A 144,179-nucleotide genomic window follows, 5' to 3' on the forward strand; every position below is an offset into this window, starting at 1 on the left:
AGTGCCCTTGTGAGAAGGTTGTGACTGGCGTGGTCATGTTGGGTTGGGGGGAGTCTGATGTTTCTCCTTGAGGAGGAAATATTGAAACTGATACCTCTCGGACACAAAGTATTTCAGAGACCAGTGGATCTTACAATCCTACCAATGAGCCTTTAAGTGAGGACACTCCTATTAGTTACCAGTGATCTTGCCTCTTCATTTACATTCCCGAGAGTAAAACCATGAAAGTCCTCTGCAAATGATGGGGTAAAGGATAAAAAATAATCTCATAAAGCCTTGGCTTCATTTCTAACACAATTTTCTATCTTTAATTTTTTGTTAGGATACAGGATGATGGATTTCTCAAGGACATTTTCCTACACGTGTATCCTTGTTATTTCTTTATATTTACTCAGCATTATCCTTCCTTTTCTTCCCATGTCTACTGTTGCTGCCCTTCCTCCCCTCAAATAGATTCCACATGAGATCAACCACCAAAATGCTCTGTAGACGGATTTTCTTTTCCACTGCCGGTGCTAAATAACGACAAGGAGACTTCTTAGTCCTTATGAAAGCTTGGCCTATAGCTTAGTCTTCTCTCAACTAGCTCTTATAACTTAAATTAAAACCATTTATATTAACCTCAGTTTCTGAAAAATGGTGCTACTCTTTTTCATCTTATATTTTCTGTTTCCTCTCCATCTGGTTGACCACTCTGTCCTTTTTATTCCCAGAGTCCTCTCTGTCCCCAGAAGTCCTACCTAACCTCTTTCTAGCTACTGACCATTCGGGTTTTTATTACACCAATCACAATAATACGTTTTCACACAGTGTACAAGTATCCCTCAACATTTTCCCCTTTTTTCTAAATAAAAAGGAAAGGTTTTTAATTCTAATACAGTCAAATTATGTGCAATAATGATTTTCAAGAAAGAATTAGGTTTACAATGTCCAGTCCATTTATATTTGTCAAATTTGGAGAAATTACCATATTTTCTATCTTATCTTGATGGGGACAAAGTTTTATATGTAAACTAATTTCTATTATAACTGTATTACTATCAAAAATGTCTTTTTAGACATTAAAACATTTTCTTAGATTAAAACTTAAACTTTTATATTTCTCAACCTTATAAACCTTACATCTCTTAAGTAAGTTTCTTTTTTGAATTTGGTAACAAGGAAAAGTATAAAACTATAACTATCTAGTCTTTAATCCCATTAAAGATTCAATAAGGATATTATATTACCGGAGTAAACAAGAAATGTAGAGCAAACAATTTACAAAACTATAGAAATGGCAGAGGCGTCTGGGTGCCTGAGTAGTCACTCAAGGTTGTTCTGAAGCATGGGGGTATCCATCTTTGGTCTACAGACCTAGAATATCTGACAGACATTTTGTGAAGCAGGTATTTTGAAGGACGATTTTACCTTGTCAGCAGTTACATTGTTTTGCGGCCTACTCACCCAGTTTGGGCAGCATGCTGTCAGCAATTGAGGCAAGGAAAGTTTCTTGCCAAAATGTCTAGCTTTACCAAAGTAAAAGCAAACTCCATACAGATGTTCATTGATGCCTATCACCTTGATCTTTTTTTTTTTTTAAGTAGATTGGTGTTGCCAGGAGGAGGTGTGTCTCGTTGTCATGAAAAGTCTTGTAAAACATCTTTAATGCATATTCTTTAGGGATTTGAAGTGTTTGAAGACCACCTATCTATTTAAAATATATCTCTATTTGACCTTGAAAACACCTAACACGACCACAAATTTGATTGTCAGGTGATTAACTGCTAACCTGCATTTCTTAATTAGTAGTTTGTAATAATACCTTTTAAGGACTATAAATGTACATTCCAGTGTTAAATGAGCTACATAGGGACAATACCTTAAACAAAAGTAGAAACCTATGCACATATATAGTATAGCCACTATAATCTTAAATTTGAATCAATGTATAAAAATAACTTAAATAAGAATAGAAAAATATATAGAGTATTTTCTAACAAAATAACCTTAAATTTGTATCAATATACAATATCCATACCAATGTAAAATATATGAGATTAATAGTTTCTTTTTAGTTTAAAGTAAATTTAATAATCTACCCTTTTATCCAATCATTCCTATAGCCCCCTATTTTCTTTTCAGAAAGAGATACTTGAATCTAACTTACCTTGCTGAGTTTTCTTTCTTACCATGACCAGTAACAATTTGCAAACAAGCCCCCTAGATGATGACAAACATCCATTACTCTCCAACAAAAAAAGACCATCCTTTCCATCTCTTGGGATTGTGGGTATTGTCTTCTTAAAATTATTTCCTGCTACTGGGAGCAATGGCATCTTTAAGGGACCCTGAGAAAATTGAGATAATGGTCAAGTCCTTAAAGAACTAGCTGTATTATGTATTTGTTCAGTCTCTATGTAATGGGATAATGTAGAGTTTATCCTATGTCCTGACTGGAGTAGTCTGTGAGGCTGGACCATCTTAGATACCAGCTTTAAAGTTGTTTTGGATGCAGCATTTTGAGAAAACTGAGACAGGCATTTTGAGAGCCTTGATCATATAGGCTATTTATCTTCATTGATGTCTGGTCATTTTGCTTTGTAAACACACAAAGGTTTAAAGTTAACATATATCTGCATTAAAACCAGTATGGAACATGTGGTGTGTACAAGTCATCTAGAGATGATTAGTTTTTGTTTTATGTTTGAGCAGGTAAAAGGCTTAAGTCAACTAAGTCCATTTGGACTATATAAACAAACAAACCTCTATCCATGCCATATGGAAGGATGGCACATAATAATAGGTCATGAGAATTCTGTAACCAACAAAATTTATCACATTTTATCTGGTGTCAGAGCTATTCCCATGTTAAGGGATCAGCATAATGTCACATGTTCTGTAGTATTTCTTGGTTTATTTTTTCATATCAATAGCTAAAATTTTCAGGAGGTCTCCCCAGTACAATGTGACTGCAATTAATCTTGAAGGAATCCATAGCTTTTCATTTCCTGTGGAAACAAAAGCATAAGCTCTCTCTCAATGCAACACATTTTCTGACTTCCATTCTGAAGTTAGGACATGTCTATATCTATATATTTAATTTAGCAGTTTCCATAATCCAATGTGTCTCATCAGCTTGAATTTTTTGTTCATTAGCATTTAAAAACTTTTAAATAAACAAAACACCACATAAGGTCCAAACCTCCTGTGTTATAGTATTTCCCATCTTTACATGGCTTATTCTTTTTATATCACTTTACTCTTTTTTATAAAGACCTTGCTTTATCATTTTTAAATTTTTTCTATGACTGTTTATATCCATTTTGTTTTCATTCTTTAATATCTAAGCCAATTTTAAAGCATATTGTAACTATTCAGAGTATTCAGAGTTTTTCTCAGTCTGGATCTGACTTTCTGCATGTCTGCAGCCTCCTCTAACCACATGAGCCAGATCTTAAACTGCTAAGCTACCACAGAGTGGCCCCAGTTAACACATGGCATGATCGTGTGTGGCTCTTGCCCCCTCTGTTGCAGTTCTGTGAACGTCTCCTCTCATGTGCACAGGTACAAGCTTAGGGTCACATTTACCTGCCCCAGTTTTGGGAATTTGATGTATCTGCCTAAAATAGGAGTTTGTACCTAGTATTAACTGCTCAAGTGCTTGGCTATACAGCAGTACCTCTTTAAAGAACAATGCCTCTATATGCTAAGTCTACCTGAGAAACTGCTTTCTTGAGCCCTATGTGGATATTCAAGCCTCCATGTTGGATGCCAATGCTCCCCTATACTTTTATGTTCTTTCCACCTATTTATCTATCTATGTGTCTATTATCTCTCTATCACCTACTCATATATGTATTATCTATCTATCTATCTATCTATCTATCTATCTATCTATCTATCTATCTATCATCTATCATCTCTCTAGACCAAAATTCTGAATATAAAATAAAATAAAATAACATATTTGTATTTTTTATCCCAGCCAGTTTTTGTTACCTCTTTTAACCTACTCTTTAAACATGTTCTTCTACCTCACAGAACCCTCCTTCTGCTTTTATATCATACATTTGGAGTTACACATATAATATACAGCACAGATTTATATAGACAGAAAACATGGTATTTTTCGGAATCTGACTTTTCTCTTACGGTAGTAGTGTATAGTTCTATCATTTTCTTGTGAAATAAACCTAAGTTGTTATTCTTTAGAGCCAAATTAAACTCCATTGTGCATATGTACCTCGTTTGCTTTAGTAATTTCTCTGTCTATAAATGTCTAAGCTGATCACACATTGTACCTATGAATAGTACTGCAATAAACACAAGCTTGCAGGCCTATATTGCATGCCTACTTAGATTCCTTTGGATATATATTTAGGGATGGGACAGCTGGATTAAAGGATAATTCCAATTTTAGCTTTTTTTGAGGAACTTCTGTATTCTTATTTCTATGTTGGATTCTAAAATTTCCATTCCCATTAGCAATATGGAACAGTTTCTTCTCCCCTCCCACACCCTTGCCAGTGTTGCTGTCATTTTTTTTTTTCTGGTCACATCCATTCTGGGGTGAGATGGCATCTCAAAGTGATTTAACTTCTCTTTTCCTGTTGTATAAAGATATTGAATATTTTTATACATTTTTACATTTTTTGGACACTTGTATTTCTTTTTAGAGCTGTATGTTCAATTCATTTGCTCATCTGTTGACTGGATTATTTGGGTTCTGTTGTGCTTAAATCTTGACTTCCTTATCTATTATAGATACTAATCCCTTGTCACATATAAACTTGAACGATTTTCTCTCATTTCGCAGGTTGCCTCTTCACTCAGCTGTTTAATTTGCTAAACAGAGATTTTTCAAAGAACTTGTTGTATCTTGTGAGATTAATAGAGGATGGAATCAGAAAAATCAATAGCAAAGAAATTACCTAAGTGATATGTACGCATGGATGTTGAGCAAGACATTCCTGAAAGCTCGGTAAGCCACCGATGACAGCAGAGAAAATTAATTAGACTGGTATAGTTTCTAAGTCTACTTTAGCCACTTCCGATACTCAAGCTAATTTAACTTAGTTTTTCTGCCTTGAAATACAGCTTATATGGACACTTACTGTGACTCCAGATAACTGGGAGGTACATTGGTGTTATTAGGGTCAGTAGCAATATAAAGCACTGGATAAAATATTAAGTATTTACTTTTCCAACCCTAAATATTTATGATATAAAGTTTCATCAAACATTGAATACTTTATGGTGGAAACCAGGGATAAAAGGCATTCTTTTGAGGCATATAGTTAGCACCCCACAGAAAGAAAAAGGCCTTATTTCCAAGACAGCTGTATTTAAGATGATTTCTTCTTTGAATACTTAAAATAAGAAAAAAAATCCCAAAGAAATAAATCTACACTAGTCAAATCCTGACTGGTAGGAAATGTTTTCATTTTCAATTGACTGTGGTATATAGTTAGGCACAAATCCACAAGAGCCTTTGCTTACATCATCATTCAACTAAAAAAACAAAGCAAACCTAAGAAGAACAGAAAGTTTTCCAAGTTACACTTGGAAAAGTGCCTCACTCTAGAGACTGAGCTCGTCACCTGCTGCCCAGTACACTGCACAGTGAGGCTGACTTTGACTGAGCCACTAAAATAGATCTGCTTCCTTCCCCCAAGCCCTGCTCCATCACATCCCTGATCTGAACTTGAAGAAGCAAGAAACTTCCCCTCCAAAGGGAACTGGCCGTCCAGGGGGAGTAAGGGATTGTTCCTCCGCATTCCAGAGACTGTTTTCTAACCTGACCACATCCTGTCACTCCAACTTCCTTCCCTTCGCTGATATCTGAGTAGACTACAAGCTGCCCGCCCGATGTATATACACATCCCTGGCTTTCTCGCATGAGCGACAGATACAAGCATCCTTAATAAGAATGACTCATATCGCTACAGCGCTTCCAAGCATAGGTGGAGCTATGCTTCTTGACCATTTCTTAAAAGAAAAGAAAAAACAGTAAAAATAAATACAAGGGCGGCTGAAGAGCTGCCACCCTCAGAAGGCACTTAAAGTTCCTGGGGCTGCTGGGTGTGAGTGGTTTTCCTCTTCCCCTGCCTTATCGTTTCCTTTAAAGTGTGCCTGGAAGCCCTGCATAGGGGAAAGTATAAACAATGTCAGGGGCAGTGCTGTATTTAAAGGAAACTAGGACCTTGCATCCTGTTCTGCTCATAAATAAATACATAAACGCCTAAGAAGCCAGGCACATTGTTTTGGGTGACCTCTGTGTGCCTGCTTATTCAAATGGAGAGCGGGGTATTTTTTTTTAAGAGCTTCTAAGTTGACTTTCTGACTCTTGCATTTGAAAAGGAAGGTGTTGGAATTCCCTCACTGGCCTCACCTCTTGTCCCTACCCAGGCTTTCTGTAATTTTAAGCATTTCTCCATTCACATTCTGAAAAACAGGTAACGCCACAGGGACTGACTGAGGATGAAGTTGGAAGAAAACGTAGCAGAGCAAGTTAAGGACATTTAAGTTTTGCATGTACCTTTTGATCTACTTTCATGATGTTTTTAAAAGATGTGAGTCGATAATAATTAATAGAGTTCACATTTTGAAAGATATGCTTTACAAAGTGGCTTTAAAAAGTGGGAGGCATATTAACAGCGGGGATCAAACTCACAATAGCTGGGGAAGGCTGAGTAACCAATTTTGTGAAGGACCCTTGTCTCTCTTTACATCACTAATTTGGAGACCCAGGCTGGGACTGCCTACCTGTCCAATTATGACAAGTAAATTAAGTACTGGTGCTTGGAGGGGAGGAATAAAAGTATCTTTGGGGTGTGAATATTAGCTTAAGGCTTAAATAGAAGGATAGAATTGGGATGGAGTAAGATGCTTGCATAAGTCAGCAGGACTGGTCATGTTGTGGCCCTCTCCTTCAAAAAGATCTTATAAATTGTTTCTCTAGTCCTTATTCTCTTTCCTGAAAAACAGGCGGTCTACTCCAGGGTAGAGCCTGCTCTCTCCATAGATGACTGTTCCCAGTTTGGAGATGGGCTTGCCCTACCTGCTAGCATTTACTCTTCCTGGAATCCAAGTGAACATAGGTTTAGACCAATGACATTTTGTGCCTTTAGCCTTAAAGGAGCAGGAGATAAACTGGTACTAGGGGTTTATAGATAGACACCTCTTGTCCAGTTATCATGCCTACATGAAGAGGTAGACAAACGATTTGAAGTAAAAGAGACACACAAAATAAAAGTTGAATGCCAGGCTTTCAGGCTGCCTTAGCTCCCCTCTCGGCTTGAGCAGAAAACAGCTTCTGACTTTGTGGTAGACGGAAGTATGTTTCTGTGATGCTTACGTTAATTATTTTCTCTATAGTTCCCCCAAATCAGGCTCATAGGAGCAGATAAAGAGAGTTTACTATGTATCTTTAGCATTGACTCACTCTTTACTTTATATTCTCTGCCTTTCTCATTTACATCTAACCTTGATACATTGGAGCTGAATCATTGTCTTTAATTAGAAGTTAAGCAAATGGGTCCGGACACATGTGATGACTTGATCCGGGTAAGTATATAGGAGAAACACAAGGATAACAAGGTATATTTTGTTACTTTAGACTTCCTCCACATCAATCAAGTGTTCTGGGACACTGTGCGGGTGGTTTTTTGTTGTGTCAATAAATAGGAGTCTTGTGGTCGTTTGAATAAGAATGTCATTTTTAACTTAAAAGGCATGTGGTAGTGTGTCTTCAATCCCAGGATTCTGAAGTTAGAGGCAGGCAGATCTCTGTGAGTTCGAAGCCAATCTGGTCTTCAGAGAGAATTCTAAAGACAGCTAGGGCTACACAAAAAAACTCTGTCTTAAAAAAAAAAAAAGACCCCAACAGGCTCATCGATTTGATTTCTTGGTCTCCTGGGAGTGGCACAATTTGAAAGGACTAGAAGGTGTAGCCTCGTTGGAGGAAGATTGTCACTATGGGTAGCCTTTGATGTTTCAGGAGTCCAAGACCTGAGTCTCTCTCTTCTTGCAGTCTGAAAGAAAGAGATCTCTCTTTCTGCTGCCTTTGGATCCAGATGTAGAACTCTTAGCTTCTTCTCCAACCCCATATCTGCTTGCATGTGGCCATACTCCCATGATAATAATAAACTAAACCTCTGAAACTGAAGTAAGCTCCAATGAAATGCTTTCTTTTATAAGAGTTGCCATGGTCATGGTGTCTTTTGACAGCAATAGAATATTGACTAAGATAAGGCTCAATTAGCTTTTGATAGTTGGGGGCACAGACTATATGATACACACACACACACACACACACACACATACATGTATATATATATATACACATATATACATGTATACACACACACACACACATATATATATATATATACATGTATATGTGTGTCTGTGTGTATACACAACCAAGAATGAGTCTCACTTGAAGTTTTGATCATCTGAGGGACATTTATTCATTGAAAATCCATTGACAATTTCTGACTCTACAATTTACTTCTTTTTTTTAAATATACATAGAAATTTTATTTTATATGTCCAGTTTTAATGGGCACAGAATTTTCCAGAATTAGAATTTGAGCATAATCAAGAGAAGTCATATACTGTCTAAGAACACAGCGATCTTCAGCAAGTAATTTTAACTTTCTTGAATTTAACTTTCCCATTGAATGTGTTATTTGTGTGATCTAAGCTAATATATGCAATATTTAGATAGTTACATATTTTTATAAATTTATTATTGCTGTTTTATTCAGAATTTAATGAAAGGACTGCACAATTTTAGGAAATAATGGTTGATAATGTATCTTTTATGTCCCCTACTCCAGTTGCACTTACGTTTTTGATGATTTAAGTAAGTAAGTACCTCATAATTTCATGAAGTCTTCTAGGCATTTGTATGCTAAGAGAAATACTATTTTAGAAATACTATTTTATTTAAAATCACATTTCTATTCCTCAGTTATGATAATTTTATATTATAATACAACTATGATGGAGGAGGGTTACTTCTATCTATCTGTTTCTTTCATTGGTTAATTAATAAAAAAAAAACCTGCCTGGCCTGATAGGTCAGAACATAGGTAGGCGGGGAAGACAGAACAAAATTGTGGGAGAAAGAAAGCAGAGAGCTGCCCGCCATGAAGCTGCCAGGTCAGACATGCTGAATCTTTCCCAATAATACAGATTATTAGAAATGGGTTGAATCAATATGTGAGAGTTAGCCAATAAGAGACTACAGATAACGGGCCAGGCAATGTTTAAATGAATACAGTTTCCATGTAATTATTTCAGGTGTAAAGCTAGCTGGGTGGCAGGACGCAGCCCACCGCTCCTTCCACAATTGGCACCCAGCTCCTTCTACACAATTATTTTAGTTTTGTTTTTGCGATTTCTTAATTATGTATATGTATATGGTGGTGTGCACATGGGTACTGGTGCTGAGGAGGCCAGAGGCATCAGATCCCTTGAGAGCTGGAGTTAAAGGTGTCAATGAGCTTTTCAAAATGGCTGCTAGGAACTGAACTTAGATCCTCTGCAGTAGCAGTAGGACCTCTTAACTGCTGAACCACCTTTCAAGTTCCCTAGGTTGAACTGTAAGAACATATTATAGTTAACATTTTTTCCATTTATTTTGCAGCAAACATTCTGTAGTACTAGTCCTGGAGTGTTTGGGATTCATGTCATTCAGTATGCTGGTTTAGTGTTTGACACGTGACTAGTTACTTTCTCTGACTCCTTGGGATGTTTTATAAACTATTTTATAGAAGTCCTTATGTGAGTTTACAGTGTTTGAAAAGAATCTGTTTTATTCATAAAAGTAGTAAATATCTTATTATCAGTTTCCAGAAACTAAGTCACAGCTTTCTAGAAAGTGATAACTGTCAATTGGCAACTTGCAAAGGTGGGAAAAGCATGTCTCAAGAGGACAGATTGCTTATGAGAGACTTTTATTTCCCACGATCTGGGTTTAGGGTTTATGGATAAGAACAAAATTTCTGTGGTATCAGTTTCAACTCCAAGGAACCTATTTATATGCAAATTTGTTTCATTCCAGGTGTGATGGAAAACCACTGGACAATTTCGAACAAGTAGTTAGTAGTGTGTTCTGAAAATAAATCCTGGTTCTGCTGTGAGGCAGCTTCCTCGGTGAGGAATGGGGACCAAGAATGGAAGCAGAAACATCAGTCAGTGATACTCTCTCAGAAGAGAGGTGGTTTCACAATAGCACTAGTGAAGGTGATGAGCTTGGTCTCAATGAAAGATATATTGTGAAGACTGAACGAGAAGTATGTGCTGATGGATAAGACATGAAGTGTGAGTGAGAAACATCAAAACACAAACAAGAGCATGAAAGATGAGGACTAGAGCATGAAAGGAAAAGAAGCTGAGCTGGGCATGGAGAAGCAGGGGTTCTCTTTGGGAAATGATACTTTTCATCTGTTAATCTTTCATCCTTCAATCTGTCAATGATACTTTTCATCAATCATCCTAATGGATGATGGGACATGTGAGTCTAGACTTTTTGGGTGAGATCAGTGTTGGGACTAATTGAGTCCTGGCCTTCAGCTGCTCTGCCCCGCTAGCGCCTTCTAATTGAAGTTACTAAAAGCTGTGCTTCACCTAGAGGATCAGAGGATGGGATTTTCAACAGTTAGACATTGACTGCAGGGTATTTAAGCCTCTATGGTGCTATTAAAGAAGAGCCTTTGTACCAATGATTGGAGGTCCGTGTGTCGGTCTGTCTCTGTGTGTGTTTCCTCAACCTCCAGCCCCTTGCCCGAAGCTCGCGAACTGGATTCTAGCACATACCAGTATTAGAAGCAAATATTAATTGGTTAAGGGATGGAAAAAGAAGGCAGAGAAGGGAGTGTAGGGAGGGATATATAATACTAAAGACCCTTGTAAAGGCTATATGCAACCCACTTCTGTAGAAGCTTCCTATATATATATATATATATATACACACACACACATATACACATACATATATAAAAGGAGTTCAATGAAATTACCTACCACAGGGGTCAATGTCTCTCGTAGATGTTATAAGATATCAAACCTAGTACCAGGTATGGACAACCTTTCTTTAAGCTCTTGGTTAATGGGGTCTTTTCAGCATTAAAGGTATTGCCATTGCTGCTGATTACTCTATAGAACTTGATAATAAGACCCTATTGTTGATGATAACACATACTTGAGTCATAGAACGTGGAGAAATCAAGCTGGTATTGACCTGGTAGCTTCATTTCTCCTGGCTAACTTTCATAGTGTTGGGTAGTTGTGTTCATGATACTAGAGATCCAGGTAATCAACAATGTTACATAGCTGTGATCCTTGCTAGCTGCAGTAACAATTGACCTGGCAAGGCATGGCCATTGGTGCAATAGTAGCAGGAATGTCCCAGAGTAACCAACTACTTTTTAGTTGGATCTTAGGTTCATTCCCTGAGATGGAATCCTCACCATTATTGAAACTAAAAACCTGTGGCTAGATAGGTCATAGACCCTAGTGAGAAGCTACTACTGTTATTCTGCCAAAAAGAAAACACAATAAAGTGCTTCTTCAGTTTTTATACTCATAGATCAATGCATATTCAACTGTTATCAGAGAAGCTTCATTTTACAGTAGATGTCAATTAATATAGAGACCCATGGCTGGTCAATATGTGGAGAATAGGAGGTTGTGGAGTGCTCAGCTCTAAATGGGACAACTGTATCACTCTTGTTCCTCCCAAGGATCAGGATTATTGTAGAAGACAGGGTGCGGGGAGAGGGGGATAACATAAGAGCCAGAGCTCAAGTCAGAGGTCATGGACATTTGCAACAAAACAATGCTTGTGGATACAACAGGCCTAATGCGCTCATGAGCTCCCAGAAGTAGAGATGGATGTATAGGACCTTCACACAATTAAGGCGGTTAAGGTACCAGTGTGTGTGTGTGTGTGTGTGTGTGTGTGCGCGCGCGCGCGTGTGTTTTCGCGGGGGGAGTATAGTCATGAAATCTATCCTTACCTGAGAAGCTACTGGCAATTAATGGCTTCTAGGGGAGGGCCAGTTTTTCTCAGAGATGTGACCCCTGAGAGACCATCCAGGCTCCCATACATGCATACAAAGGCAGCACTAAGTGAACTCAGTGGACCTGAAATCAAAGCACATGAACTTGGGAGGATGAGGAGCAAAGACAAAGATAAGACAAAAGATGAGAGTGCAAGGTCTTGCAGTAACAAGCATATTTCAGATAATAAACAATTGTGAGTGGCTGTGACCAGGGAAATAGGACTCCGGAGAATGTAGCACCCAATCCGTTAGAGCATCTTCTCAGTTCTTTCTCAGAGGTTATCTTTAAACAACCTTTTTCTCTATTGAGATTTTTCCACTGATGTCCTGTGTCCTCAAATTCTGGGAATATTTTTTTTTGCTAGTATTTTAATGACTTTTTCTTCTCCTATACTTTCTTGAATTTATAATATTTTAGTTATTGTTACATTATTATTATTTAGTTTCAAGGTGGAAGACAAAGTAACAGCCTTCATTATGGTGCTTTCGTACATATTATCATGACTCTCCTTCCTTATCTGTCTTGCTCCTCCATGACCCTCTCCTAGCTACCATTTTCCTCACTCTTGCTGGTCCCCTTCTTCGGTCAAAGTGTCCATTATTCTGTTTTCATGTCACATGAATCCCATCACCCTCTCTTTACCATCCTATAATTCCACCATGAAGTTCTCTTCCCTTTTACGGTCATCTTCCTAGTGTTATGATCTCCGTGTGTGCATGTGTATGCGTGCTCATATGGGCATACACACAGATTTCATATAGAAAACATATGATATTTGTCTTACTTTGTAGTGATTTTTAGCTCTATCCACTTCCCCTGTAGATATTATAATCTCATTCTTTTCTCTATTGACTAAAATTCCATGCGTATGAGCCCTATTTTCTTTATTCAGAAATAGGCCATGGACATCTAGATTGTTTCCATTCACCAGCCGGAAACAGATTCTGCACTTTTGTCTTCCCCTCTTATCCACATCTGCTTGGTTTCTTCAGTCTCGGCTTTTAACTCAACTTTTCAAATGAGGGAGAAGCCAGCGGCGCAGCTGGCTAGGATGTGAAGGATCCATTAGCTGCCCTGGCATGGCTGAAGCTAATCACATCCAGCCATATACCTCAGACTCAGATGTAGGTATTGTTTAGGAGAATGTATACATCCTTTGGCAACCTTCCCTAGGATTTCAACAGTTTAGAAGGCGCGAGCATACCCTGAGGGGGAGGAAAACAACTAAGAGATTTACATGTTCTGTGGCCACAAATTGAAGCACTCCCACCAACATAATGGTAAACCCCAGAAGTTCCTGTTGGTCTCTGTGGAATGTGAGCGATGAAAGACAACTTTACCCTCTGGGTTACTCCGCTGCTGATAAGACAGACAGACTTGAGGTGATTAAATCCTCGGGTTCCTTAAGGTTTGGGTACTCAGAGGGCACTAAAGTTTAATTTGTTTCTACTGGGTCAATTTTCTCATCACTTTGAGACATATTTTTTTATATTTCCTCCGAAGATTTGAAATTTGGGGATTCTATAATTTTATGGTCACTTGATGTGGTTAAAACATATTATTTGGGATCATAATTTTACATAATATTGTCTGCCATGGAATGAGTATTCTGAGGAATTTAAGAAAGAAGAAAGGGTTGCTATGACTGCCACCTTCAATTAAAATAGTCTGGGGGAAACAAGGTAATGAACAGGAAAAAAATGCGAAAATTTAAGACGTTAATATACACACACACACGAACGTACACATAAAAATATGCCCAGACACATGCACACACATGCACACGTGCAATACACACATGGGCACACACATACACACATACACGTGTACATTTTAGATAAACTCAATATGATTTTTAAGTTTAAATTTGAATGCCAACTCATGAAATTTATAAACGTAAGAGCCATGCCTAGGTTAAACATGAAGGCATTGGACTTTTAATTGGAGACATCAAATTTCAGCATAAGATATAGATATGACACTTTTCCATTTTCTTTACCTGTTTCCTGGGGTCAGAGAAAGTGTGTGAAAGCTGGACTGGAGGTTACTTCCCTCATCTGGCAACTGGTGAGCTTTCGCTGAGAAGAGAGATACGGGCACTGTTTCCCAGAGAAGAGCGGTAACATTGAGTAATGCTTACATGATGCTCTATGCCAATGCTTAATTAACCTAACTCATTTTTTTTTATAGGAGTTCTAATCTCTGTCCTTAGGTCTTCTAGCCATTAGCTGCGATTTCAGATTTGAACGGCTTCCTCTTTCCGAGACAATATGGTCATTCACAAACGGCAATTGCATTCTGACATAGTATTGTTATTCATAAAATAGGAAGATAACACGATACTGTTTTGTATTCCCCAGTGCACGGTTCAATGAGATTCTATCTTCATGAGAAGTTAAAGAATGTTATCTGAAAAAGCATTTTATGATTAAATAAGCATAGGGAATACTGGCCAAACAAAGCCAAGTTGTATCACTTAGTACATTTCAGAATACTTACTTTGCCAGCAGCATGATTTTTACTAAAAAATATTATATGCAGATTATTCTGTTACTTGACATGGGACGTTTTAATGAAGACTATTAAGAATGCCTAGTGATATTGTTGTGTTGCTAATCATAACAGTTATTTTAGTTACACCTAACAATGTGACATTGAAGAGTCATGAAAAGAATAAAATATAGGCAGAGATGTACTAAGTCAGATTCAGCTTTAGATTTCAAGGTTGCTGCCTGCTTCTCTGTATCATCGCAAGAATGGTCAATGATGTTGAGTCTCAAATTCCTCATCTTTTTAATAAGTTAATGAGATTTATGCTGTGTGTTAATGTTAGGCAATTTAGAGACTATCTATCTATCTATCTATATCTATCTATCTATCTATATATATATATATAGAGAGAGAGAGATAAATAAGTATATATTGCATGTGTGTGTGAACTAGTTGCACAGTTCCTATGACTAAGTGGATTCTGATTAAGTGCTAAGTCTCTCTACTGCCTTGACACTATGTAATTTTGCATTTTGGTGGGGGGTCACTTTCTATAACGTTACAGAAAAACTTTAAACCCTGCCTCTCAATGTCATTTGGGAAAGAACACAGAAAGGGAGAGCTGCTCTTTAATACCAAATACATCATTGGTTGGAAAATCTAAAAAAAAAAATTGCACTACATAACAATTATAAAACCCATGAAAAACTTTCATCTTCTTGGAATAGAAATGGGAATAAAGACCAAAACCTCAGATTTGAGCCTGTGGTTGCAAAAGACTAGTATATCAGTCTAACCTGTTATAAAATCCTACTCTCTGCCTTCCGCAGAAAGGTACAGGGCTAGTTAATGCTTGAAGGGGAAGGCAGAAATACAGTAACAACTTACATCTAACTGTATCTCCATTGCTCCTATACAATTACTTACAAATAGGCTTTGTGCTAAAGGAGATAGATAATTACTAAATACCAATAGGACATACTTACTTTCTGATTGAACCAACATAAAAAATAGGAAACAGCCAATTGAGGAAAACAGGACTGATTTACAATTACACATGGTAGACATGTTGTCATTGAGTCTTTGTTGTTGTTGTTGTTGTTGATTCGTTGAATTCCTGCTTCACAAACAGAATTAAAAAGATAGCTAAAGAATTAATTTCTCTGCTTCAGACTCTTTACCCTACTAACTACCAAAGTTTTCTTCTCTGTCTAACAGCTGGGTAAGAAGTGAAGAATTCAATTTCTTGTTTTTCTTTTAGAAGAAAAACTGTTCTGTTCTGTTCTTGGATCCAAGATGAGAGGTGGTCTCTGAATTGATTCCTGGGCACCAGGTAGGTTTACTTCAAAGTGAGGAGGAGGATCAACGTGAGTTCACACAGATCCAGACATGTCAAGCATGGGTGGACTTTCTCTCCTTTGCTGTCAATAGCTTTGATGATGTGCCAAGCGAGCTGGCGGTAGCTGTTCACGGCTTTGATGACATCAGACGCATCCTAACTTCTTGGCATCAACACAGCTCTGCATTCCTGTGGAATCTCAGGTTAGTCTTGAGGATCATCTGAAAAATTCTTTTTGTCTGTTTTGGGGGGTTTTACTAAGAATTATTGACTAAATATGTCTCTTCTAGGTGAGGTCAATGACTGTATTTCGTGCCTTTTCTTTCTTGAAAAGTCCTTGATCTCCAAGCTAAGGGCTGACGCCAGAAATTGATTTCTTTTTCCGCAGAGACTTTGTGAGGACCCTCTTCTGAAACAGTGGCTATAGACGTGAGAGGAATTGACTCCAGGCTGAGCTTGCTGGAGGATCTCAGCCTTTAATTCACACTTTAACACAAAGCATCTTCATCATTTTGGACAGATCTCTTCTGATCTCCTGCCTACCTGTACTGCACTGGACATGATTTAGAAAATAAAGCTGAAAAGTTTCTCAAGGATCCCCAGATGCTTAACCACCTTCCCTTTTTTTCTAGTGAAAAAGCAGATTTTGCGTTGTGAGCTCGCACTGAGCTCTAAGGATGTGTTCGCTTTGTCATTCAGTTCCTATTCAGGCAGGAAGGGCTCTGTTTTCTTTATTCTCCTTTGAGGTGAACAGGAGGCTGTGCTTACCCAATCTGTATGTTTGTGACTCTTAAAATCCTTCAGACTTAGAGCCTGTGGAAGGGTGGGTCACAATTGTAACCAGGCTAAGCAAAAGCTAGTGAAATGCAATGGAATCCCTTTGCATTGAAAGTGTAAAAAGAGACATACAATTTCTGTTATGACATTTGAGCATAAGGGTGGACAAAGGAAAAGCAAAACACAACTGAACTGTGATCCAATCATGAGTGTCCTAACGTCAAGGGGAAAAAACGCTATGGAGGAAGAATTTTTAGAATATAAGTTAGGTCCCTGCATCCAACTTAAGTTAAAAGTTGGGAGTCACGTTGCCCTACTTTGATCAAAGTTCCATCACTAGCAACCTGTATTAATCTGTGGGGCAAATACAATACCAAATAATATTCGATATATAATATATACATATAATAAATACTGAATATATTCAAACAAATTAGGTTGCACTGATAAATTATTTCATTCATAGGTAGGTGGATAAATAGGTTATTAAATGTATTATGACTGGATCTCACAGTGAAATAAGTCAGTAAAATTTGTCTTTTCCTTAAACCAATTTGGCTTTTGACACAATTGCTCAGTCCTCAGGTTAACAAATGATTTTATACCCAGGTTTTCTGGCTCTTCTTTCAAAATGGTTCAGTAAATCAGAGCATTAGATAAGACGGAACAATTTACACACTCTTGTGTTTTTCTGAAGGACATATCAATTGATGCTGAAGTTTAGGTATTACTATTAGGAATTATTTATTTTGTTATGTATAGTGTTTCTTTATTGAATAGTGACACCTTCCTTCTCTTCTTTTGCTTCCTTATCCACCATTACCCCATATTTCTGTCTTTCTACTATTTCTTTTGAGATACACACAAAAAAGGGCAGAGGGGTCCATATTGTAAAACCTGTATAATACTTTAAAATAATTTAACAAAATCCACAGAACAAGACAAAACAAATATAACATGCCGACAAGTACTTTTCAACTGAATAAAGGATAAATGAATGCTCATTACAAAATTCTTCATTTTCGCATATGTTTGAAGAACTTTACAATATAATTTTTATTATAATTGCTGGGTTCATTCTATGTCATCCTCACTTCAGCGCAGGCACCATAAGAGCAAAGAACATGTCTGTCTGCTTTGCTTCCTGCCACATCCCCAGTGGCTATGGTCTGGTACCTGCTCAGTAAATAGATAATTAAAGGCGTGAAGGTGAGAGTTTGCCAATTGTGAAGGAGATGCTTTATGCCAAGAGCAGATGAAGATGTGAATGCTGCCAAATCCTCTCATTTTGATGTTCTGGTGATGCCATTCACTTCCCAACCCTGTGCTGAGCTTCCATCCTTCACAGTCACCTGCAGGCAATCCCCCTCCCCGAGTCTGTTTTAGAGAATTCAGTCTCCATAAGAGCTGATCAGATATGTTTGAAAATTAATGGCCTCTGAAGTAGTATAAACCAATGACTAGCAAGATAAATATTTCATGTTTTGCTCCTCTTGTGGGACTCTGAGGTGTATTCCATATCAGCACCGTGAGGCTCCAAATGCACCTGAGGCACAAGTAGACACAATGGCCACCTAATGATGACTATCTCCCTTCTCAAAAGCTTCTTCACCTATCCAACGCTTGGACACCCACACCAAAGCTTCCTGGTAATACCTCTAGGGTAAACTTAGTGTCTTGAAATCCCTGTCTGAGTTTAAGCTTTATTGGGTAATTTACAACAGATTGGTGAAGAAAATCGGATCTGTAAAAAAAAAATCATTCAAAGTAGCTTTGGAGAATGAGATTAGGAAAACTCATAAATACACCATAAGAAACAGGCTTTGTTATTACTGCAGAGAGAGGAAGCAGATGAAAACGCCTTTTGGGAATAGTTTATGGTCTACGTACGTACTGTTACCTTCACTGGCCAGTCTTCACAAGATGCTGTGGTCATCGCAGGATATAACACTGTTAGGATGCAGCAATTTACCATTTAATTTTCAACCCCCTTGCTGTCTCTTCCCTGGAGATATTTTTGTTTTGGTGCTGGTGTTTGAATCACCAGCCAAAAAGTATTTTTCCTCTCTGTGTGGTGGCTTCGCAATACAGTAAACACATATGCTCTTCCCTGTGAGCCAAGCCTACATTCCATCCTGGCTTCTTCAAATACCCTTGGATGGAAATAGACATTCCTTTCTCCTGCCATCTTCAAGTATTCTTATTTATTAGATATGCTACGTGAAACCCATTAATGGGGAAGTCATGCCTATGAAACTTTTAAATTGTAAGCGACCTAACATAGTCCTTTTCCAAATGATGCACAAAATAACGTTGACTTAGCTACCCATTAGCTATGGGGTAGTGAAGCAGCTAAACAGTACTACCCAAGAACTGAGAAACAAACATTTTTATAAGCTAGTCGAAAAGAACAAACAGAACTAAATTTGATCTATGACTTAGTTTCACTATGTGCTTTGGAATCCTTGTCCTGTGTTAATTCTTCCAACACACCACTGTGTGTAAATCCACAATAACAGAGCTCTCGGTTACACAAGCAAATAAGCAACACATCCCTAAATAAGAGGAGGACGTTAGATAGATAGATGACCCTAAGAATGGATCAGCCAACATCTCCTTTCTTATTTCCAGAGGATCTTCAGGAATCACTGATAGAAATAATCATCTGGGTGGGAAAATCTACTCACCATTCATTCCTCTTACTTAACTTTTCCTTCCCAACCCTGTCAGATTCTCTTGGCTGCACATTCCAAAGTCCACTAGCTGATCTCCCTGTACCCTGTCTCCTCCACCTCTTGCTGACTTCTGTCTCTGTCAGAGGGTTGGAATGTGCTGGTTTAAACACAGGCTGCCTGATCTTTGTCTTGTGTATCCACTTCTGGGTTTTGTTTGTTTGTTTACTTGTTTTTATGGTGGTCCCTTGGGTAAATTCCATCTTATCGCGTGGAGAGTAGACTCAGCCTTTCTTCTCCATTCTATACCTGATTCCCACCCTTCATCCTTACAGACCTAGCATATAATCTCAAATTTCCTGCCATCAAGCCTTTTCTCAAGCTGTCTCTGTAAAACTGACTTATTTTTTGTCAAAGTCCTAATACTTTAAATGTGCTTTGGATTTTAATTATCAAATATCTAGGAGCTTTTCCTTGTTATAAGCATGTGATTTCTCCATAGTAAAATTTATGATCTTCCCTCTTTTCTCATGTACTAGTGAGCAATTAGAAAGAAGTGCCTGCTTTATCTATTTAAATATAATTGATTAGCCTTTACTACTTGTGCCCAACTCAGAGCAATCCCACAAAAAAGGAAATATCCTGATGTAGTAATGAGGTAAGGTGGGCCTCGGCTCTTATAAACGAAAGAAAAACAACAGTGAAACTTCTAAGCAGCAAGGCTCTCTCTTCTGAGACGATTAACTACAGACAAGCAAACTTTCCCATATCTCAATGTGGGGCCAAGTTCCAAAGCTCATTCCTCATGAATAAAACACAGCAGATGTGGTGGAATGTCACTTCCATGGGCTAACTACCCAAGTTTGACAGTGGCCTTAGCACATCTTTAGTGGGGACCCTCCTTTGTCTTCTCACTGCTGATTGACTGCTATAGTGTGATATGGTTTTCAAGAGATTCATAACAAGGAACCAAGGAAAACTTCTAAATGAAAGCCTGCAAGAACTTGAGTAAGGTTTCTGTCCAATGTCTGGAGAGAAGATCAATCTAGCTAACACCTAATTTTGTGAGTTAAGAGGCAAATCCTCCCCAGCAGAGTCTTGAGATAACCGTAGAGTTGTCAAAGCCCCAATGCCAGAGAAGTCAGTTAATCTGTGCTCAGAAGCTTGGTTCAATGCACTGAGATAATACCTGCTGTTGTTTGATGCTACAGCTTGGAATAATAGCAATCACGATAATCTAATAATAGAAATATGTACTTTGTTTGACTGTTATCACTGTAGCCAAGCCAGGACATACTTTCTTATTATCAATTACCAATGGATCGCTGGACTTTTCTTTCATCTCTGTCCTTTTTAAAGTTTTCTACTTTCAGGGCTTGAGAAAAGACTTGCCAGTTCCAAAGAGTATGACTTAGACATTTATCTTCTCAGAATTGGTGTAGAATTCTGTAAAATTGGGAAATTGACATATTAGAATTTAAAAAAAAAATTAGGGAAAATACATCAATTTCAGGGTTTTTTTTTGTGGTTCAGACATTCTATATGGTAAAAATTTCTTTCCAAATAAGAATCAAGGTTTTTCTCAGCATCTCAGGCCTGGCAAATACTGAAATCGGATTCTCTGCCCACTGTGAAAGCCAAGTTTCTCTCCCTAGTAGTGACACAGGAGTGTTCAACGTTTAACCTTGTGATACAACATTGGTACATATGAATATTCTACTGTGGAAAACGCACAGAGAGACACTCACACATATGTACTACATCACATATCATACAAGAAAGAAAGAGAACCTCCCGGGGTGGGGGGGGGCAGTGAGAGAAAGTATAGCCGGTAAAACCTAGCATCTTAAATTTAATGAGCTCTGGAAAAGGATTGACTTACCACAGCCATCCTCTGACTTCCCATGCCCCCGCAACAAAAATAATAATGATAATAGTGACATTTCAAATAAGTCTAAGATGTGTTGTGCTATATCCATAGCCCCCCTTGTCCAATGCAGCCCTCAGCTTGAATATGCTTGCAAGTTTTGGCCACAGCTGCCCATTACAGTGACTTGAGGAATAACAACTAAACATGTAGAGACTCTAACCTAAGCATTTCAGGGTGAGAGCCTGGACACTGGGACTTCTCCAAGTTAACCTTGTTCTGATTTCTAGCTAAAACTGAGACCTAGCAGATCCACCATAGACCCTCCCAAGCTGTGTTCATTCATTACAATAGAATTATCCACATTGTCATTGTATCTGACTCCTGAGTTGGAACTAAGCTTGACTCCTTGCTCAAAGGAAACACTTCACAAAGGCGCTATTGTGCGCAGACAAGGAGGAGGAGGATTTTAGACGAGGACACAGTGAAGGAAGAGACGTAAACTGTGACCTTGACTTGCATAGTTTTAGAAGAGAGGAGATTTTATTACAGACCAGGAAACTGGTCAGCAGTTTGCCCACATCTCCTGTAGCTGCACGGTTTGCTCATATTTCGCTTGACCTTGAATGATGGCCATTTTCATCCAATCATAGTATTTTAAAGCTAGAAAGGACCCTATAATTCAATTGGTACATGCACAAGGAAGCTTCATCCTGTAGAGGAAACACAGTTTGCTAAAGGATACCTCATAAATGAGCAGCAGGCTATGGTGCTTTCTGTAGCGTAGGTATGTAGTTTAGACCCCTAGGCTAATTTCGCTCCCACACACTAGAGAAATCTTGTTCTGACAGAATTCCAGGTAGATAGATATGTGTTTTCCAGAAGTATAGAACTGACAAAGAATTTCTTGCCTTTTCATGCCTGTGTTCTGTCTTCTGTGGAGTGCCAAGTTTCAGGGGCGTTACACTTGCTGTCTCCAGCATTGGAACTGTTTTCATTACAGATGTTGATGGCATAGCCATCTCCTTCATTGGATTTCCGTCTTTGTTCAAATATCACCCCAGCACTCACTTTTCCTTTTCTATGCTTTTCTGTAACCAAATAATCGATAAAAGCCCGTTTTTCACTTACCTGTTTCTTTTCCTCTCACCTTACTTCATTGGTAACAGCATAAGGAAAGGTTGGTTTGGGAGGGTACCCCTGTGCCCACTGTCTGGAAATAAGCCCTCAATGAAATTGAATGAATTTAATGCAGAATGAACTCCTGAACCTTCAAAGATGCCCCATCCTTGAGAATGCATGAATTCAATACATGAAGACACAAATGCAAGCGTATCAGTTATGAGGGAGAGAGAGCATGGTATTTAGACATATCCGGGAAATAGGATTGATGAATTTAAATCTCTCTTCCAAACAGAGATTCTGCAATGCCAAGGGAATTTTTTTTCTAAACAGAAGACTTGTGTTAGGATTGTTATGGATTCTTTAAATAAATGTTTAATTCATTCAATATTTTCATTTATGTTTAATAAATGCACATTTAGCAAGAGTCTGTTTCGCGCATGTTGGATGCAGTTGTTGCCAGCACAGTGCAAACCTGAAGTGCTGACTCTTGTGAAATTTTGATCCTCTCTCTACTCTTGATGGTTCGTCTTCTAAGCATCACACTATTTTCAAGAATTTGTTTATCACTTCTGGAAAGTCAATTTTAGCCCAACTGGTGGCTACTGGGAAAAATAAAAGTATTTATGGCATAATTTTATGTGCCTGGGATTTTTCGTAGTTATTTTATTTAATCCACAAATCAAGTTAGGGTAGATCACTTGGATAGATTTGCAATAACTGTGCATCTCAATTGATAACTTTGAGGTGTCTAAAGGTTTTTCTCTCTCAGGAGCATTTAATAGTATTCAGTGTGCAATTATGTTTTTGCTTTTCTGTGAAATTCATTTTGAAGTACTTTATTTTTTTGAAGCTATTACAAATTATTTTATATTATTCATTCTTTGTATTTTAAGATATAATTGATTTTCCTTTTCTCTTTTGACAGTGCTCTTTCGTATTAGTCCTTTGAGAATTTCCTACATGTTTTGATCATCTTTGCCCTTCTTTCCCAACAATCCCCAGATCCTGTTTCTCACCCATGCAAACTTAGGTCAAAAAAAAAAAAAACTGTGCCAATTTGTGTTACCCATGGATTTTGGGAGGTGTGGTCTTCCACTTACTAGGGACTTAAGAAAAAACAGACTGTCCCTTTTCCAGCAGCAAACAATTGCCAATAGCTCCTTTGCTAGGGGTGGGAGGCTGTGTCCAGCTCCCCTTTCCTTGCTGGGACTTGATATGGCTTGAGTGTGCACAGCCCATGTGCATGCTGTCACAACCACCGTGAGTCCATATGTGCAGCTGCATTGCTATGTCCAGAAGACACTATTTTCTCCTAGTTAACACTGCTACTGGTTCTTACATTCTTTCCACACCCTCTTCTGCAGTGATCCCTGAAACCTGGTGTGAGACAGCTGTGCCATTTAGGGATGGTGTCCCAGTCTCTTATTCTCGACGAATTGGCCAGCTGTGGGTCTCTGTTAATCACTACCTACTGCTCAAAAAGCCTTATCAGATGAAGGCAGAGAGATGCACTCATGTGGATATAATTGTAAGTCATTCGGCATCGGTCTAATACCAAGTCTCTTTAGTAGAATAATAGTAATATGTTCTCCCATAGAGCAGTGGTTCTCAATCCTCCTTGGGGGGGTGTTCAAACAACTCTTTCGCAAGGTTGCTTATCAAATATCCTGCATATCAGATATTTACATTGTGATTAATGACAGTCGCAAAATTATACTTATGAAGTAGCAAGGAAAATAATTTTATGATTGGGGGTCACCACAACATAAGAATCTGTATTAAAGGGTAACAGCATTAGGAAGGTTGAGAACCATTGCGAGAACCATTGTCCTAGAGCCTCTGGCCTGTCTAGTCATAGGGTTTTGGTCCCATGATGTTGTGAAGTATGGATTTTATCTTGTGAAGCAAGATTTAGATGCAATCTGCAAGTCGTTGTTCTTCACATGATGCTTATATGACTCTTACATCAGTGGGCATGTTTTGACAGGATGCTCATCATTATAGCTCATGAGGTTCACATATGGGTAAGACCTGATGCTTGCTTTTTCTCCCCTGGCAGCATGCACAGCATCCTTTAGTACTATGAAAGCTAACCAGAAGGGATGAAGCTTCATGTCTTCAGATAAATATCAGTTTGATTTCTCTATATTCTAGGATTCAAATATGTGGCATCTTCTGCAATAATGTGTTGTTATCAAGTTCTAGAGGTAACCAAGGATATTGGCAATAGTTTATAATGTTTGGAGGTCTATGGGACCTCACTGACAACCAGTTCCAAAGGAACTAACTTTAATTTTAAAGGGAATGATGAAAAACACTAAGGACAAATTTCGGGTGTAAACCTACCATTGTAGAAGCTTCTTAATACACACACACACACACACACACACACACATACAGAGAGAGAGAAAGAGAGAAAGGGGGGGGGTAACAGAGACAGAGACAAAGACAGAAACAAAGTTAAAATGGAATTACCCTATAACGGGGCAATGATGCCCTTCTCAGATATCACAGGCCAACAAGCATAACTAGCTTTCAATTGACAATTTTGTATCCTGAAACCTGCATCAATTCCTAGGCCTGTTATAGCAGTTTATATATGTTATTTGGCATTTTTATATTAAATGTTATATCATCTGAAAATGGAATTGTTATAGTTATTCCTTTTAAGTCTTTCATTAGATATTTTGGCTTTACTGACTTGAATCTCTAGGAAAAATGTAAACAGCACCAAGTGAATCTATCTTCTGTTACACTTTATCTTGGAAAAGCACCTAGACCTTTTCCCCGTTAGTGCTATGGACCAAATTAAGACCCTCATAGTCTTGTTTTCTACCACTTAGCTACATATACAGCCCTCGATTTGTAATAACTGTGGTGATAACTGTGTAATCTTTGTTTTTTACTGAGACAGGGTTTTTCTGTAGTTTTAGAGCTTATCCAGAAACTAGTTCTTGTAAACCAGATTGGTCTCGAACTCAAAGAGATTCAAACTGTGTGATTTTTATCCATGGTCTTTATCTAGTTTGATCTAATCTTTGTTATTTGAGTATTTATCATGAAAAGTTGTTGTTACTACAAAGTAATAGTTCTGTGTCTAAAAAGATGATCATGTATTTTTGTTCTGCATTAATATGACATATTACATATAGTGACTTTAACATGTTGCAACAAGTATGCACTTTTAAAATCAGTCTTATTTTTGTCATAATAAATGATTATTCCCGTAGTATTGGTTTGTCACTAAAGTTTTGTGCGTATTTGCATTGCCTTTCATAAGAAATAGAGTTCAATTATTTTTTTTTCTATGTGATTATTTTGTCTGTTTTGGTATATGTATGATTCTATCTTGCATGTGATACTCTTTCTTTATTGAAGAGTAAATGAAGAATTGGTATTAAGCCAATTGAAATTGCCCACTCTGGTGGACTGAAAGAAAAAAGAATGGATAATTGAGTCTGAGAGTCCTGTGAGACACTTCAACGCATCAAGGCAGGCAGCCCTGCTGGTAATACATTTTACTTGACAATAGTTTTCAAGGGCACATAGCAGCTATAGAAATGGTCACTTCCTTTCACTTCCAGTCCTACAAATGCCTTTGCTTTTGCACCAGACAACCTTCTGACTTCATATTCTTTGCCTGGCTTCCATAGCCACTGAGCTTGCAACCTATAAAGAGAACAGTGGCGATAAGGCACTTTACACTGAGGGAGGAGCAAGGGAAAAAAAGGAATAAAAAATAAGCTGTGCATTGGGGATTGAAAACAGCGAGGACTGATTTGTCTCAGGAGCAGTTCTTAGTTGGAGGGCAGGAGAACATAGACCTGGGGAGAATAATGAGACAGCCGGAGGGGTGATGGGTAACAACAATCAAGATCAATGGTTTTGGAGAGCTCATGCATGAGAGTGAGCAGAGCGGTCAGGCATCCTGCTTGATCCCCCATAGAACCATGTAAATGAAGACTATAGTCACTACTCTAACAGGGTAGAGATTAACGCTAAGAGTCACAGGCACAGAGTCTAGCAGTAGATGACAGCAAAGCTAGGATCTCACTTCTGATGAAGAGCCAAGCCAGCTGTCTCAAACCCCACATGGCTGGACCTTCATTTGTCCCATCCTCTGCTCCATTCATAGTGTATGGAACAGCACTCAGACTGGACTAAGAGAACGGCAGAGTTCTCCCAACCACTATCTATGTAGGCTGTGGCTGAGATAACAGACTCCCAGAGACCCACAGTGCACAGATCCCATGGGAGGTGCATAGACCTGGAGGAGTTCAGTTCATCTTCAGCTTCCAACTCCTGTGGGAGACCAGCACGTACTCTTGGTGAGACTTTACTGTTTCAGAAGGTTCCAGGACTGGGTTCATCCCAGAATACCTTAAAAATATAAGGAAATCTGGCTTATCTTTGATGTAGAGGCAGATAGTTTTGGTGGTACGTAAGCAAGGATTAAGTGCCATGGTTATTGGCAGCTAATGGCTGAAAGTCATACTTCGTTGGCAGGTCACCCCCAGCAGCTGTGACAGTCATATGCAATCCTATATGTTTGGAAAGTTTGTCCTTACCTTTAGATTTTTCAAGAGGGTTTCCTAAGATCTTATATCAACCTGTAAATTCCTTGCAATGAGATTTGTAAATATTCTGGATAGATGTAAGGTAACATTTACAAAATAAATCACACAAATTTCCCAGTGAACAATGAATTTTGTTCACTTAGGAATTAGTAAACATCTTTAAGTTTTGCTTGATTTAGAATAAAAAGTATGAGGCAAGAAAGGCACGGGTCTAGAGGATCTTGTAAGTGCCCTCATATCAAGAACACTTGCCGCTCACATGAGATCACTAAGCATCCATGAAAACCCGGAAGATCACTGAGCATCTATGAAAACCCGCGGCAGCATAATTCCTATGATACTTCCGGGTTTAGAGTTCATTTACTTGAGCTTCACAAATTTCTATGAGAAACTTCAAGTTCTGAGGTTGATTGTATTTCCATTTTTATTCCTCATTCCAATGGAAAAGAACCAGGTTGCTTACATTTATGCATACTTTCATAGTGATCTCAAAAGGTTCCAACCAAATTAAATATTTGCTCTAATAATATTTTGTATTTTTATAGCATTCTGTAATTTAAAAAAACAACATGAATCAATTTGTTTGACTTTTCTTAAAGTAACTGTTAAGGCGGTCAGGCAGATGGTGGCTCGTTAAGGAAAGCATTCTCCTTTCGCACACAAGGAAATGGCCCACAAAGAATTTCAATAGTTTATTTTTAAAAATGTGACTAACTAATGGCAGTGATGATAGAGACCATAATGTAGGTCAGTTGATGTATGGCCTAGAAAACTATAACCAAGTAATGTCTTGTCTATAAATAATGACTGGATATACGATCTGCTTTTAATGAGACATGCCGTTCATGCAAGGAGTTACAATCTAGTATCCCCGTTAGGACACAGCTTGCGCAGCTTATGTGAGGGTCATAATTGGAGTGAGACTGTGGAGTAAAGCGCACAAAGCAGGGTTAATACAGTCCAAACTGGGGGGGGGGTTATGTAAAGCTCAAGTAGGAAATAAATTGTGAGTTTGCTCTTAAAAGAATGAGTGATCTAGACAGAACATGTGTATTTTCTTGGTAGAAAGAACAGCAAGAATGAAGATTGGAAACTGGGGAAAACATCTTCACAGAAAAACCCTGGATCATATAATACGTTTGCTCATTTTGTTTTGCTTTGGGAATGATGGGAAAGAACACGATAGTTACACAGACACACACACACACACACACACACACACACACACACACAAAATATGTATATATTTAAGTATATATAATATACTTAAGTATATTAGTTAACTATACACATATACATATTAGTTAAGCATACTATATTATACAATATTTTATTATATTATACTATATATATATATATATATATATATATGCTAAGTAAACTTAATTCCCAGATCTAGAACAATCATTGCAAGGTGAGGATGAAAGTTGAATGAAGTTAGAAAGACTACTGAGATCAAAGGATTATAATTCTGTCCTGGATTATCTTAGCCAGTCCAGTGCTTACCCAGAATGCCTGAAATCCTCAGATCCATCTATAGCATGACATAAAACCAGGCATGGGGGTGCATGCTTATCATCCTAGCCTTGAATGTGGAGGCAAAAGATGAGACGTTCAAATGTGTATTCGGCTACATAGTGAGTTCAAGGCCAGCTTGGGCTACATAAGAACCCATCTCTAAAAAAGCTTTGATTTTAATCCCATTTATAGATGGTGCACTGTTGTGGCTGTGGAATATTTCATCAGGGTGTAAAATAGGAGGTGGGGATTAAAATGTGGAGGCACTAGTTTATGATAAACAATTTTCAAATGTCTAATTTGAAGTAAAAGCAAACAGTTGAATAGAAAAATCTAACGGAAAAAAATCATCTTTCTTAAGAAAAGCAAGCTGCCTGAACTCAGCTCTTTATATCTTAAAGTTGTCCACTCCAGTGTGCAAGATGGTCATATTTTTCCTTGGGGTGAGCTAAAATCTGTTGTAAATATGTTATAGCTGTTGCTAGTAATTATAAATAGAGTTGGCAGACTACTACATTCTGGGCAATCAGCAGAGCCCATACACCAATCATATTACCAAATAATCCCTACAGTTTTGCGAGGTAACTGTATCTTTTACAGATGAGGAAACTGAGTCATAAGGCTGATCAATTTCTTGTTAATGGCCTAAGAGCTGGTGCCTGACTGAATTAGAATTGAAACAAATTGGCCAGGTTCCTCAAGCACAGCTTTAATTCAAGACAGAACTGATCAAACTTTCCGGAAAGAAGGGAATGCATGAAACACAGTTTCTGCAGAGCAGAGTGAGGCAAGGAGGGTCTTCGTACTCATACGTGAGGACAAACAGCATCAGAGACACCCTGAGACTCACTAGCATCAAAGGCTCCAAATTTTTTCCTGAAAAGCAGAGGAAGGCATTAGCTTCTCTTTCCCCTGAAAAGCAAACGTTTCTTTCTGTGACTTAAAAGGAACATACTTTTGGATGTATGACTGGATTCTAGCTTCCCCCAGTGAGAACCCTGACCCTAGGATTTTTCAGTCACTAAATAGTCAAGTTCATTTATTTCCTCTGCCAGACTTTTGGAGGAATATACTAATCTAGCATGGCATACTCTTACATATTGTGTGATTTTTTTTTACTCTTTTCTTTTGGCTTTTTGGACTCTTGAGAGACCCACCACCCAGCTCTCAAATAAATCACACACGGAGGCTTATTCTTGGTTATGAATGCCTGGTTTTAGCTGGATTTGTTTCTTGCCAACTTGTCTTAAATTATCCCAAATACTCTTTGCTGCTCGGCTTTTATCTTTCTCTATTTCTATATACCTTTCTCTACTTCTTTCTCTATGGCTCGCTGTGTAGCTGGGTGGCTAGCCCCTGATGTCCTCCTCTCCTTGTTCTCTTGTTTGCTCCTTGCTCTCTTTCTTGTTTCTCCTATTTATTCTCTCTGGCTGCTAACCCTGCCTATCCTTGCTCCCACCTTGTTACTGGCCGTTCTTCTCTCTCTCTCTCTCTTTTGGACCATCAGATGTTTTAAAAAGGCACAGAAACACAGCTTCACAGAGTTAAATAAACGCAGCTTAAACAAAAGTCACACACCTGAAAATAATATTTCCCAACAATGGCATATATGGTTTAGATAGATGCTTCCTGCCATCAATGGGCTTGTCTTGTTGCCAAAGTCTCATGTACATGATTCCACAGAAGAAATTTGGTTAACCTGAAGTGTTTAGGGGCAGTGACTAAGTGAATGGCAGTGTGGCCAGTTGCCCTTCAATATACTCAGGAAGTACAGTCTTCAGACACAGTCCTCCCAGCAAGGAATCAAACTATTGCCTTTATATGTATCTGCCTAAATGCCTGCAGATGATGGGGAGAAGCCTCTGAGCCAAATCTGTGAAGGAAAACCTTTGCAGCCACTGAAAAATAACAGAAACTCCCGATGTATTTTTGTTTCATGAAAGATACCATAATCTTTCTAGGTGCTTCTTGTGCAGCTTAAGACTTTAGCAGAATATCAAACCATAACTTTTGGCAACAATGACATTCTCCTTTTGTTCACTATTTTTGGGGGTGCTCTCAACCTATGTAATTTCACTACTCTGTTTCCCTCCATTCCTCTAAACACCACGTATTCGTACTATTCTAGCATTTCTGCCGTGCCCCAGATGTTCCTACCTTTGTCTCTGTCAACACTGCTGTCCCCAAATTGTCTGGGCTTACACAGCCTCATGATGCACGTGGAATAATACTTGGTTTTAAACGTTCAGATGAAATCTTGGTCTTGCTATGAAAACTTCAACTATCTTTCAGTTGGAAATCCGTGTTCGTTTGGCTTCTCAAACACATTACCTGCTCTTATTCGTACAGACATGGTTGCTTGACGCCTCGTACTGGAGCTATTATGTCAAAAAGCTATCTCCCTTTCTGAGCTGTTCAAGAGTACTCAGGAGGATGCTATATATACATCCAAGCAATCCTTCTTTGTTCGGTATGGACCAGGAGAGTCACAAAGTTATACACATACTCTATAGAGGCTCTGTTGCATCTCAGAGTATCCTCTAATCAAGGATGCCCTAAGCGTCTTTCTTAAGTCTTAGAATGAGAAGAAACATACCTTAATATAGTCCCTGATTTATGAAATACAAACTTTCTAGTTGGGTTGACAAGTGACAAAAAAAATGGATGCATTTCTGAGGGGAGAGATGAGCCATAAACCTGGGCAGAAACACTGCAAAGAGCTGACAACAGAGAACACCATTTTAGAGAATGGGCATAGATATTTCAATGACTAAACCCACATTTGTGAAAAAGAATGAATGTGGCAAGCAGTCTGGGTTGTGGGGGCTTTAAAGCCGATGTGATGGAGTGGGTATAGAGTGACTGTGGAGTGCTTTTATATAGGGTATCTGCTCTCTCGCTGCGTATGACGCAAAAAAGAGATAGGACTTTGGGGTGGGTATGCCTGGCAATAAAATTCAGAATGCAGAGACCACATAGATGCCCCCACCAGGATTCATAAGAGAGGGTGACACATTTGGGGCATCCTGAACTGAGCCAAGAGGGACAAGACTTGGTCCTCAAGTATCAAGCAATCATTTGGTATGGGTTGACCTAAGGAAGGGTGTAGTCGCAAAAATATGAGTTCCCTTTATTAAAGATTATAGTCCTTCTGTGAACCACTAGTGCGCCTAGAAGCTGGAGTATCAAGTAGTTGAGCTTGTAGAAAGGACTGTTGGTTGCTGTGTCTCTCACAAGCCATTTATGTGCCTCAGTCAATGTGAATGAGATAGAATACACTGGCACAGTCACAGAATTATCTTTGAGCTTCCAAATGGCATCTAAGTGGCCTACAATGGCTTAGCTCCTATTAATCAATTCAGGGGTGATAGAGATGATCATATTAGCAGCGGCTCTAGTCAGTGATGGAAATGTTCCCTTATTGGTGGGCAATGCCCACAGGAACAATGCCAGACAGCACATCCATATGTGTCACCATAATATGACTTGTACATGGCATATTACTCAGTAAGTGACTGTTGAATGAATAAATGACCAACTGTAAGCCATTGAAGTACTTAGGATGCTGGATATTCTGCTATATTTATGAATGTCTGCTCAGTACTTTTAGAAGTCCTTTGTGTTTTAGTCTGCCTTCCATCTTGGATTTTAGCAACAATGTCAATCTTCATGGTCTCATGCTTCACCTACTTTATTTTTCATTCTCTTTAGATTTGAGGCACATTTTCAGTGCACAGTACCCTCTTTGGCAGCAGACAGAACTTTATTTCTTTGTTTCTTTTCCACCCGAGGGAAGTTTTAGAGATTCTTGTTTGATCTTTAGCACATCTTTATCCTGGCCGAGAATGAAAGTGTCTCGTTTATAGCCTTATACATTAACCACCCAGACAGAGACAAGTCCTTGGGAGACGTCAAACCAAAGGAGTACGGAAAGAGAGGTAGCCTCTTAGTAATATCGTTAACTAACTGTCTGGATCTTCCTCAAGCCCCTTGTACTGGAGTCGAAGGCTTGGGTGGTCTGAGGTTGGATTTCGTAAAAATCCAGACAGAATGGCATAGTTATTGATACAAAGATAGATAAGCTAACATGACGTTCAAAACAACATTGCAAGCAGTCGTTCTTATGATAGCAGTAAAAAGGGATGGGTTAGAAATTAATGAACTTTTCTAATCCTTTGTTTCCTCACCTTCTAATTAGAGTGAATGGTACCACACCATGTATTATTAGTATCAAAGGAAACACTATCATGAAACACTTCCCACACAGTTCCTGCTATGTAGACAGTTTTCAGTAAGGTAACATTTGCTGTTCCATATGAGCTATTTCTATTGCAATGCAAGGGTGGAGCATGGTCATTGTATTAAAAAATACATAAGAGAGAGTCAAAGATGATATAGAAAGTGTGGCTCACCCCCATTCTCATCTCAAACTCATGTCATCTTCTTGCATAATTTACTTAATGAGACCTACTGAGTCCCATCAATGTTGCCTGTACGTGCATAGATATGGAACAAACTTTAACTGTGTAGCCCAGGCTATCCACAAACTCACATTCTTCTGCATCTCTCTTCTGAATGGTGAGATTACAGGCAAATGCCATTAGACTAAACATTACTGGTTTTCCTCACTTTGCATTTTTAAAAAATATATTTCATTTACCATCATCATCATCATCATCATTATCATTGTTATTGTGTGTTTGTTGTCAGTCTCCTTCAGACAGCTTTGTGTGGGCCCTAGAGACTGAATTTAGCTAGTAACGTTTACACAGGAAATGTTTCTGACCTGCTAAATCCTCTTGTCAGACCCACTCCTCTCTTTTCTTGGGCATGGTCACTTAAAATGCGATAAGTAATGCCCAGTGCATAAATTACTTATTTAAAATGAACTCCATAAAAAGGAAAATAATATGAGGACCTACTAAGACAAGCTTCGCTATGGCACGGGTCTTATTGATGGAGGTGAAGTTACCTATTTAAAAAATGACATTCACTTATGTAGTGTAGGGGTAGGCACAGTGTGGAGGTTAGAGGAAAACTTCCCAGTGTAGGCTCTCCCCTTCCATCATGGGGGCTCACTGGACCCAACTCAAGTTGGCAGGACCAATGACAGGAACTTTCCCAAACTGAGCCAACTCACCAGCTTAGAGTGGGATAACTTTGACATTAAACGGTATTTTTAAACTTTGGTTGAAAAATGAGCAAAGTTATTTATGAGCAATTACAATATTGCCCAAGAGAGAGGATATGTAAATTTCAACTAATGACAAAATTAATTTAAGTCCCAAATCTGCCTCACTAGGAATAACTGCAATCCAGCCCCTCAGTTGTGTTTCCAAACTGTACGTTCATACACATGTTAATTGTATTAAACAAAACTCCAACCAAATAGCTGAGAGCTTCAGTTCTGAAAGGGAGACATCTCCATTTGGAAAAAGCATATAAAATTAATTTACAACCTCAAAGTCTGACCTTCCTAAAATGAATAAGTACCTACCTTACAGGGTTATTGTGAGGTTCAATCAACAATGATGTCTGTAAAGTGCCATTTATAATTGGTGCAGAGGAAACACTAATAAAAGTTTGCTATGAACATAATTAAATACTTCAAAGCAAAGCATAGCTCTCAGTAAAGGCTGACTATTTACCAATCTGACTGGCGAGGTGGAGTTACTTGAGATGATGTAAGGGTACGTCTGTATTGATGTGGTCTTTTGTACTAAATTACTTTCTAGTTGAAGATTGCTTGATAGCATGCTTCCTTGGAGCCTACCTTCCATAAAAATGGCTTTTCCATAAAGCTAAACACATTACTGAAGTCCAAAAATGGGTGTTAGCCCTGCCTTTCTCTATCCACTCCACAGACACATCACTTAAAAGGGACAAGCTCCATGTCTGACCTTCTAGAGTTTAGTGGTAATCCTTGGATGACTTTCTTCCTGTCATTTCTGCTTTCCTACCATGCTGTGAATACAAATTTAACCTGCAGCAGGATTTTCTTTGTTTGTTTGTTTTTGTTGAGGATGGATTCATTTTCTAAATACCTACTCATTTTACATAGATGTAAAATGACAACCCTTTGCCTATTGCTCACAGTAATTGGCAGATTAGCTTAATGGATGTTTCTATTGTTAAACTTAATACTGATGAAGGGAATTGTATGGGTGTTTCCCAAATAAGACTTTAAAGCAAAACATACTTCCAGGTATTAAGACAGACAAGACATGACAAAGGGTCAACTCACCAAGAGAGCATAACAATTTAAAATATACATGTTTTTAAATCCAGAACACTGAAGCCCACATATCAAAATGTCAAAAGATAAAGAAACGCATCCATAGTCATATGCAGATGACATGATACCCCTGTCCCAGTGACTGATGCTACAATCTCATCCTGCCAGGCAACATGTCCCAACTGAAGCAATAGTACTAAGCCTGAAGGTTGCAGTTACAAAGGGATCTCTTGATAATATTTGAAGCTCACTCCATGGGAGGAAATTTATGTCTGGTACTGAAAACATGCTGAGAAAATCAGAGCTACGAAGGTCATGAACCCCAAAGCAAGAACCAGGTATGGTTTTGATAAATGATCATGCCTGTCAGGTTTCCTTCTAAACATTTATGATTTTTGTCTATATATGTGTGCTGCTCTCTACCTTGGCCAGAGAATCTTCCTGTTGCAGTGGGTAATTGCTGAGACAGAGAACCAAGGCTGCTCAAAGTTCTGAGAATGAGTGGTTGTGAGTCCTCAGTCATATATGGGCTTTCTATGCCAACCAGTGATATAGTCACTGGGAGGCTGTCTATCCTCACGGCTCAGTTAACACCATGGAAGTAATGTATGGGACAAAGAGCAGAGAGAAGTGTTTGAACGTGTGTTTTATTGACATAACTTGACTGTTGCACACATGAACTCATAGTAGCTATGTTTGTCTTCATAATACCTGCCAATTAAAAATTCCAGCATGGAGACAGGCAGCCCTACTGAGGAGTCATTGGCATTTGATGGCTACCGGAGTTGGAAAAGTCACTTTTCTTTGGGGGTTATATAGCCACTGTAATGTTATTCATGCCTTTTACCCCACAACCACTTACACATGGGCAGAAAAAAACTGGAATTTGAGTATTGGTTCTAGGAAAATGATGAGGGAAGAAATGAGTGGATATGATCAAGACACACACACACACATACACACCTTTCAAAGAATAAATAAAAATATAAAAAATAAAAACCATACCAGTAAGTTACATTTAAGAATCGATTTGCGGATTAAATGTATAATACTCCTATGAAAAATAAACTCCATACAGATTCTATGAATACAAAAATAAAAGCAAGGACTATAAGCTTTTGCTTTAGATAAAATCATAGAAGAAAATCTTTATGTCCTAAAGTTTGCTAGGTTGGTCTTGAACTCTCGCTATGCACAGGGCAGGCCTCTTGAGTGGCTGAAATTACAGGGATGTACAACCATGCCTGCTTAAAAATTGTCAATATTTTAAATTGCTTATTAAAAATTGTGCTCACCAATTCTTACCACTAGTAATTGAGTGCCCACTGACTGCAAAAATACTTATAGAATGTTATAGTGACAACAGGCCTATACAAAGGATATTGATGAACTTCTCTAAGCCTATCACAGAAAGAGTCCAACATGGTGGACAGAAGTTGTGTATAGACACTTTTTAAATAAAAATATATAAAAGGCTAACGGCATGCACATGAAGTCTGCATAAATATTATCCGACACATATATTAAAATCCCAGACTTTATATATATATATGCATATATACATATGTACATACATACATATATGTGTGTATATATACATACATATATATATATATTCATCAAAGAAGCTATGATAAAAGCAACTGTACCCAGAGACAGTTGTTATGCAGGAGAACTGGGGCTCTTATATATGGTGGCAGCATACTTACCATTATGTAGCCATTCTCCTCCCAGGTGCTCATCAAGGAAATAGGAAAATCTGCCACTATAAAATATTTCTTATTACTTATGCAAGCCTGTTTAATAATAGCACAAATCCATAAATAGATCAGATATCCATCAGTAGCTAAAGAGGTAAATAAATTATAGTATATTCAAATGACCGGATATTGTTAAGCAAAATGAAGCTTAAGGGTCTGATATACATAGCCTAATTTGGTTGCTCACACCAACAATCTCAGTATTCAGGAGGCTGACACAAGTAGATTACTGTAATTTTAAGGTTCTCCTGGACTACACAGTGAGTTCAAGTCCAACTTGGGCTATAGGGTGAGACCCTGTCTCAAAATAAACAAAGTAAATTCTTATGTACATTGAATATGAACAAACTGTCAAAGCATTAACTTGAAAGAAAGAAGAGACCAACATAGAAGAAAACAGTGTAGCTTTCATTTATTTTATGAAATTCCACAACACTCAGAGTTAATTATGTGGACAGAAATCCAAAACTGGCTTGCCACTGAGCATGGGGATGAGGTGACAAGTGACTCTCAATATCATTCTGCATGTGGACCTCAAGGTTGAGAAATGGTCACGATCTGGACCTCTATTACCAAGCCTAGAATAAGCCTGCCTCCATATCATTGGGTTATTCTGTCCTTCCGTGAGAAGTAAGGGTATCGCTTATGCAGTGTGGCTGTCCATGAGAAACAGAAAAAATCACCAGGGCTAAGACAGTAGGGTGAAGGGATAGTGCAGGGCGTGCACTCTGTTCTTGGAAGAACTTTCCTAAAGCCTAACATAAGTAGAATAGAAGGGATTCAGAATCTCTTCAGGATGTATTTATGGAACTCTCCTTTTGGACACTAATATCATATTCTTAGGTTTCAGTACTGCACTATGCTAACACATGGGCTGGGGAAGGTGGTTGACTATATCAGTAGAGTGCTTGGTGCACAAGCATAAGGACCTGAGTTCAGTCCCCAGTGCTCATGTAACAAACCAACCAACAAAGAAAGTGATGGGCACAACTTGTAAGATGGTTTATCCTGTGAATGTGTTTGCCATGTGACCTGGTAACTTGAGTTCAGTGCTTAGAACCCATAAAGTCAGGGGAGAACTGATTTGAGAAAGTTCTTAACATGCACCCCCACACCCACACACAGATGACACCCACACCGCCATCACCACCAACACCGCCACCAGTGCCACCACGAACACTATCGCCCACCACCACCAATAACAACAATAAGCTAATACACTTCAAATAACAACAAAAACTAAGTTTTTGGCACATGTCTATAAGTCCAGTGCTGAGTAAACAGACAAGAGAATCCCTGGGGCTTGCTGGCGAGCCAGTTCAGCTAAAATTGGTGACTTCTGGGTTCAGTGAAAGATCCTGTCTCTGAAAAGTCAGGAGGATGTTTCATGTGGACCTCTGGCTTTCACATATATTCACTTGTGTGTGTGTGTGTGTGTGTGTGTGTGTGTGTGTGTGTGTGTGTATGTGTGTGTGTGTGTGTGTGTATATACATACACATAATGACACATTAAGAAATCAAAGCCAAAACTTTGTCCTTCCTTAGTCACAGAGTTTCCGCAAACAGGATTAACTTTCTATGAACTCTAAGAAGTCTGTCTCAGCTTCCCCCCCATAAATGACTTCATGTCTGGACTTAACCCAAAAACATGCATTGGTGTGATGTCTGCCGGAGAGATGGAGTCCCCGGCACAATGACCCTTTATCTAAAGCCATCCAAATCCTTTTCCTGTCTTTCTCCTTCCTTAGTTATCTCTGCTTCAGATAACCATGTGATGGCTGCTGAGAATAGAAAGTCCAGACAGGGTCATCATCACTGTGCTTAGGGCCACATCTCTTAAACATGTTAAAGGGAAGTTGAAATTCTGTCATTCTGTTTTCTTCCAACATCCCTTTGTTTTCTTTTGTTTAAGGATGTAGTTTTTAAATGTCCATAATGTTTTTATTGATTAAATAAAGAGAATGGTATTTTTTGTGCCTGTGGACCAGGTCTTCAGATAACGAACTTTTACTGAGTGTTTGTATAGTGCCAGGATTTGCAAGAAATGCTGCTTTTAAAAGTTTTCAATATTTTTCTTCTTACTACACTGTTTATGTATCTTTTCTTAGATAATTCTCACTTCAGCTTAAAATCATTTCCCATCAACACTACCATGGGCATCATGGTGGTTAAGTGCTTTTATTAGAATCATGGATTGAAGGAGGTTCAGTAGTACATCACACATCATATAGTTACTGTGTAGGAGTGGATTCAAGTCAGAATATCATATTCTGGTTTCCAGGCCATTGCCATTCCACCATAGTTAATCTTCAATACAGTAGATGCTCTTTGTGTGCTTGCACACGTGTGTGTGTGTGTGTGTGTGTGTGTGTGTGTGTGTGTAAGTAGGCTTATTTGCATGCTCACACGTTCAAGAGAGAAGTCCATGATGAGTTCCCTCTTTTATCTCTTCCTTGCTAGCTATTCTCTTTGAGACAGAGTCTCTTCTTTAGTTTAGAACTGGAAGTTTGAGCTTGTAGTTGGTCAACAAGCTCCTGGGATCTGCCTGTCTTTACTTCCTTACTCTGCAATCACTCGAGTTACAGATACATGCAGCCCAGCACATGGTTGCTAGACGTCTGAACTCAAGTCCTAATATTTGCATAAATAAGTACTTTACCCATGAAGCCTTCTTCCCCAGGTTCCATAGCTACTCTTAAGCCTAATTTTGGTGAAGTAACTCGTCAGATCTTTACCCTCACAAACTATGGGCTGTCATTGTATCTGTGAGCTTAGAATGGACACGTTCTACCAATGCTTCCAAAAGTTACTTATTTCACATCTGTTATCTGAAGTTTAAAGAACAGTTTTTGCACAACACCAATACAGTATCAGTCGTAGTATCCAGAGCACAAATCAATTCCTGAAATACTATAGGAAGGGAACCTTTCACAAAAATCTCTGTAAAGCTATTATTACAGTATAAAGCACAAATGTCAAAGGCTTGCTTAAGAGATCAAGTCTAAGGGCAGCTCTTTTGGTAATATAATCATTATGGGATCATTTAGTAATATAGGAAATAAGGAAACATTCTAGACTAGGGATCAAAGTCTACCCAACTGCAACTCCTCATTTTCCAGTTGTTTAGAGAGAAAAAAGCTAATTCTCAGAGAGATGAAATCAAGCCACTTCTGAGTTTGTGCAGAGACGTGCCATGTTGAGTTCTTGCAGCTAGTCAGGTCCTCTTGCAGTTGAACTACACTGAAATGCTACAAAAATTACAAAGATGTCTAACTGCCACTTAACTTACATGCATTCGACCATTTTCATTCAGCACCTACCTGCCAGAGATGACAGAATAGAATAGATAATTTTAGAACATACATATGTCACTCTGTTTACACTCTACAAACATCTCTCACAGTGAGAAAAGCAGGGAGGGGTTACTTTGTTCTTGTCTTAGTTGTTCTCAAATCCCAGAATTTACTAAGACTTTTATTGTGACCATATTCTACTTGTTGGCATTGCTCTTGTCACTTAGATTACTGGTTTGTCTTTATGAACATTCCAGTTCAGTACTACACCACTCTTTCGACAAGGAAACAACCATCTCTTTGACTCTAGCCATGGATCTCTTTAGCTGATCATTCACAAGACACTTCAGTCAAATTCCACTACTCACTTCACCTCACGACATCTTTCTCTGTCACTGAATCCTTGCTGTTTTCTCTATGCTGGTGAATGTATTCCCTGTCTTTGAGAGGTGAAAGCTCTTCCCATTCTTCCAGACCTTTTGCAAACGTCTCATCCTTTATAAACTCAAAAGTAATCACATGTGGTGAATGACAATCATATATTGCCCAGCTTTTCTCTGGGTTTTATCGTTTTCTGTCTTGTGTTCTGGTAATGCACACACATAGTATCCAGAAAGCACACTATGCATTATTTATATTTATATCCAAGAAGTAAGCAGGATGATTGGCAAAAACAGACAGCAGAGGCATGTGTGGAAGGTTAAATTATATGACATTACTAGAACTGGAGTAAGAAGTCATGCAATTTATTCGTTTTTATATATTTCTAATATGAATCCATGCTTAGCTTTCTTCATGGCTGACTTGCAATGGGGTTGCATGTGTTCTTTAAAAGCCCTCTGTCTGCGACACACTATGCTTGCCTTGTTTTTGTTTACCTCTGGCCGTGCTATAACATGGAGGACTTTTAAATGACAGCTTCCTATTTCAGTCTACTGTGTCATCAGAGGTACAGCTGCAGCACCTAAGCTGTTAGCTCGCAATGGATGTAAAGAAATAATCTTAATTGTGGGGAGACAGAGGTGTCGGGAGCAATGTGGGAAGAGTAGAAGGGCAAATGAGGTTAGAAATGATCATATTTCATTATTTACATGCTTTCAATTCTCAATTAATAAAAAGGTATAAAGGATAAAAATAAAACATGGGAAACCAAGAAAATCAATAAATAAGAAGAATCACATTAAGATACAATTTAAGATAATGACATACTTCCTATCTAAAACTACAGTTCACTTATAGAAAAGCATCTTTTTCTGTTTGTGTTACATTTATTCGCAGACTGCATTGCCCGGGGGCTGTGTGATTACCAAATGTGTGCAGCTGAAGTGTCACAGAGCAACACATGTGAAGTGTACAGCTCAGCAAAGGAAGGAAATGACAAATCCTGCCTCTTCTGAGGGCCGAATCAGATGAAATATTCCTTTATTATAATAAGTGAGAATTCAGTTCAAAGTAAACAGAGAAGACAGATAATAAATTGTTTAAGCATAAAAAACCCCACAAGACATAAAAACCTCTTTATTATGTCTAGAAAACTTTACAATTTATCTATCTATCTATCTGGTGTGACTGCTTACATTATGAAGATATAATACCAGCATGGAAGTATCTACCAGTCCTTATATGTCAGAATACGGTTACAATAACATAATTCTACATAAAAGTCAAAGTTTTCTGGTCTGCAGCATCAAGATGATGAGCAAATTAACTTCCCAGGGAGAAGAGTAAAATCATTCATACTATGGGCTGTGTGCTCTGTTCCCTTGCATTATATTAAGCACTTATAAAGCTATAACTGCAGGTGGAGATGAAGGAGAAGGAGGATGAGGAAAAAGAGGGGAAGAGGGTTATGAATGTAAGTTGCTTTCTAAGAGAGGAAGGTTGACTATCTCCTGATTGACATGGGATGTAGAAGCCAGAGATCTGTTTGAATTTTACCCTGAATTTACATGCTATATTGTATGGGGAAGCTCCTGAACTTCTTAGAACCTAAGTTTTCTTCATCTGTATTTTCAGAATGGAAGTATTTATAATGCAATGTTGCTATGAATATTTGATGATAGACAATATTAAAGTATACAAAAAATGCTTTGTTATATGCTAATTGGATGTGAATTTATGTTTCTCTTAATCTATATCAGTAAGTAGAGTAGTAGCTGGAGGAATGGCTCAGTGGTTAAGGAGTCTTGCAGAAGAGTAAAGTTTGCTTTCCAGCACCCATGTTGGGCAGTTATAACTCCAGCTCCAAGAGATCCAATTACCGCTTCTGGCTTTAGCAGGTGCTTACACAAAGGTATACATGCACTCACACATACACTTAGAGGAAAATAAATCTTATAAGTAAATAAATATACTAGTAAATAAAATGATTTATGTCTCAGCCAATATTTGTTCCACAAGAAAGTGAAGACACACCACTGCCCTGCACACCTGGCCCTACTCACTGCTCAATTCATGATGTTTCTGACAAATAGAAGACATAGAAACAAGTATTTTTAAAATGTCATCCTGAAAACTTACTAGTAAAAACTTAAAAATGTAAATTTTTTAAGGGTCGACATATTGAAGTTTTGGTACCTTAGGAAGGAAAGGAAAATTACTACAATGATCAATGATTAACTGTCCTTTATTGTCCCAACCCTAAGCTAAGAAAGAACCCTTGGCTATGTTCAAGATTCAAATTATGCACTATGTTCTGAAGTAGTCAGAAAAAGAAGTTGCACTGAAAACAGTAGTGGGTATGTTCAAACCTACAATAGACCCTGTATGATTATATGTATATATGCATACATACTTATATAGACATACATACACGGTGTAGGAAGTCCTTCTGTATATGTGTTGCTTTTATTGGTTAATGAATAAAGCTGCTTTTACCTATGGCAGGGCAGAATAGAAATAGGTGGGAAAACTAAATGAAACTCTGGGAGAAAGAAGGCAGCATCCAGGGGAGACAGACATCCTGGGAACTTTACTGGTAAACCATGCGCCTCATGATAAAATAGAAAATAATAGGAATAGGTTAATTTAAGATATAAGAGCTAGCTAGCCTAAGTGACTGGCCAAGCAGTGTTGTAATTAATATGTTTTCTGTGTAATTATTTCAGGTCTGGGCGGTCAGGAAACACACAAGCAGTCTCTACCTACACATGCATACACATGCTGAGAACTGAACCCAGGGCCTCATGCATGCCAAGCAAACACTCTATCATTGAACTGTGTTCCAAACTGTACCAGTGTCCTCTTTAATAAGTGAATGAATGAGTAGTGATGGGCTAGACAAAGTGGTTGGACTTTCTGATTTCCTCAGGAAACTCCTAATACACAGCAGGAAGCCTTCTTACTACTTTCTGTTGCACAGAATTTTCTTTGAAACAAGTAATTGAACTTTACAGAAAGTTCAGTGTAATTGGAATATATTTTAAATATTACTGAGTGTATAGAAAGTAAGACTATGCCAGTAAGTAATACTTCATAAAATGGTCCAGGGAGAACTTGAACACACACACACACACACACACACACACACGTGCGCACACACACACACAGACACACACATACGGCAACATTCCTAACTATGCATGGCATGCAACATGAAGCTACTGCCCTCACAATGTTGATGGTATTGAGATGTCCTTGTAGACCACTTTACAGTTCCAGCTGAGTACTATTTCCTCCCTGTCCTTTGATTCATACACAGGGTGTCTTCCCTTCCCCATTCCCCAGCAAGCTCCAGGGTTTCAGATCCCATCCATTGATGGCAGCCGGGACAAAGACAAGCTTGTATTCCTGCTCTTTTCCTTTTTATAGTCCACTCCACCCACATCCACGCTGTTAACCTGCCCCATTCATTCAAGCCTCGGTGGCTGTGGGGATTAAATAAACATGTAAAAGAAAACAGGAGACTCTGGCTGTGCCCAGATTCCCGCTTTTGTTCTTGTGTATGCTTGAACCGCTTGCCCCATTAACCCAGCGCACTGGGCATAGGAAAGAATGTGTGTTGGCTGTGTTATCAAAAACTCGCCCTCCAAAGGGGACTGCTCAGGAATGGACCTGCTCAGAATCCTCTTCTTTTGCAGCTACACTTTACTAGAATGGACAGACTGAGTTTGAAAATAACTAGGTTCTTCTTGAGGCATTCCATTGCCAATGGTCAATCATGAAGATTAATTTATTCCATTAGCTGTGTCCTGACCCACCTGACTCCAGTCAGTGCTCTGTAAGAAGCAGGAGCTATTCCTTGGGAGTCTGTGAGGGAATCTGTGCTCTTTATCATTCTCCTAGGGCTTGAGTACCAGTGATCTTTGACATGCCTTGACTTAAAAATACTGTTAATGACTCAGCTTCAGGGCTGGGCAGATGACTCAGTGTTTAAGGGCATTGACTGCTCTTCCAGGAGAACCGGGTTTGAGTCCCAGCAACTGCTTGGTGGTTCACAACTATTTATCTATCACTCCAGTCCTTGGGGATTTGAGGTTCTCTTTTAGCCTCTGTGGGTACCTGGATTGATGTGGTACACGGACATGCATACAAGCAAAGCACCCACATACATAAAATTAAAATAAATTTGAAATCTCTGTATCTATCTTTTCATGACCTTTCTCTTGGTGTTTTCATGTGTCTCAGATTTCCTTTTTCTCTCCTTACTCCTGGGATTTGAGGAAGGCCCACTTTGAAGGTGCTTAATTACAGCTGCAAAGACTCTATAACTAAGGCCATATTCATAGGCATTGTGCATTAGGAATTAGATGATTCTTTTTGGCAAATACAACTGAACTCAGCAGTCTTCAGGATAGCTGAACTTAGCCAGTAGGAGAGACTAACTCCCACTCCTTCAGTTTGACATATCCTATGATAGTGGGGGGTGTTGCCCACTTTAGATTTTTTCATTGTTTGGGTTTATATATGCAAATTTCACTAACTAGTGACTGCCCAAACTTGGTAAGACTTCAGCTCAAGAGAAAAGTGGAATTGTTAAGATAAATTATCTTATGTTAGCTTAAGGCCTGATATTATAAGCCTGTATTAGTCATCTGTAGTAGCTGGTTATATGTTTCAACTAGAGAAAGCCAATAAAACATTTCTGGATATATCTATGACAATGTTTTAAAAATTCCTACCATTTGAATCATTCTGTCTCTCTTGGTGTCTCTCTGCTTCTCTCAATCAACCTCTCCCTCTTTTTTTCTTCTATCTTCTTGATTTGAGACACTTATTTTTGTATTTTCTCTCCTCTGGGGCAGTCAAAGCTTGAGGTTATCCGTCCGACAGATACAGGGATTTGCACCAACCCTGCCCACTCTCGTTATTAGCCCTTTGGTCTTGGCATGCCACCACTGCCCCATTGGCTCAAACCGTACTACTGGCCTTCCTGGTTCTCCCATTTGCAAATGGCACATCCGGAATCTTGTCAGCCTCCACACCGATATGAGGTCATTAGTATAACAGATCTCATTAGACATCTGCATATCCCCTATGGTTGTGTTTCTCTAAAGAATTCTGAGTGTTATCTGAATTCCCTAAGCTTCCACTATCTTGTTAGTATGATCGCCAGGGAAAGCGCTCTCTGCGTGTGGGGGTTTGAATGAAATCACACGTGCGAAAGTCTTATAAAACACCCCACACCTGTATAGAAAGTAGAGGTTTCCACCAAAGTTTCCATTGATTATACCCAATTCCAATTTTCAGTCTCTCATGGACTTGTCCTGATGGGCAGTTCTCGAATAGCATCCAGGCCTGTGCTGAGACTCAGACTGATGAGCTGGTGAGGCTGGCTCCCAGAGTCGTACATCTACCATGGCTACTAGGATGTTTCTGCGTTAGAAGCCTGGCTGACACCTAGCCAGTCACTAAATACTGATTGACCCTAGAGCCGTGGATATGCTTCCTGCCTTTGATGCCTGCAAATCCCCATGTGTTTATTTTGCCATCTTCTACTTTCTCCCCATCCTGCTTGTCACTCACCTTGGCAATGGCAGCTGAGAGGTGATGATTGTGGGGAATAATTTATATCAGTGCTTCAGAGCATTGTCTACCTCTGTCTCTTTATCTTTGGACATGCACACACTAAAACCAGAACAAACACAAAACCCTAAAGTCAACGTATCTTCAGGGCTAAGAGTGAGATTGCATTTGTATCGAAATAACACCCAAGACTGTCTCAAAGAAAGTATTTCTTAGATTCTGAATGGCACATGAAGCCTATGATCAAGAACAGATGCAACAGGCTTTCGGGTCCTATGGGTCTAGCTTTAAACTGTGTTTATTTTTTTATCACTTAGAAACTTCAAGATATGGATAAATAAATAAATAATGTACTCAGAAATCGTTCTTTAGATTATAAAGTATGAACAATTTAATTCCTTTAGGTTACTTGTAGCCACTCAATGACGGTCCCCCAATAAATTTTACTGAATGAATTATCAAGCTGGAATTCAATGAGGTAAGTCACCTGGCACAATGTGTGACAGAGAATATATATTCTATGAATAATGGTTATTACTATTATCCATGTTGCTTAAAAGAGTCAGTTTGTGTTCCTATAACAACTGGATACTTTGGAAACTGGGTGAAAAATATTGCCTAAAGTTATGAAGGATGAAAAACACAAAATTAGGTCTCAGGCAGTTTCAATGTCCGTTAAGGACCAAGTATTTGCTTCCAAGATGGTCCCTTGCTACACTACCTTGCCTCTCTCGAGAGGGGACACCATGTCCTCATAAAGTGAAAAGGATGGGCAAAAACAATCCCTTTTAATTCAAATTAACCATTTGACAGGACACTATAGCCATTAATGTCTGCCCTGGGATTAAGCGCTCAAATACACTTAAAGGAGTGAAGATATTCAGGTCACAGCAGTATGTCTCCATGCCTGTATCTGTTCCAGGTCTGAGCATCCTTGTCTTTTGATTACAAAATCTTTGCAGAGTGCTAAAGAGTGCAGGCTCCAAAGCTGGATCACCTGGAGCTTAATCCTGGCTCGGCCAGCTGCTTCTTCTTCCCCACCTTCATTTCTGCACATCAGTAATGACCGCAATTGCATGTGCTTCATCCAGTCCAGGGGCTCGAATGAGCTTATGCTTGCAACAATGCCTAATGACTATTGAGTGCTTGACAGAATTTCTACTTGTGAGCTATTATGAGAGTCTGTCTAGCTTTTTTCTTTGGAAGTCCAGACACATGAATGATGGCTCCAGAGGCACCCCTCCTTGGCTGACATGTTAATTATTGCACTTCCCTGTGAAAGCCTTGTGTTGTGGAGTTGGCATAAGATGAAATCATTTTTGACTGTAAAGTTGTAAATCGTGTAGCACCTTAGCTCTGCGCCCATCCGCCTCTTCTCAGTTTACAGGTGAGAATAACAAGAAGTTGGAATGTACCCGTGGATGCGTGGGTAGCTGGTACTTTACTCTAGCTGCCATGATTTTTTTGCACGGCACTTCTTTTCAGTCACCAGCCAAGCAGACCTTTAGAAAGACGGGAGGAAGAATCGCATCACACAGAGTGCAAAAATGTATCTTTGGAAAAGTAAAAATATGATCCTCAGCTACTGATTTGACAGGGTTGGGTACCAGAGGATTAAAAATCACATTCTCCCAGGCAGGTACCTGATTCAGTAAAGCAGAATGAGCCCGACAATCTGAGATAACCATCTGCTTCTATCCTTTGTCTAGTCTAGGCGCAAACAGAAACGAGTCTTTGTCAAAAGGAAAATAAAAAGCTCATCAACGTGTGTGATGGGTACCTTTGCATCCTGGACCCTACAAGGACTCTGTTGCTGTTTCTCATGTCTGCTTCCTCATTGTCAATCACTCCCAAACTTGGAGAATCAGTTTCCTCATAGGTTCGAAAAAAATGATTGGCACGCGTGAGGTCCTAAATCCTCTTTCCCTGCCCGCATTCTGGGAAGCTAACGGAATAAACGCTAACACGGAGTCTGCACAAGCGTTTTCTTTCTTGTGTCCACAGCCTGAAGGTTCTGTGTTGCCAAAATTCTTCTCATACAATGCATGTCTCTGAGTGACACATGGGTAACTGTTAAACATGACTGTAATGTGAGAATATGCATTAAATTAGTGTAAAAACTGTATGCTTCACAATTTCCAGATGTCAGAATCTAGTAATGTTGTCATTTTTCTTTTCTCTGTTCAGATGTTCACGCAAATGGAAGGCAAATGGCTACAGGAAGCCACCTTCTAAAAATGCATTTCTTTGGAATTGCTTCTACCGGTTTCTTCCTGGAGATTTCCAACTTCTGTAAGGGCTCATCAGGTTGCCTTTAGACTACCAGAACACAGGGGCAATGCCTCCCTTCTGCATTGCCTAAAATCCTGGCTTTTATATGACTCTGAACACTTGAGAACAGTCAGCCTTGGTGGTAGGTAGTGCGCCCAACTCCGGACTGCTCAAGTCTCATGTAATCGGTTCCAGTTGGTTCACATTCAACTCCAGCCCTAGGCATCTGAGGAGCAAATAGACTTGGAAACAAGTATTGCTGGAGAAGTTTAGGATCCAATCAACATAAAAGTGCCTAAGTATCAAAGCTGAATATTGATTGGGTTTTCTTTTGTCTACTTGATATCAAACAAGATACTTAAGGGCTGTTTTATTACCACAAGAGAGGAATAACTCAGACAACCTAAAGAGGAGATTAAATCTTCTTCTTATTTTATATACAAGGACATTATAAAGCCACGATAGAAAAGCTATAAATTATTATTTTATACACAAGGACATTTTAAAGCTATGATAGAAAAGCTATAAATTATTTTGCTTTTAAAATCATTGTTGCTTTACTTAATCTTTTGATTAAGGTGATACCAACTGCTTTTGTCACATTCATTTGGAAGTGACTATGCTGTGTCTTTGAAATTTCCTCATGTGTCTGGGCTGAGGAGCCCAAGAAGAAAGCCATGCTTCATATTGTCCTTGACCTTCCATAAAATGATATGGCAACCTTTGGAGGTGTATAATAGAACTGCCTTGACCAAGTCTGTATATGAGCATAAAATGACCAAAGATGAGATTCACATAGAATGCATGTGTGTCTAGACATGCTGTATATTCAACCCTTAAGAGAGTTCAAAAAACTGCAGCACCAATAGTGAAAAAAGTTTAAAGAATTTAAGCAATGTTCTATATAAAGCAGGATATGCCCTTTCTATCGCCAGCCACACAAGTCCAAGTTTTAACCTGATAAACTACCCTTCCCTCACATCACAATCTAGTTGACTATGTGGCTAATGACGGTTGAGGATGAGATTTAGGGACCCAGTTTCTTCTATTGTCCTTGATGGTGCCAATGTTTTCTGTTGCCTCAGAGATCTGACAGCCTTTGTCTAAGGCAGACTAGGGAGCAAAAAGAGCCTGAAAAGTCATCTGAGGAATGCTGGGCGTGGCCAGCGCAGGAAGAGCTTCCTCAGATCCCTCCTTTGCCCACATTCCGCTGACTGAACTCCGTCACTCTAATGGACTCACCTCATGGTGAAGGATCTGGCCGAGGCTTTGCATAGGACCAGGAGGAAGAGGCAATGAGTCTGCTGAACACAGAGCATTGTCTTTTCCCATTGCTGGCAGAAGTACTAAGAAGGACAAGGTCCCTCTTCTGTAAATCAAAATCTTGGACTTTCTTTGCCCCCTCCATGTAGAGTTCCAGAATCATCCTCGGAATGACCCAGACTGGAAGAAGTATACACAAAGCTTGAGGTTAGAAGAAGATATGGCAAGGAGATTCCAATGCTCTTGAAATGTCTCGTTTATGCTTATACAGAAAGATTTGAATAATTAGCTGAAATTTCAAGATCTCATTCGTGTTTATCTCAGACATGACCTAAGAGTTGCCTGGAGATATTTGGTCTGCCTGTATTTTTAATGCAATGAACAATCTTCAAAATGTTCTTCCCCCGTCTAATTTCCCATCTGTCTACAGTCTGCTGTTTAAGATTTTAGCAATTTCCTTCGTATCAGCTACAAATCTTGTGAAGCTGACTTCCCCATGTGTCCTTTCATTATTTCCTACACCCTCTTTCTTCAGCAGAAGGGCGGATAGCTCAGCAGCCTCTGTGCCCCATCTCAGTGCTCACATGTTCTTACCATCAATGTGTATAACATTGCAACTTAAGGGTTCGCATCATAAAACATGTATGTTCTTATATTTTAAATTCTTAAAATTTTATTTCATGAAAAGTATATATATTTATGCTGTTCAGCATGGTGCATTTGTATATGTATGCATTGTAAGCTGACTAACATATCTATCATTTCATATATATTATAACAAGAACATTAAAATTTTACTTTACTACCAATTTTAATACTTAATGTTATTAATAACTATAACCACTATGTTATACAGCAGACTCCCTGAATGTATTTGTGATATATAAATTAGCCTTAACATATTTTAGGCATCTCAAAACTTACTTCTCTTACCTCAGTCTGTGGAAACCCATATCCTGTTCTCTGGTTCATATTTGATGTTTGAGATATGAGGAAATCACACCATAATTGCCAACACCAAAGACATGTTCCGAGATGCCACACCTTCTCCATCATAATGGATAGTATCTCATGAAACTTTTTTCTGTGTGTTTCTTCTATCAGCAATCCCATAAACAGTGATAAGAAAAAGTAACTAGTATAGAAAATGGCAGAGAAGTTGCCATGATAAACTTGACTAGAGAGATTTTATGTCTTTGGAACTGGTTTGTGGAAGAAATGTTTAAGTGACTGGCACTGAATTCAGGAGAAGACCCAGAGTGCTGTAAACTGAGTTTAAGTAACAAAGAATCTTGCCATGTTCTGTCCATGACCTGAAATTTGGAGTGAAGTTGAATTAAAATAGATATGTATATACATATATATGTGTGCATATAAACACTCACATATGTATATATACACACACATTTAATAGTCTGGTAGAGGAAACTTAAAGGCAGCATGTCTGAGATAAACATGAATGAATCTTGAAATTTCAGCTAATTATTCATATCTGTCTATATAAGAATAAATGAGACATTTCAAGAGCATTGGAATTTCCTTGCCATATCTTCTTTTAACCTCAAGTTTTGCTGCACGCTTCTTTCAGTCTGGGTCGTTCCAAGGGTGATTCTGTAACTCTGTATAGAGGGGGGCAAAGAAAGCACAGATGTGCCATGGATAGTATTTAACTTGGCTTCAGCTAGCTTGGTCATAGAGAGAGACGGAGAGAGAGGGAGGGAAGAAAGAGAGGAAAAGATGTGAAAATTATGTGTTTTTAAAGGAAAGGATCCCAGGTGTGTTTAAAATAGATGGTCATGCTGACAAAACAGCAGTAACTGCTGAAGAGATTAGTGCCCAAGTGCCCAGTTTCACTGGGACAGTAGGAAAGGTGCCTTGAAGGCAAGTCTCTGTATCTTGAAGCTATAAGGGCCAAAAAGTAAACAAATTTGAATGATTTTCACTGAAAAAAACATCAGAATCCCAAAGACTATAGAACCTCTTGGCATTCTCCTCAAGCAAAATCACTTAGAGAAAAATATTTTCCCACTTCAGCCAGGCAGACACTGGGACAAAAACCACTACAGCTTTGCTAGAAGGCAAATATAGTAGGGCATATTTGCCTTGGATCAACAGACACCAATGCATCTCAAGTTTACCATAGGACTTTGGATCATCCAGGTGGTACTATATTTGAAGGCCCCGAAAATGTGAGAATGAGAGGGTTGTGAAGATGTGCAACTAGGTTCTAGAATAAAATCACGTGAAACCAGGCAATGTGGACCAGAGAGACTCCACGACTGATGCATGGAAACTGCACAGGTGGTGCCCAAGTTGGAGGGGAGATCCCAGGGTCTTGGGGACACCAAGAATATGGGGCATCTGATGTTGTGTGACACTCTTCCTAGAGGGATGTGAAGAAATGTTTACTCATCCAAGCTAGGGAATAGGCCCTGATAAGAATATCACCAAAGTCCAACTTAGTGATCTAGTGATTTTGATTGAGGTTGCTTATGGGGATATTGCTGGGATTAGTTATAGGAGCAGAACTTGTTCAAAGACAGATCCATCACCAAAGCGCACTGTGGTGTGTTGACAGTTCATGCTGTCTTGACGTAGGCAGTTATACAGGTTGTGGAATGTCTGTTTCAGGCAGTTCGGGTAGTCTGAGATTCTGGAGGCAGCTCAGCTGAACTTAGCTTCTTTGACTTCACTGATTCCTGCTTCTTCTAGGAAGCTCTGTTCCTCTATTTATTCCAGGAAGCTGGGTTGGAGCACACCTCTTCCAGGCAACTCAGCTTAACTGAGAAAATGTTTCTCAGTTTACAGTTTATTCCTGCTTAGAGAAGGAGGAGCCTAGTGTATCTGATTAGTTTAGGGACTTCTTAAAGCCTTTGAGTTGTTTACTTCCTGAGCTTAATGTGACCCCAGGCAGGAAGGAGTGTCTCACCTCCCCTAAGGCAGCCTTCGGTTCCACCTACTTTCTAACATCCCGTGTCTTAACGAGTTTTCCCGTTGGAATATCCTCTTGTTTTATCTCCCCTTCAACATCCTGTGTCCAAACAAACCTTTCTCTAAGATAGAAGGTTTTAATCATGGAGGAAATTGCAACACAATATGTGCCAAAGAAAGCTGCGGACACTGAGCGAGGCTAATACGTGCTGTAGGCCATTAGGCTAGAAGAAATGGGATACACAAATCCACTGGACTCCAGATGATGCCATTGGCCTCTGGTGTTGAACATGTTAGCTCTGTTTGTTTTAGCTATTGCTTTAATCCAACCTTCCTTTGTTGTTCTTCTGTTCCTTCCTTTTGGAATGGAAATGTTTGCTGGGCACCATTATATATTAGGAATATCAAATTGTTATTCATTTTATAGTGGTTCTCAGTTAAAAGATTATGTTCAGTCTTAGAGGAGACTTGGGGCTTCCAATGTTGGAACAGTTGATACCATTAATACTAGGTGAACATTTGTAGTTTGACAGAATGCAGTTTGCATTATGAGATGCTCATTAGTATGCATGAATCTAAAGAAAAACATTGTGACTTGATTGATTGATTGATTGATTTTTTTGAGGTATACATTTTTCTCTGCTCCCTATCCTTCCTCTACCCTATAAAAATTTCACCAAACTGTTAAGTTGAAACGTGGAATATGGGGTAACCAAAATCTTTGTTACTGGACCATGGTCACTTAAATTTGGTTCCTGCACAAACTGTCTCTTAGCTGCTTTGAGATGAGTGTCAGCATTTTTAATTTACATTGACATTATAGATAGATGGTGCCTTTGAACTTTTGGTCTCCAGCTAGTGGTATGGGAGGCTGTGAAACCTTTCAGAAGTGGAATCTAGCTTGAAGAAGTAGGTTGCTGTGGGGCAGGCTGTGTCGATAATAGCCATGCTCTGCTGCTAGCACAAGTTCTCTGCTTCCCAATCCATGGATCTGCAATGGGCTCTATCCCGAGCCCTGGATGCTGCAGATGAAGTCGCAGCCACCAAGGCCCCTCCATCACAACGGAGTGTAGCTTCTTTAACCATGAGACAAAATAAAACATTCTTCCTGCTGATTGAAGGGACTCTAGCTAGCCCCAAGCATGGTGAGCATGGCTCTGGCAGGCCTTACCCTTCTCCCCCACTCCTTCTGCCTTGCTAAGAAGCTTTAGATTAAATTCCCAGAGCCAGTCACCATGGTCTGTTTCCTAATTTGGAGACTCCCCCCTCCCCGCCCCCGCTGTTGCTGACTACCAAGGTTCAACTGGTGAAATACTGGAGTTTAGCAATCAAAAGCCCCCTTTGGCTCACTTAATTAACATGCCCAATTAAATACCTCATCTTTTACCTTTATACACCACCATTGTCTAAGGTCCACAGTTTTCTCCTCACTTTCCAGAGACAGTCCTTTGTCACCCCTACCCGCCCCTGGGACAAATAAATCTTCCCCCCTCTCTCTTGTTTTCCTCCCCCTCTCCCTGATATTATATCCGGCATTGTTTCCTATTTCTTGCCTCTTGTCTCTCTAGAGCAAATGAATTTCCTTTGTGCTGAGAACTTGGTTTTGGGGTGTCTTGGGCCAATAATGATTGCTTTGCTGATAGGTAATAACAACTCATGGTGATAAGGAAAAGTAATTAATGCACCACATCACTTGCCTATATTGATCACCAATCTCTTTCCCTACAAAAAGTCAATTTCGGAAATGATAGGGCTGATAATGCAATATAGTTGCTATAAGGCCTGTCTAGTGTGTATAAAGTCTTATACCCAATCCTTGACTCTACAGAATGCTAGGCATAATGGCATATCCCCACAATTCCAGCACTTGGAAGGTAGAGGCAAGAGATTTTAAGTTGAATGTCATCATCAGTTCTGCAGAGTAAGTTTAAGCTAGCCTGGGTTACATAACATCTTGTGATTAAAAAGTAGAACTAACAATAAGAAAAGTAGACGCAGGAAAAAAATTCATTTCAATGAAAACCATTTTCGGTGTTTTCTGTTTGAAGTCTCTATCCCACACGCTCTTTAAGCACCTCCCTCCTCTAGACAAAAACTCCTATTACTTTCTCAACTTTCAACCTAAAGTCTTTGTTTGCTTCCTGCCAGTTTGAAATTTATTTCACTTTAGTTTTAATTAAAATTTCCTTGGTGACTACTAACATTAAATATTACTTCATATTCCTGATGACCGTGTACTTTTTTCTATTGTTTAATCTTTGCTGAAATTTTGTCCATTTCAATCAAGTCACTTCTTTTTCTGCTATTGAATTGCTCTTTATATAGCTTAGATATTAATGAGATGCATGTTTTGCAAATGCTCCTTTCATCCTTAAATTGTTTATTTTCACTCTGTTAATTATTTCTTTTGTTCAAGTAAGCTTTCAAGGTGATTTAGCCTATTTGCTTATCTTTGGTTTTGTGCCTGTACTTTTAGACTTATACCTAAAAATTACTTGCATGGACCAATGTCAAGAAGCTAATCCTAAAATTTTCTCTAGTTCTTTAATAGTTTCAAGTCATATGTATTTGTGTGTGGGGGTGTGTATACAGGTAGATGCATGTATATATGTATATAAATTCTCTCATTCTATTAATATGGAATAACAACCATATTGACTTGCGTATGTTGAACTATTCAAACTTCAAGACCTGGTGATTTTGTGGTTGAATTCTAGCATGCACTTAAAGATATAAAAATCAATTATTCTCAGACTCTTTCAGAAAGAGAAGAGAGGCAATTTTGGAAAACTGCAGTGATCATAGTAATGATTCTGTACCAAGTTCAGGAAGCTAGTGATGTAGGTCCTGCTCTTTGATACCTGGCATGCAATAACTATTCATTGATTATTATGTGGTATTTTATTTAGTTAGAACCTTCATATCAAAGTCTCAAGAGAGTAGCAGCCTGAGAAAGCAGAGAAGAAACTTAATGGACTTAATCAAAGAGGGAGATGATGGGCCATTGGCTAGCTCTGTGGCCTTGAATGACATGCTTTGCTTTTCTGAGCCTTGATTTGCTGGATCTGCTGCATGGGAATATCTGTGTGCAAAGTTGCAATTAGGAGTGAGTGGAGTATTAAACATGAATTTGTGCTGCAAAATACCCTCTTAAGCATTTGTGCTGGAACTGGAGAACTTTCCAGCTGCCATCGAGTGTGTGCTGTGCTTCTTACATGGTTTAGAACGGCTTTTAACGACCCAGATGAGATCTGCCACGAGAGCACGGTGCATTGTCATCTTCATTGTAAACTCCGTGGTGTTTTTATAGAGGAGCAGTTGTGATTAGCACTTCTGATTCTGGAGATAAAAAGAAGCCTGGAGATAATCAGTTGTGCTAATTTTACCAGACAAGGGGGCTATTACAAATTTGTTTTATTTCTAGCCAACCTTGCTCACACCTCATTGTTTTAAAGGAGTTGGTACGGAGCCTGCTTTCCTCTTCGGGAAAGGCACACGGTTGTGCCAAGAAGGTGAGTAAAGTTGGATTCACAAGAAGAGGTCTGAGTGCCTTTGAAATATAGCCAGTGTCAGATTGAAACTGGAGCAAAAATTTCTCAAAGCTGCAATGGACAGTAAAATTCCAAACGAGAAACTCTCACTGTGATGCGAGAAAGAGAACATGGTTAGTATGTCGTACGTACACCACTCTGAAGAAAGGATAGGTGCTGCAGAGCTTCTAGCAAGCCCTGCATTGGTTCCAATTGTACTAGTCAGCGTTACTCTGCTTCAGCAAGAGTAAGTGAAGAGTCATGACTGGACCCCCAGAAGCAGTGTTACGCTACCTTCTCTTTTTATTAGATGTGGTGCTCTAGAACGGATTGTGCAATGACAGACAGAATCGCAGAGCCACCAGCTAGAGCATGACATCCTTGTCATCTTGAGGTGGCAGGCTGAAAGAGAGATCAACACTGACATAGCGGCCATTGGCATGGTCCCTAGGGAGCGACACTCTGGATCAAAGTGCGACACTGCCACATCAGAGACGTACCCCATCCTCAACAGTCAACTAATGAACCCCCACATTCCCATCAAAAGCCATGACAGCTGTTCAATCTGACAAGGTTACTGAGAAGGTGAGGTGAATATGTTATTGAAGACATTTTGAGCTCTGAGTCATTTTTCTGTCACTCCTCTGAGATTTTCACCTGAGCCCTTACTTTGGCACACACAATTTCCAATATGGCTCTTGCATAGAAGGGACAATTAACTGTAATAACTTAGTTACTCACATAGAACATTATTCAATGTCTTGAGTGGATGCTATACAGTAATATCCCTTTGCCCTTTATGGAGGACATAGGAAATCCTGGACAGGAAAATGGATCTATTTCCCCAATATCACCCCTGTCCCCACAATTGAACCACTGTGTCCCAGCTTTTTTCCTCCGCTCTGAGGTAATATCGGAGTTAATGCCCGTCAGACTGCCAATCTTTACCCTCTTTCACCATCTCCTATCATTCCCATAAATGTCTTGTCTCCCTCTCATATGTGTTAGACCGAGAAAGTAGCTGGAAAGTTATATGAGGTAAGCTCTTGCTTGGACAGACAGATAGTGAGAGATTTTACATGCACCTATCATATTACATGAGGATCTAAGGAATGTGCACAAGCCCTATATTGCTTTTGGTCCAATACTACCTTGATTTAAAAATCACTACTATCAAGAATTCCATCCAACATATGGAGGGACTGAGCCCCACCTACAATTTAATTCTCAGGGAAAGAGAGGGTGTATTTTCTGTGTTCTCAGAGTGATGTAACAGTAATAAACTGTTGCATTTTGACTTTTACAGTGGCCATAATTATGATTCCATTTCTCCTCTGCATCTGTTCTTCTGTGCTCTCATTATCTCTGTAGGTCAAAGTCGAGATACCCGTATGGACAGTCAAAGGATAGAACAATGAGTCAGTAACTAGATAGAACTTGAAATTAATTGTGTATTCAGATTTATGGGTCTTTGGATGGTTCATCCCTATGACCGTGGTAACAGAAATCTTGAGTGCTTTTTTATTTCCTTCATAGCCATGATTATAAAAAGGAAGAGGAACTATGTGTGTGTGCAGCATGAATAATAAAAACCCAGAGCCAGATATTGGGGTTCAACCTGAAAATTAGAAAAGCAAAGCAGCCAAGCCACTAGAGAAGTCTTACCTTTACCAAGGCTGGGCAACTGTAGACTAAGCAGACTAAACAGCCAGAGCCTCTCTCCTCCCATTTTATATTCCCTCTAATGCTGGGATTAAAGGTGTGAGTCGCCACCACTAACTGAATTTTTTTTTGCATCCATCTTGTGTAGCCCAGGGTGGCCTTGAACTCACAGAGATTCAACTGCCTCTATCTCCCAAATCCTGGGATTAAAGGAGTGTGCCACCACTGCCTGACCGCTAGTGTCTTAGCTTTGTCCTTCTGATCTTTTGGTGAGCTTTATTTATTAAAACATAAATGAAATATCACTATATGTATGTGCTTGCCCATCGTATATGCATGTAGACAAGATCTATTGGAAAACATAATCGCAAAGGCTCCACTTTGGTGCTTTTGCTATTTAATTCTTTTACTGAGCACCTAATAAGTACTCATCAGTCTTTCTGATATTGGAAGTAGATAAATAAGTAAGCAGATATAAGTAGGCAGCAGAGACAAATACAAGTTACCAGATAAATACTGTGGTTGTATGACTTGGATATTCTCAGAGATATGTACACAATTCTTATCTTGGAGCTTTGTGAAGAGATACTTTCTTTTTTTCACAAAAGAAGTACACTTTCTAAATTTTCATACACACTTAGATTCTCTGTGTATTGCAAAGGGAGATTAGGCAGAGAAGCAAAGGCTTCTTGGGTAGAAACTGGAATAACCCAATAGGCTGCAATAGCAATGCCTCTTAAACTCATTAGAAGCTGCCTTTAGTAATTCATTTAGCATCTATGAGATAGATTTGTTCCTAGCAAGGTAAGAACACACCAGATCCAACCAACCTCATTGGGATTTGGAGGAAAGATTGTCTATGAATCTATGAGGATAAAGAGCACACAGAAATACAAATAAATGAGAGAGAGGAGTTCATAAATGAGCTAGCAGTACACGCACAATTTTATATCTGTAAAAACACAAGTGATTAAATGATAAGCAACTATTACTGAAGATACCGATCACTTCTGCTGCCAGACAGAGAATTCAGCCTTGGCCTGACAAGGAAGACCTCTTTCTGACCTAGTTTCCATTGTGCTAGAAGGTGCTGTCCAGGCTGTTGTGAAAGAAAAGACATCAGTGGACCATTAAACTAACATACCACCCTCCAGGCAGGTATGGAATAGGGAGTGGCAAGACTATTTATGCGGATAGCCAATCACTTTCTTGATTGCATTGGGCAGTACACTGGAGGGAACTCATGCCTGGTACAGTAGACATGGCTGTAATCCATGGCTTGGGGCAACCCCTAGGCCCTATAGAAGAACTTACTGATGTTGTTATGCTGAATGGTTGTGCTGTCAAACTGCCTTCTAAATATTTGTGATTATATCCACAGACTTAAGATTCTGTCCAACTTGATCAAATAAGCTTCTGATTGTAGAGGGAAGTCATTAATGCAGACTCCTAACTATCCAAAGTACTGAAGACAAATTACTCTGGGTGCTCATCTCAGCTATAGACGAAACACCTATATCAATGCCTGGTCTAAGACCTAAGGATCATCATAACAGAGGGGAAGAAAGAACTGGAGGTTGGGAAGAATGCCATCAAGTGATGACCCTTGATACAACATGGCGAAGTCACAGTATGTGGGTCACGCCCACAAAATCAAGCCAATTAAAAAGATGAGCACTACTGGTGGAGGAGTTACTGAGGTCCCATTCCTCAGAGAAATCTATTCACAACTGATGGCGGTTGATGAAGGGAGAGTTATTTTTATTTGGAGAAAGTGCCCGTTGGAAGGGTTGCCGATGCCTCAGTGGGTGACATCACATCCATGTGCATGTGGGCAGTAGTAATTGGGTTAAGCTGGTTTTTACAAAATTAGAAGACATGGATTTGGAAGAAAAAAAATTGTGCTTCAAGGAGATCAGGGGGTACTCATCAGAAAGTATGAGTAAATCTGACCAAGATATCTTTCGTGTGCATGTATGTGTCTCAAATTTTCAAAGAATTTTTCATAAAAGCGGTAGATAATGAATATTCTTTTCTCTGTTGAGGACTTTGAAACATTTCAGATATTGGCTTCTGAGTTTGCCCTGTCAAGGTTCAGTGATATTAGAAGTGATTTCTAATCTTACTTTCTTCTTCTGAAGAGCAAAGAATACAGACAATAGAGACAGAATCCCCAGACTTTGCCCTTGATCTTGGATGGAGAAAACACTTGGTTTCCAGTCATTTCTTCTTTATCCACTGTCCCACATTTCTCCTCTAGGATGTAACCCAGTTCTATGGTGGTCCTCAAAGTGCTGTAGAAAGGATGCCACTGTGTTTCCAAGTACAGTCCAGGCAGGATGACTGCAAGCAGCTATTTCTTCACAGTCCCCCGACAAATTGAAAGTGGTTAGAAAGTATAGTATTTTGAGAGTAAGCTTATTTCTCTATTGAGTCTAGTAATATAATTTGAGCTTTTATTTTAATACCTTTTAAATTTAATTTTTTCTGGTAATTCATTTTATTGCACTTTACAAAAGGCATCGAATATGATGGACTAAAATTAATTTTAAAAACCCAATACCTCAACTCAGAAAGCAAGAGAAGAGTTCTGATGTAAGACACCATAGAAGTGTTATTTATTATATTAAATTTCTATTATCTCATTTCTCAGATCATTTGTTTTCCTGTTGAAAACATTGTTGTGTGACCCTTGAGGTTAAATTGGATAATATTTTTTGACACCACGGATTGCAATTTCCACAAAAGTAGTTGAATCATGTAAATACGGTGCCACTACTGCTGACACTAGACTGGATATCCTGGGCAGTACCGACTCTCGTACGGAAGTAGAGGAAATGCTACAGTCATAGAGGAGATAAGATATTTCCACTGTTAATATTCATGGGGATCAGAAGAAAATGTGTCTCAAAAACGAGGCATAGATCAGTACATAAAAGGCTTTGGATATGACAGGCCTTCAGAAGAACAAAGAGAAGGCAATATAATGAACCTCACTTGCTGCCAGAAGGGTTTATGTATACAGAGATGTGTAGGTAGCTACAATTATTGAAAAAAGGAGGCTACAAATTTAAAAGAAAACAAGAAGGGGTACATTGGATGCTGTGAAGGGAGGAAAGGAAAGGCATAAAGAAACTGAAGAAGTTAATAGAAGATGAGAAAGCATCTCATGTTCAGGAACTGGTGAATTAATGTCATGCGAATGGCCATGTTACTGAAAGACAAACAGATTCAATATAGTCCTTGTCAAAATTCCAGTGGTATTTTTTTTAAACCAGAAAAACAATCTTAAAATTTCATATGGAAACAAAAGACCACACATAGCTAAAACATTCATGTAGAGGAAAAAGCAATGCCAGAAACATCAGGCTATCCAACTTCAGTTGCACTGCAAAGCCATAGGGAAACAAACCAAGCTACCAGCCAACCAACCAACAAAAACACACGGCACTCATATGGAAACAAAAGTCGTACATTAGTGGAGAAAAAATAGAAGAACCAGAAACAACATATCCAACTTACTGTAGACATCTGATTCTTCACACACACACACACACACACACACACACAGACACACACACACAAAGACAGCCTCTCTAACATATCCTGGGTGAAGTGGATAGCCACACATCGAAAAATGAAACTAAATTTTTGTGCAAAAATTAATGGAAACATGGTAAAGGTCTTTTATATTTTAAATTTACATTTTCAGAATTTCATAAATGGGTATTACCTTTACACTATGTTCACTTCACTGCACAAAGCTACAGTCATGAAATAGATCTCAAATTAAAGATCTTAGCGTAAGACTTTAGCCTTTAAAATTATAAGAGGAAAAACCCTTCGTGGTGTAATCATAAGGAACAACTTCCGAAAAAACACTTCAATAATATTTTTCCCAAACTGGAAAGTAATAGCAAGGGCTGAGCATCACATCAAACACAAAAGTGAAGGAAGCAATGGCGGAAACCATAAAGAGAAAGCCTACATAGTGCAAGGAAATCTTTGCCAGTGACACACTTGGAGAGGAATTCGTAAGGAAAAGGAGCCTACCAACTTAAGGGTGAAAAGGGAGTGAGATATGGGAAGGTTTTGAAGGAAAGTTTCTGGGAAGGACAGGAGGGAAGAGATGGAGGGTAATTGATGAAATTCTATTTCAATAAAACATTAAAAATTAAGCACCAAAAGAATAAGTAATTTAATTGATAAGTAGGTAAATTACTTAAATAAACAGTTCTCCCCAAAAGTATAAATTGCAATTAGCTACATATAAAATCTTCAATATTTTTAGGTATCAGGGGAATGCAAATCAAAACTACATTGACCTCAGCTTAGTCAAGAAAATAAGTAACAGCAAAGGTTGGGTAAAGTTAACCACAGTAATGGTGGGAGCACACCAGATAGCTACTACAGAAATCAGTGAGGAGAGTCTTCAGGAGCAACCAAAAAGAGGGCAATTGGATATGTGTGAAAGGAACAGAAGAGGATCCAGGGAAATTACTGGAAAGGAGGGCAAGGCATGACTGAAAAATAAGCACCTTGACTTCATACATAGGAAAATGTTGTCATGGAACCCATTCCTTCATAGGCTGGCTTCAAAATTAAGGAGAAAAGAAAAAGTAAAGATGGAGTCACCATGTAATCTACCATGATCTGAAGGAAACAAAGTCAGTAGAGAACAGAGATGTGCACACTAATGTTAATTACAACACTGTTCACAACAGTGAAGGCAAGGCATGACACTGGGGTTCCATCAGCAAACAAATAAAGGAAATATGCTGAATCTAGTGGGTGCAAGGTAGTAGTAGTCAGTCCAAATAAAGGTGAAGTCATGTTGGCAAGAAACTAGGTAGCCTAAGACAACATCATGTTAAGTCAAATAAACCAGACTCTGGTGTGGGAGGTCCTTCTGTCTATGTGTTGCTTTTATTGGTTAATGAATAAAGGAACTGCTTTGGGCCTATAGCAGAGCTATAGGGGAATAGAGCTAGGTGGAGAAAACTAAAAGGAATGCTGGGAGGAAGAAGGCAGAGTCAGAGAGATGCCATGGAGCTACCAAAGTCAGACATGCTGAAACTTTAGCCGGTAAGCCAGGGTCATGTGGCGATACACAGATTAATAGAAATGGGTTAAATTAAGATATAAGAGTTAACCAATAAGAAGTTAGAGCTAATGGACCAAGCAGTGACTTAATTAATACAATTTCTGTGTGATTATTTAGGGTCTCAGGGCAGCTGGGAACCAACAAGCAGATCTCCTCCAACAAGACTCAGAAAGCAGTGTTGCATATTTTCTCTTATTTGTGTCATCTATTTAAAAAATGAAAGCAGTGGAAAGAATTAAGGAAAAGGAGGGAGGGTCATGAGGAAGGGGGGGCATATGTAAGTGAGGACAATACTTAAGATGAGATGTGTCAAAGTGCATTAGATGTATGGGTGAAATTGTCTCAATGAGGGTCAGTTTAAAAAAATTGACATGCGTTTGTAAAAATAATTGTATATTAAAAAGTATTACTTTGAAATAGAGTGCAATCATTTTCTTCTCCTGCATATTAATTTTAACATAGTATAGGCTCTAGAGTGAAATTGGTCCTATATACTCAGTATTCTCCATACCAAAGTCATGGCAGTTAACTCATGCATTTCCACACGGCTGCCTGCATTTCCTCTGCATTACCAAGCTACTTCTCTGACCACTCCTTATGCAGGAGCAAGTAGGGCTCATAGTGGTACACACTGGAGTACACCAGTAGCCACAGGTAGAATAGGAGCTTGAGGCCGGGACGCAAGGGTCCAGGAAGTAACTTATTTGCTACAAATAGACGCTTAAGCCTATAGTTCTTTGTCTCTCGTAAAATGAGGATAGAACCTTCTCTTCATCAATGTAGTGTTTCATCTGATTGATCAACTTCCAACATGCCACATCACTATCTAGGGTCAAAAGCAGTTCTTCTTTAAAAACAAGAGTGCTTGAAGATCTGACTTGCTTCTGAAAATATAACCTAGGGTCAGACTACTCTTTTCAGTCTCCAGAGGAGGGGCAGAGCAAGAAGACGCCAGGCCTGATAATGTCTTTGGTGTATACTTTCCGTACCATGTACCCCTGGTCGCCTTTAAGGCAGCCCTCACTTCAGTTTCTTGTCTCTCATCGAGCCACCTTGCCTTTAGGAATGTGTGCTGATTAAGTCCCACAGCTGGTAACTGTGTTGCATGGTTTATGAGGTCATTTAATGTTCAAAGCCCTCTTGTGAACTTCACATTGAACCCTGAAGAGCGAAACCTTGAAACGGTTCATTTGTGTCTACTTCCCCTTATTCTCCTCGCTATTGTTAGCAATACCATCTATATTACCCAGAGAAGCCCTTCCTCCTCATGTAGGATATCCTGTTATGTGCCCAAATGCTGTCCTAATAATTTAGTGCTTGTCAGAAATAGCAAGGAAGGAAATACATATTTACTGGGAGCTTACTAAGCTTCAGACCTTCAATACATTATCCCATTTAGTCTTGACAATGATAACACAAGGTGAACTTCTAGTTTTCATTTTACTTATAAGTAAATTAAAGTATAATTCATTGATAATATCTGTCCAAAGTTATACGGCTAATAAATGACTGGTCCAGAAATATAATCCAGACTTTAAACTCTAATGTTGTTCTTTCTGCTCCAATATACTGTATCCTGACAATAACTTTTTCTAAGTACAGAGAAATTGGTCTTTTCTTCATTTGACACTTATCTGTAAACATGCCAATAAGCACTTATTTGAATGTGTTTAAACTAGGTTAGAATGTGATGGTACCCCAATAAAGTCAGTACCTTTGAGGATTTTTAAAATAATATACACATGCTCAGACATTGGAACAGACGATTGCTCTTGGTTAAAAGCAATAAGCTGGGAGAAGCTTAAGGTGATAGGATGAAGAGAAGAATCAGGACTCAGAACTGGGGAATGCTTCTGGCAGAGCGACTGCCTTAACAGAGATCAACAGGAAGCATTGGCATTACAAAGCGAAAGATGAGCTGGAGGGTGGTTGGAGAGATGGAGCAGTAAATGCCAAGCTCAGGGAAGGTAGAAGACTTTGGATATTTAGAAAAGCTAAAGTTGTTACAGAAGCTGCATAAATTATGTGGAGATGATTACTGGAGAGCACAAGCAGTGCCTTCATCTACTCCTCGACACGGCACACTGGGCTGCAAAAAAGGAATGAACCGTCATGCCTTTCTGTTGCCAATTCCGCAGACAACAAAAAAGAAATGCAAAAGAAGTCTCAGCACAAGGTACCACTCAACCATTAAAACAACTCAGAAGGCAGGGCATCCTAATTCATAAAGCCCAGACAGGAGGTAAAACTCAAGAAGGCTCCAGACACCGTAGAATTTTGTGGTGTAGAACAGGATCTGCCCCGTAGGGAAGTCAATCGCATTCCAGAGAGACAGAATGGTGTTAGCAAAGGGAGGCTGAGTAAGATGTTGTCTCTGATTCTGTGTTTACTTGAGTCACCGGGCAGTGAAGGGTACAAGAAGATATCAGAGTCCACAAACTAGAAGTCATGATTCCCATCCACAAAATGTTCCTAATTGACTGATCCAAACAAGCTTGATAAAAATAAAAATTTAAAGGGACTAACGCCCGAAATTGCACAAACACAGAACATACACTCAAATGCTGTGAGATTCTAAAGCTATGAGATAAATACCTTTCTTCTCCTACTCTTCTGTTCCAAGTACTAACTGTATGCCTGGCTCATAATAGGTGTCCAAAATACTTATGAGTGAGTTAAAATAAAAATAATAGTGTTTTAACCTTGCTAAGCAGGAGACAGACATCCTCACTGGAACCTGCCAGAACTTTGTCAGTAGGGCATTACCCCGTGGTGATGCACAGATTAATGGAGATGGATTAGTTTAGTACAAAAGACCTAGTTAGAAATGTGCTTAAGCTATTGACCAAACAGTATTGCAAATAATAGTTTATGTGTGATTATTTCGGGTCTGGGCAGTTGGGAACAAACAAACAGCCTCCACCTACAGATTGACATGACAACATGGGTGACCATAAATATTGTAACGGTAATTTTTGCTTGATACCTGTTTTGTTATATGCAATTTTACTATACTCTAGTTAAAATCTTCCTTGTCATTTAAACAGAAAAGGGGAAGTGGTGTGGGAAGTCCTTCTGTCTATGTGTTGCTTTTATGGTTAATAAATAAAGTTTTTAACAGAAGAGGGAAAAGCGGGAATTCCAAACAGATAGAGTAGGAGAGAGTAGGCAGAGTCAAAGAGAAGCCATGTAGCCACTGCAAGAGACAGGTGCCCTGCCGGAGCCCGCCTGAACTTTGCTGGTAGGCCATGACCTTGTGGTGATACACAGATTAATGGAGATGGGTTAGTTTAGGACATAAAATCTAGCTAGAAATGCACTTAAGCTATTGGCCAAACAGTATTGCAAATAATATAGTTTCTGTGTAATTATTTTGGGTCTGGACAACTGGGAGCAAACTAACAGCTCCAGTCTACAGATAAGGCTTAGTTTTCTCACCTGGATAATTGCCATGTTATTACATAGCGAAGCACACATCTGATCTTAGTCTGAATCTGAATCTTGCTCTACTATATACCACCTGTATCTCTTTGAATAAAGTTAGATTAAATTTAATGACAGACAGTTTTCTGGGAAGTGTAGATGTCATAAGACATGTAAATCTATTAAAGAGTTAATAGAGGGTTAGGTATATATGAAATTTATAGCTAATATTAGCTAAAATTATAATTATTAAAGGACAATCTTTGAAAATGGTAAGACATGAATTTTTATATATGTATGAAAGTAACTGTGCTAGAGACTTCAGTATACTAATGATAGGGCTGCTTACAGTTTACAGGCAACTCGGAGATGATCTCCAAACAAACACACACATACATAGATCTGTCAGTGATGGAAAAATTAGTCTCTTCTACAGTGAGACAGGAAATTCTTCACTGAATAGAACTGGGAAAGTTTCTGTGTCTGTAGAAAAAAAAATCACTTCATCATTCCTTATCTATAATTCACAGAGCTGTGAAATACTTTGCCCAAAGGGAGGCACAGATAACTTGGCATAGACTGCTTTACATATCTATAGTTTTCCACTGATGTAGATTTTTTATCAAAAATGTTGGTATCATTATATACCTAATGGACAAGTTGTGATAGATAATTTGACCATATGTATTTTAAAGCAGGCTTGAATTTTATTAATGTGTTTTAATAAAGGCGGGATCTGGCTTGGCATCTAAAAATGGTGCTCTTCGATCAGTTCCCTTGTATCAGAGGGTGAATGCACCAAGGTCAGCTGGACTGGGACTGAAAGAGCATGTGATCAAACCAGAGTCTCTGAATGTGGCTGACATGGGGACTGACTGAGAAGTCATTGACAATGGCACTGGGTCTTGTTTTGTCTGCATGTACTGGCTTTTTGGAATCCTAGTCTGGTTGGATGCTCACCTTCCTAGACCTGGAGGGAGAGGGGAAGAACTTGAACTTCCCACAGGGCAGGAAACCCTTACTGCTCTTAGAAATGGAGAGGGAGGAGGAGAGGGAGTTGGGGGGAGGAGGAGAGGGAGTGGGGGGAATGGGAGGTTATGAGGAGGAGGGGAGGAAGTGGAAATTTTTATAAACAAATAAATAAATAAATTTGGGGGGAAAAAGGTACTCTTCCAGATGTCCTGAGTTCAGTTTCCAGCACACATGTGAGGCAGCAGCTGTCAATCACCTGTAACTCCAGCTCCAGAGGATGCAACTCATCCTCTAGAATTTGAAAGTACTCATACACCTGCAGCATATATTCACACAGACACAGTCACGTACACATATACATAAATGGATTTGAAGAACCAATGGTCTTGTTTATTTTTGATTATAGGAATATTATGTGCTTACTATAAAAATCATCAATAAGGTAGGTATAAAAATTATACTCGTTAACAATGCACCATCTGAATATCCCAATACCAAGCATACAAGCTTAGGAAAACACTGTTTACTCAGTGTGCTTCACAACCTGACCTTCTCTTATGTTATTGTTCATCATGGTCATCTTCTCATGCTAAGAAATATCATTATATTTTTGATAAATAAACAACATCTAAAGTATCTGGAGAATTTTACTGAGGATTCCTCTATGATTTGTAAACAGTAATGCATTTTTTTGCTCTATGCTAAATCATCCTTTTGTGTTTGTTTTACCAAAAATGTAATTCCAGATATACAAATGAGAATTTGCATTTGACTAGACATAATCTATGTGACTGAGCAAAATTCATTTCCTGTTAATTCCTCTTCATTTCCTTAAAGGGTAGAGAAGATATTCCCATGGTGAGATGGTGAGAACATAAAGTAAATCTCCTGAGATTTGATTTCATGTAATACTCACAGACCTGAAGTACCCTTGGAGGCCTTAAGGAAAGTTGAGGGGTCTCTGAATTCCCGGTGTTTATTATCACACTGCCAGACTGACCTCACTTCAGAAAATCAAACAGAAAAGTTACGTAGATAGCAAGAAACAAAATCAAAACAAGAGACCAGATTTAGAAGGCATAATCTTCAATTGGCTGGTTCTCTCTGCATAATGTATCTATCTGTCTGCTTCCTGTAAAAATCTTTCCATGATACCTGAAAGGGTCTTTGGGGAGTTGGACAGTCCATATCTATATCTGTATCTCTCAACTTCAATGTGCCTCAGATATAGTACAAAATACACAACGCTGAGTGGATGACTAAGTGACAATAACAGCTTAATCCCCATCTAAACCTGATTCCTTAGTTTTAAGGACCTTCCCCTCCTGTACCTGAGAATACACTATTCAAAGCTCTCACATTGTGAATGAGGGTGGGAGAACTCAACTTGAACACTTCTATATTCTGTGTCAACTGTGTTATCTATTATTACTCAGCAACAACTGATAGCTTGAACTGTCACAGTCTTAAAATACCTGTCTGCATGTCCACGTATGTGTGTGCATGTACACATTCACTTGTGTTATGTCAGTGTTGGCATGTGTTTCATAGCATACGTGTGGAGGTCAGAGGACAAACCCTGGTGTCAGACCTTGCCTTATTATTTGAGACAGGATGTTTTCCCCTTCCATATACACTAGGCCTGGAAATTTTTAGACTCCCATCTCTGCTGTCTGTCTCCCTGCAGGAGTGATGGGATTATAAACCAGTGGCCTGCTACACCTAGTTTCACACGGGTCTTGTTGATACCAACTTAGGTGCTCACTCTGCACAGCGAGTACTTTACTACTGAAATGCCTCCTCGACTCTCACACATTTTTCTCTCAACTCTTTCTACTCTTTGCCTTTCTTCTCCATTGTTACGGAGATGTTCTGTGCTACTTTTGACTACCCAATCCCACCAAATTGTGTCAGTATCACCACCGCCTCTCCATTCTTCACCAAGGAAGAACAATGCTTTGGAAACTCAAGACTAACCAAGTATTTTCCTTGTTGGGTGGTTTTATGAGTTAAACATTTTGTCTGTATTACTCAGTTCCCAGGGTTATCAGATTTAAGCCATGATCAACTAGACTGCAACCTAAGACATGGATTACTGAGATCCACTCTCTATAATTCAGTCTACGATAGAGTGTGGTAATCGGCATTTCTAACAAGTTCCCAGGTTATACAATCCTGTAAGAAAAAATGATCCAGGTTGTTTCCTCCTTGGATCAGCATATATTGCCTCAAATAAACTCTCCACAATAATTTTTCGAGACACGGTTTCTCTGTATAGCTTTGGCTGTTCTGGAACTTGCTCTGTAGACCAGGCGGATGTCAAACTCATCGTATTGCCTGCCTCTGCCTCCAAGGTGCTGGAATTAAAGGTGTGTGCCACCACTGCCTGGCAAGAATTTTTATGTGAGGTTAGCAGAAGAATGAAAAAAGAAATGAGGTCTGTTTTGGTACAAAGAATTTGGTGTGAACTCACTTGTACTCTCGATCCAGTGTGCTTGGAAGTAACATTTAAAGCCTTGCATTTGCTTGCTGGTTTCACCATCTCACCAAAGGATTATATGCAGCTTACTTTTCAAAGTTGTCTTCAGCAACAGTTATTGTGGACATAACTTAGCACACGCCTGGATAACTGGGTCAAGGTGCACACATCTATGAGACTTGTCCAGCCTTCAACTCCCATCTTCCTTAGACCGTCTCTTTCCTAGATGGTAGGACCCACCAAAAGACCATACTGTCAAGACTCCAGATAAATATTTCCCTTTATAGCAAACATTTTCCCCCAGGACACTCCAGCTCCTTTGTCCATCCACTTTCTTCTCCACTTCTGTTTCCAGTTTTCTGATTTTGGGTCCAGCCACTTGATGGTGGCAAAATATTTCCCCTACCAATAGACTACCTACTATGTCTGTAGTATAGCAGACAATGCTTCATTTTGCTCTCTTGATTTGAACAGAGGAATCGCTGTTTCCGCAGGCAACCTAAGCACACGCTTCTGGAGAGAGTTACTAAGTTACAACCCTATATGGCTACCACAATCAAGCTAGACTCTGCTGAGAAAATATCTCTGTATGTGTGGGTAGTTTGGAATGCTTGAGAAAAGAGATTATGGTCAACATCAATAGATGTGTGTTGCGAATAAGAATAAGTATATTCATATTCCGGACATACTTCAAAATCTCTGGCTGAAGATTTGCTTTCTCGCTCTCCCTGAATAAATGTGCTGTTTTCCAAGCAAAGGATGCTGAGTCAGTGGTTCTTCAGAGGAGGAACTAAAGTCCTTCCTTGTATCATCTTTCAGCGAAGAAACCTAAAATCATATGTCAAGAGTATTTTAGAAGTCTCTTGTCTAAAACACACAGTCAGCTGCCCATTTAAAAGTCAATTAATTAATACTTGAAGTTTTCTCTTTGGGGTGGGGGATTTGAAAAGGTAACTGAACAAATATGTAACATCAGAACATTCTAGGTGGGTGGGTCACATGATGACACGGCCTCAAATGAGCCGTGATCATGGATTTTGAAACATCTGCTGTAGTCAGTAAAAAACTGATAATAAAGTCCATTCAAAGTGCCTTCAATGCAATCAAACCAGTCTGGCTGTTGTGTGCTTCTAACTTTCATACTCTGCCAAGCTCTTCTTAATTTAACAGGGAACTTGTTTTTAAATTTGCATTTTAGTTATTAGTTATTAATGGTGTGTGTTTGTGTATGTGTGTGTGCGCACATGTGCGCGTGTATACCTAGTGTGTAACCCAGCCTCATTACTTCCATTGAGTCTAAATTATAAAATTATTATATAAGCCAAGAGACGTTGTGTTCCATTTCACATGATACCTATAAGACTGACTCGTATGAATAACTTTGATATTATCTTCTAGGATGTTCTTGTATAATCATGTGACCCTTGAGCTTGAGATCACGAGTTAATTAGTCCCTAATGGGATGCAAACCAGAGCAGATCCACAATTTCTAAGAAGTGGTGAGACAGTGTTCTTTCCACTCTTGGTGATATGTAACGTAGGTGGAAAAGACTATGAAGACAAATAAAGTCCTCAGGACTTAAAAAAAAAAAAAGAAGCCTGCTTTAACAATGCAGCCAAAATGAGCTGTGGAAAGTTAAAATTATGCCAAAATTCTGCTTTCCCAAGCTCTAAATAAGTCTGGCTGTCTTCACTCTGTAGGACCAAATATCACTGACGGAGAACTGCAGCATGCTTTGTCCTTAGCCCCTGTGCTGCATCTTACTACAGTTGGCTTCCTCAGTGTGGACATCTCACACCCATCAATCACATTGCTATTTTCAGAATAGACATGGTGTTCTTTGGCCTCCAATAGACATGGAATTGAATAGTGTTTTATTCGTTTACAAGACTCGATACCAGATTCAGGGAATAGAGCAAGAAGAAAGAGCTTTCTTTGCCCCCAGAGATGTTTCTGTCTGAAATACACGTAACAGCAAACAGTAGATGTTTATATAGCAATGCTTGTTGGATGCAATTTGAGCAACCGAGGCTTCCCTTGGACTATTCCTGTTTACCTTCTTTTAAGTTGTCTTGACAAATGCAAACTCTCCAAGTGTCTTTCCCTGAGAAAGCATGCTGGGGGCCCAGGAGGTAATTTTATTATCTTGGTTTGGTTTCTATTTATATTAAAGTAAATGATGAGTTTGTTATATTTGAAGTTTGGAAAGTTTAGGGGTTGAGAGATAATTAGACGTGTCTTTCAGCCTCTGTCTTCCCTTAAATAAGTCAAATTTTCTCATCTTAAAAGCAATTTTAATTGTCAAAACATTGGCTTTCTTCATGCTTTTTGGGATCCTGACAACCATCAAGACTTGGCAAGCAAGTCTCTACCTGCCCAGCAGGAACTTATATTTAGATTTGTGTGAAACTGTATTTTCCCGTCTCAGACACACTCAGCCAGTGCTGCCGACTTCCAACACTCGCACTTCTAAATAAAGAGATTTTCTGGGATTCTCTTGTGACTGGTAGAGGTTTTCACAAAGGTTCTCACCAAATCCAGGATAATCTGACACCAGTGGGACCTCACTGCTTGGAGACAGTCTATTGTTGTTTGGCCAAATAAAACAAGTCCACTCTTCAATGCTTGTCTACCGGCCCAACTTCCAGGAGAGCTTGCTTCATGACATTCAGAATCACAGCTCAAAGAAAGAGTAAGGGAAGGAGATAATAAAGGAAGATGAGGAGAGAAAGGAAGCAGAGAAAGGGAGTAGGGGAGGGAGGAAGAGAATGCTAGCAGGAAGCTCAGCTGTTGATTATTCAGGGTTAAAACTGCGACTTGTAAATGGTCTTTAAAATCTAAAGTAGCCCCAGACTTAAATCGCATTACATCATATATTTGTACAAAACTTTAGGTCGCCTTTCCAATGGATGTATTTAATCTAGCACTAGAGTAACAGGCTCTAATAACTGTTGGGTGCTTGAATGAATGAGAGAGAACACTATGCTAAAGAAAGCATTTTGCATATTGGTAAGTGAGGCATGGGAACAGAAGAGTTTATCTGAGTAAAGCCGAGCTGTGGGTTCTTCGAAAGCGTATCGTATTCCCGATGATTTCTCGTGAAGAGGATTGTTAGCGGTTTTCAGGAGCAGACTTCTTACCGTTCGCATTAGCTTGCTTGATATTAGTCAATGACAGTGTAACACACTGGAAGGGGGGACTTTGTTGATTGATCCAAAACTGTGAGTAGACGACAAAACCATGGGAAAGATATAATTCGTACCTCCCCATCTACACAAGGCCACCTGCAATTGTAGATATCTCATGCTCTGGTTTTGTTGCTGTTGCCACAATAAAAATACCCCAAAAACAAACAACTTAGCAAGAAAGGGGTTAATTTGGCCAAATGAGGGGAAGTCAAGGCAGGAACTTGAAGCAGGCCACTTCACATCCATAGTGAAGAGCAGAAAGAAACAAATACATTATCACTGCCCATTATTGATCTCATCTTGTTTTCTCTTCTTTCATATTGTTCAGCAACACATACATAGGGAATTGTGTGACCAGAAATAGGCTGACTATTTCTTCAATCATTAGCAATCAAAAGACAGTTCCCCCAGAGACCCGATCACAGGCTGGCATGATCTAGATTATTCCACAATAAGACTTTCTTTCCAGAAGACTCTATGATATGCTAAGTTGATAGTTCAAAGAAGTCATCACATTGTCCCAGCCAGTCATTTATTAATCAGTCAAATCTGCCGCTCCTCTCTACAGCAATTTGTCATATCATCCTAAGTGAGGGGTGTAAAGAAGAGGAAAACTTTCAGAGTCAGAAGTTGTTAGAGTTGGTATGAGGACAGTATCAAATTTTCTGAGAGAAGGATGGAGCAGCTAAACATCTACTTAACAAATGCTGGGTTAAATGGCTTAAATTCACTAGTGTCTCCCTGTGTAGAGGGGAAAGGAGAGAGTCAGAAGAACAAAGAGCCACAAATCTTTATTGAGATAAAGATATTATTCAGCTTAAAGAAGACCTAATAGGGTTTGGCATGACAGTGTGATGGATAAAAGTTCTTGAAGTGCAAGTATGAGGACCTGAGTTCAGTTCTCTAGTACCCACTTTAAAAACAGCTGCCTGTGAGCCAAGTGCTGGAAGTGAGGCGTGCTGTGTGAAGCTATGAGAGGATCCCCAAGGTATATTGACCAGTTATCCTAGGTGAAAACAGCAAGCTTCGGGTTCAATGAGAGACTGAAGACAAAGTGGGATAGAGAAGGATACCCAGCATCCTTTTATGGTGTGTGTGTGTGTGTGTGCGTGCATGTATAAGTGAGTCCACCTGTATAGACACATGCACAAATAGATGTGCAACACAAACATAAACATACGCACCTTACATAGAGGGCGGGAGAGAGGGAGAGAGAGGAGGAGAAGAAGCAGGGGGTGGAGGAGAGAGAGGAGGGTGCTGAGGAGAAGCCAAGGAGGAGCTTGAATACATATATCTACTTGTGATAATAAGTTAGTCAGAGGACCACAGCATCAGGAGTTGAAAGACATACGACAGGGAGGGTCAAGGAATTAAAGAACGTAACTTTTACATCATATATTAGATATCTGTGAAAGCAAAGGCCTGGAAAAGTTCTCTCAATACTCCACCTTTATTCCCACAACAGCCAGCATCAAATCCACCAAAGTGAGACTGTGATATCAGTTTCTGTTGTCCGAGAAGCAGAGGCACCAGCAGGGGAAGGACATTTTTATCCTTTCCCCACCCAGCCTCAAGTTTCAGTGTAAGTGTCACAGGCTAAGGTGAAAGGAGGAAAGGAAAGATGGAATTTAACATGGACTAAGGTGATGGAGGAGGGTTAACTGTCTATTGTGTTATTTTCATTGGTCAATAAAGAGACTGCCTTGGCCCTTTGATAGGACAGAAAATTAGGTAGGCGGAGTAAACAGAATAGAATGCTGGGAAGAGGGCAATGAGGCAGACGCCATGGAGTCAGCCACCAGGTCAGACATGCTGAATCCTTCCTGGTAAGCTACCACCTCGTGGTGCTACAAAGATTATTAGAAATGGGTTAATCAAGATGTGAGAGTTAGCCAGTAACTAACTCTCTAGAGGTAATGGGCCAGGCAGTGTTTAAATGAATACAATTTGTGTGTTGTTATTTTCGGGGCTAAGCTAGCCGGGCGGGAGCCGGGCAGGATGAAAAGCAGGCCTGCCCGCAACTCTTCACTACACTAAGGCACTGCAAATGAAAGCAGAAAGCTATTCCAGAGAGAGAGAGAGAGAGAGAGAGAGAGAGAGAGAGAGAGAGAGAGAGAGAGAGAAAGAGAGAGAGAGAAAGAGAGAGAGAGAACAAGCATGCATATGTGTGTAAACTCTTATAATCTTCATTTTTGTAAACAGAAGTATCTATGGAATGAGCAGATTTAGAGATGAATGAATTATTTGTTCCTAATCCTGTAAACAGAATATGTGGTAGGGATATGGCAAATAGAATAGTGTTCGGGATATGGTCTCCATTAATGACTGTGTACCACCACACATGACCTCTTGACTCCTGTCTTGCACCAGAGTCTAGTTTTTCAATCACCTTGCCTATATGTCAGTTGAAAGGGACTCAGTACTTATACAAGCACAGTGACTGCTTTCAAAAGGTTACTTGCTAGTATTTGTCCTTTATCAAGTTTAAGGCCACCCCCAGGGAGATTCATATGCCTATAAGGTCATGGCACACCAGTCTTGTCTTGCAGTGAAAACAGCCCTCCAACTAAAGCATTCTTCATTTGAACTTGATGTAAAGTCAGGCTATATTTAATAATATAGCCTTGTGGCTGGTTACAAACGGAGATCTCTAGAGTTATTTGTAAAGAAGTTGTAAAATTAGGATTTCTCAAATCACTGTAATTCAATATTTGACAGACATTTGATGGTAGAATGTTGAAATCGTTCCATAATTTGAATGGTGTTAAATTTCTTCTCAGAGTGTGATATTTTAAATCAGAAGGTATTAATTTTTTCCCTTAAGAGTCAGACAGTAGCCTTTGGAACAGTGAGGAGATCCACCCACGATGAGTGACAACATTCTCTGGCTGGGATGTTGAACTATGAGAAAAAGGAGAAAGTGGGCTGAGCCCCAGCATTCGCCCCTCTTCTGCTTCCTGTCTGGATGTAATGTGACTGGCTGCCTCAAGCTCCTGCTCTCAGAACTTCCCTGTCTTAGCCAATTGCATGTTGAAAAGTAAACTAAAATACATCCTTCCTTGAGTTGCTTAAGGGGGGAAAGGAGCCCCTAGCAGCAAGAGAATAAATTAATACGCTATTTCACTTATATTAACTACTCATGTTATTTTCTGTTATTTGTTATTGGAAAAATAACAAGCTGAAGCACATTCATATGGTTTTGCTTTATATGTCAACATATTTCTGTGCACTAGTCTTAAAAGTGAAATAGTCAATAAGAGTTTTGGGAAAATTTAATATTCTTAGTATATATTACCAGGTGACTTTCTGAAGGACCCACTGTAATTCACACCAGTATTAATGGATAATCGAGCTGATTTTAATGAATCATTAGCATCACCAAGACTTAGTCTTAAAAGATAAAAAGTGTTGTTAGCAGGGAATAAATGAATAAACACTGCTCGATCTTTTAAAACCATTCTCAAAACAGATAGCATGCAGGACTATACCTCTATGTTATCCTTTGCTTGGTTTGCTGAATGAAATAAAATCTTCATAGGGCTTTTATTAGTATTCTGAAAAACCATGCTTTTATAAAAGGAAGTTTGCAACCCAGAAAAGAATTATGTGTTCTCAGATACTCACCACTAAATCCTTTATTCTTTTCATTTTAGTAAGTTGTTTTATATACTATAAACTCACTGTTTAAACAATTGCATTTAATTTTATGTCTGGCTTTTACCTTTTAACACAAGATTTTAATATGTTATTTAAAACTCTTGCTATTTTTTAACAGCTATGTACTGTTTCATTTGATAATTTCTCCAGAGTCGATATAGAAGTCACTATTCCACCTCTATTAACTACTGGATTTATTTTCTGCTATCTATTATTGGGAAAATAGCAAACTGAGGCACATTCATATGCTTTTCTCTACATGTTAATTTATTTCTGTGCACTAATCTTAAAAATAAAATCATCGACTAGGGTTTTTGGATCACTTAACGCTCTTAGTATGCATTACCATGTGACTTTTCAAAAGACCAGCTGCAATCCACACCACCAGTAATGAATAATCAAGTTTTTAAATAAGTCATTAGCATCACAAGAATTTACTCTTAAGAGATAAATTGTTGCTATCTGGGTGTGGGAGTGCACACTTGCAATCCCAGCAGGCAGGAGTCAGAGGCAGGAGGATGAGGACTTCAAAGCCTGTCTGGGCAACATAGGAAGACCCTGCCACACTCAAACTGTTGTATTTTGAGATAAGAAAATGGAGTCTTTATTTTAATGTGTGTTCTCCGTTGGACACTTTTCCATGTTTATTATCCATTTATTTTTTTCTTCTCTGTGAATTGTATATTCATGATAAGATTATTTTTTAATATATTGATTAACCTTACATACAAACACAAGGTGAGAGATTGCCTTAATAAACTGTTACAAATGACTGAAAGTAAAAGTATACATTATATATGACTTATATAACTTATATGTACATCTTAGTTAATTTATGCTTCCCGGTGACATTCAAGAATATCTTGCCTAGCTTTGTAACACAGGGTGATTTCCCACATATACTGAGTAGCATGTAAAATTCAGAGAATATATTTTGATTATGTTTGCCCTGTGCATGTCTGTGTACAGTGTCAACACCAGTTCCTGTTTATTGACTACTTAGATGTTGGGAGTTGGGTACAATATTTCCCATGCCTCGTCTTAGTTCTGCCTCAAAATATTCCACAAGGTAGGTATTATTTTATTAATAAAGAAGCAAAGGGTCTGGCATCTGGACTATTTTCTCCTAGTTGATATAATTAGTTCTAGACACAGGCAGGCACCCAGGTATGTGTGACCCAATCTCTATCATTAAGTAGGGCTGTTTCCCTTTCTTCTCTCATTGGTCCTGGGTTGGATCCTTTGCTCTGTAACTTTTATTAGCTGTCATTTATATACTTGGAGTATTTGGGAATCACAGTAGGACTAAGCTGGGTCTGTGAAACCTGATTGGGATTCTTGGATTCCAGATTAAAAAGAAAAGACATGGACAATAAATCTTTCTGTTTACTTCAATAATATAAATGCAAGCAAACAAACAGACAAACAGGAAACAAAAACGGTGTCAAATTTGCTTTTTTCTCTGCTTTTCATTAGGTATGTACATGCAGAGGTGCAAATATACAAACACACACACACAGAGATCAGGTGACAAATCAGCTTTGTTTTGGAATGTTTTCTGGGCCAGGTAAGTAAAAGTTCAAATGGCAATCTTTTTCATGTAGGATCGAATGTTTACTGTTTACAGGATTCTTTCACCGAAGGGGTTAAAGACATTCCTTTAATACTGCTTTCCACCAGTGTACAAAATAATCATAAGAAATGTGGATTCAGAAGTAAACATTACCACATTAATACCTGACCCTCAGACTGTGCAATGTTAATACAGTTGATGTTCCAGTCTGCATGAGAGATGCAGTTGAGTTGGTTTTCTTGCTATGCAAATGAACCTCAAAGGCAAGCTCTTTCTAATCCCATTCTTCTTGCCCTCACCCCTTTTGAACTTTCTTTTTGGCACAGTTCAGGAACAGACATTTGAATATCATTTGTGACTTAATTCTCCAATTGGTGGTGCTTTGTACTGACTGAAGAAATATACTAGATTCTGAGAAGTTGCCTGTGTGAACGTTAGCCCACCTGTAAGTTCAGATTTTACCCTTTATAACCTAGCCTCCTCTCTGAACCTTGGCAACACCGGAACGTTAACTATGGCATATCTTAAAGGATACGCTGCTGCAGCTGAGTGACCTCAGTGCCTCCCATGACCTTATCAGATCCTCCACTTGTTGCTCAACAAGGTCCAGGTCCTGAGCTTCAACCATCCTGTTTCACACTTGCAGGTAGAAAGACTTGGCCAACAGAAACATTTGTTTTCTATGATATGATATCTAATTGTAGGTTCAGATTCATTATTAATATTACTAATATGGTGTTAAGATGCCTGAGAAAGACTACAACATATCTGGAAAATTTAGCCACTACTACATATCTGGAAAATTTAGCCACTAGGGATCATCCTGATCTTCTAGTGAATGCTCTCCTTTTTTACTCCCTACTCATGCATTCTTCTTGGGATTCTGTGCATCGCCATGTTAAATGTGATAAATGTAATGCTGGAAACCATTGTTTAAGTTGAAAAGTGTGACCATGTCCTTGCATTATCTTTACACTCAGAAAAATATCAGTCATCTTAATGTTGCTTGACAAGCTTCAACTTATTTTCCAGATTGAAATCCTGCTAGGCTGTGTCTTAATCCCATCCAGAAAGACTGATAACTTCAAAGACTTCTGCTTTGGTCCCACATCAGTCCCTCTGGGCAATTCTCTCTCAGCATTTTGAGAATTCTATACAGAGGGATTTCTTTCTTCAGACATGCTTTTCCCAGGAAGGCTACAATACATCATCTTCTTGACTAAAAGGGTCTCACCTCAGGGCAATAAAAGCAGAAGATCCAAGAACAGAGAAACTATTTATTTTTACAAGAGATGCCCTATCATACTACAAAAGTATTTGTTCAACTATGTTCATAGCTGCACTATTTGTAATAGCCAGAACATGGAAACAACCTAGGTGCCCCTCAATAGAAGAATGGTTAAGAAAGGTGTGGAACATATACACATTAGAGTTTTACTCAGCGGTAAAAAACAATGACATCTTGAATTTTACATGCAAATAGATGGAAATAGAAAATGCTTTACTGAGTGAGGTAACCCAGACCCAAAAAGAGGAATATGGTATGTACTCACTCATAAGTGAATTCTAACCATAGTTAAAGGTCTTTGAGTCTACAAAACTCTAAAACTGGATCCCGGGTTCACCTCGAATTTGGAGTTAGAAACAAAGTTCATAGACCATAGCATGAAGGTAAACATAGGAACCAGTTCAGAGTCTGAAGCAGCTACTGTTTCACCCTTTGGCTTCGCTTCCCAGTTTCAAACCATTCACACTCTCTCCTCATAGACACACTCTTTTTCTGATGGCCTAGAACTGTAAACATTTAAGTAAATTTAGAATTGAGAACTTTTCTTGGTCTGCTTAAAGTTTTAACTCTCTCATGATTATTGTTTGGAATCAGCATTGTTTGGGAAAGTGTGGGCAGTGCCAGTTCTTAGGCCCTCATCTGGACCTATCAAATCAGAAGGTCACGGAAGATGCAAACATCTTTGTTTTCTTAATCAGTTATTTTGTATTGCTTTGTTAAAGTATCAGTGTCAAAGCAACTTAAAAAAGGAAGGGTTTATTTGCGCTTATGATTGTAGGTCTAGGGGGAAAATGTTCCTTCATGGTGGGGAAGCATGCGAGCAATCAGGCCTATAGATGGAGCAGGAATCTGAGTTTCTCATATCTTGACTTAGTAGTGGGGCAAGACTGTAAACACTCAAAACTTCCCACAGTGACATGCTTCCTTCAGCACACCAGGACCTCCTAAGCCTCACCAACAGTGCCACTACCTGAAGACCAAATGTTCAAACATCCTAGCATATGGGGCACATTCTCATTTAAACCACTGCATTTTCCAAAGCTCTCCCCACGACTGTTGAATATTCAAATTTAAGAACCACTGGCCTTTCCTTACCTCATTTGACTGACCCTTCTGCTTCAGGATGAGAAGGGTATTTCTGTAGCTTCATCCTAGCTTGACAAAGTCTCTCAAGTCTATGTCAGACGTGTGAATCTTAGGGTAACAAATGCCACCAACTCAACTTAGTGCCCTAGGCTAGGCTTCTAATATAGTTGAGAGATAGTGATTCACCTAACTGGTTTATCTCACAAATTCCTTTGAAATCCCTGAGTTAAGTAACCATTTCTGGTGAACACAAGCTCAGCCATTCTCAGCCAGTGCCCATCAAGTTCTTCTCTTGGTCCCCACTTAAAGGAACAAACAATAATAAGGGAGATTTGTAACTCAACTTCTGTTCCCCAGGTCACAGGTTATGTGTGCAAGTACACCATTGCATATTTTCATTGCTCCTTTCCTTTACTCTAAACCATTACAAATAAATCTTCCTTCTTAATAAAATTGGGCATGATAAAACTTTAATGCCTACATCTAAGTTTCAAGGTATAAATTATATTTTCATGCTATTGATCAGTAACCCGAGAATTACTATTATTTAAATTATTAAAGCAGAGGCTGTCCATTACTCATCTTTTATGGGAAATGTCACACCCATCTTCACCCCAGGTTTGACTTGATTTATAGAGAGTTGTTTGTGTTTGGGTCCTGAGCGAGTTAACTTCATAAAAGATGAGAGAGTTAAATTCATCTACTGATTTTATAGCTGAGCTGGGCTACTAGAAGTTGGGATGTAGTTGGAGGAATTAAGTGGTTACTGGGTGCTTGCTTTTGAAGGGTATGCCCCTTTACCTGGTCCCTCATATAATCCCTACCCTTTCTGCAGATATGAGATGAACTTCATCTTCTGTCTCATGTTCCCCCACTGTTATTTTCTATTTCCACATGCCAGAAGCAGTGGGTTCAGCAGAACTCAGACTGCAGTCCCGAAAGCCATGAGCCAAAATAAGTATTTCAATTTTAAAGACATTTTATCTGGTATTTTGTTAAAATGACAGAAGGTAACTAAAACACTATTCCACACATCCCCAAACCCCCATCTGAGTCTGCCTGAAGCCGGAAGTTTCTTTCTTCAAGTTCTTCTTAGCTCACAGGTACTGCTGCCCCAAAGAGACAGATGTGACTTTCTCACAGTGACAGGAAAGAGTCAAGGAAAGAATGTCCCAGCTGTTCTGCCCCTTGGCAGAACAAATCTGATGAGCAACTTACACAGCTACTCAAGTGCCCTAAGGTCCATGGTTCCAACAGCCTATACACACACTGTCACTGTGTTTCTTCTCTGGCTCACTTTTTCAGCACCTCGCTTATTTTCAATCTATTCCAAAGATGTCCTTGCTCTCAGAAACTTGTTCTAGGAACAGATTCAGGGGTCCATAAGGAGGTGACTTCACTCAAGTTGTGCATACAGTTAAAGAGGGTGAATAGTCAACTACTTTCCTGCTAAATTGCAAGCAGTGAAAACCACACGTTTGTCGTTAGTATACAACTCAATTCTCACCGATATTCTCCTGTGGGGACCCGATGTTGAGCAAACAGGTAAGAAATTGGTACCTATCCGATGCTAGCAGCTCCTGAAGCTTTTCACTTTTCAAGTCCTTTTGTCTCTGACTGCAACCCATGGCCATATATCCTACCTAGCTTTTGACTTACCCAGGGTTTATATAATATGCACAGAAACATAATATTTGATATGCAACAAGCTATTAATTTACCTAGAATAGATAAGTCATGCATCACATTTCACAATAGGATATAAAGGCATGGCATTTTAAATCTCACCAAAGATCATATTTCTGGTTAATAATTCAGATGAGGTGAAAGTCCCAGCATCTTCAAACTCAATATAATGCATTTCTGGTTCATTTCACAATAATCTCAAGTTACATTTTTCTAATTTTTTTTAGTAAGAAGAAGAAAAATATGGAGGATAGAGCAATGTATTCTTATGGAAAATCTTCAAAATTAGGAATTATTCAGAACAAATTTATACTGAAAAAGTCAGGTTTGAGTTTTTGGATAAAGTCTTTTGATCACTGAATATAAAACCTATGATGCCACAGGACATGTGTGTTGTAGGGAGGCAGCTTGTTCATTCCTGGTTGCCCAGACTTGAAATAACCACATAGAAACTGTATTAATTAAATTACTGATTGGCCTATTAACTCTAGCTTCTTATTAGCTAGCTCTTACATCTAATTTAAACCATTTCTATTAATATGCATATCGCCACGTGGCTGTGGCTTACCAGCAAGTTTCAAGAGTCTCCTGACTCTGCCTACTCTCTCTCTATATCTTTCTTCCAGCCTGGCTATATTCTGTTAAGCCATGGTCCAAAAGCAGCTTCTTTATTCATTAACCAATAAAAGCAACACATATACAGAAGGACTTCCCATACCATTCCCCCTTTTCTGTTTAAATAAAAAGGAAGATTTTAACTTTAACATAGCAAAATTACATATAACAGAACAGGTATCAAATAAGAATTACAGTTACAATATTTATATCTACTTTATCTTTTATCATAATGAAGGAAAACTGTAACTATCTATTCTTCAACTCTATCAAAGACTCCAGAAGGATATCATATTACCTAAGTAAATAGGAAACGCATTGTAAGCAACTTCCAAAACTCTAGAATTGACAGAGACATCTCGTTGCCCGGATAGTCACCCGAAATTCTTTTGTACATTTGGGGCATCCATATTCAGCCTACAGGCCAATAGTGTTGGCAGACTTTTTCATGAAGCAGGAAATTTCAAAGACAGTTTCACTTATATTGGTAGTTTGCCGGTAACTTTCTTTTGTGTCCTGCAGAATGTCTAGCAGATCATTTCATGAAACAGGAACCCCCGAATGATCATCTTACCTTTAGGCAAGTTCAGCAGTCGTTTCTCTATGGGTCCTGCATATCCAGTTCACACAGTATAACCTCAAACAGTCCAGCCAAGAGCAGTTTCTTGCCCAAATGAGGAGCCTCTTCAAAGCCCATCGTTCTCCTGGAGTAGATTAGTGATTCCAGGAGCAGATGTGTCTCATTGTCATGAAAAATCCTAAGTTCTTAAAACATTTTAAATGTCATATTCTGAAAGTCTCTGAAAGATTTGAAGAATAGCTATCTAACGGAAATAAATCTCTACATATCTAGAAAACCTAACATGACTACAAGCTTGACTATTATAGATGATTATTTATTAACCTATATTTCTTAATTATACATTACAAATTTAAATGAACTGCACAATCACAATACCTTAATCAAGAACAGATATATATATTATAATTATTATATTAATTAAATCACTGCTTGGCATGTTAGCTCTAGCTTCTTATTGGCTAGCTCTTATATTTTAATTTAACCCATTTCTATTAATCTGTGTATCAACATGTGGCTGTGGCTTATTGGCAAGGTTCTGGCTTGTCTGTTCCTGGCAGCTACATGGCATCTTCTGACTCTGCCTCCTCTCTATATATATCTCTTCCAGACTGGATATATTCTGCTAAGTCATTGTCCAAAAGCAACTTCTTTATTCATCAACCAATAAAAGCAACACGTATACAGAAGGACTGCCCACACCACATGTGGCAATATTGTGTATTGGCAGACAACAGAGGGAAAAATCTTCTAAGAGACTTTATGATCTCTATGACAAAGTGCTGAGAAATGATGGCAAATTTTTATGGACCTTTTCAACTAGTAGCCAATATGCATGGTTTAGAAGACATTTTTATGCTTGCTTCTCAAACATACATAGAGTGAATTTCTGCCTTCAATAAATTGCCTTATATTTGTGAAGAAATATTAAATATATAAAGTATATTTAAAAGATATAAAATAAATGAATATACCAGTCTATGACATGAAGACAGGTGGCAGAGATGAAAGAATTCTCATGGGTCAGTTAATGTGATTTAATCACATTAAATCAAAGAGGAAGATGAGAACTGACATTGACGTTATCTTTTGACTTCCAAACCTATGCCTCAGGATGCATGTGCCCACATTTTCACACACACACACACACACACACACACACACACAAATGCATGTACATAAACATATGTGGAGGCATGCACTCACATACATACCAAAAACAAAGCAATAAGACTATTATCTTTTAAGGATATCATTGAAATATCTCTTAATTTTCTTTTTGTACAACATTGTGATACATGTCCTTCATCAAAGTGTAGAAGTTCCCTTTTGTTGCTTATGAGGTTTATGTTTGGCAAAATGCTAACATTTGTCATACGATCATTCTCCATTTATTGAGCCAATCGTAAAAATTTCCATATCGGTCTGTGGATAATATAAACTATATGTCTTAATGTTAAACAATGACTCCTTCAAAGAGAAAAACAAATTATATTTTATATGTTACCAGGTCAGGTACACTGACATTTTTGCTTTATCTTTATCTATGTTAATAAGCAGTAAAGTTTGCAAATTATCATTATTTTTCATTTTATTATTTTTTTGTCAAATATATTCTAGGAACTTTGGTCATGATGCAGTGTGTAAATGCACTTGTTGAACAAGCATGAGGGCCTGAGTAAATTCTCAGAACCCAGGTAAATGAGGGTGCAATAACATGCATTTGTAATCTTGGTTAAAGTAAGGGAAGGAGGAAGAGATGAGAATCTTCAGAATCTCACGGGTCACTGAGCCTATGACAATTTTATATATCCATGTGTATGTATATATATATATATATATATATATATATATATATATGTGTGTGTGTGTGTGTGTGTGTGTGTGTGTGTGTGTCTATACACACACATGCATAATACACACAGTGACAAATAGACTTTATCTCAAACAAGTGCGAGATGAGGATTGACATTGTCCTCTGACCTCCACACCTACACCTTGACATGTATATGCCCACACTTATACATATAAATGAATGTGTGTGAACAGGTGTGCAACACATGCAAACATACTAATCAAAATGAAAATAAGAAGACTATTCTGGCCTCATAAATTCACTGGTAGTTGTCCATATCTTTCTGTTTTCTGAAATAATTTGGTGGTAATTATCTGTTCCTTTAATATTTAATAAAATAAAAAATAAAGGCCATCTAAACCAATGTTTTATTATTAATGTGGTTTTGAACTAACAATTTAATTTCTTTAATGTTTATGAGAATTGTGAACTATTTTCTCTCTCTTATTGACTCAAATTTGATGTTTTACAATTTTATTTTTTAATTATTTCTCTTATTTTGAAACTGTAATTTAATTTCATCACTTTCTGCTTCTATTACCTTCCTCCAAACCTTCCCATATACCCGTCCATGCTCCAAATACATAGTCTTTATTGGCAACTAAGGAAGGCTGAGAGCAAGGGACATAGTCTTCCTTGGTGAAAAGCGTACCAATTGATAATCCAATGTCAAATGATTAACCCTGAAAGCATTAATACAAGAAAATTATACATACCTAACATGCAGATCCACACAATTATTTCTACTTTCAAAGGGCTTTTTTATTCAATGGTGTAAAGTTGTTCTTAATACACTTTTAATATTTCACATTCTGCTCTTATATTCTTTTCACTTTTAGTATATTTTGGTAGATGTGTAATGCTTTTTATTTGTTTTCTGATTGGTGAATCAACTTTTTTCTTTGTTGAATCTTGAGACTCTTTTTAATTCCTAATTTAGCAGAATTTTTTAAGGAAGAAGCGTAGGCTTATGGAGCTGTGCAAGAAATGGGAATGTTGAGGAGCAATGCCAACTTTATGTGGGCTCTGAAGTAAAGGCATTTCATTGGATTTGTCATGAATTTGGTCAACATTGATAGGTTTATGCACCAGGCTTTGGTTACTCATTTAATAATATTTGTCCCAACAAGGAACAAGATGTTGGGCAAAGCACCTTCCTCCAGATGGTCCTGGGAGATGGTGCTGATTGTACCCTGACAACTGAAAATACTGCCAATAGTTAGAGTGAAGGTCTTCTATTTCCTCTTAATATAAATAATGGTCTAATTGATTCTCATTTGTTGCTTATTTCTAGTATACGAATTTGGTACAATTTATACATACTGATAGAAATTTTTATATATGTTTATTAATTTCTGTTGAACAGAATTTGGAAAAGGCTCCTTAGCTTATAGCTAAAGTGATAATGCTGAAAACATAATTTGCTTAGATTTCTTCAGAGAGCAAAGCCTATGCAAATGGTTCCTACTAAATACAGAATAAAGTCTAAAATACCAACTGTATCTTCCATGCTGTTCTTGGTACAGGGTTAGCTTAATTTCCCATCACCACCACTCCCATATTGTTTTGCTATTATTATTTAGTTCAAATTTTCTTTCACTTTGTCTTCTAGCCTAGTATGGCTTTATTTATTGCCCTTTTAAGAAACTGCCTATCATTTGTGGGGGTGGGAAATTATGATATTTTTCACTGTTTTTTTTTATTTGTTTGTTTGTTTTTCAAGACAGGGTTTCTTTGTGTAACCCTAGCTGTCCTGGCACCCACTCTGTAGACCAGGCTGGCCTTGAACTCACAGAATTCCTCCTGCCTCTGCCTCTTGAGTGCTGGGATTAAAGGTGTGCACCACCACCACCTGGCTGCTTTTCACTTTTTAAAGTGCCCCATTGAGCAGCTTCACTGGAGAGACTGTGTATTTATCCCATGATTTGTCACGGTGTTTTTGCCTTTGAAGCGTTTAGCTCACTGCACATAAACTGTACATTCAGTACCTTTCACTGATCTGCAATGATCATGAAGGTAGGAATTACGTTTCATTGTCTGCTGCATTTCCAATAAACTGCCTTGTGTATATAATCAAGTCGCTCTCATCAAATAATGATAGCAAGTAGTAACAGCTTCCAAGTGGTATAATTCACTGATTGCTTGCATTTGTGCAGAGGTTGTTTGATAGGTCCAGCAAATGCCTTCAACATTATGATCCTGAGTACCAAAGGATATGTTATGACAAAAAAATTAAGGGTTAAAGGAAATTAAGCTTGTTGAGGGACTAAAGTATCTTCCCTAACCAGTTATCTTTGGGATGATGATGCACACAGATGCACAGACTCACATACATGTTGTGTGATCTTTCACTCTTTAGGCTTTGTGAGTGGCCCACTACCAAGCTCCCAAATCAATCATGCACAGAGGCTTATTCACAGTTGTGAATGCCTGGCTTGTTTCTTGCCAGCTTTTCTTAACTTAAATTATCCTATCTACCTTTTTCCTCCGGGCTTTTACCTTTCTTATTTCTGTATATCTTACTTTCCTTCTTATTCCGTGATTGCCTGGGTGGTTGGACTATGATGTCCTCCTCTCCTTGTTCTTTTGCTCCTCCTCTTCCTCATTTCTCCTTCAATTTATCTTTCTGCCTGGCAGTTCTGCCTATCCTTGCTCCTGCTTCGCCAATGACCATTCAGCTCTTTATTAGGGCCATCAGGTGTTTTAGACAGGCACAGTAACATAGCTTCATAGCGTTAAATAATAAATTCAGCATCCACAAAAGTCACACACCTGAAAATAATATTCTCCAACACACACACACACACACACACACACAGAGAGAGAGAGAGAGAGAGAGAGAGAGAGAGAGACATACACAATACACATACAGACACACATACACATGACATACATACCCACACACATACACACACACAATTTTGGTAAATGATATCAAGAAGTTCTGAATAAATTGAGAGATTACCTCTTCTCATGAATACAAAGGACTCGGTATTGTCTCTTTTCAGTGTGATTTGTAGAGCTTTGCAGCTGTGAGTAAGATCTCAGTGAGAAAGCTTTGTGTGGAGAAGAAACAGATTCTAAAGTTTATGTGGAAGGGACAAAAGCAAATGGCCAACTCCATTTTGAAGAAAACTCCAGTTAGAGGATAAATTGCCCAACTTTAAGACATACGATAAAGACAGAGTAATAAAGACAATGTCACCTTGACCAAAGACTAGACAAATAAACAGGAAAATAGAACGTGCACAACTAGATCCACATAAACATAGTCAAGTCATCTCTAAAAAAGGACTGAAAACGCTATAAAATAGCAAGCCTGAGTTTTCAATAAATGCTAGAACTACCTTACATTCCCATGCAGAAGTAATACTAAAGAAAAACAGAATTGAGGCAGATTATATAGCTGCCATAAAAATTAGCTCAAAATACATCAGACTACTTCTTAGAATAGAAAAATGTCCCAGACTGAGTCAAGTAAAAAAAAAAATGAAAAGAAGAAAAAAAGAAGATAGAAAATAAAGCAAAAAGTTCATAAACAGAAAAGAAAGAAAGAAGAGAGGGGAAGGCAGTGCAGGCAAAAATGAAGGAAGGCAGGAATGAGTGCAGGAGGGGAGAAAAAGGAGGAAGGGACAGGAGGGGGAGTAAAAGAAATGGGAGAACCAACCCAGTGCCGAGAAGTTTATCTCTACGTATTTTAACAACAGGGAAAAACAGACGAAATAAACTTATCTCAGGAGGAGTAATCAAAGAAATAAAACCTCGCAAGAGTGTGCCAGGATTGCCATCCCTTTAGTGTCATTCCAAGCAAGTGTGACTTTACTGGAGCCTGAATGTTAGAGTACACTTAGCACTAGGCAGAGAGGATTGCCTTTGTCCATGTCAGCCCAGGGACGTCCATCCCTCCTGGCACACCTAGGCAGGTGAGTGGCAATGTGAAGCAGCAGCATTAAACAGTAGATGTATGAACTTTGACACTGTACACATATGGCTCTAAATCTTAACCCTGCTGCTTTGTAACACTGGTACCTTGCATAAATTCCATAACCTACCTCTGCATTGATTTCAAAATCGGCTGAACTGACGGGAGTCATAGAGGAAACATAAACAGCACCTGGCACATAGTAGGTAGTGACTTAGATTAAGTACTACCACAGATCCATCTTTGAGTCATTGACTATTGTTTATTTTACTTCCCACAGTTTTGGGGATGGTTCCTTGGATACCACCTGTAGACTGGCTGTTGCACAATGGTACCCTAGGGCTCCGAACAGGCTAATACCCTTTCTAACATGTCCTTAATGTCCAGGGATTAAACCCAGCTGTTGAAGATCTGCACGAAGGTAGGGGGAAAGCAGCCTTTGAATAAAGTCGTCATCTGCTATAGTCCAGAAATCGTGACTCATCCCCCAGCCAGCATGTATCTATGTGTAAAATGCAAGGAGAAGCAACTACTTGCTTTTAGTTTGTTCTCCGTGACTCTTTCCACAAAATGGTAAAAGATACAAAGGTTGAATGACCTAATTCAGACCTAGTATTTCAAGTGGGAAACATGCATGGACCTATCTATCTTATATACGCATGCAGAGCCCTAGAGCAATCCACGGAGATTTTGTAACAGGTCCTTGTGGAAATGAATCTAGGGCCCAACATCATCACATTACATAACTTGAGGTTAAAGAAACAAAGCCCTGTGGCTGGGTGTGCCTACATATGCAAGCCAGAAAGACACATAGAACATACCCAGAGCCCTGCCCTACCCTTACTAAGCAGAAAAATGAAACCAGAGATCATCGTGTGTGTGTGTGTGTGTGTGTGTGTGTGTGTGTGTGTGTGTGTGTGTGTGCAAGAATGCTCTCTGAAGGTGGTCACATCAGAGAAGGAAAGAAAACCTCAACAACTGTGAGCTAGCTTCAACGTGCTAGGGAATGGAGTGAGTAGGTGTGCTAACCTTGCGCCTGTCTTTGGAGTAGTTTTCATTGTTTGGAACTGATCACAATAAAGCAACCGTTCTTGAATCCTGCATGAAGATACTGAAGCTCAGAAAATGAAGTCAAATACTGGCGAGAGGCAGGAGGCTCACCACAGAGATCTGTGGGATGGGGTGTGGGTTCACATTCCAGCTCAGAACTGTCTGACAGTGGGACAGGGGTAGAAAGCAGAGCCAGGCATCTCTTTCTGATGCTTGGCCTTATCCCAGGGACCTAGTGTGAGATGACGGTTACCATCCGTCTTCCCTTGGTAGGAGTTCGCAGCCCACCAGGAATGAATTCCCATCTCCTATGTGTTATCGTATTCTTTGTATTCAAAAAAAAAAATGGAAGAGACTATGTGTCTGGGACAAAGAGAAAAACAGGAGGTCATATCAAGCTTGTTTTCATCTCTCCATAACTTCTCAGGAAGAAGGGAAAATAGCCTCCAGTGGAAAAGATCTCTCTTTAAGCTTATTGGGTTCACATAAACTACTTTTTAAAATGGGGAGTTCTTGTCTGTGTCATGCAGAAACTGAACCTTTTCTGGTTGATTTTCCTTTAATGTGTGTGTAGTAGTGTGTAAGTGGTCATGTGTATGCATGCACACATGTGTGAGAGTGCAAGTTACATGCATGTGGAGAAGAGGTATCAGGTATTGTCGTTAATCCCTCTCCACCTTGCTTCTTACAACAGGGTTTCTCACCAACCAGAGCTCAATTACTGGTTAGATTGGCTAGACAAAAAACCCCAGGGGTGCTTCTGCTTCTGCCTCATCACTGCTAGAATTGCAAAGACAGGCTACCATGACTCATTTTTTTTCTGCATCTGATGAGGATCGAACTCAGATTCTCATAATTGTACAGAAAGAACTTTACCAACTGAGCTATCCTAGTTTCTTTTCATGTTGACACCCCTTTCTTTTCATGTTGACAAAGCAATGACTTTAGTAGATTACTTGGTTAGGGCCCTTTAATCATTAACTTGTTATTTTTGATGAATGTGGTCTACCTGGACAGCCTACATTTAGAAGTGATTATTTTCTTTTCGAATTTACACATTCATTTACTCTCTTGCATACAAAACAGTGTTGATCAGTAGATTACTATGTGACCCACATTATGGTCATTGAAGCTATTACAAAGACAATTAAGATGTACCCTTTTTCTTATACAACTCAATTCAGCAATGGGAATAGCAGGACCTGAGCAAAGACATGGATACAGACACAGAAGAAGTCCTGGTAGAGTTGAGAGGATGGGATGGTCCAGAATCAAAGATCCAGTCATTCTACAAAGTAGACACAGCACTATAGCCAAAGACAAGGAGGTGCAGTCGTTGAAGACAAAATAGGAGAGAAGCAGGGAAAGCAGCACCTCAAGCAGGAGCCCAGAGGGTATCAAGGCAAAGAAACCTGTAAAAACTCTGGGCTTTCGGGAAAGAGCGTGCAATGAAAAAATGTTTACTGTAGAACGTGAAGACTTAATACAACTTCAGCAGAACACAGTGTAGTAAGCCTGTCAGTTCGTTCTAAGGTTTCCAACAATTTTTAAAGATAAAGGATATCATTTATAAAGCAATTTTGCATGGATGTATCTCTAGGATCTGAGCCCAAAGACCAAAGTTTATGTCTTCCATTGAAGACACTTCGTGGTCCTATGAAGTCTTAACTGTTTCTTCCAACTCTGCAATTGCATTCCATATCCACACTATGACTCAGTTTCTCCCTTTTTTTTCCTCTTCAGGCTGCTGTCTAATCTAAAATCTTGTGCCTTTATAGCATCAAGTCACCATTTAAGAAGCTTGGTTCCTCTAAAATGTTCTTTCTGTGGAAGCCACTAGAAGGCACAGTGAAAAATACTTGGAAATTCCATATGTCCTAAGCCTTAGTCTTATAAGTTTGATTAGACTAGTTACCTAACTATAAATAATTTTAATATGAACATAACTATAGTTGACATCTGATTGCAACCTCCTAAGAAACCCAAAGTCAGGAGAGCTCAGCTAGACTGTTATCAAGCTCTTGACCCTAAATATATGAGAGCTGATAGATATAACAGTTAGTTTAAGGCCTTAAGCCAGCAGTTCTCAACCTGTGGTTAGTGACCCCTTTGGGTGTTGAATGACTCTTTCTTTCCCAGGTGTTGCATTATCAGGTATTTGCATATTACATACTTACATTAGGGTTCGTAACAGTAGCAAAATTACAGTTATGAAATAGCCATAAAAAATATTTTTATGGTTGGGGTCACCACAGCATGAGAAGCTGTATTAAAGGGTCACACCTTTAACAAGGTTGAGAACCACTGTCCTTCATCAAATTAGTGATTGATGGGCAGAAAGCAGTGGTGTAGATGAAGAGTGGTGTTTTGCGTGGGAAACAAATGATGGGGAGCACTGTTTCTCGCGCTGTCTTCCCCTCGGCATCTTTGGCTTGACTGCTCTTCCTCCATGCGTGTCTCTGAACCTGCTTATGCTTGCAGGCTAAATTTATATCCTGGCACTTTGATGAAACTTTCTTTGGACATTCTTACACACCTCTATCCTTTTTGAAGTCAAAACCAGTCTTCTACAGACTCATAAACCTTGTAAGGAAGACTTGAGGGCTGTAAGCACCTCGGGCTTAACCAAAACTGACTGAGTCAGAATCCATGAGGGTGGGCACTAAATGCCTCTCTTAGCCTCCCATCAATTATTTGGGCTGGTTCGGATCCGTTTTTGGAAACAGTTCACCTGGATTGCGAATCTGAAGCTAAGATTACTCATCAGAATGTAATACTCTCATTGCAATGAATCTTTGAAGAGCAGGACCCTGCCCTTTTGTTCACTCGCTTCATGAAGATTTATTGGCAACTGGTGGTTCGCAAGGCATTGTGCTAGGCGCAGGCAGCACAGAAGTGAACAAGCATGATGAGAATCTATCTGCACGAGATCTCAGGCAGTTGCCGCAGGGCTGGGGAGCAGCAGTGACTAAGGAGGCAGCTGGAGGTGGGAAGAAGCAGCCTGCTCAGCTGGTACTCGAAAAGCCCTGAAGCCTTTGTGCACACCGCCAACCCAGCAAACAGGTATGACTAGGAAGGGAAGGCTGTCTGTCATCTCCCTTTTCTTTATCCTCTCCTGTACAGGATCATCCCCTCTTCAAGACTTTCCTAGGCACTCCATAGAAGCCATTACTCACATAATACCATCTGTCAGGCCATAGGATCAGACTTCCTTACTCAATACAGTTCCGTGAGTGTCTTACTTCCTCATCTGTCCCTTATTCTCAGTGTGCTGTAGAATTAAACTTTCTGGACACAAACACCCTCCTATATCCCCAAGGCTTCTTCTATACCTTTGCCTACTTGGTGAATTAGTTGATAATTGGAAAAACCACTTTTGCCATAATGCTGTAAATGCAAGATTTTCATTCATCTTTGGACCCCCTCTTCTAGATTTCTTGCCACATTCCATAATGCACCTTATGAATTGTTCTTGGCCTTGTTCTTTGACATTGCCTAACTCTCATTCATTCTGAAATCATTCATCTGGGTATTTTTTAAAATCAAATGTCTGAAAGGCCTTCTTTAGAACACATTTATAAAGTTTGTATTTCTTTACAAGCTTTAAGGACTTACAGTTACTGGGTCTAAATATGGCGGCACATGCCTTCAACCCCAGCACTCCAGAAGTGGGGGCAGAGTCAGTCAGTTCTCTAAGTTTGAGGCCAGTTTGGTCTACAGTTCAAGGTATAGGTCAACCAGGATGACACAGAGAAACCCTGTCTCAAACAAACAAAAAGGGATATTATTATTATTATTATTAATGCTTTGGATTTTTAGACAAGCATCTTACTGTATAGCTCAGATTGACCCTCAATTCACAGTTATCTTTGTGCCTCAGTCAACTCTAATTTTAATTTTCGTGTTCTGTGTCTAAAGCTCCAGACACTAGCTATATGCTAGATATAAAATGAAAATTTCCTAAATGCATTTACCCATGCAAAATTATAAGGCAACAAGTATTTCTTCAGATACCAGCACAAGTGAGAAACACATTCTACCGGGCTTATGAATGCCTATATTTTCTTTCTACCTGTCTGCAGCTGGGAACTCAGGATACCATTCCTGAGAATCTCCAGTCGCTTGTAGTGTCAAGCTGTTTTCAAATGCTCCCAGATTCATTTCCAAAATCAAACCAAAAAACAGCAAAAATGTGCATGTGAGGTATAAATTAACAGAATAGATACATACTTTAAAAAAATTCAAATTTCACATCTTGCCAATAACATGTAATGGTAGTCATAGACCATAAGTTATTGTTGGTCTCCATACACCTAAGATCTAAGATGCAATCCTTTTTTTTTTTTTTTTTTTTTTTTTTTGGCATAGTCAGTGGAAGGATGGAAATGAAGCTGAGGGATGCTGAAAGGAGGAAGGGGTCAAGCAAGTCTATGGAGGAAATGCTTCCCGACTAAAAGCACAGAAAATGATATGTCTCCTCCAGAAGTGAGACTCTGCAGTTTTTGACAATGGTTCAAAGCGGTCATGCTTCTTTCATTCCTAGATGCGTCAGCAGAGCAAGGTTTCAGTATTCCCATCGAAACCAGAAACACTGGAGATTTATACGATCCACACCCTCAAAGTCAAGGCATCACCTGGCTTTGCTGCAGGCACTGCCGAGCTTAGCGTCTCCCTTTCAAACGGGAAGAGCTTCCTGTGAAAGCAACGGAGCCAAACACAGCGGGACCAGGGCCAAGGCATTAGCACAGCTCACGTGGCTCAAGGGAATCTTAGTTAAGAGCCAGTTTCTGCCATTTCAGTTCTTTCTCTCCTCTCCCCTCTGCATTCCTCCCCATCAGCTGCGCCAGCTGCAGTGCCTGGGCAGACACGCAGATGCATCTGCAAGAGATCCAGCCAAATTCTCTTCCTCCGCCTAATTCCCTGCACTCAGGGACGGGCATGACTCAGCTTCCCCAAGTACCCCAGAATCCAGACATGATGGGAGATTTCCCTTTAACGCCTGCTTGATGAGTTCTCAAATCACTTAATTATTGTTAGCTAATTGAACCACACGTAAACAGTCACCTGAAGTGAGTAATGACCAAGCAGAGGAAACTAAGGTTGGATGCAGGGATTTGGCTTCCTTTCGGAAGCCTCGACTTCTGAGTCTTGTCAAGGCTGAGGTCACTTTCACTGAGGTAAAAAGGAGATGATATAGTAAAGAAGAAACCAACTTTACTTCAGGGGCAGTTCCTACAGAGGATGTGACTCTCTGAAGTGCCTTAACAGTTTAGTTTCATGAGGCCAGGGGCACAGGGGCTTAGGGTATTCTATCTGATACATGCTCTCTGAGTCCCCATTAAGAATGAGAGTCCATTTACTGGAATTCCTCATGATGCACGAAGAAGAACAAACATGGACAAATACTAACCCTGAAATGCTTTTATTTTTTACTGACTACAGTGGGAAGGTGCCTTCAATATCTTGCATATCACCATAGAACCTTCATCTGGCGATGAATGGAGATAGAGACAGAGACCCAAATTGGAACAATAGACTGAGCCCCCAAAGTCCAAATGAGAAGCAGAAGGAGGAAGAACGTGAGCAAGGACGTCAGGACCACGAGGGGTGTGTCCACCCACTGAGACGGTGGGACTGATCTAATGGGAGCTCACCAAGGCCAGCTGGACTGGGAGTGATGGAGCATGTGATCAAACTGGACACTCTGAATGTGGCTGTCAATGAGCGCTGACTGAGAAGCCAAGGACAACGGCACTGGGTTTTGACTCTACTGCATGGACTGACTTTGTGGGAGCCTGGTTTGTTTAGATGCTCACCTTTATATTCCTGGATGGAGGGGGGAGAACCCTGGACTTCCCACGGGGCAGGGAACCCTGACTGCTCTTAGGACTAGAAAGGGAGGGGGAGGTGAAGAGGGGGAGGGAAAAAGGAGGAGGTGAGGAGGTGGAAATTTTTAATAAATAAATAGTAATAATAATAATAATAATAAAATCCTATACTCAAAGAATGTAGCTATTTCTTTAGTATATGTCTTGTATTTCTTATGGTCGAGGGAGAAAAAATTGTGGCCAACTTCTAGCCTTGAGATGGATTTTCTTCTTAAAATTTACTTGTTACAGTGGGAATCTAAACCTGGTTGTTAAACAGATCTTCTACCCCCTTCAAAAAAAAAACACTGCTTAGAACCCATTCTTATAATGGTTGAGAATTGTCAGCCTACCTCTGCCACATGGAACACCCTGTGTGGATAAGGCAGAAGAGGTGTGCACGGCCACCCTATCCCTCTTGTATTGGCAGAAATTCACAGTGCCTGAGAGAGTGCACAATAGCTCCTCACATTTAACATCTATTTGGATAATGAATAAATGTCAGAGAGAGGTACTTTATCAAAATACAAGCAGTGACAGTCAGGGAAACAAGAAGATGAAAGGAGTGCGCCGTAAAAAATACGCTCTCACTAAAGACTCAGGACAAAAAGAAGGAGAAGCTGGAGGCTGGAGAAAGCCATACTGCTTGGTCTTTTTCCCATGGGAATAAAAGCAACAGAGCAAGGTGACATTCAGCAGCATAAATAGCATTTATTGTGCAGTGTCATGTGAACCATGCACTGGTTCCGGTGGAAAGGTCAGAGCTGGCAGTCAAGCTCAGGTTCCCATTCTCACGGCATCCCTCCGTGTTTACCTCTCCAATAAGTGAAGCAGCTCTGATGCCAAACCAGGAAGGCCATCTCAGAACACACTCAGGGTGAAACCTCCGGGACAGGACCGGGACTGAGCCCGTAGTTCTACTCCTATGTAACATGGATATGGGAAAAGGCCTTCATCTCTTTTGATGCATTGGGTTCTCATTTGCTAACTGAGGGTCTGAACTGCGCCAACTCTCTGAGTGTGTGACAAGAACCATGTGCAAAAGGAAAAGTTGTGTGCTTAGCTCATGCCTTGGGAAATGTTGGGTTAATTCATTCTTTTTCTGGTGCTCAGTTGTTTACCTAGATTAAGAAAGAAAAATGAAACTCAATTATTAGCCTGTATTAGACACCTACAACATATCCATATAGCCATGGAAATCAAATGAATCTTCATTTCTTTCTCACGACCACCTCAAGAGCTGATTAAAACTTAACTTCAAGGTGATTAAATTTTGCTATTTGTCATAATGGAGTCTACTAGAATCTACTTCTTCTACTTTGGAAATGTTGCTCCCTTATGAAGGAGAAATGGGGGTTGGAGAGCTGTATCCACAAGCGAGAGAGCTTACTGCTCTAACACAGGACGTATTCAGTTTCTAGCATCCAGATCAGGTTGCTTGACACTGCCTCTAACTCCAGGGATTTAACATCTTCTCTATGGGCATTGCATGCAAGTCATACATGTTTACTCACTCAGGCACACTCACATATATCTACTTAAGAAAACATAAAACTTTGAAAAGAAACTTCAGTAGATTATATTTTACTGAGGTCATATTGGAGAATTTATAATTAAATGAAAGGTTGTCTTATAATCCATTAAAATCGTATTTGTATCCATGGTACTTGGGAAACAATGGTATTTTCTCTGGTTCTACTGCTCATAACCTCGAAGAATGTTCAAATCAAATCCCTATTATAATGAGAGCCTGGGGTTTGAAATTGAGTGCCTGATGGCTCTGAAACACTAAAGAGATTCCTTTGGATCATTCTGACTCAAGCTTCCTCCGTTCAGAAACAAGAATGAAAACAAAAATGCTGAACAAAGATCTTCACATTCCAGCCATTTCCACTCCCTGGTAACCACCATTCTGTCTTTGGGCCTGTGGGTTTAACGGCCTGGGGTAAATCATTTTGCATCATTTACTCCATGGTCAGCCACGCTATCAATGTGGTAAGATATAAAACATCATAAACATAAATACATATGGCTTTTATTTATCAATGAAACTTTTATGAGGCAGGAGAATATTTTTGAAATACCTGTGTTCATAATTCCACCCTCACCTGCCCTATAGGGTAGTCTTGGGATGAGAGTCTGTTCATAGGCTACCACATACCTCATAAACAATCACTAGACAAGTGGCTTTCAACTGTTCTAATGCTGCATTTCTTTAATACAGTCCCTCATGTTGTGGTGACCCCCAACCAGAAAATTATTTTCATTGCTATTTTATAACTTTTATAAATTACAATGTAAGTATTTCTGGAGATAGAGGTTTGTCAAAAGGGTAACAAGGCCCTGGTTAGAGACAGCTGCTCCATACCCTCTGAGTCAAAATTACAGGAAGTAAGGTCAAGAAATCATGAATCTGTTTTAACAATAATCTTCCAGGTGGCTTTTTTCTTCAGGGCAAGATTTGAGGAAAAAAACAAAATTAAGTAATGAAATGCATAAAGATACATCTGAGAACCATAATACATTTATACAAACATAAAAAAAATTCTATTTTCCTACTGCTTTTCCAACCCTTATTTTTGCTTTCCTCTCCACCTCTGCTCCAGCCCTGTGAGGGAGTGTATCCAGCTTCCCTTGTGAATGTTTTGAATTAATTTGGAGAGCAGGTACAAAGTGCCTGGAGCATAGGAAGTACTTGGTAAATATCAAATCTCTTTCCCTGTCTTCTTTTGGATTGATTCATGTAAGCATTATTATTAGCAAAATGTACTCGACTATCCTCACCAGCAGCGTCTAGATTGAGGGGAAGAGAAGAGGCCTGCTGTTTGATCTGCACTCGGTCAACATCTGGGAAGACAGGATTGTTCCAGCTGAAATTGAAGAGTGTGTTCAGTCCAGTCTTTTCAAGATATGCTCCTTAGACAACATGAATCGGCTTTCCAAGTGTGGTTAAAAATGAAGCTTTCTATTCTTACTGTTCAGATAATTCAGAAACCACTGAGACTGGGACCTAGAAATCTGTTTTCAAGTGGACTCTATATTCTCTTGTTTGAAAACTTCATTCTTTAGAAATCAACCTCAACTATACATGAAAGAGAGTGGGGACGCCATCTAAAAATATGAAAACCCAAGATTCTTTCTGAAAAATTATATAAGACTATCAAAGGTGGTTGGGGAGCAAATGATGGTTAGGATAGATGGGCATAAGAGGAGAATATCTACCAATAATATATCTTTTCTCTTTAATATATCCACTGTGAAGAGGAAGAGAGAAAATTAAAGTAGGAAATTATGAAGATTTATGATTGGATTTCTTTTTTTAAACCAAGAGCATATAACACGAACTCTCTGTGAGACTCTAAAAGAACAACTACTCTTTCTCTGTGTTGGATTCATGGAAACTGAAGCCAGAGTGAACTAGATGCTACATTTCTCTCTTAAGCTGTCATGTCATAAGACACTGTTTTCATCTGACCAATGCACATATCTGTGCTTGGGAACCCTAGCGAGGCATTAAACAGTCTGCATGTTTAATTACTAGACTAATATTTTGTCAACTGTCAAAGGCTTGGAAATAGTTTAATACCTTCCCATCTCAGGGAACCACATTTATTGATATTCATGAGTTGAGCTTCTCCAACACTGTCTAGACTGAATGTCAATAGGGTCTGTCCAGGGAGAGGCTTTTCACAGAGCAAGGATATTAATAATGGAACTGAGAAATTATTTTTAATTTGGTTTAATAAAGGATTAGATAGGACAAGACCACTGTGGCCTCTCCGTGGTCTGATATATAAAGAAATGTAACCTGGCTCAGCCATGTTGAATACCAAAGAAGAGAAGTGACAGACTTAAAGTATTCCATTTTCAGCTGATATTATTTTTATAATTCTACTGGTCCAAATCTGTCCTTTTATATCAGAGTGTTACTACCTGTGTCTGAAGTAAAGAGCACAGAGGATTCTTAGAGATAGCTTTCCCATTTCTGGAAACCTGAATTGTAGAAAAATTGAAAAAGTGAATTAAAAAAGAAAGTTAGAAGACTTCCCACAGGGCAGGAAATCCTGACTGCTCTTTGGACAGGAGAGATAGGGGGAGGAGAATGGGGGAGGGGGAGGGAAATGGGAGGTAGGGAGGAGGCAGAAAATTTTTTAATAATAACAATAAAAAAATTTAAAAAAAAGAAAGTTAGAATTCCTCTATAAAAGTCTTCTTCTTCAAAAAGGAAATGGTTCTGGTTCTTAACTACAATTAGAGAGCTATTGGTTGCCACTCACACATGTCACTTATTGCACCTTTATGCAAATCTTGCCATGCTGGTCATTGTCACGGTTCATAGGTGTTGCAGCTGGGCAGTAGTTTTAACTGCTTTTCTCCCTGGGTAGCTTGCATAGTACCTTCTGGAAGCATGGAAGCTAGGCTGCAACCAAAAGCCTTTCAGGTCAGAACCAGCTGGAACCATCTGAGTCCTTTGTCCTAAATGTGCAGTCTTTGCAACAATAGACACCTACCTTCAACCCCTGAGAAACAGACAAGTGCTACATTGATGATCTATATTCCTCTGGGGTCACTTGAACTACCTGAACCAATCATTCAGAGGGAAGATTTATCCTGGCCTGTACTGAATTTTTTTTTTGGTTAGTCTATGTTTCTTATGTTCTTGTAGACAGCATGGCTTAATTCCCTTTAATACATGTATTATGTGTATATATGTATATACTATATATGTGTGTGTACTTATATGTATATGTTTTATATGCACATATATACTTCTATTCTGTATAAGTTTTTGTAAATCTAAAGTAACACGGTTCCTTGAATTTTTTTTTATAGTTTTATTTGCCCCCTCATCTTTCTTCCTGCTACATTGATTTTAAAGGAGGGAAATCATACCTGGTACTAGAAACTTCCTAAGATAGTGAGGTCATAGAAAATAATTTCCTACTGACCCTTTGCTAGGTCAGCATAATTCTTCATTATATTTTGAATCTTATCGTTGTACCCACAGATAAGCGTAGCTACCACCCCTCATCAAAGAAGCCTGTTCTTCCAGCAAATGAAGACCATTAAAGAGAAAAAAGACCACAAGTGGACATGATGCATTAATCAACAGATCTTAAAGAGCCCAATTCCAATGGACATGCCTACAGCACAGCTCCTGCCTCTATTGCTCAGAGAACAGCCCAAGAAGGGAGTAGAAATATTATGAGAGCCAGAATACTAGAAAGCTTGCTCTGAAACAGTCTCTACTAGAAATGGCTTCATAAAACAATAGAAAGAACTGCGACATCAAGGGACATTTTAAAAAGGTACAGGGGAGGATTTCTTGGGATCTCACCTCTAGATGAAGAACTACAAAAACGAAGGACTGCAGTGAGGAGAATTTGCTTTTCACAGGGATGAGCTATTATTGTTTGTCCAATGCAAAGAAGTCAGACTTGAAACCATATGCACACAAACAACAGAAATGGGTGGCAACATGTTTTTTGTGTGTATTTGTGCTTATACACACACACATACACACTTGTGTGCATCTAATAGTTATAAAGAAAGAAAAGGAGGATGTCAATCTGAGAGGTTGGGTATGGAAGGGTGTTGCAGGAGGTTGCTAATGAAATGCTAGGTAAAAGAAGGTAGAAGGTAGAGTCAGTAAAAAGCCATGGAGCTGCCACCAGAAACAGACATGCCAAAACTCTTCCCGTAAGCCAAAGCCACGTGGCAATATACAGGTTAAATTTAGATGTAAAAGTTAGCCAATAAGAAGTCAGAGCTAATGGGTCATCAGTGATTTAAGTAATACAGTTTCTGTGTGGGTATTTTGGGGCTGAGCAGCCGGGAACCAACAAGTGGTCTCCTATAACAGAAGGGGTTTAGGGAGGGCTTCTGGAAAAGCCTGGAGGGATGAAAGAGAGGAAGGAAAGTGATGGAATTTTGTTTCAATAGACATATATATATTTGCAAAATTTTAAAGCAACACAAATGTCTTTTAAAAAGTCTCAGAAAATAGTTCAAGAGAAAGAAAATTACAAATAAATAATAAATAAGTCCATGTTTTGGGTGTGCTGAAGCATGTCTCTTACAGTCTGGAGCTGAAAGCAGGAGGACAGGAGTTCCAGGCCAGCTTGGGTTATATAACTTAGCCATGTCTTAGCCAAACAATTACAAGTATGCTTGCTTAGTATGCAAAAGGCACCGGGTTCATTCTCCAGCTGCACACACATGAAGGGAGCAATGGAGGCGTTGCCTAAGATGTTGACCCTGCTCTCCCCATTGTTCATATGGAGGAGACACTGCTGAGCCAATCCAAATCTGAAACACGCTCACTTGTCACCTTTATTTTTATTGCCCATTTGGTTAGGCTTCTGCTTACACTTCTTAACAGATAACACACTTTTCATCACATTTCTGTTCAATACTCCATCATTCGATGCATTTACCTATTTCTTTTTAACCCCATTCCTCACTTCAATTCCTTCCTATATCCACCCAAAGCTGGCATCCAACCCTGTGTCTTATTTGGCTGTGCTATAAGAACCACAGATCACTTGTGAATGAGAGAAAAGTGTAGTTATGGTTTGCTTTTGCACTTACGTCCGCCTTGAAGATCCACTGACGTTTCTGTATCTCTGAACCATAGTGTATGTCTATGCACCTAATTTCACAGATGAGAAACTGAGGCTTAGGCAGTAAAGTTAACTGCTAAACAAAGCACTGCACAGCTGGTGAGGTGCAGGGCTGTAGCCCAGGATACATTGGTCCAAAGTTTTGAATTGCATTGCATTGTATTGTATTGTATTGTATTGTATTGTACTGTATTGTATCGCATTGTATTGTACTGTATTGTTTTCCTTTCAAAACCCGGCATGAATTTGTTTTAACAACAGCCATGTGCTAATCAAGAGGGTTAAGTAACTTATCCAAGGTCATTCTGTGGTTTTTTTCCTATTTAGCCAATCAGGTCAGAGTAGGAGGAGATGCCTTCTTTAACAAATAGCAAAATGCGAGGATCTGGAGTCTAATGGACAGACCCTTTGTCTTATGTCTGTTTAGTCTCTCTGCAGGCAGGACCCTGAATGTACATCCTATCTGAACGCCGGGCACTTAAGGAGGCGGAGTGGGCATCTCTTCCCTCAGAGTGGCCTTCTGCCAATGTCCCATGCTGGAATGAGGACAGCACTATTGCGTTCCTTGTCCAAGGCTGACATGATGCAATAGGCCTGGTGACAGGAGGCTTTCCTTTCTCCAGTTGTCCTTGGACATGGTTGTGCCTCTTGGGGTTATGTAAAACTCCTTGTATTCCTTGGCAGGTGGCCCTGGGAAATTAAATGCATGATTCTTGGTAAACTTTCAAGCTGAGTGAAATGAAGAACTGGTTATCCTGAATAGCTCCCCGAACTTTTCGGTCTCTACACTCTACTACTGTATTGTAGACCAAACTGTCTTGACCTCAATTAAATGAAAGCAACAGAAATTGTTTGTGTGTCTTCCTAAAACACTTCATTTCATCTATTTTGCATCAAGTGACCATTCAGAGCAAGGGCTATTTTGACATCAAACAGAGTAGGGAGGGAGAGAAAACCCTGAAATTTTAGAAGTATCGAGTGGAGTTTTCATATTCTAGCATAAACACAAAGTGTTATCTTAGTTGTAAAAAGTGAAATAAACATTTGATCCAAACGAAATCCAAATCTCAGACTCCCTTCTCCCCAGTGTGACCTTGCCAGCTCCCTTAACCTTGACTTATTTCTTCAAGAATGAACTAAAGATAATGGTATGCATTTCAAAATAGCCCTGTGAAGCAATATGAGAAAAATCCATATGGTGGGCTTTGTTCACTATGAGCTAGTCATTAAATGGTGGTCCACCACCAGAAAGAAGAAATTGGCAGGTATTTCATGACCTCAGCTGTTTTAAAGAGCTTTCTAGTTGAAGTTAAATTATACACACGTTTTTTTCCCCTTTGCCCTTTCAATTCATTTGGTAGAGGGCAGCATAGCTGGGCCTTGAAGCATTTGGAAGGTCATTCTGTGCATGAATTTGTTTTGGCATTTATTTCTGCCTTCTTTATTTTATTTTATCCACTGCCAAGGGGGCATTTTGATTGGCACGGGAGCCAAGTGAAACGAAGCGCTTACTCCAAGGGACATGTATGCCACAACTCTGTGAGAATCACTTTTCTCTGTCTGATGAGGTCTGACTTCTTTCCCCACTGCTGTGTTGCTGGGGGATCTGTACTGTTTCCCTGGCCCTGTCAGTATCACTCCTTGTCTACCTCATTCACCAACACCATTTGGTTCTATCAGTTCAGACCCAGAAACATGATGCCAACGTCCCAAAATCCATTTAAACATGGTAACGTCTGGGCTGAGGCTTGCAGGGGACTATGATTAAATTTATTTTAAACCCTAAATGGAGGAAAAGGTTACTCTGCCTGTCTGCCACTTGATTTCATTACTCTGTCTCTTTCCCAGGAACGGGAATTGTGTTCACTGTCCCTTGGAAGATATCAATCACCTGAACTCCCCTGTTCCCATTAGTTGCACTTTCTGATCAGTGACTCCAAAATGAGTCATGTGAAAATGTCTACTGCTTTAAGCTGAGTCCCTTTCAAGCAGCCTGGGGATGAAATGCATTATTCAGTACGTTCTGCAGCCTCCAATGCCTGAAGGAATTTGGGGTATGCACTGGCTCCGCTTCAGAAGAGATTCGGAAAGGAAGCAGATGTGTTGCACTGAAGAGCCCTGGGGAAGGGAATGTGTAACACACAGCAAGGGAAATCAGAATGAGGGGACAGAAGTCTGAAATAGCAGCCCCGGAGCACAGTCCCTTCCACACACAGTCCTCTAGCTAGAAGCAAACAGCGCACCCATAGAACTTGCTGCAGATACGCCTTTGCCCATGGTTCCCGGGGATGCTGAGTTGTGTACTCGGAGTTCAGAGATTATGGCTCTAGAAATTGTGCACACCTCCTACAATGACCACATGTGAGGTGTCTTTATATGAATGCATGCAGTCTACCTTGACATGAAGCAAAAAATAATGAAGACGACCAGTATGATAGAGCTTTCATGTTACCTAAAGACATTTTCAAACTTGCTTTTCAACAGTTGCCTTCAGACATGTCTTGCTTACCATGCAGCCGCCCTCTTTGGAGGGTCTTGGCCTGTGAAGTTTACCAGGTTTGCAGAGTTGTACAGCCATCATCACAATTGTACAGCACTTTCATAACAAACTAAGTCCTGCTAAGTCCCCTCTTGCTCCCTGCTTCCCTTCTCCTCTTCCTATTGTCAGTATTAGTCACTTAGATCTGTGAAAAAAAATCTATATATTTGCCGAGTCTGTATTTCTCCCCACCTTAACTGGAATTATATATACCAGTTAATGGTAATCAGGAGTGCCATCTCCCAGGTATTTATTCCTTTCTTCTAAGAAAAAAAAGAAAGAACTAAGCTTTCCAGGCTTCATGGAGTTGGGTGAGTGGGTGAGGACGTGATTGACCCTGGCAGTGCAATATGAATAGTTGTGTCTGACAGCGTTTGAGAAACCAGGGAGAGAAATGGACAAGTAGCTCGCATTAGCCCACACAGGAAATTCAGATTTGAGAGCAAGGAAATGTTCGCTGTTATTGGGGATTTCTAGATACTGTAGGAGGATATATCCTAACCTGCCTTTACAAATGCTGCCTTGCTGTGTGAACCTTGACAAGGCGTTATACTTACCATCACTTAGTGAAAAAAAAACTATAAGTAAGGTTACATAAGAGAACCCAGTGTAAGTCCTGAATGATGCTCCCTCAAGGAACATGGCTGGACCTTGTTTCCAGAGATGTAGCCATATAATGTTTACGAGTGTATTTCTAGTGTTACCCAGCTCAGGACTATAGCTTTGTACAAACAGGTTGAGGTCTGTGAGAGGGCAGTTAGAGAGGGTAGAAGCATGAATGCACGCGGCTTAGTAAACCCGAAGTGCTGAATCCTGAAATTAGAGTCTCATAATAGAAGACAGGAGACAGTCGAAACAGGCACACATTGGCATATTTGAGAAATGAATTCAACAGATAAAGTGATCTCTGTTTCTTCAAGAAGCTAGTAGTGTAGTTAAGGAAGGAGAAGGGCTATGGTGCCCAGAATGCAATTGGTTTAGGGGAGGGCAGATAGTGAATCACGCATGGGTATGACTTGATTGTTGGAGGAAGCTGCTTGTTGGTTCCTGGCCGCCTAGCTAGCTTAGACCTGAAATAATCACACAGAAACTGTATTAATTAAATCACTGTTTGGTCCACTAGCTCTGGCTTCTTATTGGCTAACACTTAAATATTAATTTAACCAATTTCTATTAATCCATGTATCGCCGCATAGCAGTGACTTACCGGCAAAGTTTTGGCATAAGTGACTCTGAGGACGGCTCCATAGCTTCTCTCTGACTCCACCCTTCTTCCTCCCAGCATTCAGCTTAGTTTTTTTCTGCCTATCTAAGTTCTGCCCTCTTATAGGTTCAAAGTAGTTTCTTTATTCATTAATGATAATCGCAGCACACAGAGGGAAATCCCATATCACTTGATGATTATGTTTGAGTCTCAAATGACAAGTGGGTACCAGGCAGATCAGATAAAGAGACAACACTATGAGTAGAGATGTAAGGTCCACTCCATGTTGGAGGACTGACTAGCTACAGATGTTGGATATTAAAGAAATGGTTAAGGTTGGGAGCATACCAGTAAGTTAGATTGAAGGACAGTGTTTGTATTTAGCAATGGTATACACAAAAGTTGGCTGGGATTCCTGATTTTTAAGGGAATAACCAAATGTGTGTTTGAGAGTGAGGTGTGGATTAAACCTCAAAAGACAGGGAGTACACTTAGCTTATGCTGATATTTCCTCTGTGGGGAACACTGAAGACTGGACACAGGGTAGCTATTAGGAATACAGATAAGGATGAGGCTGCAATAACTAAGTCTGGGTAGACTCTAGCAGATTAACTGCATATTGAGTGGGAGACACAAACAAAAAAAATGGTTAGATTTTCTAACTAGAGCAAATAAATGGATGATGTTGACAAAATCCAAAAATGGGAGCACAGGTTGGGAAAAAGATAACTCACAGCAAAAACCGAACTATCTTGGGTGAGTAGAATATAAATTTGAGTATGGATTGTTCATATAATTAATAGATATAAAAAGTACATAATATAACCATAGGAGTCACAAAAATGAAGCAAATCCTTATGACTCTTACCACATAAATTTAGAACCAGATGTTATCAGTGGCGTAGATGTCACCTTCATGCTCCTTCTTAGACTTCCCTACCGCTCCCAATCATTCTCTTCTCAGGGTTTCACCATTCATGGAGAAGGTCTTAGAGAAACAGCTTCAATGTTTGCTGAAGTATATTCCATGGCATGAAACCTTCATCCAATATCATGTTCATGTGTGATTTATCTAGTCATTGTATTTTGTTCTTTTTTTTTTTTTACTGTTTAAGGAGTACAAAGACTGATGCATTCTCTTAAGATTTATGCCTGCTCTGGTTGGTGTACTTGAATGTAGTGGCATTTCAATTGTATTTAATAAATAAAGACTGCCTGAAGATCTGAGAGTAAAACAGTCCCACTGGTCAACCTTGCAGACCAGATTATGGTAACATGTACCTTTAATCTCAGTAGCCATAATGACACAGACCTTTAATCCGAGTTGCCACACTAGGTTTTCCATAGAAACTGGGTGATGCATGCCTTTAATGACGGTGGTGCACACCTTTAATCGCAGCCCTAGAGAGGATTATAAAATGGGAGGAGATAGCTCTCAACAGACAGTCTCATTCTGAGATTCCTGGAGGCAGGATCACCATTTTGGGACGAAAGTCAAGGTAAGAGCCAGTACCTGGCTGTTTTGTTTTTGGGATCTTCAGGTTAAACCATAATTGCTCTCTCTTAATCATGCTTCGCTTGGATTACTTGTTGATTTTAAAGCTCCTCTCAGCATTGTTGCATCTGTCTTTTGTTTTTTCCTTTTTTGCATTTGAATAACAGGTCCTGGAGTTCTAAAGTTAAAGGGACATACTTCACCTAGAATCTAGAGCTGGGAGCCTTTGATGAACATGTGGTTTTTAAAGGCCACGAACTCAGTTGAGATGATGCAATCTATGCTTACAGAAGAAAATCAGATCTGAGATCAAAATTCTCTCCCACTAACCACTGAGATATGTTACATGCATTAAAGGAGTTCTTGGGGGGGGATGAAGGGAGAATTAGTAGACAGTATCAGGGGAGTCACTACCACAGACTTTCATAAAGCCAAAACCCATACTTTTAACATCAGAGTACATTGACATGGATTTGTTTACAATACGTAACATATCGCCTAAGTAAAAGACAGATCATCCAAGAGAACAGGAAGAAATCAAATAAGGGAGTAATGTAATAATGCAATAAAAGTAACTGTACAAGGACAATATGTTGGTATTAAGAGAAGCTTTCTCATTGAAGGGAGGACAGAAAATAAAAGTTCTTTGTTAAAGATTATGCCAATTCAAGAATACATTTCAGAGATGTGAATAACCTTCTGCTTAAGGAAACTACTTGTACTTTAACAATCAGAGGAGAAACAGAAGAAAAAAAAAGGTATAACTATGTTCCTTAAGAACAACCAACAACAGAAACATTGGAAAGGATTAGCTGCTTGTTCTTCACAATGCTCTTGTAAAGCTTTCGTATATCATCTTCACAAAAGTTCCAGGGAGAAACTATGTTTTGGCAAAAATGGTAGGGCGCTCCCTACGTGAGAAGAGAGGTCAAGTAAATGGCAGTGAGCTGAGAGAGGGAGATGCTAAGAAGAGGGCAGGTTTCCAATTATCTCTGAAGATGGAATATATAGGTTGTTGATAGACCTGATGTGGTCTGTGAACGGGGTGGGAAGGAATAAAAGTCAATTCCAGAGTTCTTATACTAACAACTGGAAGAATGAAGTTGCTATTTACCATGATGAAGACCCGGGGAAACAGGTGCTGTGGAGGAAATCAGGTTTTGATATACTGCGCTGTAATGTCTATTAACCCTCAAATGGTGATGGGAAGTAAATTAAGGGAACTATTATTAGGGAGTTCAGGTGACAAACTTAGGATTTGGATGTAGATGTGGTCAATGTACAGATGAAGAGATGCAATCACATGGGGCGTCACCATAGATAGGGAAGAGGGGTGGTGTGTGAAATTGGAGCTGTAGATTAGAGTGACTGAGGACAGATCAAAAACAAGAGACTGAGAAAGGGAGGCCAGGTGGGACAGGAATGAAGAAAAGGACTCATGGGTAAAAGAGCTTAAAACATTTCAAAGAGAACAGTGAAGTTAACTATTGGAAAGCTCAAGTTCAAACACTAGGAAATCAACGCTGGTACCACATAGGGGTCCATTTGCTACTCTGAATCTGTATGACTTGACCTCTGTATTCTTGTGACAGGCCACACTTGTGAGGGGAGCAGGTAAGTATATGACCAGCTAATTCGAAGCCCATTGGTTCTTATAAGAGTCAGAGCCTTCAGCTGGTTCTTTAATGAGAAGAGTTATTTTTTGCTCATCTTTTGATGTAAAACTCAAGTTTTTCTTTCCATAAAACCAACTTGTCTGAAAGTGAGTATTTGATTTTCAGTTCTTGTAAATAGGAGGGTATAGGGTCAGACACCTACACCCCAGTTCAGAATAAGTGAGGATTTGCATAACCCTAGCCAAATCTTCTGAAGCATTTTCCCCACACAATTCTTCTTTAAAATATATTTATTTATTTACTTTTTAATTAAGTGTGTGTGTGTGTGTGTGTGTGTGTGTGTGTGTGTGTGTGTGTGTGTGTGTTGTAAGATATACACATGGGTGCTGGTGTTTTAAAGAGGTGTCAGATTCTCTGGAGCTGGAGTTACAAGAGGTGGTGAGCTACCTGACATGGTTACTGGCAACTGCACTCAGGTCCTCTGGAATACCAGTATATGCCCTCCACCACTGAGCCATCTCTCCAGCCCCACTTGCTGCCTTAACCTCCTGAGTGTTGGTATTAAAGGCATACACCACCACCACCTGACTAATTTTCCTTTTCTTAAGTTAACACTGTTCTCTTCTCTTATGAAATAATTTTTTATTGAAAATAGATTCTTCTATCATACAGTACATCCCTACCATGGTTCCTCACTCCACTCCTCCTAGTTCATCCCTACCTTCCTTCTCCCCCAAACCCACCCTCCACTCCATTTTCTCTTCAGAAAAGAGCAGATCTCTAAGAGATGACAGTCAAACAGAACAAAGATAGGTACAATAAGGCAAGATAAAATCTTCATAGTGAGGCTGAACAAGGCAACCCAATAGGAGGAAAATGTCTCAAGAGCAGGTACTATCTTCAAGTGTTCTTACCCTTAAAGCCATAGGTCTTCAGTCCAAAACTCTTTGAGCACCCCTGACCCTACGCAAGCATCATGGGTCTGATAACCGGATTAATCTTCACCTCTTCAGAGATGTGGTTAACAGCAGCTAGAGCTGGCAGTCATGACCTGCCTCAGCAAAGCGAGCATCTTTCTGAATGACAGGAGCTTTGCTGGGAATTGATGAGAAGAACAGGAGAAGAGAACAATTTCCAGCTCCGAGTCATGTGAGGAAGTTGCTATTGTAAGAATAGTTCTCAAAATCCAGAATGAGGCTAAGAATCAAGACCAGAAAATCGGGCTGTAAAGTTTATGTGAATATAAAGCCGGTCCAAGGACACTTTTGACATTGGTGTCCACATGATTGATGCTGCTGAGTTGATAATGGAAGGCGATGCCCTTACAGGAATGGCATTTTGGCAAAACACAGCATCCTCTGACTAACAGTTCATTTTTTACACGATTCTATTCATAGACTGCACACTTACACAAGCTCATTAGTCTGCTGTTTATCATATCTAAGTGTATCTATAGTTTCTAATTTTAAAGGCTTGGATTTATATGCACAGAAATGAAACACTACACACTTAGAGAATTTTGGCTTACAAACCATAGGGCCCCCAAATATAAAACAATCAGGGAAAGTAAGGTGTTTGTATCTTGTCCTAGATGTGCTGGATGACCTGGGGAGATCCATCACACATGAGAGCATAAACCCAATGCCATGAGAGAAGTAGGGGTTCATTTGGATGGTGAGAGTTTGCTGTGTATCCAAAGAACCAGATCCTCTGGGAAATTCGTGGTGATGCAGAGTGTTCATTGTACTACCACGTATTACTCTAGAAAACATTGGGGACCATCGTGGGCAGAAATGAGTGTCTTAGAAGACATAAAATATCCTCTTACCCTGTCTTGAGACATTTGTCTCATTCACAACACTCAAAACCAGGATGCTCCTGATGATTTAATAATGGATTGAAGGAAAGGTGGGCAAAGGTGAATAAGTTCATTAATGACTATCTCAGCTACTTGAACAGAACCAAGAATGGAGATCTTACCGCTTCTGATTTTCCTAAACAACATGCATGGTGATTCATTTTACTTCCCTTACTCAATGGCTAAGGGTAATATAACAAGGAACTCAAGCCCCAGTCACTTAAGTAACAAAAATATATTATTATAGTTCTGGAGGTCAGAAGTCAAGATGCAGGCAGCAAGTAGTGCTAATAATAAGAAGGCTTTTTTTTTTGTTGGTCTGATTCATTCTATTTCAAATCAGGAAACAAGAATTTATTGCCCCCTTCTCCAGAATAATGAAATTGAATGAGTTCATGTATGAAAAAGCATCCACAGGGTAGCCAATAAATGTTAATGGTTACCAGAGAGCTGTCCATGTGACCCCTGAAGTGAATGACAGCAACTGAAGTTTCGCAGAACACTCAGCATGAGTACAGCCTAGAGGAGGATGAAACGATGGGCGATGTATGCTTTGCAAACTGCGTTGGCCCCAAGGATAAACATTCTTAGTTAGTCACTGAACTATGTACTAAGAATAGCTATTCTGATAGCCAATACAGCTATTTACTAAGAATAGGACTGATATTTTGGTCACATTTCTGAGTCTGAACGCTATACCAGTATCCATGTGAGATGTAGCCCACAATGTATGTGTCTGATCACTTGATCTCCAGCTGGCACCTCTGTTTTGTAGGTTAGGAACATCCAGGAAGGTGAAGCCTTGCTAGAGGAAGCAGACCACCGACCTTGATGTTTGAGAGCCTGATTCTATTTTCTATGTGTTTTCTGCTTCCCAGATATAATGTGTTACCTCATGCTCCAGCCTCCACGGCTTTCCTGTCACAATAGACTGTATTTCCCTTCAAACTGTGAGCCAGGATAAATAGTCCTCCTGGAAGCTGTTTCCTGTCAGGTTGGGCCCCAACAATGAGAAAAAGAACTTCAACAAATGGCATTTTTCCTACGTCATTTGTTCTGGAATTTAGTTTTACCTCTTGAGATTTGGGGTCTACCTTCTAGTGTCATTGCAAGCATTGCATGTCCTCTTCCCACACAGTTCATCTTTTAGGAAAAGAAATATGACCTGGGAGTCGTGTTCTCACTGTCTAATTAAAATCTGTTGTATTACTAAGTGAAGGAAGCCGCCAATCAGGAAAGACTGTACACTGTAGAATTCCAAATGCAAGACTTTATAGAAAAGCAAGAATTATCTCAGTGAAAAGGCCAGTGTTTGCCAGGGGTTATGGGAAAGGCAGCTTAATAGGCCTCGGAAAAACTGCAGAGCAGTTACACTGCTCTGTGTAATCCTATAATGGCAGGAATGTGTCATTATGCATTTGTCAAAACATAGATATCGCAGTTCGTTCAGTCTTCTGTAATGAAGTATTCTGGACTAGGCGGTGTGTGCCAACCAGAAATGTATTCCCCACTGTTCTAAAGTTCAGGAAGTCATAGACCAAGGTGTGGGCAGATTAGGTAGTATGTGGCTAAGACTGCTCTATAACCTGGGCAAAAGAGCAAAGCAGCTTTCTGAAGCTGGCCATGAGAGCTCTAATCTCATTCATGAGCATTTTGCTTTCAGAATTTTTCACCTCCAAAAATTTCCATCTATTCAAACCATTGCACTTAGGTTAGGTTTTATAAGGTATAAGTTTTGCAAGAACATAAATGATGGAATTAAAATCACTGGCCGTGAATAAAGATAGGAATAAATACAAGTAGAATACAAGACTAGGAGTAACATCATACAGAATGTATGGATTTTGAATGAGATTTGAGGGAATTTCTTTCTTCCCTCATATCCTGAACTAAGAACTCAAAACATTGTGAAATAGACTAACAAGGAAATGATTATTAAGCGAAGAAGTATACAGCTGTCCTGGCTAGCTTCATGTCAACTTGACACAAGCTAAATCTGAACGAAGAAAAAGTCTCCATAAGATTGGGCTGCAAGCATGCTTGTAGGGCATTTTCTTAGTGACTGATGGGCATAGGCCCAGCCCATGGTTGGTGAGGCCATTCCAAGGCTGGTATTCCTGGGTCCTGTAAGAAAGTAGGCTGATCGAGCCATAATTAGCAAGCCAGTTAGCAGCACTCCTCCATGGCCAGTGCATCGTCTCCAGGCTCCAGTGTTCTGCCTTGCTTGACTTCCTTTCCTGACTTCCTTTGATGATGAACTGCGATATGGAAAAGCAAGCTCAATAAATGCTTTCTTCCCAAAGTTGCTTTGGTCACGGTGTTTCATTTACACCAATAGTAACCCTAACTAATACAACAACCTTCAATTAATATTCACATAGACTGATACTCACAGCAAAGAAACCAAAGCTCAAGCAATTCGATTTGTAGAGATGTTTACATGCCATTTTGACCAATGAAGGGATTTGGGCTCCAAGAGAAGATAAATTATTGGTGATGGCTGGGAAATACATGGGGGACCAAAGAAGAGTGATGTTGGTTTATTAAGGTCCTGTGTCCATCACTGTTGTAATAGTTGCTCTCCTCTTCTGGTACATTGTTATAAAAAGAAATGCATCCTCTCCTTTTAGATGGATAACAAAGGTCAAAGAACTCTTATTGAATCTTGTCTATCTTCTACTCAAAATAGCCCTTTCACCAGAATATCATAGGATGGGTTTGTCTCTTTAAGAAACAATTGTGTGTCTCTATAACATTTATTGCAACAAAATATTTAACTGTGGAGCAGAGTGTTGCTAGTGCTAGGGACCTTGGGGGCTGTTGAAGATGGATTCCCTCTCTCATGGTCAACTTTGTGCCCTCCAATTCTCTGATAATATTAAAAAAGGAAAATATCACAACTTCTCCCCTTTAGACCTCCTAATTTAAAAACAAAACAAAAGTATGGAATTTTTTTTGGCCCTGGAAAGAGACATGACACTGTAATCTGCTCCAAAGATCAGAACATACCAACAACGTTCTTCTCCTTAAGAGTTCCAATAGCTTTGTCTGTCGGTCACCTGGCCAGGAGTCTTCACTCCAAACTGTTAATTCACCTGAAGGCATGCAAGTGTCTTCAGTGGGAGGAATAATTATCCCTTCAATGAGATAAGGTTTACTTCCCAAAGCACTTCCCCAAATGCAATAGCTTGCAGATCTTCACGGTTAAACCTACCTGCTTTTTTTGAGTCCTAAACACAAATGTATAACTTCTTCTTCTCTTTCTTTGTCTTTTCCCAAAAGCCTAATCATGACCTTCCTGTGTAAGCATGATTTTCCTGATATCCTGGACTTCCTCAGTTTTTTCTGAAGACCCCACCTGCTTCCCCCATTTGCTTGACAATTTTCATTACTGTTCACAACAGCTGCTTTTGAGCTGCAACTCAAAAGGTAAGTCTTACTCTATATATTTTCTATGACTCCACATATTGAGATCGACACTTGCCTGCCCTGTTACTTTTCTTTTAATCTCTTAAAATAATCCTTGAGATTCTTTCTGAGTCTGTTTTTAATTTACTTTAGTCATGAGTATTCATGGCCTAGAGAGAACCTTGGAAAGAACCACAGTCTCCCCCCATAACAGTAGCAGGACAGGTTGTGGATGTGTAAGATCGATGGGAAGATTTGATAACGCTGTATTTTCTGCCCGATTTTGTTTGAGCAGACAATTACTCGAAATGGTGGTCTCCTGATAAATCATAAAATAAAGATTGAATGTATATCTAAACTCGTGCTTTATTTTAAAGAACTATTGAAAGAGGAAGAAAGAATTACAAGAAGGAGAAGTCAGTAGGTATTTGAGACTTTACACAGGAGGGGCTTCTCTTTTATGGGTGGAAGAAAATAGTAAAGAAAGATAGGTTTAGGGCAATGACATGACCAGGTGTATATGGAGTGATTATTAATTTAAGAAGTATTTTACCCTTGACCTTTTCTGAAAGACCTATAAGGAGAGGTAGTATGATATTTCAGACTGAGACACATCAGAGTTCAGGGATCTGAGGAGAAAAAGAAAATGCTTAACCAAAAACAGGATCAAATCAAGTTTAGTGGTCATGTGGCTTCAGTTAGTGACAGGACACCAAGAGTCCAGATCATCATCTGTGTAGTCAAGAATGGGAATAAGAAAACATTTAGTCTTGTCCGAGGCTATGATGGTGATATCTTTGAGTTTTATCTGACTCATGTGGAGAAGCCTTGCTCTTTTCAATAAGCAATTTCATTGAAAACTTTAATCCAAGTACAAATTATTTAACTAGTAGCTACCCTGATTTTGTCTTGAAAGGAAAATATTGGTGGTGCTGAATCTGGACAAGGATGGTCAGAGAGACTCAGAGTTTTTTTCTCTAAACAGACACTTGGCATCCTCTCAGATGCAAGGAGAGGCTGGACAACAAAGTGGGAAACTCTCAAGCTTTGACTTACTTCACTGTGCACATAAGACTTTACTCCAAAGAAGAGCAACTGTGAAAAAAATGACAAAACACCATGTCACTTTCATATAGTCATGAACTTGAATATATTTGCCACTCATCCTTCAAATTTCCCATAAAATTCTATAGCAGACATACAATCATTCATTCAGATCCTGGAGAAAGGCTTAGTGTAGAAACTATTGTATACAATGTGAATCTGATGTTTCTTTATCCAAAAATAATTGATCTAAAGTAATAATACATATTAAAGAGAATGAAAATGGAATAAACTGTTTCTTATAAAGATAGGATGGCACGTATTTTAAATTTACTTCCAAACAAGCTACAATATACCAATGAACATGAGGGCATGGCTATAAAAATGCAATTTGTCTACCCAAGTATGTAAAAAGAGAGCAAGGGCAGAGAGGGAGACTTAAAGGTAATTTTTTTGTAGTGAGGAAGTTGTCAGATTGAATATTTAGTGTTGCAATGTAAAGTCTTAGTTTAGAAATGTTAGATGGTTTGAAGACTAACTAAGAAACCATACAAAGAATTCTATAACAGCATTATATACTTTTTTGGATAAAATTCCCCTAGATTAATAACATTGTCTCAGAATCATGAATTAACAACATAGCGTCAGGTTTTAAAGCTTCTCATAAACTGTATTTAACATAGGTATTATAGAAGATTCTGTGAGGGGAGCCGAATGAGAAAAACCTGGGGGCAGGGTACACTTCTTGAGGGCATTTTTCCTCCTCAGCCTGACTCTTGCCTTACTGGTATATTTATTCACTTAATAGAATTGTTTGTCAGTATGTAGAGTTTTTATTTGTTTATTTATTTTCTCAATTTATTTTGTGTCTTTACCAGTCTAAATTGCTTTTACTGAAGACCATGGATTTGGTGGTGTAAACAACAGAATTTTTCTTTCCTCACTTGAAATCCAAGATTAAGAGGCTGGCAGATTTGGTGTGTTGATGAGAGCCCGCTTGCTAGCTCCACAGCCTCCATGTCTTGAGTGTTCATAAAGTCATTTCTTAAGGGAAAATGTTCTTGAGAAAAATGATGATACCTTTTCTTCTATCTGCTTATAAGTGTACTAACTCTATCACAGCTCTCTCCATTACCTACTCAAATAGCACTACCCAAAATTTCTAGGTCTTTATGCCCCCTTTCTGGTCTATGCCTTTTATCTATAAATGACATACAGTGAGGTAGGATAAGATACATTTAACCTACATAAGCATGTTACATATTAAATACTTTAAGATGGTCTTTTAGTATGCTCTGAATATTTGTTACTCTCATTGGTTGATAAATAAAGCTGTTTTGGTCAAATCTAAGCACTGAAACAGGTGAAAATGGATAGACTCTGAGAGACACCAGCCACCTAGCAAGAAAACAAGACATGTAAAATATAAGGTAACAAGCCACAAACCATGTGGCAAAATACAGATAAAAGTTTGGGTTGAGTTAAATATAAGAGCTAGCTAGTAATAAACTTGAGCCATTGGCCAAGCATTTATAAAGAATATTATAAATGTTATTCAGGAATGGGCAAAAGGTTACATAATGGTACCGAATATCTGACATGTACCCACATAAGACCTGAGAAAACCTTAAAAAGGTTGTGAATACACAGAAATGGAGCCATTATGGACTTTCTGGATTCACAGTCTCATGCCAGCCACAGCACAGAGATGTGTCTCTCAACAGCAATCTGCATGATAGAGCCAGTTACTAGCTGCCATGAGCTAAGTGGTATGAGTTTCCACAATCTCACATAGGCCTAAGTACAGAGAGGCTAATCAGCCATGTGCTGTGTGGTGCATTAAAACAAATGGCCATAGAGACAAAAAAGCCTAAAAGATACACAATAAATAGAGGTCTAAACAGAAAAACCTCTAATTAGGTTTCAATGTGTTTTACAATGTGGGTAAGATTAAGAATGAAATAAAAGGGTATTAGCAGTTATATAAAGGAATAAACAGTTTTAAAATAATATAATAAAGTTCAAATAGAGAAATAAGATAATAAAAAAGAATAAGTCACAGGAAGATTGGAATATACAAGGAGTATGAATCCTGTAAGTTGTTGTGTTAATTCTGAATTTTTTGATGGCTGTTGGGAAAGAAACAGATGCTGGGAAACACAGAATTAAAAGGGAGACTGATAAAATGTAGCACTTAAATATTTTTAAAATGCCTTAGCTTTAAAACAGAAATCAAATAATATATTTGTAAAATGGAAATTGAAAGATGCATTGCTCAGGAGAAACATCTTTTCTTTTGTTTCCACAGGAAACAAGAGACTATGGATTCATTCCAGGTTAAGATGGACCATATTTGATCAAGAAAGACCTCATGAACTTTGACAGGTGATATCTATCAACAAAGGTTACAACTGGTCTTTCCAGGACTTGCCCATTATCTCAAAGTTTCTAGGGTTCCCATAAGATTACCGACAACCCCAATTAGCAAGAAGTAGACTACAGAACAATGCCCAAATTCCCAAAATATTTATGAATGTTTGTTTTCATTTAAGGGGATTGGTTGTAAATATTTAATTGTCATAATAAAATTCTTTCAAAGAAGAAGAAGGGCTATGCTAATAAATGATGGGGGAAAGGGATAGACTATTTTTATTTTTAAAGGAGAGTAAATTATTGAATCTACTTTAATCTAAACAACAACTGTTAATCTCAAAACACTTTACATTGGTGTGGATTTCAGTTTATTGATATAAAATTAAGGTCGATTTTGTTATACTATATGTATATAACTACTCTTATTCAAGGTATTATGCTTATACAGATCATTTAAAATGTAATATATAATTTAAACACACATATTAATGGTGATCTATAATAGTCAAACTCACAGCATATTGGTTAGGTTTTTTTAGGTAGACAAAGATATACTTCAATTAGATTGGTAATCTTCAAAAATCTAAAGACCTACAGAATATAGCTTTTAAATGTTTCAATAACTTAGACTTCTATTGACACACACACATCCTTCAGGTTCCTGCTTCACAGAAAAATAAAACTGCCAGACATTCTGGAGAACACAGAGGAAAATGACTGATGGATTTTGCCAATGTACGCAGAACAACGCTTCAAGTTTCCTGCTTCATTGAAGAGTCTGACAGATATTCTAGGCCTATAGGCTGATTATGGATGCCCCAACATTATAGAAGAATTTAGGGTGGCTATTCAGGGAGTCAGATATTTCTGTCATTTCTACAGTTTTGGAAGATGATTTCAATGCTATTCTTATTTACTCAGGTAATATTATATCCTTCTGTGGTCTTTGATGGAGTTGAAGACTATATAGTTACAATTATAGTTTTCCTTAGTTATGATAAAAGATAAATCAAATGTGAAAGTTTAGACTCATAAATATAGGATAGATGATATTTTCTTAAATTTTAGCAAATACATAAAGACTGAATGTTGTAACTGATTCTTCCTTGAAAAGTATTTCTGTTGTATATATTTTATTATGTTAAATACTTCCTTTTTAATTAGACAGAAAGGGGGAAATGCTGTGGCATGGTCTTTTAGTATTCCTTGAATAGGCATTGCTCTTATTCGTTGATAAATAAAGCTGTTTTGGCCTATGGCAAGGCATCTAGAGCCAGGTGGGAAATCCAAACATAGATACAGGTGAAGAAGGGTAGTCTGAGAGACACCAGCCACCTGGTGAGGAAGCAAGACTTGTAAAAAGTAAGGTAACAAACCACAAACCACATAGCAAAACAGATAAAAAATATGGGTTAAGTGTAATATAAGAGCTAGCTAGTAATAAGCTTGAGCCATTGGCCAAGTATTTATAAGTAATATAAAATCTCTAAGTGGTCATTTGGAAAGTGGCAGGCAGGATAGAAATAACCAATTACAATTAAGGGCAGAAAATATTTTACAATTATTAAGGTCATTGTTAGTTTATTAAAAAATAATATTGTATAGCAAAGAGCCATCTTTAAAGCAAATATTTTAAAATTTTGACTTGATAATTTATGACAGTGATGCTACAAAAGACAGACAGTAAATGTTTACAATTTTGTGAAGCACACATTCTCTGTTACACCTTCTTAACTCTTTAACTGTAGCATGAAAGCAGCAAAAATAAAACCATAATAAAAGAACATGTCTGTGCCTCAATAAAACTATTGACTAAAACAAATACAGACCAGATTTGTTCTGTAGGCAATCACTTGCTGACTTGTGATTTAATTGTTTACTCTGGGATCCATATTTGGATCAAAACTGAAAAACAAAGGGATCTGATTTATAGAGGAGACTTGTAGCTTTGTGAGAACCTGAAATGAAGACAAGAGTGAGGAATGAATGAATGATGGCTTGTGAGATGTGTGTTGGATATTAATGCAAATGAATGTACCAGTGTTTGGGGACTCCACCGTTGTGAATTTATGAAGGACAGCAAAGTAGGATTGGGTTATTGAAAGGATGGGTAAAAATAAGATTTACATAAATGGGAAAATCTTAGAACAAAAGGCTAACATTTGGAGCCTTGCTTGTTATATCTAAGGCTCTGTGTTTATTGGAATACACTTTCTGAAACTTCAGTTCTTCTGAGAAGCAGTATAAATAGTGACCAAAGAGTTCAGCTCTGAAGCAAGATCATCTGGATGTGAATAAGCTGTACACATCCCAGCTGTGTGTCTGGTGCCTGAGCCACTACATCTGTAAAAATGGGGGTGTTAAGAATTTTCTCTCAGGGGGCTGGAGAGATGGCTCAGAGTTTAAGAGCACTGGCTGCTCTTCCAGAGGTCCTGAGTTCAATTCCCAGCAACCACATGGTGGCTCACAACCATCTGTAATGAGATCTGATGCCCTCTTCTGGCCTGTGGGCAAACATGCAAGCAAACACTATGTACATAATAAATACATAAAATCTTAAAAAAGAAGAATTTCCCCTTAGAAAGCTAGTAGGGAAGGTTTTTAGAAATATGCCCATCACTCATCAAGCCCAACTTGTGCTGTTTATATGTTTTGGGGTGTATGACCTTCTACTGAAGTATAATCAACTTACAAGGAGCTGCACTCTTACTGAAAATTAACTCTCCATCCTCTCTAACAGCTATTAACTTCCAATAAAGTATCTCTTTCTCTAGGGGTGAGACTTCGAGATCACTCTTTTCTCCATGTTGGGTTTTGATCTTGCTCAATCTTGCACAGGTCTTATGCATCCTTTGATAATTACCGTGAGTTCATGTGTGCAAATGCTTATGTACCTAGAAAATATTATTTCTTTGTAATTATCTACCACTTCTGGATCTTGCACTCTTTCTACTTCCTCACTTGCAAAGGCTTCTGATCTTTGGGAAGAAGGAGTGTGATGAAGATGCCCAAGTTAGGCTGAATATTCTACATGAAAAGAGGACACAAAAATTGTTGGGGTAACAAAATGGAAGTGGATATGAAAAGATGGTGATGGGTGAACATAGCTAAAACACAAAATCCTTGAAGAACTAAGAAAATATTTTTAAAATAAATAAGTACTTTGCCGATAATAAACATTGGTTAAAAATTTGCTTTACTGAGATCACTTTGTAATACAGTTCCTTCTATAACCATCAGATTATCATTCCTATTAGACACATTGGGAAGATCTATTCATGTTTCAGAATTCATGGCTGATATCTAGAAGAAATTTGAATCTGTAATCATTTTCCTGCCTTTGAGTTTGCATAGAGTGGGAATTGGCACATGGATCTGTTTTGATTTTCTACAAGAAGATTTATTTGCACAAGTGGCATTAGAATCTCCTGTCCTGTGATACACAGATCATGACATGGAGCAGAAACTGCAAGAAGGCTGTGACACTAAACTGGACTTTGGACCACTTGGTTCTTGTCTTCACCTTTATAAATAAAGCTAATCTATGTCTAAGGCCTGTCTGCTTAGAGTTGTGTCCTCCCCTCTATTCACACCCCATCTTTCTTCCCATATTATAACTTGGTGGCCATAACATTTGGTGTTTTAGATCATTTAGATGATTCCTTCTTATTTTTATACATAGATACGTATCTTTTTGTAAGGTCGCATTGTATCCTGGTTACTTTCTGTTTTTAAAATTTATTTGTTTTCTTTTTTTAAAAAAATCTTTATTACTTTACATTCCAATCCCAGTTCCCACTTTTTCCCCTTCTCCCTCATCCTCAACCCGCCCCCCAGTCCCCGTCCATTCCTCAGAGAGCATAAGGCTTCCCATGGGAAGCCAACAAAGTCTACCAAGGCTCTCCCCACTATATCTAGGCTGAGCAAGGTAATCCTCCAAAGAGAATGGGTTCCAAAAAGCCAGTACAAGCAGTAGTGTTAAATCTTTATCTCCCTGCCAGTGGCCCCATAGTCTGCCCCAGCCTTATAACTGTCACCCACAATTCATAGGATCTAGTTTGGTTCAATGCTGGTTCCCCTGCTGTTCGGCCAGATTTGGCGACTCCCCATTAGCTCAGGTAGACTGTTTCATTGGGTATCCTCATAATGGTCTTGACCCCTTTGCTCATACTCTCATTCCTCCCTCTCTTCAACTGGACTTTTGGAACTCAGCCCAGTGTTCTCATGTGGATCTCTCCATCTGCTTCCATAAGTTGCTGAATGAAAGTTCTATGATGACATTTAAGATAGTTATCAATCTGACTACAGGGCAAGGGCAGCTTAGGCACCCTGTCCACTATTGCTTGGGATTCAATTTGGGGTCATCCTATGGATTTCCTCTTTAGATATTTTTTTTATATTACTACTCACCTTTTACTGTCCCCATGAGATGAGCTTGGTCGTCTCTTCCATCTCCAACCTTCCTAGCACACTCCTATGCTATATCACTTTTTATGCAGACATGAGTGCTTTTCTTCCACAGAATCTGTATATATTTTTACACTAAGGCCTGGTGACTATACCTTCAATATTGAATCATCAGGGCTGGCAAAAACACCTGGCATCCTTGTGCTTAGAAGCACTGACTCTGGCTGAATGAATGAATGTATGAATCATGGCTAAACAAATTCTCTTCTTTATTTTCCTGCACATGACAGTGCCCCCCACAGACCTTTAATTTTCCATCTTTACCCTGTGATTATTCTCACACACAACTCTCCACACATCTTTTGCGACCTCTGTTTCCTTCACACTTACCTCACCTTTGAGACCATCTGCTTTATTGTTAAGTTGCTCTATTTTTAGAAAAATCTTTGAGCAAAAACCACACTCCAAGCACCTCCCAGCTTCCGGGATTAATTCTGCCATCTGGAACACAACAAATCTATTCTTTCCTTTATAAGAAAAAGTATTTCTAGTGACAAATAATAGCACTATATATGCATGGGCTATATTGTGATGTTATGAATATGTCCACATCGTGGAATAATTAACACAGACTGATGAATACATTTGTCATCTCATGTGATAATCTTCATTGTATTGTGAGAGCATTCAAAATTCAGTCTTAGCAATTTTGAATGACAAAGCACATTGTCATTAGCTAGTCATGCTGAAACACTGGAATTCATTTATCTTATTTGACCCTTTGATCAACATCTATCTCATCTTCCTCCAAATATCCCTCATCTGGCCTCTGAAAAATAAATCATTCTAATTTCTATTAATGCATTTAACCTGTTAAGATTTCTGCGATTAAGTGAGCTGATTTGGTGGTTCTCTTTCTGTGTCTGACCTCCAAAATAACTCTTTGGTGTTATCAGTAACAGGATTTCCTTATTTTTTAAAGGCTGGGTAGTATTCCATTGTGCGTATATATAACACATATTCTTTATTCAGTCATTCCTTGTTGGAGTCTTAGATCATTTCCATATCTTGGCTATTGTGAATAGTGGAGCCACAGTGCACATGTGCATACAGATGTCTTCCTGACATATTAATTTCATATCTTTCACATATATATCAGAAGTAGAACAAGTAGATGCTAAGAGGTTCTCATTTTAATCTTTGAAGGAACTTCAGTATTTTTCTCATAATTCATGTACTAATGCCTGCTCCTCAAAATAATATACAATAATGTTCAAACACTGTTCAACATAAACTCTACAAATCTCAGTCTCATATTCTCCCAGGCAAAATGTGATAAGGCAAGCACATTTCGAATGGGCTGAGAAATTCAGGTTGATAAATGAATATAGTATTGGGTGGAGAAACAGGTAGTTTCCTGGTAGAAATGATTGCATCCCAAACAAAAGACCTGTTGGATAAGTCTAGCCCAGAAATGAGCAGGAGGAGTGTGTTCAGCGGAAGTGTAAGATCACTATCAGGGAACATGGTAGAGGAGTGTTTTCAGGGGGAGTGTAAGAACACTATCAGGGAACGTGGTAGAGGAAATCGGGTGCTAGAAAGAACAGTAACACAATTCAACAACTGTAAGCAGAGCGATATGCTGGAGCATGGAACAACCCTAAAAGCCATAGTGAGGGGGTTCCTAATCAAGGAACTGAGACTATGACCCAATTGCAATGACTTTATACCAAGCACATGAAGAGGGGAGGGAAGTCATTAGGTTTTCATTGCCCAACAATATCATGTACTATCAAATGCCATGGCCCTTCTGTCTTTTAATTTTATAATGTCTCCCTTATGGGTATTTCAAGTCTATATTTCCCAAATATTGTCACAATTTCTTATAGATAACTTAAGCTGAAAATTGATCCTGGCTCTGAGTCAGAGTGCCTGGTTTGACCATTAAAGTGCTATTTTAATGGTGTGCTTTCTGACATGGTGGCAACTATCTTGGACTCTCACTTGGGTTCTGGAAAAGAAAGCACCTGTTTAAGGAAAGTCATCCCATGTGCCAAGGCAGCTGGCTCTCTAAACTTACTGGTATGGTGGTACACCCTGACGTTAGGGATATAGCCAACCAAAAAAGTTGATGACGATATCTGGTTCACTCTTGGACTCTTTCCATCAGCTTTATTTCTGCACTGTCCTTGGATGGCAGATGGGACACAGAATCACTTTGTAAGTCCTTGTCCTTATAAAGACACAGACACACCCAGGGCTATAGACAGGAGAAAAAGATTGAAATGTCAAATGTGAGCTTTGTAACTAAAAATGATGCCCTTTAGGAGTCAATGCCTTCTTGCACTTTTGTCTCCTAAGTGAGATTTCCAAACTTAGGTAACTAATGTACAACATTTCTGAAAGGGAAATTCATGGCACTCTGACAGTCCCTGGATGGTGTTCCTGGGGTGGCAGTGCTATTCATGCCCAAGAGTTGACAGTGCCTCATGGAAGTCCACTTCCTGGCTGGACCAAGTCTTCAGGTCACCTTTCCCTGGGATAATAAGTCTTAATTCTGTGTATTTGCTTGCTTCTCTCTTCTCTGATTTCATGTTTGCTTGTTTGAGATTGTTTTAAATTTTCTAAATATTTATTTTTAAAATTTTTTCTATTAGATTTATTTATTTTGTATGTATGAGTGCTTGCCTTCATGTATGTACATATACCACATTATGGCCTATGAATATAAGTTGATGGTATCTAATCCCCTGGAATTGAAGTTACCAATAATTGTAAGCCACTAAGTGGATGCTAGAAACTGAACCTAGGCATTCTTCAAGAACACTAAGTACTCTTAACTGAAACAATCTCTCCAACCCCAAGATGGATATTATTTTGAATATATTATTATCATGTGTTATTATTGTATATTGTGTGTCTATGTATAGGTGTTTGCACTTATGAGTACAGGTACCTGCAGAGTCCAGAAGATGTCAACAGGTCCCCCACAGCTGGAGTTGCAGATGGTTATAAGTTGTCCTGTGGGTCCTAGGAACATCTGAGGTTCTCTGCAGGAGCAGCACCTGTTCTTAGCCACTGAGCCCTCTCACAAGCTTCAATTGCTTACTTATTCAAAATAGGATGCAACTCTATATCCTAACCTGGTGACAAATTTTGTCAGTCTTTTGCTTCAAAGTATCGAGCACTGGAATTACAGGAAATGCTACATGACTAACGTTCTGTGCCTCCTTGACTGCTCTACTGAGATTCCCCCTTCAATCCCACTAATGGCTACTTGCTTTTTTTCACCATATTCATGTTGCTCTGCCTTTCACGTCATTAGACTCTTGCTGTCTCTTCTCCCACAGCTTTCCAATATGAGTATATAATATTGTATACTTGTAGTTGGAATTTTCTCTGGGTCAACAACGAGTTCCCAAGACACAGAGATTTGTTAATTATGAATGCTCAGCCTTAGCATAGGCTTGGCCCACTAGTTCTTTTAACTTAATTAAACCCCCTTCTATTCTTCTACATTTTGTCCTGGGCCTTTTTACCTTTCTTTTTCTCTGTATGTCCTACTTTCCTGCTTCCTCTGTATCTGATATGGTGGCCCCTGGTGTCTCCCTGGCATCTCTTTTCTTTCTTCCCCACGCCTAAATTCCAGCTCCTGTCTGCCTGGAAGTACCACCTGTGTACCTCCTCCCTCACTACTGGACATTCAGCTTTTTATTAGACCCATCTGTTTGCCTGAGGTAGGCAAGATAAAACAACAATGCCTCTTTACATAATTAAACAAATGCAACACATCTTTGTACAGTTAAACAAATGACCTGCAACACACATTAGTAGAAAACTGCCTGTTGTTCAAAGCACACTTTTTCAAACTATGTGACTGTAGACTTTCATGATCTTTGAATCATTGTAAAGCTCTATAGACCAATATCAACGTACAAAATATTTTTCCAGTGAAGGTTTAGTGACTTTCTTCCTCACTCTCTAAAAGCCAAGATTGTTGTAACTGTTGATTCATGGTCATTAATGAAATAAGTGAACCAGACACTTTATAACAAAGGGCAGAGGTTTTCATTTTAATAAATCAATGCCCAAACTGTCATACCAAGTGATAAAATGTAAAAGAAAGAACTTACCAATAATGTAAATACTACTTGGAGAAAGAAATTAATAGAGAAATAAAACTACTGATGAAACTATGGCATAAACTAAAGCAGGTAAACCAACGCACACTTCAATATTATTATGAGCATAATGCATAGCTCTCATGTAAGAAATCTTACCTATTTGAGGCTTAAGTTTGTGGTACATCTTCAATTTGTCTTTTACAGTTTGTTGTATTTTAGTTGTTCAAGGTATGATTAGGCTATGAAAACTCCATTGTTAAGGGTTGTTTAAAGGCCTTTAAGACAGTTCCCATACTTAGTATTCTGCTCTGTCCTTCTCTTTCTCACATGAGGGTGGAGTCCCTCTCTCTGAAAGATGCAACAACCAATACGATACCATTTGGGAACATAGAGAAATCTTCACTAAACATCTGGACATTTCAACACTTTGATCAACTTTCTACCCTCCAGAATTATGAGAAAATACATTTCAAGATTGCTAGGTATATGTCACAGCAGTTCAAACATGCTAAGATGAACAGTATGGTCAAGTTTGCACTAATCAATAAAATTAGTATAGGCTTGTGTTTAAGAAAAAATAAGCAAAAATTCTATTAATTGATTCAATGAATAAAAACTAGGCATCTGCACTGAGGACATGACCTTGACAAGTTTCTTTTCTCTTGACAGTTGCACTGCTTTTTAAATAGGAACAAATAAATTCAGGAAGAAATTAATGCCTAAAACACATGATATGTGATGCTTTGGAATTCCTTTGAGTCTATAATTAATTTATCATTTGACAATATTTACCTCTCAAATATTGTGGTGCCCACCTATATGCATGAGTTGTAGGATCTGTTTTTTCATAAGATAAACTATCAGAATCTCATGATACTAAAAAATATTAACAAAAATATTTGCTAATGGAAATCATGTATATCAAGTATTGCTATAGAAGTCATGAAAGATATTCAAAAGTGACCTATGACAGTCTATGGCTAAGTGCAGAAGTCACACAGGAAGCTTTTATTCAGGAGGCATCAGAGATTTAAGGCCACAGGTAAGACTGAGCCTCCGTGCTGTGGAAAAGTATATGCAAGAGCGTACTTTGTGAAGACCAAGGCTCAGCACCCTTCTTCATGTCACCTATGTGCGTGCCCAGATTCCAGATGCAGATTCCTAACAGGAGACTGGTGTCCCGCAGCTGGATTGCTCATTATCAGGTAGCTGGTGGAAGTGAAATATGTTTCACCTCAAAACCAGATGTTCACAAGCATCTGGATGCTCAGTGTTTTGTATTCTAAACAGCTGGTTTGATAAAGCTGTCTTTCCTCTCCACCTGCATGTCAGTTATCAGGCCTATCATTACGTTCTGGAAGCTCCTGTGTCTGTGCAGAGAAAAATGCATACATTCTCTAGCCTGCAGCCACGAGTGGGCTGGAAACCCCACTTGGCAACAAGGCTAAATTTAATTGAAATTCTCCTGGATCTTTCGGATTTATTGTAGATTAAAGCCGGCAGGCAGTGTCTCATTTTGGGTGTCTCAGTTCCTCCCAATGGACATTTTATCAAATTTCTCCCTTATCCATATGTTTCCAGTTGACAACTCCCACATAATTGTTAAGGGAAAACCAGTCCTTCCTATGATCATGACCTGTACCACTCATATACGATTCTCCATAAATGTTCATGATCATTATTTTAAACACGCATTGAGTTAAAAATAGATGACTTTGATGCTTCAGATATTCTCCAGCTTACATATTTTACACTAGAAAGTTCACGAATTTATCAAAGCTATCTTTACTTCATCATATTCTCCTTTCTTGTCCTCCTACTTGGTCTCTAGACTCCCAAATGTAGACACAGCTCTAATACCAGTCTCCGACTCATCCTGGACCAGAGTCAGAATTTAGCCAAGTGTTTCTCCCATATCTGAGCATCATTGCTGTCACTCAGCCTGAGGGACTTTCTATTCATCCATACAAGCTCTACTACCAAGTGAGGCCATGAAATAGGCACAGAAGTGGCAGATACAAATTGTGTCAAAGGAATTCATGGTTTTGCTAGAGGAAAAAATGATCTCAACTCCACTTATTGTATTTGAGATTTTAAAGTACTGATTGTGTTTCAAACTTTGTAATGACTTAAAATATAATGTTTAATGTGGTTTGATTCTGAAATATCCCCAATAAGCCCATGATTGAGATACATGGTTTTCAGCTTGTGTCCTTTATTATGAACTATAGAACCCTCAATATGTGAAGTCTAGTGGGGGGAGTGAATAACTGGAGTGGGCCCCAGATCTGGTACCCACCTGCTTTCTCTGCTACCTGGTCTGCCATGCTGAAGGGCCTCTGTTGTACTCTATTGCTACCATAGCTTCCTTATCACAATTCCCTGAAATTCCACTAAAACTATGAGCTAAAATACGTCTTTCCACTTTAAAGTCGTGTCTGTCAGATATTTAACGCAAGTGGCGATAAAAGTTAATAAAGCAAGGTTTGAATACTGTAACGTTTTAACACAATAAATGTTCCCAACAGACAATGGAAAATATGACACGAAACGAGAATGAGAATGAGAGGTTAAAAGAAAAGACTGCCCTTTTTGGTCATAAAGTAGAATTATTCAAATAACTCGTTCAGGAGATTAATTGCAAAGTGAATAAGGCCAAAACAAATGCACAGGAAGTTCCTGCTTCTCTGGGAAAGCTCAGCTCTGCTCTGAAGGACTTCCAACAGAATGAGTCAGGCCCACCCACATTATCTAAAACAATGTCCATACTTACAATGTACTAATGAACTGTAATCATGTCTGCAAAATGCATTCACCGTAGTCCCTTGGTGTTGGATACATGCGGAGCTATATATAAAACAACTGCATGGACTAGTAAAACTGACCGTCACCATGGTCGGGAAATGTGCACTGAACTCATAGATACATAGATGACTTAGTGAAAGAAAATGAGGTTTCGGTGTCAGTGTGCTGTAATAAAAATCTGCACAGTAGCCTTGATAGGCAGGCCGCCTAGTACAGAGCATGGTTCTTGGTGGCTACACAATGGCTGTGGATCTCCTTTGGGTTTCTTATTGGATTTCTAGCCTTGTGTATCTTGACACAGTTCAGATGTCACTTCTGTGGCTCTCGGTTTCAGGTCACCTACTGTCCATGTTGTTATCCAGACCATGGAAGTTTAGGCTCCCCCACTGGATTCTTGTCACCCGGGTGTCAGCCTTGTCCTCACACTCTGGGTTAAAAGAAAACTGTTTTTATCCATTCAGAAAGAAACAATACTTCCTTAAGACGCTTGCTAGTATTGGATATTGTAACTCACAATCACATTTTCTCCTGATGTCACATCTGCACTGATATTCCTTGTCCTGGGTGAAAAATTCTAAAACCCACACATATTCTGTCCTCTTAAATTCTGCTTCAACCAAGAATTCTTGTTTTTCTCTCCTTTTATTAAAAGTAGATTTTTTTCTCACTTATATATCCTAATTACTCTACTCCTCCCAGTATATATCCTTCTATTCTTTCTAGTTTCTCACCACCTCCCCTACCACATGAATCCACCCCACCCTCTGTCTCTCATTAGAGAATAAACAGGCCTCCCATCAAAAGACCATTTGGGATGATAATGTAAATTAAGAAAGAAAGGGAATTAGGTATGAAACTTTGGGTGCACCAAGATAGGATAGATAATGGAGTATTTTCTTTGAATTTGTCAAATGCAAATGGACTACATATTATTGATGTATTTATTGCCTGTATATATTGTATATAGTTACTGTAATTATTGTATATAGCTTTTCTTATATTAGTTATAACCTTTTTATTTTAAACTAGAAAGGGGAAATGTGGTGATATTTTGCTTGTGATCTAACTAATAAAGATTGCCTGAAGATCAGAGTGTGGAGCTAGTCATACTAGCTAGCCATAGAGGCCAGGCAGTGGTGGCATACATCTTTAATCCCAGCATTTGGGAGGCAGAGGCAGGTGGATCTTTGTGAGCTCCAGGCCACCCTAGGCTACACAAGATTGATCCAGTCTCAAAGAGAAACAGAACCAGGCAGTGGTGGCTCACACCCTGAATCCCAGCTCATCAAATCCAGCTGGACCGGGTCTGAATGAGCATGTGATCAAAGTGGACTCTCTGATTGTGGCTGACAATGGGGGCTGACTGAGAAGCCATTGATAAAGGCACTGGGACTTGTTTTTACAGCATGTTCTTGCTTTTTGGGTCCCTAGACTATATAGATGCACAGCTCCCTAGGCCTGGATGTAGGGGGGAGGGCCTTGGACTTCTCAGAGGGCAGGGTTCCCTGTCCTCTCTCAAGCAGGGTGGGAGAGGGAGGAGGGAGTGTGGGGGAGCGAGAAGGGATTGGGAGGAGGGAAGGAAGTATAAATAATTGAATGGGAAATGAAAAAGAAAAAAAAGAAAAAGAAATAAAATATGAAAGAGGTAGGTAAATACTGAACTAATACATAATAAACATATTATATGAATAAGACAATGAAATTGAAGACACTGATGCATTTTAAATAGGTAATAGCTGATCTGCCATCTTTCAAAGACCTACCCCATAACACTTCCTACATTCTCCAAGGCTAACCAGGAGGGAATGGAAAATTAAATTCCATTTTTGCTCATCCTCGTCATCTTTTTTAAGACTTCCAAGAAAATTCCCTTGCCTACCCTTTGTACTATTTTGTCTGTTTTCCACACTGGCTACCTTGTTCCTAATTAGGTATTATCGCTATCCCAAATCTTGAGTTTACCAGAACCAAATTTTCCAATATCGCCCAAAAAAAAAAAAAAAAAAAACAGAGACCTAATTTGCATATAATCAAATTTCCACTAAGACACATCCCAGTAAGGTGATACTCTACTCTGTATTCTGGGATTCCTTCCCTCTCCTTTTGTTTCAGGCCTCCCTCCTGGCCTGTGTGCTTCCCAGCCTGGGTGGGCTCTACTCAGGGAACTTAGAGTTTCAAATAAAATAGCGGACATAAAGTAGATCAGTGGCTAAAAAATATTCCCGAAAGAAACTACAAGACACCAATAACACAGTAAACAGAGAAAGTGCTAGAAATGAGAAGCAGATGCCTGAAGTACAGTATCAAGCTTTTGTTTGGTTTCGTTTGGGGCTGAATTCCTAAAGAAACTCTGGGCTGATCTGGCAAGATCTGACAGGAAGCTAACCCCAAAGATTGGACTACTCAGGAGCTCCACTTGCAGTATGGGTCTTCTCTCACTGACATTGCCTATGGATCACAAATCACGTGCATCCGATTCCTGAGACATTCTGTAGCAACAGGACAAAGCTGCTGCAGTCAGCAAGATCATCCGTGAGGGAGTCTGAGGAACACAGGTGGTAGAGAGTTTATCAGTTTTTTCTCAGCAATGCTTAAAATCATGCATTATGCACCCTAAAACTTTATATTCGGTAAGCTTAATGATTCTTTCAAAACTAAGATTTATAACCCACAGTCAACTAAAAGTCATATACTACTATGTACATTTAACGTACAAGTGAAAGGTTAACCGTGTTTATAGAGAATAACACAGCAACAAGCCAAAATGCATCTATTTTGTCGTCATATACTACGATGCTACGTATGAACAACATTGCTAAAGATATAAAATAAATGAATGAATAAATAAATGCTCTAACATTTGCTCAGTTAAAAAGTGTATTCTATGGTGTCTAACCCATTCCTCTCTTGGAAATTTTTATAATTGCATTTGAGATTAGATTATGTGACATTGCAATTCACAACATGAAACTACAAGCCAAAGAAACACCAGCAAACAGTGGTTAACTTTATAGAAACAACACATTGCCCAAGAAATGAGTGATTGCAACAATTGTAGCTGATTCTCTCATTAGAATTAAAGAAAAAGTGTCCTCGGTTTACAGTGTCAGTCTTGAACATTATTTATTACTGTTGTACTAAGGTTAAAATTGAAAGCATTTGAAATGCTACATAAAATTTGATTAGTGTGATTGTATATAAAATAAGGAGGACAAGCTGGAAAAAAATGAAGCATTTTCCGTGCGATGAGAAACAGGCATAGAAATCTTTTTATAAGGCAGTTTATGCAGGTGATATCCTGGTAAAGGTTTCAAGAATCACAGAACAATAAAGAAAAATCGCACATTTCTTTCCTTTTCCCTTATTTTGGGGAGTCTATTTACTTATTTATTTGTTACCAAAAATAGATTTTTCTGCATGCAATAAATTTGGATTATTTCCCTTCTCCTTCCAGACCCTTCCACTTTTTCATCCACCCAAATCCACACCTTTTCTTCTGTTTTTCATTAGAATTCAACCAGTGATTTGAAACAATAATAACAGTAATAAAATAAGAAAAGAAAAACAAACCAGAATCAGACAAAACAAACAAACACTTTTGCTGTTACTGATTTTGTTTTTCATGGGTTTCCTGTATGTGTGAATGTGAGTCTCATATTTCTTTTCTACAAAAACACTAGTGTCCAAGTTGCTGACTTTCTCTGCAAATGTGAAGTGACTGCCAGTAGCCAGTGGATAGAGTTGTAAAAATAAATCCACTTGATCTGTCCCTACAAGGTAAAAGTGGCATTTTCACCGTGAGGAGTGAAACACTCTCAAGAGAAAATCAGACTACTAAGACTGTGTTTTGAAAATATTTATTTAGATTTCAAGATATGTTTATATATTTTTCAAAAAGCCCAATTGAACTAACTCCAATTAATCCCTCAGAAACTTTATCAAGTATTTACATTTTCCATTTCAATTTTTTGTTATCTGTTATGTTAATTGAGCCTTTCTTTAATTTCTTTTCCCTTTTAACTGTCTTCATACATGAAAGAGTATTAGTTTATATGTGTATATGTGTACTTCACACAATAGAATATAAGTTAATTAAGTCAAGAACAAAGCAATTATTTGGCCAGAATGAGAACAATATTCCCAAAAGGTGTTTTATAAATGCCCAACTAATGGATTAAAAGAAAACAGTAAGCCAACAGTACAAATAATTAACCAATATAATAATAATTATAAATAATAGTAACAATGAAGAAAGACACACAGTAATTAGTGCTTGAACACAGGGGTTTGTTTATTCCATAACAGACATTGATCAAAATACTCTGGACATATTTTCTTATTTATTCAGTAGTATTATTAGAAACATGATTATTATGTCTGAATTACAGTGGAGAACAAAACGACTCATTCTAGATCAGAAAGCTTGGTGTCTGAGATATAATACACATGATCTCTTTACAGAAGCCAAGTTCTACGAAATAGGGGAAAACAGAAAGTTTAATATCCAGTTTCAAAGGGTAATTGCAAGCCTACGGAATAAATAGATCATGTCAATATCATTAAGATAACTACATTTAAAGAATGATTTATTGATACAATACAAATTAATCTGCTGTGTGTATGTGAGAACTTGGCTCATGAGTTCCATTGGCTCATAGGTTATTTTTCACAGTTTGTGTTCTGATGGCATGTAGTATTGGTTCATTAGACTGTGTATAGATAGTCTTCTTTGTTACAAAATCAGTGACTCGGCACGGTGAGTGCTAAACCTAAGAAACCCTACATGGCTCTTTATCTCACTGCATGGTCACCAAAACCTATTAAGCGCAACTTCTTCCTCAAAGAAATCCATTTTTTCCCTTGTGCTACACGGCAGGTGAGTATCATAGCCCCCTTCCTATTCTAAATGCACACAGCCCATTGCCCACCCAGACTTCCTCCATTCCATTTGAGTCCTGGAGAGAGCAAGCCTCACTGGAAAGTGTCCAGAACAGTGTGGTTTTAACGACAAGCGGCTCAACATTCACATCGTATGACAAACAGTTGATGAGACTGTTAGCACATGGTCAGGGGGAAAGGGGTCTGGAGTGATGGAATCACCCACTTAAAATAGTTAACGTGGCAGCAACGGGGAACGTATTAAATAGCAATAATGTAGTTGTGGAGAAGGGTGAATCCCAGGAGACCAGAGCAGGAAAGAAAAAAGAGGTAGGTTTCCGTTAGATGGGCAGAAGAATTTTCTGCTGCGTGTAAAGGAAAGGTCATTCTGAAGGGATCAGAAGCATTCAAGGTACCATGGTGGCAAAGAGCAAAGGTCACTCTGTGAGGTTCAGACAATCAGTAGCCAATAAGTGGCAGGGACTTTCTGTATGGGCAGCAGGATAAAGAATACCCGCTTTCTGTCACATTGGTTTTAATTTATATCATGTGGAATAGAGGAGGAATAGTATTTTGCTACCCATGGGATGGTATCAAATAATACATAATCAGTGCTAATCACAATTGCATAGTTACTTGTAGTAAATCCATGGTATTTATAACTCGCTGCTGTCTAGAACTCTTTAATCAAATGATCAGTATCTATTTTGTTTCTGAAACTATAAAATGATAATAATATGAGTACTTTTCTCATGGAATATTTAACCAGAAGCTGCTGGGTTAATATTTATAGCATTCTGAGAATAAAAAGCCATAAAATAAATAGCCAGCACTGTCCTTTTTACCATAACTGTGTCACCAATAATGCACACAGCTTACTTCCTGAGTATCGCCGTACACTACTCATACAATATTTCATGAGACTTCACTACATCCTGGATGTAGCTATTCGTATTTTTGCAACTACAGAAAATGGGTCCATACCCAATACATCGTGAGGTATGGTCTTTTTCATTTGTTTGGAAGTTAGATTCCAAACAAGCTAACTTGAAAATTTGTTGCATTGATTATTTTTTTCCTGTTTAGAAAATACTCAACAAAAGCAACTTAAGAGAGGAACAGTTGTTCTGGCTCATAATTAGAAGGTGGAATCTATTATGATGGGGAACTTAGGATGTAGGAGTTTGAGGCAGTCGATCACACTGCATCTGCTGTCAAAGCTAGAGACTAATGCCACTGTTCGGTCTGCTTTCTCCTTTTATTCAGTCTTAGACCCCAGCCCATGAAACAGTGTCTCCCACAGCCAGGATGGGTATTCCCACTTCAGCTAACTGAGAAAAGTTCACAGACATGCAGTCCTGGAGGAGCCCCAACGCAGCTGAGGATTCAAATAGAAGGTCAAATAGAAAGGTCTTCCTTCTTCTGAGCTGCAGGTTGCCTTGGGTTGCAGGATGGTCATGGAGTAGAGATCCTGGGAGAGCCAATCAAGGGTCCCTTGAGGCTTTGCAAAGAAGATGAGGTTGAATAACAGGCCAAAGCTCCATATGACAGAGACACAAAAGCCTGCTTCCAAATTGCAATTCTTCTACTTAGACAAGTAATTTAATTTCTCTTGTTTGTAAGATGGGCAAGTGATAATGCTCACCTGACAAGAATGCATTATGATCGAGTGACATAACAAGCAATTAAGGACACTTTTTTTTTGTCTGTAAGGTACCCTGATAAAGTCGAATCTCCTTCTACTTATTTCTGTTTTTCATGGACTTCTACCATCACACCTTCCATCAACATTACTTCCAGTCATTCTAATCTATATTTAATCTGAGAAATTATTTTGAAATTATCATTTCAGACCTCAACTCAAGTCAAGTACTTTTAGAAGGTGTAGAGAATCCCCCTAAAGTCATAGATCTGAGAGAGCTGAATAAGTACCCAGGGCCACAAAACCGTGGAGGAATCCATGAGCCCATATTTGAGATCCTAGCACCCCAGATATGTACTTTAACTTGAAAATGGAGATTACTGTTAAAAGACAACATTCACATCCAAACATTAAGGCATCTGTTAAAAGGGCTGAATAATGTCTTTAAGAGCTGGGAATCTGAGAATCAGGTTACTAGGATGGAAGGATTCAAAACACTAAGGCCACCTAAGGATTATGCCCCCAGGTGAATAAAACTTTGAATCTGCTACTGTAATCCATAAGGAGTCTTGGGAAAGCAGACGTCAAAATTCTCATTATTCCAAACACTTTTCCTGTATTTCCACTCCATCAGAGCTGATTATCGAGATATATAGACCCATGCCTATGCACATAAATATCTTGATAAGTTACTAGCAAAAGCAGAAAAATGTCTGACAGTTTAATGAGATTTGGGTGAAAGAAATTTCTGTATTTTAATCTTCTCTGGGCAATAGAAATAACTCATCAACATTCCTAAAGCTCATTCAGCTCTGTAACATTCAGTAAAACATTTTCATAAATTCTGAAGAACAAACATCTTGAATGGTCACTAAAGAAATTGCAGTCTAATACATTGGCCAATTCACCTCCACCTGTTCTGCTCAATGTTTATGTATTTATCCCCAACTAATGATTGTTCAGGCCCCTCGTGTTGCATAGCATGGCTCACATTACTCAATGCAGATAATGTTTCCTTCAATTAGAGGATTGACTCACGGTATATTAAGATGACAGAAGGTGGGGTCTGGAGAGACGGCTCAGCAGTTCAGAGCTCTTCCTGTCCTTGCAAAGGATGTGTGTTCAGTTCCCAGTCCCCACAGGGTGGTTCGCAACAACCAGTAATTCCAATTCCAGGAGATTTAGAGGGCACTGCACACATAGGATGCACTTATGTGTGGATGTATACACATATATATGTCTATGGATAAATGCAAGAAAACCACTCATGCACATAAAATAAAAAGACATCTCTAAAATTTTTCTTTTTTTTATTATCTTTGCTTTTTATTTATTTATTTTTTTTGAAAAGTAATTTTATTAAATTATAAAAAGTTTCCATTTACGCCCCTCCTCCCAACGCCCACCCACTCCCCCCCTCCCTCTCCTCCTCCCTCTTTGTCCCCAAGGGAAGTCAGGGTCTCCTGCCCTGTGGGAAGTCCAAGTTCCTCCCCCCTCCCTCCAGGTCCAGGAAGGTGAGCATCCAAACAGACTGGATCCCAAAAATCCAGTATATGCAGAGGAAACCAGTCCCAGTGTCATTGTCAATGGCTTCTCGGAAAGACTGCAGGCCAGCCACATTCAGAAAATCCGGCCACATTCAGAGAATCTGGTTGGATCACATGCTCGTTCAGTCACGGTCCATCTGGCCTTGGTAAACTCTCATTAGATCCGACCCCTTGTATCAGTGGGTGATAGTATCCCTCGCAGTCCTTCGTCATTTTCTTCCTTCCATTTGGATCTTGGGGGGCTCAGTTCGGTGCTCCAACGCGGGCCTCCATCTGTATCGTCATCCAACGCCAGATGAGGGATCTATGGTGATAAGCAAAATATTCATCAGTATGGTCACGGGCCAAGGCCGGTTCAGGCACCCCCTCCTCTGTACAGAGAACAATCTGGGGATCTCTCCTTGGACCTGGGATCCCATATATAATCAAGTTTCCTGTAAACTCTAATATGACTCCCTTAGTTGAAATATATTCTTCCCTGATCCCACATTCATCCTTCCTCCCTTCCCCCCATCCCGGTCAACCGAGCTTTCTCCATTCCTCCCCTACTCCCTTCTCTCTAACCCTCTCCCCTTCCAACAACCCTCCCACCCCCCCCCCATGCACCCAAGGTTACCTGGGACTCTTGACTATTTCCTACCTCCTGGCGGATAGCTAAAAAATCTTCATCAGGTTCGTCTTCTTATTTAGCTTCTCTAGGATCACGAATAATAGGCTCAAAGACCTTTACTTATGGTTAGAATCCACTTATGAGTGAATACATACCGTGTTCCTCTTTTTGGGTCTGGCTTACCTCACTCAGTAAAGCGTTTTCTATGTCCATCCATTTGCATGCAAAATTCAAGATGTCATTATTTTTTACCGCTGAGTAAAACTCTAATGTGTATATGTTCCACACCTTCTTTAACCATTCTTCTATTGAGGGGCACCTAGGCTGTTTCCAGGTTCTGGCTATTACAAATAGTGCTGCTATGAACATAGTTGAACAAACGCTTTTGTAGTATGTTTGGGCATCTCTAGGGTATATTCCCAAGAGAGGAATTGCTGGGTCCTGAGGGAGGTTGACTCCCAGTTTCCTGAGAAACCGCCACACTGATTTCCAAAGTGGCTGCACAAGTTTGCATTCCCACCAACAATGGATGAGTGTTCCCCTCATTCCACATCCTCTCCAGCATAGGCTATCATTGGTGTTTTTAACTTTAGCTATTCTGACAGGTGTAAGATGGTATCTCAAAGTGGTTTTGATTTGCATTTCCCTGATCGCTAAGGAGGTTGAGCATGACCTTAAGTGTCTTCTGGCCATTCGAAGTTCATCTGTTGTGAATTCTCTGTTCAGATCAGTACCCCATTTTTTAATTGGGTTAATTAGAGTTTTAGTGTCTAGTTTCTTGAGTTCTTTGTATATTTTGGAGATCAGACCTTTGTCTGATGAGGGGTTGGTGAAGATCTTCTCCCAGTCAGAAGGCAGCCTTTTTGTCTTACTGACAGTGTCCTTTGCTTTACAGAAGCTTCTCAGTTTCAGCAGGTCCCATTTATTCATTGTTTCTCTTATTGTCTGTGCTACTGGGGTCCTACTTAGGAAGTGGCCTCCTGTGCCTATATCTTGTAGACTACTTCCCACTTTCTCTTCTATCAGGTTCAAAGTGGACAGATTGATGTTGATGTCTTTAATCCATTTGGACTTGAGTTTTGTGCATGGTGATAGATATGGATCTATTTTCATTCTTCTACAGGTTGACATCCAGTTATGCCAGCACCATTTGTTAAAGACGCTTTCCTTCTTCCATTGTATACCTTTAGCTCCCTTGTCAAAAATTAGGTGTTCGTAGGTTTGAGGGTTAGTATCTGGGTCTTCTATTCGATTCCATAGGTCGACTTCTCTGTTCTTATGCCAATACCAAGCTGTTTTCAATACTGTAGCTCTGTAATAGAGTTTGAAGTCAGGGATAGTAATGCCTCCAGAAGTTCCTTTATTGTATAAGATTGTTTTGGCTATCCTGGGTTTTTTGTTTTTCCATATAAACTTGATTATTGTTCTCTCAAGGTCTGTGAAGAAGTTTGATGGGATTTTGATGGGGATTGCATTGAATCTGTAGATTGCTTTTGGTAGAATTGCCATTTTTACTATGTTGATTCTCCCAATCCAAGAGCAGGGGAGGTCTTTCCATTTTCTGGTATCCTCCTCAATTTCTCTTTTCAAAGGCTTAAAGTTCTTGTCAAATAGGTCTTTCACATCCTTGGTTAGAGTAACCCCAAGATATTTTATGGTGTTTGTGGCTATCGTGAAAGGTGATGTTTCTCTGATTTCCCTCTCCGTTTCTTTATCCTTTGTGTATAGGAGTGCCACTGATTTTTTGGAGTTGATCTTGTATCCTGTCACGTTACTAAAGGTGTTTATCAGCTGTAGGAGTTCTTTGGTAGAGTTTTTGGGGTCGCTTATGTACACTATCATATCGTCAGCAAATAATGAAAGTTTAACTTCATCCTTTCCAATTCGAATCCCCTTGATCCCCTTATGTTGTCTTATTGCTATTGCTAGAACTTCAAGCACTATATTGAAGAGGTATGGAGAGAGTGGACAGCCTTGTCGTGTTCCTGATTTTAGTGGAAAGGCTTTGAGTTTCTCTCCATTCAATTTGATGTTAGCTGTCGGCTTGCTGTATATTGCTTTTATTATATTTAGGTATGATCCTTGTATCCCCAGTCTCTCCAACACCTTTATCATAAAAGGGTGTTGAATTTTGTTAAAATAAAAAGACATCTCTAAAATTTTTCAAAGGCAGCATCAGGTAGATAAAATTTTCACTTGAGGAAAACCTGTGTAAAGTGACTGATAGCATGTGAATCGGTTCATGAATAAGTAACACATTTCTAGAAACTTATTCACTGAAACAAAAAAGCAATTTTCATTGAAAAGAACTTTTCAAAAGAGGTACAAAGTAGACAAATGTTTCTAGCCAGAGAATGGGCAAATCAATTGGGAGAAATTTTTTTAGAGGAATGCATTTGACAAGAGGATTATTATATATAACTATTATAGTAAGGGCATTCCAAATACCAATATTTTAGTTTTTAAAGGGAAGGAAAGATGTTCTTTCTGTAAGTATTAGCAGAGTGACATAATTGGCCCTGAATTTGAGAAATATGAGACGTCTGAAGAGCAGCTAGCAATGTGGGTGTGGTACATTCTCTTGATAAACCTCTTCCTCATCCATTAAGAGATTGGCCGCAATTGCGAGTTGAAGCAGGCACTGTAATACTTCACGACAAGCTCAGAGTGAAGAACACTTCCAGCTCACGTATCCTTTGAATTTGAACATTGTAACCTCTCTGTGGATTCCAAATCTCAGGATCTTCTTGGAGCAGTTATGATGGTAATACTTCCTGACGACAGGGCAAGAAAGCAGGGAGAGTGTACAAGACATCCTCAAATGCGCAGTGAGCTACAGCAGTAGAATATTGATGACAACATTGAAAGGTGGAAAGAAATGAGAAATGCAGGGGACAACTCGTGCATTTAGCACTCACTAAAATTTCAGATTATATTCGAAGGTGACAGTCACCATCAAGAAAATCAAACCCAAAAGCAATCATAGGGTAATAATAGACAATGTTTAGTACTCACCAGACTTAATCACAGTACCTTCTGCGTATTAGATCATAATAACTTTAAGAAGTGGGCACTACTAATAGAGAAACTGAGTCAGCAAGAATTAAACAACCAATCCAAGGACACACTGCTAATCACTGAATGAGTGAAAACATTAATCCAAGAGTTTGTATCCAAAGTCCACACTTTTGGCCTCTATACTATGTTGGAAAGGGATCTGAATAGCATACAAGGCTCTTTTCACACATCAGGGGCCTTTGTAATATCTGTGATATCCTGGGCAGTTCAAAGGAACACTCCACATAAAATGTGAGGCTTGAATGAAGAAGTTAGTGAATTCAAGTACTGAGATGGCCTCGTTTAGCGCATTTTCCAGTAGAAGAATGAGGTGGAACATGGGGGAAAATACCATAGCTATTGCTGTTAAAAATCTATCACACAGCTCAGATCTCACTAGAGCTTCTTTTTGTCTCAGAAATTGGACTTATAGACCAGCTAGTTCAACCAAGTAAGATAACTATTCTGTGCATTTATTCAGCTATAAAATCTCCCTGTCACCACAAAACAGACTTTTTCAGTCAGTAAGATGATGCTGTCAGTAAAGACACAGCCAATGCTGTTAACATAATGGACATTAGAGAGATGGTCAAGGCCAAAGCAAGTGTGATGATGCCAGTTTAACTTATTTTATTTATCCCAATACTATGGACAGCAATATTCCCAGTGATGTTTTCTGAAGTTGATGGATTGAGACATTAGCTACAGAATCATGAAAAAGTGGCTTACACTGGGAAAGTTGGGATGTAGCAGAATAGTATGTAGGTGGAAGCTTCCTCAGAGCTTTGTGAGATACATCCTTTGGGCATGGTACTTACATGAAGAGGTGATTTATTAGTCCTGGAGGGGTGTATGGGAAACAGGAAGTGAGAGGTTATGAGAGAGTGACCCTCCTGTTGTGGTGAGTGGGAGAACTCCTGCCAGTGTATGTTAGCCTTGCTGTGTGGTGAAGGGCTTGAGACATCCTGGGTCTGAACTGTCCAACATGGCTGCCGCTATGTCCCATATGTCCATCAAGTATTGGAAACATTATTAGTGGGAATTACAAAAGTGTCTGGAAGGAAAATGCAAACTTTGTTACAGAGACTGAATGTAAAGCAAAATAGAAAATGATCTCAATGGCTTTCACCTGATTATATTTTAGTTTATCCTCAACAATCATATCCTGAATTAAAGACAAGTACATGAAAATTAAACTTTATTTGCATAATTGAAGTTTCACGTTTACATAAGAATATAAATTTGATCACTAAAAAGATTGCGGTCCCTCTCTTGTTTACGTGTGTATCTCCCATCATGCTTCCACTGAGCTGTGTTTCATGTGTCTCATCAATAAGTAGGACACGTCCAAATGGAGAAAGCGGTCACTATGGCTTGGTGTGAAGGGGGAAGAAACCATGATTTAGATGGAGAGGCTCACTGGGTCTCAAAGCCCATCCTGCAGCACTGTCCTTCATCTCTGGGAAAACCCCTTTGGAAGGTAAAGTTGATTGCAAGGAAAGCAAGGGTATGAAAGGGAACCGGGGAACTTTGAGGCGTGAACTGGTAATTAAGTCCAGGGAGGAGACAAGTGATTTGACCACCAAGACGCTCAAATTGTGTATATAGCTAACTGCTCCTTGAAAGCAGATCAAACTGATCTGTGCTTAAACTTGTTGTCTTCCAATCTCTTGTGCTTCCCTTGTTAAATATTTTTTTTAACTTAATTGCGCCTCATGTTTATCCTAAGAACACAGAGAAATTTTGCGCAAATTTCAGCCAGGCTTTGAAAGGCAATATGGCAGGACTCCAAACTACAAGATTGCCTAAAGCCTAAAGCTCAGTCAGAGCGGTGCCTAACTATGTCTTTAGTTTTCTAAGCGTCTTGTACCAAGCACAGTACCTACTACATAATGGGGATACAAAAAAAGAATTGAAGAATGACTTAGTGACCCAAAGAGTCAATTCAAGCAGTTGACCCTCAGAGGACTTTCACTTACAAAGCTTGAGGGACACACGGAAGTGAAGACTTGGACTTGGACTTCCACATATAGCAGAGGACACCATCCAATACAACCGCAAACAAAGCTTTCATAAATAGAAGGCCCTGGAGACCAAGGGCTAAGCTATTACATGTATTGCCGTTGCAAACTATGTCAAAGAATTGGTGAGCTGTGTAAAATAGTCTCATTTGACAGATGACATTGGTGTCAACATACCAAGAGAATCCACTGAAATATGGACAGTTGGCAAGTGTAAAACTGAGGTTTGAACTCAGACAGTCTGTCTCCAGAGACCATTCTCCAAGTCCTAAGGCTATAATTATGTTTTAATCAGTGATATCTTTAAATTGAAATATGATATCCAATGTCTCCTGCGAGCCTTCACTAGTTTTAAGATACAGTTTGCATAAATGCATGGCATTTCTTTTCTCCTTGCTATGATGAAATGCTGGAGAGAAGGCAGGTTGCGGGGGATGATTTATTCTATCTTACAGTTTGAGAGACTACAGTCCATCTTGGTGGTGTTGGCATGGGGGCAGCAAAGTGAGACTGGCTGCTAAAATCTAGGTGGATCAGGAGAGGTGAATGGCAGTGCCCTCTCACTGTCTCCTCTCCCCCAGAAGTCCCCAAGCCATTCCCTTCTGAGCAAGATAGTGTTCCTCAGTTCAACCTCTCCAGAACACTCTAAAGGGCATATCCAAGGGTGTACTTTGCTAATGCCTCAGGTGTTTATTGATCCAATCGAGCACCTAATGACAGTTAATCATCACAACATGTGACTTCCGAATTGTATGCCATGAAACAAAAAGCATATCTTTCTTCTTTATGATCTGTTTCTATAAAGACATCTATAATGATTAGGATCAGAGTTTCATGCATTGTAACTGAATTCAGGATTGAAGAGATCACTCAGTGGAAGAGCACTAGCTGGACCCAAGTTTGGTTCCAAGCCATTTAGATAACCATGGCCCCAGTGACAGCATGGCCTCCATGCAATACGTTTCCAGATGACTGGCCAGACCCTGGGCATCTGCAAATAACTGTATTCGAATTGTTTATTATGAACAGTATCTTTGCAGAGGTAGAATATGAACAAAAATAGTAGCTATCTATCTTGAAACAATATTAGAGGTCTGTCCTCTATAATTTCATGCTTTACAAGTTTTCTACACTATAAACATCTAAGTTTATTTTATACACATATGTAAACAAGTAGATATTATTTTCATATATACATATATAAACAAGTTTACATATGTATGTATGCAGGTAGATATTATTTTCATATAA

This window comes from Myodes glareolus, chromosome 19 (genome assembly GCF_982192425.1).
Source record: "Myodes glareolus chromosome 19, mMyoGla1.1, whole genome shotgun sequence".
In the NCBI taxonomy this organism is placed as follows: domain Eukaryota; kingdom Metazoa; phylum Chordata; class Mammalia; order Rodentia; family Cricetidae; genus Myodes; species Myodes glareolus.